Source organism: Theobroma cacao, chromosome 4 (assembly GCF_053813885.1).
Source record: "Theobroma cacao isolate CCN51 chromosome 4, ASM5381388v1, whole genome shotgun sequence".
Classification (NCBI taxonomy): Eukaryota; Viridiplantae; Streptophyta; class Magnoliopsida; order Malvales; family Malvaceae; genus Theobroma; species Theobroma cacao.
This window is the reverse complement of record NC_142642.1, coordinates 32,883,392-33,000,249: the sequence shown is the minus strand read 5'-3', so window position 1 is coordinate 33,000,249 and position 116,858 is coordinate 32,883,392. Positions and strand designations below refer to the sequence as shown.

The window sequence follows — 116,858 nt, the reverse complement described above, 5'->3', positions numbered from 1 at the left end:
CAATTGACTCTTTATCCTCTCTTTAACTTTATGCTCTTCTACAACATTCCAACTTTTCTCAATTATTTTCTCAACCTTTAACTTCTTCAAATTGTTTAGATTTTTTTTGTTACTATTAATTTTCTTAGATGCCTTTCACTTCCTTAAAAGTTGTTATAAATGAAAAAATTAAAGCAAAAAAAAAGTCATTTTTTATTGAATAAGAATACCTGGCTTACTCAAAGAAGTAAGAAGGTTTTGAAAGAAAAAAAATAACAAATGGTGTTATTTAATCTCTGTTTAAAAAAAAACAAATAACGGTACTTAATCCTTAAGCATTTTTCAAAATTTTCACTCAATGCATTATTCTTTGACCTAACTCCTTTACTTGTAGAGTCCATTTGAGTGAAAATTTTGAAACAAATGCGTGAATAAAGACTTCTAGTTAATCCTTTAATGTTTCTAAAAGAATAACACATTTTTCACTCAATGCATTATTCTTTGACCTAACTCCTACAATATATTGTGACTATCACAGAATAGTTGGTCATTTACTTTTAAAATGTCAAGACTTGCGTAGAATATTCCACAAGAAACGCAAGTAAGAGAGTTACTAATTGAGAATAACAAGGTCCAGAATAACCTGCTTCGTGCTCATGTATGATATTTCTATGATTTTGACTCTTCATTACTTTATGTATTGAAATTTGACATTTGGAAAGAAAAGAAATTCATATTTCTACCGCTAGCTTTACTGCTTATACTTTGACTGCAATTATATTATACTTTTAGTTTCAAGCTTCATTGTTCATTCTTTGACCATAATTTATCACTCTTATTTCAGCCGTAAGTTTTACCACTCATACTTTGGCTGCAATAATATCACTCAGTATTTAACTATAGCTCAGTATTTAACTATAGCTCATCACTCTTACTTCAGTCATAGGCTTTACCACTCATATTTTGATTGCAATGGCATTTTTCTATTGATCACAAGCTTTATCGTTTATTATTTGACCACAATTCATCATTCATATTTCATTCGCTAGCTTTATAGCTCATCATTTGGCTGTAATGATGCTATGTTATTGGCCGCAAACTCTATTGTTCATTTCTTGGCCCTAACTTATTACTCACAAATTGGCCACAACTCCTATGTTTACTTATTTAAGGGGTTGAACTAATCTTTTTCACATCAAGTTAAGAGTTAACTTCCTTGATGGAAAGTTGAGGGGTTTCTCTTTGGCCACTCATACTAATATGAAGTGTGAGTGTATAACACTTATATGAATAGCATTACTCTGATGAATCTACAAAGCTAATAAATGAGCAACCAATTAAAAAGTCTCATAGAGAAGAGTCGCTATGTTAATCTAATTATTCTAGAAAAGGGTTGCTATTGGAGGAAGCATTTAATTATCTTCACAACTCCTCTTCACGATTCTTCAATAAAACAATTTTTTTTGCAATCTCTTTTGACATATCTAATTATTCTTGAAAAGAACGATCATTGGAAGAAGTAGTCATATTTGCAACTCCTATTCACGATTCTTCAATACAACAATCTTTGTTGCAATCCTTTGTTGAGAACGACATGGAAGAGATCATACGTAGCATAATAAAATTAAATTTAAAACAAAACACGTGCTAACTACCGTGGATCTCCTTAGTAGGTTTTAATACAAACAAAACTATTAAGAGGTGCAATCTAGAAATTGAATTTGATTACCTTGTGATAACTTTATTTTATAGAGTTATTTGATCATAATTTTGGGTGTGTTTTGTCTAAGTTCTTGAGATTTAGTTTAAGTATTAGTTATTTTTAATCATTTATTTTATTTAAGTTAATTATATTGGGTTCAATTACTTTAAGTTATTTTATGATATTTTACTTTAAGTTAAGTTATTATTTAAGTTAGCAGGTTGCTTTTATAGGTATGCTATGAAAAAAGTGATATTTTGTGAAAAAGAATGCATTCAAGGTGCAAACTTCCACTACACCTAAGCATTTGGTGCACGATCTCCTTCTCAAAAAGAATAGGGTGCTTATCCCCCTTCCTCCAAATATAAAAAAAAAGTATAGACTTTCATTATACATGTTTCAGTATTTCAAGCATATCTTTCATTACAGAAGTCCAATTGATATGATTCTTGAACTATTGAAAAGTTCAGAGGTAGAGCTACAACTTTTATGTTTATCAATTTACCTAATTCAATATCAAAGAAGGAAACAATTGCATCAAAAGTCAAAGTAGTTCAACTTAGAAATTCCAGATAGAGCGTAGAGCGTTACGGTCATGGAAACATCAATGCTAGAATGCCCTGACAAGGCAAGGATGCTTTAGCTAAACAAAAGACTTAGCGCTGTATGTTGGTCCCAAAAAGCATGCTAGAGGGGGTGAATAGCACTTTTGGAATGACACTAAAATTCCTTCCAAGTAAAGAGTTTATTAAAGGAATTTGAAATTGGAAGTTTAAAGCTTGCTAGAGGAATGATTTAAGTGCTAAGAGTAAGAAGAAAATATAATAAGGTAGACAAAACACAATGATTTATAGTGGTTCGGTCTCCTTGACCTGCATCCATTATCTTGATCTCTTGATCAGGAATTTTCAAACTAATTCACTAAAATCAGTACAATTCCTAAGCTTCCATCAAGTTTTTATAATGGCTTTTCACAAGCTCAGCCACAACCTTTAACAATGGTTTTTTACGGAATCAACCAAAACCCAAAATGGCTTTTCACAAGCTCAACCACAACCTTTAACAATGGCTTTTCCCAGAATCAACCAAAACCCAAAATTAACTTTTCTAAGGCTTAGTTAGAACCTACAACAACAACCAAGCTAACCTAAGCTTGATCAACCCCTTAGAGTGCTTCGCACACTCTAAGTAATCAAGAAATGAAGAAAAGATGAATTACAATTGATAACCTAATTGATCTAAGATGTATAAAGTTAAGCTCAAACATTTTGTCAAAGGATAAGAATGAAATACAAGTTTAAAGAGAAAGTTTTTGGTCTTCTAAACTCAAAATCACTTTGGATAACTTTTTTCTTTCATTTTTGACTGTTGGAGAGGAAATACTTGAAAATCACTTTTGACAATTGGAGACAAAAACTAGCCTTTTCTGGCCGTTATTTTATCCTTTGCTCTTAAATTCAAATTTCTGACAATGAGCTTTTAGCTGGTTAACCATACTTCTCAATCGATTAAATCTTATCTGTCTTGCAGTCTGTTTTTCTGTGTTAACCAATTAACAGACACTTTAATTGATTAACAACTTTTTGTTTCAAGCACCTTCAAGTACTGTTTTTGGCCAACCTCCATTCAACATATTAAAGCTTCTCTCCATTCATCCTTAACTAATTAAAATGGGCTCCAACTTATTAGGAAGTCTTCAACTTTGAATCTCTTGGTTTAGTGCCTTGGACAATCATCAATAGTTTGAATTTGAATTTTGGTGCTTCTTGACACTTTAACTTTGACCTTTAACCAGTTAGCTCATTTCCTTTAACTGATTAAAAAGCTATTGGTTTGCATCCAACACCTGTTTAATTAATTAAATCTTGTGTTAACCAGTTAAGACCTTTTTGTCTGTCCTTAGTGTAGTGCCCAAAATTACTTTAATTGATTAAGGATTTGTGTTAATCGGTTAAGACTAATCTGTCTTCATTAAAGCTCTTTATTTTTTTCTTGTTTGACCAATTAACCCTTCTTGCAACTGAACAAGTATCTTGACTTGCTTTCTCCTACACACTTAAACAATGTAATTAGATACCAATGAATGGGAATGTTTTGCTATCATAAAAAACATATAGAGTTAACATTCTTTTTCTCTTATTTTTTATGATGACAAAACAATCTTAGATTAAGAGTGCAATGTCTATGTTCAATATGAATGCTTCAAATTTTTATGTATAATGAGTTGCTCCCTCTTAGTTAATGTTTCTAGTTTTTTTTAAAGATTTGCAATAAAATATTTATAATATCCACAATAGCTAAACTAGATATACAATATCCATAGTAGCTAAGTAAGATATATTGAATATCCATAATAACTACCACATAATATTCAAAAAACTATAACTAGGCATCATGCCCATAAATAAAATATATTAAACTCTATTTAACTTAGTCTCCTTTCTCTCCTTTTTGGTCATCATTAAAAAAGATATTCAATACTCCCCCTTACTAAGTGCATTTAGATTTTCCTTTAATCTTCATATCAGACTTTAATGAATAAGAATCATAGCACTTATACACCTAAGTCATACAAGCTCATAAATATAGTTCAATAACTTCAAGAGTCAAGCTTGTAACTATCTAAGAATAAATGTATGGGAGTTAAATCATTTTAAGAACTTGTCAAGGATCATTCAAATAATGTTCAAGCAAATTTGATCATTTTGTCATAATCAAAAACTATAATAATTTTAAAGCTAACACCGTAGCCACCAAGGAGGCAACATTGCGGATCCCAAAAATATGTGAAAAAAATACACCGTCGCCTCGGCGCCCATGGAAAAAGGATCGTGACACTCACATGTCAAAAAAAAGTTTTTATGTAACCAAACTTCTATTTTGACACGAATTTGAGCTCTATTTAATCCATCTTTCAAATCACATTTTAAAAGACAATTAAGCAAGGTTATTTAAAAAAAAAAAAGCATTGAAACTAGCAAGAAAGTAAGGAAAATAAGGAAGATTGCAGATCAAGACTTGACAAATCTTGGAGTTCTTTGTTCTTTTGCTATCTTTACATTTTCTTCGTGTAGTTTGGATGATTAAATTTCCTTTTTGGATAATGTTTTTAGTTGTTATGTGGAACTAAATTTTTAATTTAGAATTACAATTGAACCCAATGCGTAGTTTGAATTTTTAATATTCTTTTTTGCTTATGATTTATAGTGTTTGAGTTGTTTATTTTAATCAGTTTCTTAATGTATTTGATTGTTTGATCACTAATTAGATTGATTTAAAAATCTAAACAGAATTGGAAAAAGGAGTATAGAGTAATCCATGGATAAAATAGTATATGTTCAATATCAATTACATAAGATGATTGATTTAATTCACATGTAGGATAGAAATACACTTACATGTTATATGTAGCCATAATTAAAGTCTAAGCTTAATGAGTTTTTCTTAATTTCAATTTGTATAAGAATATAATAAGTTAGTTAAGAAAGATATTTTTATACAAACATTGAAAAGACTTATAAATACATTATAACTCTAGGTTAACAACTCAAGCTTATCTAGTAAGTAAAAAGAGAGTAAAAGAGATTCTGATGAAACATTAAGGGGATATTGTGGTTCTATACTTTTCATTGATTGATTTTAATTAAATTGTTACTTTTTCTTTTAGTTTTAGTTTCAATTTCTTTAATTTCCAGTAGCTTTAAATTCAATTGTTGGATAAGATTAAGGTATATTAAGTTTAGTACTTAGCAAAAAGATTTGGGCAATTCTCTATAGGAGCAAACTTTACTTTCTATTATATTACTTATTAACGATAAGTGTACTAGTGTGGTAAATCTGACAACACTTTACCTAGTGATGTGGCAATCATGATGGCACCCTCTTCCTTCTCAAACCCGTGAACACCACAAAAGGAGTAAATAACCTAAGCCACTCAAATGCTTGGCCTCCAACGATTACACACATTATTGCACTTAAACTTTTAGCAAGACAGGAGCTTTTAACGATGCTTTGTACTAGCAAAGTGGACAACAATTGTCCTCTTCTTCCTTACACAAATAAATATTAAAATATTAATAAAATATTTTTATTATTTAAATAATAAAATAGATAGATAAATGGATTGATCAAGCTAGACTCCAACTTGATTTTAGAAAAAAAAAAGGTTTTTTAGGGTCGGCTTGACCTATGAATATCTATAAATATCGTTCATTTCTATTTCTAAACAAAATTATTCTTTTTATGTTTTTCAAATTAAAAATAGATAAGGAAAATGAAAAACAACACATGGTGTTATCTAATCTTCTTCACCAAAAAAAAAAAAAGCAAGAAATAAATAACATCACTTAATCAATACAAAATTTTTTTTACCTAAATCCTTTTATAGTTTATGGAATCCATTTAAATTTTTTTACTTATACATAATTTCACATGTAACTTATTTTATAACCAAAAAAAAAAAAGAGAACTTTTAGTGTTCAATAGCTATTTCCATTAGAAAAAGTTCAATGGTGAAAACAATAAATGCGATAAATTCAAAGTAAAAAAAGAGCTTTTCTCTTTTAAAAATAAAAAGCATATGACTAATAGATGTATCTCTTTTTTCTCAAAATATTAAATTTAAATCTTTACAGTCTTACGAGTGAAAATATATATTTAATAAGTAATTAACTAAGATTAAATACCTCCTTTTAAGATAAATGGCTAGGTGACAGAACATTAGCGGAAATAACATGCAGAGTGGCACATCCGGCGTTAGATAAAGTGGTGGTGAGAGACTTTTTGAGTCCAAATGGACACTGGGACCATGATAAGCTATGCCATTGTCTTCCACAGGAACTGGTAATGCAAGTGCTACAAATCATGCCTCATACGTTAACTTTTACACAGGACGACTCATACTGGGGATTATCTGTTTCGGGTTAGTTTACCATAGCATCAGCATATGATTACTTGAGACAATCATCATCATCGATAGATGTCAAGCCGAGCGGAATATGGCTAGGAGCTTGGAAGTGGCAAGGTCCACAAAGAGTAAGAACGTTCCTTTTCCAGTGTTTACATGGCAAACTTCTAACCAATAGAGAACGGTTGCACAGAAAAGTTACAACAGAGGCATTATGCCCACAATGTAAAATGGATGATGAAACCACGATCCATGTTCTACGAGACTGCACGATGGTGACAGTTTTATGGGTGCGAGTTATTCCTCAACGAGAGCAAGACAAGTTTTTCACTTCACCACTGCGAGAATGGCTGGTATGGAATCTGCAAAAACACCAACCACTAATAAGGGAAAATTCATGGTCTGTGGTGTTTGGACTGGCATGTTGGTACCTGTGGAAATGGCGCAACAATCTGGTATTTAAAGACATCTCCATTCCAACACGTAACCGCTTAAGCTTGGTCAAAAGTATGGCAACTACAACAACAGCAGCAATGGCAGATTTTGATGGGGTGCAGGTTGAGAGAAGAAAGAAGGAAGAAATTTTGATAGGGTGGAGGGCCCCACAAGCGGGCTAGGTAAGCCTAAATACGGATGGAGCATACAGAAAGTCAAGTGATGAGGCTGCTGCAAGAGGAGTAATCAGTGATTCGGCTGGTGAATGGCGAACCGGTTTTGTGGCGAAACTGGGCAAATGTTCAGCGTATAGAGCTGAACTATGGGGAATGCTCTTTGGACTTCGATTGGCTTGGGAGTCGGGGTTTAAAAAAGTGATAATTCAAGTTGACAATAAGATGGTAGTTAAGGCAATTTTGATGGACAAATTAACACCATGCGCGAATATGGACTTGATACGGGAAATAAAAGGCTTTTTGCAGAACGAATGGGAGGTACAACTGGTGCACATTTACCGTGAGGGCAACATGGTGGCGGACTACATGGCCAATTATGGTTTTGATTCAGTAAATTCTTCTGTTCTTTTTTAGTACCCTCCTCCCGAAGCGAGAAAATATTTAATGTATGATATGTCGGGAGTGTGTATTCCACGAATGATCTCAATTTAATAAAAGAACTAACTTTCTCAAAAAAAAAAAACTCCTTTTAAAATTAAAAAGTAATAACCAACTTGTTAAATTCATTCCATAGCTCCTAGTGAATATATATGGGCGTGGATATGTACATGCACTTTTATTTTTGTATGATCTAGAACTACACCGTAAAAAGCATGCACGGACAATAAGAATAAAAAGAAGAACAAGAATAAAAGTAGCAATAATAAGAATATAGAATAAGAACAAACATAACAACAATGAGAATAAGAATAGGTGTAACATAAAAATAAAAGCTAATTAGACCAAATGCCTGTTCCTTTTAGGTTTATTATCTTTAGTTAGTCAACAAATTAAATGCGTGCTACAAAACTATACCTACGCAAGGACATGAAGATAAATAAGTACAAGTACTAAGGCAGTGGTTAAGGAGGCTGTAAGAGATCACTTCTTTTCCATTTTCACGTAAAAATGAAAATCAAAGGGAGTGGAATCGTCCTTTTATGACTTTTAACTTGAAAATTTCATCCCTTACCTTACCACTTTCTAGATATTCTTGCTTGGGACATATACGCATTCCATATCACATTCATATCTACAAATTAAAGCTGTTGTATTTACACTACGCTATGTTGGATGAAGTGAATATGCCATTGGAAGGCTCTTGACTGAAGTTTTTGGCAGCTGAGCTAGTCTTCTTCCAGGTGTACACGTTACAAGTCAAGACTGGACCATGTCTAAGTGCTTTTCCATTTTTGGAAATGGATTTGATAATTCATTGCTATGCGAAGCTTGAAGAAAAGAATCTTTCATGTTGCTACGAGCTTGAATAAAATTGAAAGCTTCAAACGAAGTACCTCTAATATGTGAACTGATTTCTTTGCTTTAATTTTCCCCTTTTTTTGTTGGCTTCATTACTTTGCTTTTCGACTCAAAGGTTTTTGGCCTTTTGTTCCTTGTAATAATACAGGTCATCACTGTTTTGGCTACAAAGAGAAGCCTCTTTTTTTGTCCATGTACTTTTGTTTTACATGTAACGGTAAAATTAATCCTCTCTTATTTCATTAAAAATTAATTATATTTTGTTAGCTGAGTTATAACTATGAAATGTATTAATTGATATTCAAAGAAAAAAATGTGCAATTTGTATTCTGAACTTAATTTCAAATGGTGTATCATGTTAATCCAAACTATTACACCATTAATCTAACATACTTATGTGACACCCGATTAATATAATTTTGTCATGTATAAGTCACATATTTATACAAAAATGTTAAATATTTTATAAATATTCTACATAAATTTTATTTGGATTTCAATGCATATGATTTTTTAATTGGTTGGCTTTAAATCAAATCATTACTATATATGTGAAAAAAAAATATTTTCTTAATTAACGTTAAAAATAATGTTTGTAGTTCCATGTGGTATAATCCATACAAAGTCATAAAATTGGTCAGATGTCACATTATTAAGATGGTCTGATTAACGGTATTAGAATTTAAGTTAACATGCATGGTACATAATGTAAAAGTTTTAATACAAACTTTTCTTCAAGTATCGACTTATACATTCTTTTTTTTTTCGAATAATTCAGGCGAAAAACTTCATTAATCACCAGAAACATTTATACAAAGGGGCATTCTTTTACTAGACATAAACAACTTAAACTCTAGCCCTTACCAATTCTAATATCAAGCATAAGAGGCCTCATTAAAAAACCATCTCATGATAAAACACAGTGAAATAGAACTCATGAAAAGGAAAAAGAGTACCCTTTGATACATATCTATTACATTAATCAAGGATCTTGTAACCCTTCCCTCCCAAGCAAGCTATTACTACAGCTCATGTGAATCTTGCAAAGCAATGTTTACTATGTTGTTCGGCGTATTTGCTACATTTGTCCAAAAGACTTCACCACTCATCAATGTCTTTGCATGTTGAGCCAAGGAATGGACCGCTTTGTTGGCCCGTCCGACACAATGAGTAATTACTTGACAAGAAATCCTTTTAAATATTTGAATATTTAAAATTGGCATAAGTTTTTATGCCACATCATCTACACATGCAGGGCATCACTGTTTTGACTAAAAAGAGAAGCCTCCTTTTTTGTCCATGAACTTTTGTTTTACACGTAACGGTAAAATTAATCCTCTCTTATTTCATTAACAATTAATTATATTTTGTTAGTTGAGTTATAATTATAAAATGTATTAATTGATAATCAAAGAAAAAAATGTGCAATTTGTATTCTGAACTTAATATCAAATGGTGTATCATGTTAATCCAAACTATTACACCATTAATCTAACATACTTACGTGACACTTGATTAATATAATTTTGTTATGTATAAGTCACATATTTATACAAAAATGTTAAATATTTTATGAATATTTTACATAAATTTTATTTGGATTTCAATGCATATGATTTTTTAATTGGTCGGCTTTAAGTCAAATTATTACAATATACATAAAAAAATATATTTTTTCTTAATTAACATTAAAAATAATGTTTATAGTTCCATGTGGTATATATCCATACCAAGTCATAAAATTGGTCAGATGTCACACTATTAAGATGGTCGGATTAACGGTATTCGAATTTAAGTTAACATGTATGGTACATAATGTGAAAGTTTTAATACAAATTTTTCTTCAAGTATCGACTTATACATTTTTTTTTGAATAATTTAGGTGAAAAACTTCATTAATCACCAAAAACATTGATACAAAGAGGCATTCTCTTACTAGACATAAACAACTTAAACTCTAGCCCTTACCAATTCTAATGTCAAGCACAAGAGGCCTCATTAAAAAACCTTCTCATGATAAAACACAGTGAAATAGAACTCATGAAAAGGTAAAAGAGTACCCTTTGATACATATCTATTACATTAATCAAGGACCTTGTAACCCTTCCCTCCCAAGCAAGCTATTACTACAGCTCATGTGAATCTTGCAAAGCAATGTTTACTATGTTGTTCGGCGTATTTGCTACATTTGTCCAAAAGACTTCACCACTCATCAATGTCTTTGCATGTTGAGCCAAGGAATGGGCTGCTTTGTTGGCCCCTCCGACACAATGAGTAATTACTTGACAAGAAATCCTTTCTAACAGCAACAAGCATTTGAATATCAAATTTATAGTTAATTTTAACATAAATTTTATTTTTTTATATAATTAAAAAAAGAAATATTCAAATTTTAATTTTTAAATAAAAAAATCATGTATCAATTAATAAATCAAATTTTATTTATTTAGTATCGTTATCATTAACATTTCGTGATGACGGCAAATGACAGATGTTTTCTATAAAACTCTATTATCGTAGAAATGACTGCAAATTAAAAATACGTTGATCAATGAAACACGTGGGACTGATAATTCAGGAGAATTATTGTTCCCTTTTGTAAAATTGGGCGACACATGCTTTTATCAGAAGAAAAGATCGATAAAGTAAGATGATAAGGTACTGACATTCAAAGACAGGCTCCCGCCACAAAAAAAAGTTCAGATCATTAGAGATTCCATTGTAGACAAGAAAGAAATACGTGGGGAACAAAGTTTAACCATTGAAGGATCTTTATCACTTTCCCTTATCAACCATGTTTTGGCTGCTATCAGAAGAAAAGATTATTGCCAGTCAAAATTCATTAAATTGCAAGAAGGAACCTAGAAAGAGAGAGGAAGAATCAAGAAGGAAGGTTGGGAATTTTCTGGAATTGTATTGATTGAACTACTAAGCTACAGTTACGAAGGCTTATTTATAGTCATGTACATAGTACTAAGAATGCGACTATTAATTACAATATTTACGATAAAACTTGTAACTAACTTGAGGCTAACTACGGCTTATTTACAAAACTGACACTGATAAATAACTCCTCCAGCTGCTTCTTTGCATAAGCTCTGCATATTGAATTCTTCAACACTCCCCTCAAGAGGAACATTATGAATATCTATAATGTTCATCTTGCTAATGAGTGAGAGAAACTGTGCTGGAAGTAATGCTTTTATGTGAAAATATCAGCAAGCTGTTGTTTTGTATGCACATTTCGGGGGGTAATGATACCTTCTTGCACCTTGTCTCTTATAAAATGGCAGTCGAGTTCTATATGTTTAGTGCGCTCATCAAAGGTAAGATTCTTGCACATATATTCAAGGTCGATTGGTTGTCACGCATAAAAGCAACCACTTTAGAATGCTTCACACCAAGATCTTTCAGAAAGTATAAAATCCATATTACCTCACAGCATGTAGCTGCCATTGCTCTATATTCAGCCTCAGTTAAACTTCAAACTACAACAGTCTGTATCTTAGACTTCTAACTAATAAAAGAGTCACCTATAAAAATGCCAAAACCTATTATGGATTGGCTAGCGTCTTTGCAGCTTGCCCAGTCACTATTTGTATAAGCTTTTAACTCAAAAGTCACATTTGGATGATAGTAATAACCCCGACCTAGAACATTCTATTTATAATATGAGTGGCTAATTTCAAAGATAGGGATGCTTGAAACAAAATAGTTCTAGCTACTGTTAACAAATGTTGATGCTTTCTTTCCACAATTCCATTTTGTTGGGATGTACCTGCACATGACAGTTGGTACACAACAGTGAAGCAAAAAACTCATCTAAATTGAACTCAAGACCATTATCTGTTGTTGTGGTCTTCATAGAGGTATTGAAATGATTTGAAATCATGTTACAAAAGGCACGTAAAATGGTAAGAACATTTTATTTGCATCTCATCAATTAAGTCCAAGTAAACCTACTGAAGTCATCAATTATGGTCCAGAATTAGTGATAACCACCAATAGAAGTAAAAGTATATAGTCTCCATATGTCAAAATGCACAAGCTCAAAAGGTGAAAATGTAGATTTATTATGAATGGGAAAAGGAAATCTTTTCTGTTTAGCCAAAGGACATATTTTACAAGGAAAATTCTGAACAAAGGATACATCAAAACGAAGTTGATATTTTATTTTCAATCTATTTACAGGCACATGTCCTAATCTAGAGTGCCAAAGATTAAAATCTTTTGGCACATTAAATGAATTGACAAGAAACAGGTTTTTACAGTAAGATTGTTTATTTGAAACAGAATCAACAAGAGACTTTATTCTAGGAGCAGAATGATCAATCAAATTATCAAGGGTAGAATTGAAAGATAATTGTGCATCCAAACTATCTTATATGAGGTAAAGCCCTGCAATATTCTTAGCAACTCCAATCATTGTCCATAAACGAAGATCTTAAATGATACATTTAGTATCAGTAATAATAAGACAATGTTGTTTTGACTTTTTAATTTGCTCAATGAAATCATATTGAATTTGAAACAAGAAACACAGTATATTTTCCAAAAACAGCGAGGATGTTATTTTAATTGTACCTACATGGTTAACAACAACAGCTTTTTCATCAAGCATATGAACAAACATGTTTTTCATAGGCATAGAAGAAAAAAACACATTCAAAATGCAAGCAATATGATCAGTTGCCCCTGTGTGGCAACTATCCATGTCTGATTTTTCAACAAAACTGTACATAATGATAATGATGCTACATTCTTATTCCTTGGAGCAGAAAAACAAGATGAACGTTCAAGCAGTTTCCTAATGATAATGATGCTATATAATGATGATTAATTCAAGCAGTTTCACAGATTGCTGAACAATATGAACGTTATAATATTCATGCTCCCTCTCGAGGGAGAGTATTATCTATGGTGATAGTGAGTTCAGTTTATTAAAGAGATAGTAGCAGAGAAAAAGATAAAAGTTGGAGATGATAGACACGTGTAGGTAGGCCACCTGTATAAGTTGGAGTACAGAACGTATCATTTAGTATTTATTAAGTAGTATTTTTGTTTCCTTTACTTTTACTGCATAATGAGTTACTTTTACCGGATTGTAATTAGTAGTTAGTTTAACTATCCGATTTCAGTTGGTTAATTTTTTACACTTGCTTTACATTTCTCTGTCTAGTCAAGATGTGTATATAAAGTCCGTTGTATTCAGTTATCTGCAATAAGAATCAGAGTACAAATAAAATAATGCCTATCTCTCTCTCTCTCTCTCTCTCTCTCTCTCTCTCTCTATATATATATATATACTTTGATTACTAATAGAGAAATTGGGTCTTTAAGTTAAAACGGTTTGGAAAAGGTTGTTGGTGTGAGTTGTAAAACCAATAACGACTTTGAGTTAGGTATTAGCACATTAGTTTCTATTTCTCAACTCGTGAAATATTAAATAGATAATAATTAATTTTTATAAAAAAAATTAATTTTTTATTTATAATTGAAAAATATTTGACAAAAAAAATCAACTTGTGAAAAATATGTTGATATCGGAAAACTCAATAGCCATTTATATAATATTTTAGACTAAATACTTTAACAAATTTCTGAATTATATTAAAAAAGTCAATTTAGCTTATACTTTTTTATTGTATTCAAATAAGTTTTTGAATTTTTATTTTGAATCAAATAAGCCCCTCTTACTAATTATTAACTAACTTTCATTAGTCAATAGTATAGTCAACAAATTTTGATGCCATGCTATTTAGCATGTGACATCTTGATGTGTCATGTTGATGACGTCAAAGCCGCGTGACACATGACATGACATAAAAAATTATTGACTTAGAATTAAGTTTTTTCCTTTCTAAATGTCTAAAAATTATTGGTTATGGATCTGAAACAAAAAATGAAAAAAAAAACTAATGGTTTCAAACTAATTACTATCTTCTTAATTAAAGCCATTCTTCCTAACAAAAAAAACCTAATATAACTTTTGCAATTTGATTGAAGCCATTATTGCTTGACTGAAAGTTGGTATAGAGAAATTCGAGAATATCTAAAAACGATTTTGAGAAGAGGAAGAGTAAAGGTAGAACATACAACATTTATAATACTAAAACTAGCAAAGACACACAGTGTTGTTCTACAATAAAAGAAAGTCAAATTCTTCTCTTTTCTTTCCTAGAATTTGTAAGAGAAATCTAATGTTTTTCTCATCCTTCGAATTTGTAAAAGAAAGTCAAATCCTTTTATGCTCTGTGCTAGAAACTGTAAAAGAAATCCAATGCTCTTCTCTTTCTTAAAATTGGTAAGAAAAATCTGATGGTGTTGAATTTATTTACTAACAATAATAGTTTTTCTCCTCACATCTTTCACAATTTTTGAAAATTCGAGACCATTAAAAAAATGAAGTTTAGAAGAATAATAGGAATTTGCAAACAAGGAGAAGATATTCTGACTATAACGTATGTTGGGTTTAGGGAATGTTGAAAAAAGTATAGGTTTTTTATGAAAAAATGGTTTCAATTAAGAAAATTAAGAAAATAGTAATCAATTAAGAAACAATAACAATCAGTTTAAAGCAATTAGTTTTTTTTAAATTTTTGTTTCAAATCCCTAATTAATAATTTTTGAACATTTCAATGGATAAAAAAGAAAAACTCAATTCCTAATCAATAATTTTTTATGTCACGTCATCTACCACGTGGCATTCACGTCATCAAGATAATGTCATCAACATGCCACATGGAAGATGATATGACATTGATTAACTTTCGTTAGTCAACTGTTAGTATGAGAGGCTTATTTAATTCAAAATAAAAAGTTTAATGGCTTATTTGAATATAATAAAAAGATATGGGCTAAATTGACTTTTTTGATGTAGTTTGGAGGCTTGTTTGTGTATTTAGCTTAAAATATTATATAACTCAAATATTAACATAATTGGATTCAAATATCAGGTACCTAAGTGGTGACACCCAAACTTGATACAAGTAATAAAATTATTACCTAAATTCATCCCAAACCCGAATATAAAGTACCTTAATCCCATATAATCAGATTAAGTACTCACGAGTACGCTGTTACAAAATACCCATTGAAGTTAGTGTAACTTTTTACTACCCAAACTTATTTGAAACTCGAATATAAAATACCCTAACCCTATATGATTGGGTTGGATACCTAAAAGTACCCTGTAACATGGTACCTATTGATGTGAGGGGCACTTGTATATTTTCCAAAATGTTTGTTCTATTAGATTGAGAAGAAAATAATTAGTTTTTTTTTTGTTTTAAATCCTTAAGCCAATATATTAGGGAAGAAAGTTTTTTTTTTCATTTTTTTTGTTTTAAATCCTTAAATTAATCATTTTTTAAAATGTGCATGGACAAAAAGATAAACATATAATTCTTAACCAACAACATTTAATGCTATGTCATCAGTCATGACATCATTAAAATGATACATAAACTTGCCACATGATAAAATACCAATTGTACTTGTTGATTAACTTCAGTTAGTCAATAGTGAGAGAAACTTATTTAATCTAATATAAAAGTTTAAGAGTTTAATTGAATGCAATAAAATGATAGAAACTTAATTTTTTTTTTTTACACAATTCAAGACTTATTTGAGTATTTAACCCTTTTTTAAAAAAAAAAAATCTACTGCAAACTAAAACACCAAAAAGTTCATTGGAAGAATACGATCCAAGGTTTATACTATAAATTAGAAGAACTTTGAAAGGAATATAAATGTGACACTTTTTAATGTCAAAAGGGATAAGATGTATTAATTAATTAAAGGACATGTGACACTCATCCAGACCCATCTAAATGCCAAAAACTAATCCCGAGCCATCTAAATGCCAAAAAGGTAAGTTATTCATATAGGACTACTTTTTTAAAATCAAAAGTTGACTTTTTTAAAATCAAAAGTTTTCTTTTATACATCTCTAATATAAGAATAGGTAACAATATGTTAATTTATTACAACATTATTACAACAAATTTAAGATTTCACTAATTTCATTATTTCTTTTTCTAGTAACATATTTTCTTATGTAATGAAAGCTTAAAAAATTTTACCATTTAGACTTTCAATTGTAATTTTTTCAATTTCGGGTCCTTTTGTTTTAACGTAAAATATTTTTTGAAAATGTTTTCAGAACTTATACTTATTTAGAAGATTGAAAATTTATTTCAGATGTAAAACATTTTACGAGTCAACAAAAAAAATATCCATTGACCACGTAAAATATCTTAAGCCTTTAAGAGGTGAAAGACATTTTTGGGAGAACTAGAAAAATACTCTTATACTAAACCTAATAATATAGGTTTGATAAATATTAATATTTAACTTAAAATATTTAAAAAATTACAAATATTAATATTTACCTAAACATTTTTTAACTTAAAATATTAAGATTTAAATGATTCAATAATATTAATATATTTAAAAAATATTTTTTAATGAAATCATTCAATACAATTAAAATTTTTATTTATAAATTGAATAAATCTTATCAATAATTATGCACCTGACCTTTTTGTTCATTGGTTGGTGTATAATCTCTTGTTTAGATAGTAGAGTTCGAATTTCCTTTTTCCTCAATTATAAAAAAAAACCTTACTAATAATTATAATAAAAAATTTCAATAATTGTCAGTTAATGAATACACATTTATAAATATAAGTTTTGAATATTTTACACAATTAATAAATATTGATATTTTTATAATATTACGATAAAACATATTTATAATTATAAGTTTTGGATGTTTTACACAATTGATAAATATTGATAAGTTTTGAATGTTTTACACAATTGATAAATATTGATATTTTTATAGTGTTACAGTAAAAAATGATGAGATGGAACATTTTTTGAAAATTAGAGTTTACTTTCATTATATATATGTGGTTAAATATTTAGTTATTTTATATAATTGATAATTATTGATATATTTATAGTGTTATAGTAAAAAACAATGATGAGATGGATAATTTTTTGAAAATTAGAGTTTACTTTCACCATAGATATGTGGTTAAATATTTTGAAAAATGTTATTATTTATTTTATCCATTTTCATTTTCGTTCTTAATTTAGATCCGAAATTAGTGAGAATCAAATGGCACAATATTTTTGAAATTAACTCCTATTTATCATTTTAATACCCAACAAACTTCAACAGTGATGGTGAAAATTTTTTTCAAATAATGATCCAAATAATATAAAATCTTTTTAATAATTTATCTAAATAATAAAAAACATTAAATTTTCTTGTAAAATTTTACACAAAAATTTTTTTTCTCAAATTACTTTTTAGTTGCCAAACGTATCTTTAGTAATTTTAGAAGTACGTCATCTAAAGCAAATCTTTGTAATTGCATTTATTTAGAGGAATTTCTTTATAAAATTTCACATATATACTAAAGATTTTATACAACAATTTTAAGTATAAATTCCATTTTAAATTATTTCATTATAATTCATATAATATAGTTGATATTTTGTACAACACTTATTTTTAATTTTGTTTCTATAGATTTTTTTTTCATTTTATGATCATAAATCATTTGATGTATATTTTTTTAACTTAGAAAAAAGTTTAAATTTGTAAAATCAAGTGGAATTAATAAAACTATTAACCTTATTAGAACCTTTCAACTTTCAACTTTAGCCATCATCATTTGTTTTGAATCTTACTGTTGAAGAAGTCGTAAAATTGAAAATACGGCACTGGGGCTTGTTTGTTGTCACATAAAAAGAGAGTTGATTATGGCTACAGGTTGCCCAACAAAGATTGCTTCCAATTTGAATAGTGCCTCATCTATCAATATTGTCGGTCGGTCATGAGCTGTTTTACATAGATGGGTGATGCAGAGTGGTTGCTTTTCAAATTCGGGGTTGACAACCGTTTCTTTACCGACTTTATCCTTTCTTTGCTCTCTTTCGTTACAATGAAAACAACGTATCAAGAGAAAACGAGCGAGAGAGTTACAGTGAAAGGATCGGAGAGCAGCGGAGGACAGGACTCCATTGGAAACGACACTGAGGAAAATAGTGGGGGCAAAATCGACAAGCTTGACATCATTGTTAGAGAAAACAGAGCGGGGATTGGTTAACTAAGGCCTAAACACTTGGTGAAAAAGAGTGTAAATTAGATGGAGAAAATAGAGCCCATTGAATCTGGACCAGCTCAGTCTCCGCTCCATTGGAATCACGCCGCTGGTGTTTTCCACCTCGCACTTAGAGAAGTAACTGAGCCCATTGAGTCAGTTCTTCTTCTGTGTGAGCAAACAATAGTTAAAGCCCAAACTCTGGCCCAAAAAGCAGGGGTGAAATATTCGGGTAAAACCACAAACCCTTGGGTCTACCAACATCATGCACCTGGACCATCGGTTTTGAACTGCATTTACATTATATTAAATCACTTCAACGTAATTTTGATCCTGATTAGGATTCACTAAAAGGTCATCTCATTTTTTTTTCGGTAGAAGTTTGGTAACTTTGATCCTGATTTGGATTCAAGGTTAGCTATAAAATCCACTCCATGTCTACCAAAAAGTCATTCGTTTTTTTTGTTCCGCCTTACATTTCTGCTGCTATAGAAGTTTAGAATACCAATGGCAAATATTGTTACGTTAATACCTATTCCATGTTTACAACCCATTCCCGTTTTTCCTCCGGCTCACTTCCACTTTAAAATTCCTCATCCGATTTCTGCTAAAGTTCCAAGATTGCCTCAATCCGCTGGTGTCCCAACATTACCTGAAGGAGTGTTATTTAAAATGCATACATTACCAGTATGTACAAGTTCAATACCAGACGGTGATGGAATTAACGTATATGTTAATGCCTTTGATCTGTTGGAGTCATCCATGGTACCTGAAGATGTTTTCCTAACTGCAGTCGAAATATCTAAAGCACGTGCTAGGAAAAACTTTGGCAAGGCAAATGAGCTTCGTCAGAAATTAAGCGAAGTAGGATATCATTTGATAAATCATGAAAACAAAAAGATACTTGCTCGAAAGTATCGACTTCGACTAAGAGGTATCGATGCACCAGAGAATGATATGCCATATGGGAAAGAAGCCAAAGAAGAGTTGATTAAGCTGGTTTGTGGCAAGCAGTTGACAGTCCTGGTTTATGACATGGATCGTTATGGTCGTTTTGTGGCTGATGTGTACTGTCATGACACTTTTGTACAGGAAGTAATGCTAAAGAAAGGGCTTGCATGGCATTATGCTGCTTATGATGATCGCCCTGAATTTGCAGTTTGGGAAAATGAAGCTCGAGCTAAGAGAATCGGTCTTTGGGCATCACCAAATCCTAAGAAGCCATGGGACTGGAGGAAGGACAGACGAGAAGGGAGATAGCACTTTCCTTGCTGAAGCAAATTATCCAAGAGTTTGTTGTGATCTAATTTCATGCAAGAGGGCATTAGGTTTTTTTTTTTTGAAAAGGATTCCTCCAATGCCATTAATTGCAGTTGAATTTGAGGACGGTAGAATTTGTTGAAAGGAATAGTTTTGTAAATTTTATATAAATGTAAAACAATTTAATATGTTTGATAGATTACAGTCTGATTGTATTATCTGCTTCAATAAATGTTGGAGATATGTAGAAAATAGTTTTAAACAAAATAAGAACAATTGGGTCAAGAATATAAGAGAACTTTTTTTTCTCGACTTTAATTTCATAAAAATTCTCTGCTGGACTGTTTGTGTAGTGTTTTTCACCAAAATCTAAGTTTGCTAGAGTATTATAAAGTTTATTCATTGTCGCCATGCAAACCATATCTATTGCACATGTGTTATGCCCAAAGTTCCACAACTAAAAGGACCGGTACTCACGTTCAAAGGTGGTAAGCAAAAAACGGATTCAAGATTTAAGATTTGAATGATAATATTATCATTTTGTATGAAAGAATTAAAAGGAAAATAACTTAAAATCCTTGTATAGAATATAAGTTATAACATGAAAATGAAAAACTTAATTCTCAAAATTGACATGCATTATAGTAGATGATATGGAATATGGTAATTGGACCAACATCACATTAATTTTAATGTTGGAATAGTAGATGCTATGGAATATGGTAACTGGACCAATATCGCATTAATTTTAATATTGCAGGTATATCACTTCCTCAAAATCCCATCTCATCCTATGTACTACTTACAGCTTTATCTGATATGCTTGTCAAGATAAATAATATCGTCTGAAAATTTATGGTAATAAACTTTCCACATCTTTGTTGTTGCACTCGTCATGTTCTAACTGCCAGACGAGCTATCGCAGTTCTGGTTCTCCATGGAACTTGAGCCAAAAACTGATAAAATATGAATATGAATTGCAGTATCTTCCTCAAATAAACTGAGCAATGACAACTTAACCTATTTAAGCATTGAAAATATACTGTATCTTGACAACAGACTCATTTTTAATTAAAAAACCTTTTGATTGTAACTGAAAATCCCAAATTAACCCTGTTGGATTTAGTTCTATTGTTTGGCACACTTTTAAGCCTCTCTACGAACAAAATACAGCTTGCCCATGACATGAAGAATGGCAACAAAAGCTATGAAACCGATACTCATGACAAGCACAACATTTGGAGAGATCTTGAGGCCTGGAGCATCATCTGTATAAAACTGGAGCATGGTCCCAGCTGCCCCTCCTGAGGCTGCACCACTTGTCGATCTCCTCCTACGCAGGCTTGCAGCAGCTGCCGCACTTCCTCTTGGGGGAGCTGTTCCACCAGCCATTTCTGTAACAAACACCACACCAAAGTTAAAGAATTTCCACTAATACCAAGAGAAAAACATAGAAATAACAATTTTGCTAAATCAAACATAGATTCTGTTCCTTTTCAAAAAAAATAGGTTGGATATAAGAGCAAGGGGATCAAGCTACTCAGTTTACAAGTTCAGCACGCACTCATTTTTATCCAACCCTAAAGAAAAATATAGTTAAAGGGTAAATAAATAAAGAAAAATAATCATATCAAAGACGATTGAAAATTTCTTCATATCTTTATTATCAAGGTAAAAATATGGTTCTACGATCAGGAGTGACGCTTAAATGCCTAAAATATAAGGGATAGTGAGAAAAGTCAGAGTTTAACTCTATCCCAACTCTCCAACAATCAAGTTAGCAAAGAGTAGGAAGATAGAGAGAAAGTAGAAAAGAGTAAACCCCCTTTACGGAGGCAAGCTTACCATACATAGGAATAAAGTCATAAGAAAATTACCCTAATGCCCATAGTATATTTTCACCCACTAGCTCTTTCTAAGCCCGAGCTAGTAGGCTAGGTGAAGAGAAGAAAAGTTAACGGTCCTGATGTGAAAAATTGTTGGTGTTTTCCTAATGTTGTTGCTAGTATAAGATCCTCAAGATAGGTCCACGGGGTATTAGAAATTGATTTTATTTTAAAAACTTATGGCTGGTTGAGGTAGTATGTTGAAAAATTCTTAACGTTTGAGAAGTAATGGTTAGTAAGCTTTCCAAATAAGATAGCAGAGCTTGGGATACCTTGACTTCATTACCAAAAATAAAAATTTATTGAAATATTCTACACTAAGCTTGGAAAAAGATAGCACTCTTACAAACTTTCTTGATCAAAACTAAGTCTCAAATGACAACTTCAATGACCCTTGACAATTATACAAATCTCTTTGCAATAGAGTAAGAAGTGCAAGTACTCTAAAGATAGGGATAATATATGAAATACAAATATTCTCTTGACATGTTTATCACCTACAAAAGGGAATAATAATTACAACTATCTTTTCTTTGAGCTATATACACTAGCACAAAGATAGGTTAGCACCAAATTTTGCCAAACACCAACTCAGAAATATCCGACTTTAAGAATCTTTCAACACACTAACTCAACAAGCCATAGATTGTACAAAAAAACTAACTTCTAACCTCTGATGTTTCTTAACTGAACCTTGCACAAGCAACAACAGTAAGAAGATAACCACATTTGCAAATAACTTCTTCAGCAAGCTGGCCTAGTGCATTAGACCTTTACTTCCTTTGGTCAACCTATGCTAGCCCAAACTTGGGAACTGGGGGCTAGTGTTGTGGGAAAAAATTATATGAAGGGCATTATGAAAATTTTTCTATTACTATATATATGGTAAGTTTATCTCCCTAAAGGAGAACTCTCTTTCCCCTACTCCTAGACTCTCTCTACTTTCACACTATACTATAATCAGAGAAGTTAGGACAGAGTTTCTCTCACCATCCCTTCTTTTGCACATCGATGATTAAGCACCATGATTGATGGTAGAACCACATTATTACCTCAACATTTATCAATAATATGCCAAAAAATGTTCAAGCTAGATATGATAGCCCATTTGGCCTTATTCAAAAAACACTTGGTATATTACCCAGCCAGGCTTGTACTTTGTGATTAGAAATGATTTACAGTAAATTCCTTACGGAGGCAGCAAAATTTTCCATTTTTTAAACAATTAACAGCATACTAATAAAGTAAAATGTGCCCCAGTTTCCATTTCCTTTAAATAAAGCATTAGATTCAGAACCAACCAACAACAGATGTTTCAAATCCCCAACAAAGCAAACATCTTAAAAATCTCAATAACAAATAGCTAACCATCCCACACAGAAACAAAATTAAAATTATTCTCTTTCCAACATAGAAAAAGAGAAAATAATATTTAAAAGGAAAAAAACAAAGTAGTCAATAGAACAGGCAAAACCACATGCAGTGTTAGGTTTGGTTGAAAAAGAACAGAAATTTCTACAAAACAAGAAAACCCAGACAGATAAAATGGCCGTAAAGGCTAAAAAGTTTCAGTAGAAATCAATAAAAGCAAGTGATTTATAGTGGATTAACAATGAACAGCTAAAAAAAGAAACAAACAAAAGGGACTGAAGAACATAAATTGGAAACGTAAATAGGTAAGAGAGTAAAAGGTACCTTCGAAATTGCTGATCTGTCGCTTTGAAGGGTTTGGATCTTGTGTGAGAGACAAAGACAGGAGCCATTTGAATGGGAGTTATGGCTGGTAATAATACATTTGATGGCAATTCTGTAATTTCCGCTATAAACATATTAATAATTAAAAATAAAACATAATCATAATTTTTTTTTTTTTAATTTTGATAATTTTTTAAGATGAAGGGTGACAAGGAAAAAAATTTATTTTAAAATTTTAAAATTAATAAATTTAATATATCACTTATTATATTGTACAATATAATATTAATAAGATATTAATATAATCATATAATCACATATTATGTCATGTTAATATATTAAATTATTATTTATTATAATATATTAAAATATTAAATCACTATCACATAATGTTAAATGAAAATTTTTAATTAATTTAATTAATTATTAATTATAATAATTTATTTATTTAAAATAAAAATATAAAATTTTGATGATATAATTAAAAAAAAGAATGTATTTAATTTTTTAAATAATTTAAAATTTTTTAAATATTATGTCAAAAGAGAAAGGTTTTAAAAAAATTAATATTTACTTTTTGATTTGGTTTACTGGTACAGTATCGAAAGAATTACCCAGTAAGTCAGTAACAGTCCTGAGTGAAAATTGACCAAAAAAAAAAAAATCAGTTGGGTTTTGGTTTTAAAACCCTAGCTCTACACTTCCGTCGCACTGTTCCTTAACATTTCGCTTTATCTACAAGCCACTCTTTGTCTCACTCTCTCAAAATGGAAGGCTCCGTCGAAGAAACGGCAAAAGCAGTTTCCGATTTAGCAATGGATTCCACAGCTCACGGTGAAACTCAGAGCAAAAAGTGTGTATCCTTTCCTCTCTCTCTCGCTGCATACTTGTTTGGCTCATGAGAAAATTAGCAGGAAATCATAGAGAAACGATCGGATAGTTTGATCATCAATCTCATTATTATTTATTTTATGTAAAATATGTTGACAGTGCTCGTAAGAAGGAGCTTAAAAATAAGCAGAGGGAAGAGGAGCGTCGCCGAAAGGAGGAGGAAAAAGCCGCCAAACAGGTGATTAACTGTTTTATTTTTTTAGAAAAATTATTTTTATTGCATATATTAAGCTGAATGTGAACTTCGATACAAAAGCGAACTAAAATTTGAATGCTAGAAATTTAAAATTATCTTCTTTTTTATTAATAATAAATGTATGGTTCTAGTTTTACATGGAATGATTATATATTTTGGATGCGTGTTTATGTTTGCTATTTGCTTAACAAAAAATTAATATGCATTCAAATATAACAAAATTTTAGCAAAAGGATTATAATTTCCCACGAAAAGAGATTTAACAATTTTGTTTGGATTGAATGGGTGTTATATTCTTGTATTTGCTTATTTCCTAGTTTGTTTCCTTAAAAATAGGGAATCAAATTTTTTTATTTTAAAAAACGTATATGACGAAAAGCCAAATTGTATTTTCTCAGAAGTTATATTTTAGATTTTTACTATTTACTTTTTCTTTTTAACAATTTTGAGAAAGTAAAACGTAAATAGTCCAAATGCAAGTAGTAAATGTAACAACTGAATGAAGCCTTAATTATTGTTAACCAATTTGTTCCATATGTGGCTATAAAGCATAGCGAACAGAATGTGAGGACACTGAGGGATGCTTGCGTTACTTATTTCTCGGAATCGAAAGATTCTAGTCAGTTTCTTAAAGGAAATGATTTGTTGAAAAATATTTTACTTGAAAGATATGTGGAAAAGAAAAGGCTACTCAGCCGTTTTCTTTTTTGTTTTGGTGGTAAGAGGAAGTTTATAAGGCTACTCAACCCTGATGCACTCAATGAAGAGTTTTGGATATGTAAACTACTATATTAATGCTTTCAATGCAGAGTTTTAGAAACAAAGCCAAACTTCTATGGTTGTACTGATCGTAATAATTGATAGATGCAGAATTATAATGCATGATAATTGTAGGCTTTGTTGGATAGCTTGTAACTATTTTTAAATACTGAAAATAGATGACCAGATTCTCTTCCTTATTGTGTTTGCTGAACATCTTACCATTTCATGGTCATCTCTTCGGTAAACAAATTATATTTTTCTTCAGGCTGCAGCCAAGGTGGGCTCACAAAGTCAGAAACATGCAGGAGCTGATGATGAAGATATGGATCCAACGGTATAGTTTACTGATTGCTATAGTAATGCTTTGCACATTGCAAAATACATAAAGATTGCAATGAATTTCTTGGACACAATGCTAAAATTAAGCCTTTTCTTGGCAGCAATTCCATGAGAATAGGCTGAAATTTCTTGCAGGCCAGAAGGCAGAGGGAAAAAATCCATATCCTCATAAGTTCTTCCCGTCGATGTCTATCATTGAATATATAGATAAATATGGAAGCTTAGGCAATGGGGAACATATTGAGGATCTCTCAGTATCTTTGGCTGGTATGTAAATCAAGCACTCCTACTCCCATCGTATATCATCCAATGTGTCATGGCTGCTTTCATTTATTTATTTTTGAAATGGCTATATCATGTTTCTTTTATGGTAGGGCGAATTATGAGCAAAAGATCATCCAGTTCAAAGCTGTTTTTCTACGACTTGCATGGTGATGGTGCCAAAGTCCAAGTTATGGCTGATGCCAGGTATATAACCATTTTTTGTCATAGGACTTGTATGTTCTTATTTCTTTTTTGAGGTAATAACAATTTAACTTATCCATGATGTTTGATTTTCTCTGCATTTTACACTATCGCAGCAGGAAAAGCTACATTTTTTTAGGTGCATCATCAAGCTAAATAATTGAGCATTTATTGAATACTTTATGTATATTTATTACAGTATATCGTTTCTCATTTCGAATCTTGTTATGATACATGATTCCCCCTCAAGCGGAGGCTGTTTTAGAAGAAAATACAGGATGGCATAAGCAATTATAGTTGGTTTGCAATACGCTTTTGCCATATGCATTGTGTGAAGAAGATTTACAAAGCCTTATGCTGATGTTTTTAACTTGACCTTCTTATTTGTATTCATGGACCTACTAGAAAAGCTTGCATGTATATATAACTCCAAATAGGCTATGGCTAATGTTTGAAAGATTTTCTTGCTGACCTAAAAGCAGTCTTGTATTAACCACGTTAAATGCTATGGTTGATATTTGGCTGGCTCTCTTGCCAACAATAGGATCAGTGGTTGGGATTTTATTATGATATGATGTTGTATTGACTCTCCTAGATGCCCTAAATAATTTCCTGTGAGTATAATTCATGTGTTATCCTATTTCTAAGCAATCAGATAAATTTTTAATCTGCTGAAAATCTGTATGTATTTATCATGCGTATGCAAATGAATAGATTGGTTCAATATCATTGATTTTAAATACATTAACTTAAATATTTTGGTGGCATTACCTTCATATCCCATGAACTTATTCTAGTTGATTTTGATGAGTGGTTATGTGCCTCTCTTGTCCTGTTTCCTGCTTTCCACTGTCCAACTCCACCCTCATACCTCTCTTTATATTTTTGTTCTTCTGTTACTGCAGCAAATCAGGCTTGGATGAATCTGAATTTGCAAAATTCCATTCCAGTGTGAAGCGTGGTGATATAGTTGGTGTTACTGGGTTTCCAGGTTCGGAAAATTATAAAATACTCTTTATTGCCACATGTTGGTCATGTTTTGTCTTTTCACATCAAACTCTGTTTTATCCTAGGTTTTTATATTTAACTTTATTATTATTTACAAAAACAAAGTAAGCCTTTTCCTACTAAAGAGTGTTGGCTGTATGGAGCATAAATATACTATTGATTAAACTTTTAATAAATCACAAAAAAAAAAATTAAATAAAATGTTTTCAAATAGATATTAAAAGATTTAACTCAATAGAATATATGAAATATTGATGGTAAAAATTGAAAAAACGACCTTAGAAAGTCAAAAAAGGACAAAAATTTGGGTCAGAGGGAATACAATTTTGTTAGTTAACATTTACGATCTTTTTCTGTTGATTTAAGTATTTTTGTTCTTAATGTGTTGAGAATAATGCAACATTAATGATTTGGACTAATAAACCTTCTGATTCTTGTTGAACTTCCGTGTTTCTGACCCCAAATTATTTGTGTGATTTCTCCAAGCTTTTAGTACGACCTCAAATTGTATGCTGGCATGAGAGGCAGAGAGTACAAATTCAAACTGATAGTAAAATTTGTATGACTTGTAATTGTCCATCTTGATGTTATATCACTTCTTTCTATTATTGTAGTCTTCATTCTTTTTGGCAGATGAGTTCTAGGATGTCTCCATGTTTAAATTCTTTTGGAGTGAGCTTCTTAGTTAGCGTTTCCAGCAGCATGTTGTAAAAGATGTTATGGAATTTTCTACCTACCTCTGTTGACAATCTTTTTTTCTTTTTCTTTTTTTTTGGGTTAAGCTGGACAATTTTCTAGAAGCTTTCTTATCCTGGTAGCCTTGTTTTTCGCTTGTCAAATTTTGTTCTTTGCTTCTTATAGGCAAAACTAAGAGAGGGGAGCTGAGCATCTTTCCGAAGTCATTCATAGTTTTATCCCATTGTCTCCATATGATGCCAAGGCAAAAAGCAGGTCCTGATGCCAATGTGAAGGTAAACAAATGTTTGGTGTGACTGTCTGGTTCTTGTTAAGATCTTTTGTTGATAACTATGTTTTCTCATTTCTTTGCAGAAAACTGATGCATGGGTCCCAGGAAGTAACAGGAATCCTGAAACATATATTTTGAAGGATCAGGTACTATTTCATATTTAATGATAGAAGCTTTTCTGGATGTTGAAATTCTATTGGTTTCCTGCCATTCGACTATGTGATTTTTAGTGGCCTTGCTTAACATGCCAGCTAATACGTGTTAATTGAGCTTGCTGTAAACTGCAACAACAATTACATCAAGACAATTGTAACGTTGTTTATTTTAAATGGAGAATGGGATGGTTATGTAGCGGCTGATCTTGTCACACATAACAGTTATTAGATTTTTCCTCTTGCCTTTTTTGTTTTGGCATCCTGTTGGCTAGTAGGCTCAAAATTGTAAGAAGGAAGCTGGGGAAGTCGTTCTGTCTGTCTTACAGCGTCAATGCCTGTTCCTCCTCTGAAATCACGTGGGTTTATATTGGCTATATTCTTTATTTATGCTAGGAAACTCGATATCGCCAACGCTATCTTGATTTGATGTTAAACCTGGAGGTTCGTCAAATATTCAGGACCAGATCTAAGATAATTTCTTATATAAGGAGCTTCCTTGACAATCTTGATTTCTTGGAGGTTAGTCATCTGTTCAATGTATCAAATTATCAGTTTTTTTTTTCCGTTTCTCTTTCTTTAGTGGGGGTTTTGTTAATGTCAAAATTTCATTATTAGGTTGAAACTCCCATGATGAACATGATTGCTGGAGGTGCAGCTGCCCGTCCATTTGTAACCCATCACAACGAATTAAACATGAAGCTCTACATGCGTATTGCACCCGAGTTATATCTTAAGGAGCTAGTAGTTGGTGGACTGGATCGTGTTTATGAAATTGGAAAACAATTTAGAAATGAGGGCATTGATTTAACCCACAATCCTGAATTCACTACCTGTGAGTTCTATATGGCTTTTGCAGACTATAACGATTTGATGGAGCTCACTGAAAAAATGTTGAGTGGTAAGTAACAAACATGGCTTGAGATTGGAAGATTCCTTTCTGTTGATTTTCTTCTCATTTTATCATTTCCAAATTGGTTGGGTTTTTTCTGACTTGATTAATCTGCAACAGGGATGGTCAAGGAACTTACAGGCAGCTATAAAATTAAATATCATGCAAATGGCCTTGATAATGATCCAATTGAGATTGATTTCACTCCACCTTTCAGGTTTATGGATCACTTCACTCATAATGTGAAAAAACATAAAACGACCTTGGAAGTGACTTTTGCTCATAACTTTGTAGCTAATTTTTACAGGAGGCTTGACATGGTAGAGGAGTTAGAGAAGATGGCCAATCTCAACATACCCAAGGACTTTTCCGGTGATGAAGCTAACAAGTATCTGGTGGATGCATGTGCAAAGTTTGAGATCAAATGCCCTCCTCCTCAAACAACAGCACGTTTATTGGATAAAGTATGTCTTTGGTGTTTCCCTTTGTCTCTTTGAATATTTTTCATGTGAATCTGGGTACTTTGTGGGCTTTTCATCTAGTATTAAGCTTTATGCAATCTGGAGGGGTTTGAACCATCTAGTGTCCCTCTTTGAGGGAGTTCCAGGGTCCAAGTGCTTAAATTTTTCTAGCTTAGTGAGCTGGATGGTACCTAATCCGCAAAAGGTTTATTTTCCATTAAATTGAAATGAAAGGTAAATGCAAGAGAACAGAAACTGTCTTTAAACCTACGGGATGACAAGGGAATGTCTATTGATGAGATATTTTCTGGTCTTTATTGTATCATTGGTTGGACTTTTGCATTATATTACTGCTTAAGTCATTCCATGGCAAGCCATAGAGGGGTAAGAATTGTAACTTTAACTCCATGAGTTTTAGGTTTCCATAGTGGACCTGTGGCTGGCTGCTTAGGCAACCATAATCTGAAGTGGTTTTTCCCCGCCTTATAGTAGAATAATTTAATGATAAACTTAGTCCCCCCCCCCCCTTTTTTTTGTTCGTATTGTGATGGTAATTATGTCCTATATCATTCTTGTAATTATGAACCAATTTTTAGCTTGTTTACATCTGTGTGCTTATAGTTGGACCGAGTGGTGATGTTAGGAGATATCTATTGGGATTGTAAACCATCAGAACAGTATAGAATGTGTCTATGCTCACCTTTGGCTGGTGCCTATGCATGAATGGCTCGTGTTTCTAGAAGTTTTATTTGTTTTTTATTTTCCTTGATTGCAGATTGTGGGGCATTTTCTAGAAGATACGTGTGTGAATCCTACTTTCATCATCAATCATCCTGAAATAATGAGTCCTTTGGCGAAGTGGCATAGGTCAAAACCAGGGCTGACAGAACGTTTTGAACTTTTTGTCAACAAACATGAAGTATGTTTATTCAACATCATAAATCTTGTTTGTTTTTCCTTTTCTCTGTTATTTACTTAGGCTTATGCAATTTGTTATTTTCTAACTGCTCAGCTGTGCAATGCATACACTGAGTTGAATGATCCTGTCGTACAACGTCAACGATTTGCTGAACAATTGAAGGTAGCAAACACTGTTACATGTGTGCAGTAGTGGTGATATTAATTAACTATATAGCGACTTTTTCTCATAGAGTGTGTTGTTGGGATATTAGGATCGGCAATCAGGTGATGATGAAGCAATGGCTTTGGATGAAACATTCTGCACTGCACTCGAGTATGGATTGCCACCAACTGGTGGTTGGGGATTGGGTGTTGATCGGCTAGCTATGTTGTTAACAGATTCACAGAATATCAAGGTTCTCTCTCTCTCTCTCTCTCTCTCTCTCTCTCTCTCTCGCTTCTGTGTGTGCGTGTGTGTGGATCCACTCACCCATGCTTACTCCAGGAGATTCGTTAGTTGACTTTTGAGTGGTCACTCATAATCTCTTGCATGCTATTTGAACAGGAGGTTCTTCTCTTCCCAGCCATGAAACCTCAGGATGAACCATCCGTTAAAGGTAATTAATTCCGATTTGGCACCTTTCATTTGTTCCCTCATTAATTGTTGATCCTTTTTGGAGTTCTGAGTACGAATCTAGAATGTTGTTTCAGTTTCATGTTTGGCTTGACAAACAGCATATGGTAGTCTATAAACTAAGGTGATTTATGTAAAATATCTGCAAAGCTAAGTCCCAAGATTATTAATTTTATGTGTAGCGTAACACTTGATGGTTTGATGGTTTTTGCAGCTCCAGCAAGTTAGGGAGTTGAATCTGCTGAAATGACACTTGGGCTTAGTGTACTGTGTTTTTGGCAAAACCCGGTTACGGGAGCCGTCAAGTTTTGGTTGTTAATTTATCCAATTTGTTGTCACTGAGAGAGCTTTGCGGTTGTCATTCAACCCTCTATGTTAGGGTAATATTGCTGGTGTAGATGTTTATCATATATATATATATATATGATATATGATATGGTATAAGTCACCTCATCCTCATTCTTTACGAATGTGATTTATTTTAACTGAATACTCTGTCGAATGGTACCCAAATATTTTAAAGCATTTTGCATTTTCTTACAAACTGCCTGCAAATTCTCTATATGTGGAGATCCAAGTCTCGAATTTGCCCCCAAGTTTTACAAGCACATAATAAATATCCCATAATTCAGCTAATAGTCACATGCAATGCAGTTTGGTGAGTAATTGTCACATGATTTTTAATTTCTTGAAAGGCATTAGCACATGATTTAAGCCTAGACCGTATTAAGGAAGGAAAAATTAAGCTTAGATGATAGCAATTGATGATGTCGTAGTGGGTTCGATTTTTCCTAACCTGCCTTGAGAAAATAATACCAGACTAATAATGTTTCCAAAAAACGAAGGACTTCAATGGGATATGTTCAGCCAGGCCTACATTCACAACGGGAGGAAATGCCTTTTAATCTTTTCCTCAATTCTTCTAAACAATCAATTCCCGATGAGTATGAAGCTCGTTAGCTACAAATCTCGGCTGTAATATTAAATTATTTACCAATTCTAAAATCAAGGACCCAAAAGCCATGTTAACTCACAGAACTATTGTGCTCATGATTGGACTCTCAAAATATATATCCAAGAATTTGTTTAGGGTATAACCTCAGATACCAAAGCAAGTGCTGTTGCCGTGGACATCCGGGCGAGCCTATACATGTAATCAACAAATAGGTGTTACTACACCACTAATTGTTGAGAGTGATATGGAATCAACCCAACAGCAAACGATTTTCATCAAATTTGTTGGCCACACCATCCCGCCAAGGGAGGGACTACATCTTCATGTAGAATATATTTCATGCATATCCCCTCTCTATCGCCTTCACCCAAATTCACCTTTTCACAGTTTTACTCATTTCATATTGAAAGATTACTCAAATTAATATGGAGAAGTAACCGCCATTACCCCAATTACATAGAAAAACTGCAGCTTACCCATTTTGTTAATCTTTGGTCTGCAAATCAGAGGAACAAGAAAAAAGAATAATAAAAAAAAAAACAAACCAGATTTTAAGTTCTTCGACCCACAAAAAAGATATTACAAATTCAGGGTCATTAAACATATATTAGCAATTTTATATATGTTAATAAATAAATATAACACAGTTGCATCTATACACTCAGTTCTAAAATCAGCCATAAATGAGGTGAGCTATACAACCAAAATGAAAATTGCTAACCTCTTTGCCAAAGCTATGCCCTCCCTTCGAAACATACTTGGAATTGAGTACAGAGCCTAAAATCTCAAATGCATATCAGCATGCTTCAAGCTTCTTCCACAAATAGAAAGCTCTTCTGATTATTGGGTCAGCTGAGAATCCTTCTGCATAGGCGCTAATGGCAGTCAAAAGGCTTGTGAATTTCTCACCATTGTCCTGTACAAATTAAAACACAGTTTGAGGTTTCTATATTTCAAAATAAAAATAACATGCAAATAATCCTGGACTATAAGGACATTCATTTTGTTATTAGGAATTCCTTCCATACCAAACATGCAATATCCAGATGACTAGCTTCATCATGCCAGTTGTGGCCAATCTTTCACCAATAGTAAATTTCGTCAAATCACAATGATTTGGGCATGAGAGCATGCAAATCTTTTAAAACTAAGATCAACTCATTCTACAAACCTCTGGTTTCTTAAATGTGAGATCTGTGGTGGCAAATGGTACCATATAGAATGGAAGATCACATCGCAGCATTGCCTACAATAACAACAAGTTTCAAGTATCATGATAGAGTTCATAGATCACAATCTGTTCCAACGCCTGCCAAAACACACAGAAGCTGAAGAACTGAATAAGTGTAAATTGCAACTTTCTAAACAATGACAGCATGTCGAGGATTCAACATTTCTGACCTAAAATGAATCTTTCCAACATGAGTTAAAAAAGTAAAGATTCTAAAAAATTTATAGGGTAAAATATATAGGTGAATGGAGTTCACCAGGATCAGGAAGAGTGACAATGGCTCATTAAGTAACAACATGCACTCACACAGTATGAAACTAATCAACCTAACCTGCATTCTAACAAGGCTCAACCACACACCAAGTGCTTTTGAAATAGACTCAAGCCAAGTCAGATTTCAAATGGGGCTATATGGTTTCAGTTCAAGCTTTGATCTAAAAGCTTTCTAGTGAGAGACAAAATATGAAGCAACTTACTCCTTTCAGCTTTTATCTAAAGCTTATTGCTTCTGTAACACCTAAAATGTGCTCAAGGAAACAGATGCATGCTATGTATGAGGAAATATATTGTGTGTGATCTATTAAGGAAGCTTTTTATGCACAATATGGCCAATAATTTAATTTTTCTTGACAGTGTATGCAGATGATGCCAAGTTTCTACTTGTTATAACTATATCCATCAGATTAACAGCTTCTGAGTAACTTCACTTTTTCTTCAGTCTAAATGTTGGGCTGTAAAAATATTTCCTTTTTGTTCCTCTAAATTGGAGAGAGGAAAGGTCCTCTACCACTTGCTAACTCCCTCATTCTTGGTGAACATATGATTGCATCCTAGGCCTGTCATAAAGACAAAGACATTCACCAACTAATCTCCCTCAATATCATATTCCTTCAAAATAGTACAACCAAGGTAACCCATGAATATCGAAGCCTATGATTGTTTTTTCTCTTTTTCTACATTTTTTGTAAGCCCAAGTTATTAGAACAGTGGAAGCACCTCCTCATCATTCAAAATGCTATGACCGCTTAGTGGCTGTTTCTAGCTCTTAGGAATCCAAGCAGCTAGTGCAGTGGAAGCACCGTCTCATCTACAACTTAAGAAAAGATGCATCCACCAGGAGAAATGCCCCCCAGACATTCCAGAATGCAGCCTTGATGGTCAGGACTTTGTAATTAAAGTTGCCTAGCCAACATCTCCACCACGAAAGATGTGGATAGAACAAGATCTATCTAAGTTTAACAATGATAGACAGGCATTTTCTTCATCAAATAAGGGGGTCAAATCATCTAGTATGACTGAAAAATGAAATGCTCAACATGATAAAGATTTAATTAATGAACATACATTAGTCATTAACATGAATTACGAAAGAAATTTTTTTTCACTTCAAATAGGTATTTTCCACAAGAAGCAAAGGATCAATAGATTACCAGGTTCTTGCTTAAGATAGCTTGATCAGCATTTCCTTTCAAGGCCTGCAAAACATAACAGATAACTTTGGACCCTCAGTTATTTGCTTAGCATGACAGGAAAAAAAGAGAGAAAGAGAAGGGAGGGGGGAGGAGAAGAGAGAGAGAGGAGGGGGAGGGGGAACGTAGGATCCTCATTATTTCATGTTAAAAAGGAAAATGAATGTAACAAAATTTAAAACAACCAAGCAAGCATGCAGAAATTTTCACAGAGCTATAATTATATCACCCTGTTTCCTTCCCCCACAAACCAAAAAGAACATCCACATCCCTTAGAACAAATTAAATCTTTTTATATTAAAGACTAGAACAGAGTCTATTTGTGAACATAGAGTGTATCCTTAAGGTAACAAGGAGATTTTCCTCTGCTGGTAAGATGAACAAATTCACCAGTGCAGTATTGAGTCTCTTGTTTGTAAATTCGGGGTGTTAGTTTAGGCCCTCACTGAAAATCTCAAAAAAAATTTATAGTCCAGTTAACGTCAAGTCATGAAAAAAAAGGGAAACTTAAAGCAAAAATTGTTGGCAATAAACAAAAAATGAGACGAGCTGCCACATGAGTTAAAAAGGATGATCAGTTTACAATAACCATTTTTAGATAATCTTTTCAAATCTTCTCCTTATTATACCATGTGACAACTGCACTTTGAATTAAAGGGATAATTCTTATACCAACCAACTATTCCCACTTAAATCAAACATGACCTTGAAATTAAACAATCATTTCTTGAAACTTCAGCTTTAGGGCATTAATTCCTTCTGATATGGCTAAAACTTAATACATATGAACCATGATTCCTGAGTGTTGGATCTGTATTTAGGTTCAAACCTAGCAATATATATCAACATGCTATAAAAATAATGAATCCTGAATTGATTCAATAAATATAAACCATATGAGGTCTGGTGCAAGTCAACCTATTTATAGGCCAGGTTATGTAATTTCTGGGACTTAGGATGTTCTTGAATATATATCCAAATCAAAACCCAACCAATCAGCTCGTGCCTTATGCAAATGGCCTCAATCTCATTGGGCAGTTCACCTAGATAACTGACCAATGAGATTGTAAATAAAAAAGAACATTTTAGTAACATGCATCTATTCATTTTGTGTTCATCCTACGCTGATTCTACCTTCCTGATGTGGTCCACTTCAACTTGATCAACACACTGCAGTAAATTCTCCAATGTGCCTGCATGTGTAATGAAAGATCACAAACCAATATCCAAAAACACAACAGCCTACAAACGACAAGTAACAAAAGCAGTACCAAAGTAGCGTAGAATAGAGAAGATTACACACGATGCATGAAAATCAGTAACCCTAAGATAAATGTAAATGAGCAACCCAAGGCTAAACCTTTTGTACTTTGCTTATAACATTAATAGTTACCGTAATCCATGATCTCAAATCCCATTACACAAATCACATAGCGATACATCTCTAATATATGACAGATATGACAAGGACATTGACATTTTTGTTTATTAAACATTTCATTGACAAGAGCACTTGACTCCATTTGAGATGACAAGAGTCTTGAACCACATTTATCAAGTTTTCACTTGCTACTCAGGCAACTTCTGTTTCTCCTCTCTTTCAATGGAACCAAGTAAAAGCTGATTAAATTATAATGAGGGGCATTTTTGAATTGGGCTTGTGAGGGGGGTTATTTCTCACAATTTCCTCTTAAATTTATTCTGGCAAGGGGTTATCAGTTGCCACTGATGTCCAGGTCTAGGTCTATAGGTAGCACAAGGGCTTGCTGCAAATCATGATGGTATTTGCATATGCTAAGGGAGGTGCACAAAATACACAAGAGAGAGAGAGAAGGCACAGACCATTTCTCAGATGCTTAAGAGTGCGAATACAAAAGCATTCAATTGTTTTTGGATATGACAAGCCACTTTGTTAAAACCATGTGAAAGGATTTTCAAAGATAAATCTAGAAAAGAAGTCTATATAACAATGAAAATTATTAAGATTGCATAGAGGCATCATATACCCAAGGGAATCTCAATAAAAGACTACTCAAGCATTGCTCAAAACTGCAACCTACAGGATACTTTTCCCAATCTCGAAAAAAGTGCCAACAACTGTTGCTTACATGGAAGGGGTAAAAATTAATTTGTACTATATAATAATTCCAGGAGCACTTGCACACTCATAATTTAACTTACTTCCATTCATCAGAAAAGAGGCCAGAAAAGGAGTTTTAAAACTATGAGAAAGGGGTAGATTGTTCCATCCGATAGAATGATAACAGATGCAGCTTTTCAGCTCTCAACAAAACAACATACCAAATTTACTGATCAACTGCACAGCATGGACATTTCCAATACCATCAACTCCTGCAGTTAAAAGGCATTGATGAATCAATAATTTGAGGCACAGTCTGATCGTAAAAGGAAGTAAATTAGGAAGGAAAACTCCATAGCAAATCAAAGGTAATGAAAAACTATGCATGCTTAACTTAAAGTTGGAAAGAAATCAATCTTCAAGATAACTAAAGGAGTGCAGAAAAAAATCAAGAAAAAAGGAAGACACTCCAACTCATTCCAAACTTAGAATTTAAGGAACCACAACAAACATCACATGCATCTAATCAACATACTTGCATTGTATATCAATCTCTCAGCATCACTACTGCTACACATGTAACACCCATAATTCCAAAGAAAAAAGGTTCAAGCCTCATATATCTAAGATAATAAGAAGGAATCTCAAGGAGTCGAAATTTATTTCAGTAATCAATCACCTCCTTTTGATACAGCATCAGTTTCCACTAGTATAGATAAGCAAGACTTAATTCGATGGTTTCTGTCTTTGTGAAAACCAACTTTTTACATGTTTTTCAAATGGGGACAAAGCAGTGACTAAAACATATGGACTTCATTTCTCCTTATACTTCCTGCCAAGATACTCTAGTACTAACAAGCTATCATGCTTTTACTACAGGCATGGTCATCAAATCAGATCCAGCTGATCATAAATAAAGGTGACTGGCAAAAATAAAAGTGAATCTCTACACACAAAACGTAAGTGACATTTCTATAGAATATCTGTCCAAGTTGAAGACTTCTCCACACCCAAATAAAGAGAAAATTCCTATTAAAAGTTTCAACACCAAAAAACATATTACACCTATTGTTTCTATTGAATGACTAGGAAGAAAGATTCAAATATATAAAAGGTCCTTAATTCAAAGTTTGTTTTTTAAAGCAAAAATATATAAATGAAGTTTCAGTTCGACAACTATCATAAGCATTTCTACAATAATAGGGAAAAATCTTAGTCTACAAAAATGCTTTGTTTGGTTAATTCCTTAGGATCACTGGCAAATACGTCCTTCAAGTATGATTATGGTAATAGGTTTAACCCCAAGACTAGTGGCATGGCCATTCCTAAATTAAGTTCATTTTCTTGGGGTTATGTAGAAAGTTGCCTTGATGGGCTCCATGAGTCATATTCCACAAATGACATTATCTCTACCATTTATTGCAGACTTACAGTACCTGTCAATCACCCTAAAATATACAGTTCTTATAGTATAAAGCGAGATGGAAACTTTTTAGCTGCATTAAATGTGCTAATCTTGTATATAAAACCAAACCTCATTTTGAACAAAAATACTTCCCATACAAAGCTCTGTATTTCTCCACTGTGCTTCCAGCTTCTGATTTCAATTCCTAGTTCTCACTTCTCACCAGCTACTTCCTCATTCTAACATCCTATTCCCTACTCCATACTTCCCACTTCCCATTCCTCATGTCTAATTCCTACTTTCTTCATCGCGTACTCAAAGGTGTGCAACAATCCTCCTCTCTACCCTCTCCACCTCATCTCCCTTATTCACTTTTCATAATTCCTCACCCCAACACCAAAAGAACCATTTACAAGAAACATAGCTCATACGAGAGATGGTGAACGCAAACAGGCAAACATCTTAAATAGGAAATGAGTTGATACTGCATATAACTTTAAACTTATATATTATGAATAAATAAAAAAAATGTATAGCTTCTGAGAATGGGAAGATAAAAAACTTGGTTACAGTATAAAAATATTGCCATGTCAATTTGCTGATGCTTCTCCATTTATAAACTAATTTAATGGAATGATAAAGAATGCAGGAGAGAAAGGTGGTGCACAAATTCTTTCTTTTTTTGTTTATTGAGTCTTTGAAACTAATATAATGAAACCACCTGGAATATTATCACATCTGTCACCCATAAGAGCGACCATATCAACAAACTGGGAAGGTTTCAGATCTCCGTATCTTTTGGAGAAATCCTCGAGTCCAAATGAAACCATCCTGGGAAAGCAAAGTAATACAAATCTAATCTCAGTTACTCAAGAACATGGCAATATATCTACAACAGAAAAGCAAAACAAATCTAGTTATCTTAGGCAGAAGTAAGCACGATAAGAACAGATTAGTAATTAAGTAAAATTCTACAGGTTTCACACTTTTCAATACAATGAGCTACTTAACCATCAGACTATAAATCTACACAATTGACAGAAACAACCACAATGCATGATTTAGAGACATCCAACTCTACAATGAATGACATACGATACAACAGGTAAAACAAAACTAACTTGGCAAATAAGATAATGACACACAGCTACTTTTACTTTAAATCCAATTGCATCATTTACTGGCCTCAAACGAAGTATCTTGAATAGGATATCTACTTTCCTATACTGCTTTTCAGCAATTAATTAATGAACCTAAGCAAGTAGAAATATTCAAACTGTTAATTATTAATTTATTACTACCATATCATCAAAACTCATGACGAAAATGAACAAATAACAAAAAGGTTGTTCGGATATTACATTTAATACCTAAAGTTTTAACTGTCTCAAAAACCCTGTCGGATGATCCCATTGACAAAGTTCAATTCTCACAAGAAATCTGCTTCAGACTTCGAAACTGCATTTATTTATTTGTCAAATAATTGGTTCTTGGTTTTGTATATAAATCTGAGGGCTTTAAATTTACCATATCATTTAATTCCTACCTGGAAAAAAAAATTTATATTTGTAGTACACTAAGAGACCATAATTATTGATTACTAATTTACTTCTAAATCATAATACAAATAGTAATAATGATTATAATGATAATCAAAGGGGCAATATAACTTTTGCTTTAGAGTTTTGCCACTTTAAGATTCAGTGTGTCTTCAAAAGATAACAGAAAACACAATGCATCTTAAACGTGAAGCAGTCTACTTCATTTTTGTAAAACTTTTGACAACATATAGTTGGGCAGGACTGCACAAACCAAAGATCTTTAATCTTCCAAGACAGCATCCTCCACAAAATAAAGGCTAAATGCCTTAAATTAAGATCTAACCTTTACTCCAATGATCAATTAAGGACCTAACCTTTGATTTTATATAATTAAGTACTTCCACTAGTTAATTTGTTTAAGTGATTAAGGAGAATTATTATTGATGCTGGTGATACTTCTAATTTGCCTCAAGTGGAGACTCAATATAATGAGTTGGACATTCCAATAGCTCTCAGCAAAGGGGTTAGATCATGCACCCAACATCCTATTTCTAATTACTTATCTTACAGCCAATTGTCACAAGCATTCCAAGCTTTGACAGAAAAAGTTGAAAGGGATGAGATTCCAAAAAATATTCAAGAAGCTTTTGAAAAACCAGAATGGAGGGCTGCTGCACTTGAAGAAATGAGAGCCCTAAAAAGGAATGAAACTTGGGATGTAGTGGAGTTACCTGAAGGTAAGAGTTCTGTAGGATGTAAATGAGTGTTTACCATTAAGTATAAGTCAGATGGTGAACTAGAGAGACACAAGGCTCGTCCAGTTGCCAAAGGATTCACTCAAATTTTCGGAGTGGATTACACAGAAACGTTTGCTCCAGTTGCAATGTTAAACACTATAAGAGTGCTACTATCACTAGCAAATAATCTTGACTGGGCATGACATCAAATGGATGTCAAAAATGCCTCCAAACGGAGAGCTTGATGAGGAGGTTTACATGGATTTGCCTCCAGGTTTTGAAGGGGCAAGTGGTAACAAAAAAGTATGTAGATTCAAAAATTCACTATATGGATTAAAACAATCGCAAAGAGCTTATTTTGACCATTTTGCAAAGACTATAGAGAGGCATGGTTACCATCAGGGACAAACTGATCATACTCGTTTTTTCAAGCATTCACAAGATGGAAAGAAAACTATCTTGATCGTGTATGTGGATGATATTATTTTAACTAGAGACAATAAAGAAGAAATGGAGGGGCTTAAGAAAACTCTTAGAAGTGAATTTGAAATCAAAGACCTCAGGCAACTAAGATATTTCTTAATGATGGAAGTGGCCAGAAGCATGAAATGTATTACCTCTCAAAGAAAATACACATTAGATCTTTTGAAAGAGACAAGAATGCTTGGTTCAAAGCCAGCTGAAACACCCATAGTTATGAACAAGAAGCTTGGAAGAGCAAGGAGTGGAATTCCAGGAGATAGGGGGAGAGATCAATGTCTAGTGGGAAGATTGATTTCCTTATCTCACACAAGACCAGATATTGCATTTGCTGTAAGTGTAGTGAGCCAGTATATGCATTCTCCGAGTGAAGAACATCTTGAGGCAGTCAATCGAATCTTGCAGTATGTAAAACCTACGCCTGGTAAAGGCTTATTCTTCAAGAAAAATGAGCTGAGAAGTGTGGAGGCATTTACCGATGCAGATTGGGCAGGTTCAGTTGAGGATAGGAGGTCCACATCGGGTTATTGTACAAAGGTTTGGGGGAATCTGGTTACTTGGAGAAGCAAGAAGCAACCAGTTGTAGCTCGCAGCAGTGCAGAAGCAGAATTTAGAGCTCTTGCACAAGGAACCTGTGAGCTGATTTGGTTAAAGAAGCTAACAGAAGAACTGAAAGTGTCTAGTATGGGACCTAAGAAGCTATACTGTGACAATAAAGCCGCAATAAGTATTGCACATAATCTGGTTCATCATGACTGAACAAAGCATGTGGAGATAGATCGACATTTTATCAAAGAGAAAATAGAAGATAGGGTAATTTGCATGACCTATGTGCCTACCAAAAAACAAAAAGCTGATGTTCTAACAAAAGGGCTGCCTGGACCAAGTTTAGAAGTGCTAGTAGACAAGCTGGGAATGATCAGCATCTATTCACCAGCTTGAGAGGGAGTGTTGACAGGTCATGAATTTATTTTATTGATTATATTCCAGATTTGTAGGAGTTAGTTTAGGGATATTATTTCATTTCTCTATTTTCCTTCTTTTGCTGGATTATTTCCAGATTTCTTGTTCCCTAATTTCTGGCACTTTACCAGATTCTAAGATCTAGCTTTAGATAGTTTTTCTTGTATATAATTAGCACCGAGTAATTCCAATACAGATGTTAGAGGATTTTGTTTCATTCTCTGTTTTCAACTTTTGTCTTTCATTTACGTTAGAAAGGAAAAAAATATATATTTTATAACAATGTCAAATGCACATTTCCTTTTTCTTGACCATGTAACTAAGCATCACAGAGTCAACGAAATTAGTAGCACTTGTCCTTAATTAAACCAACTTAACAAGCTGAAATCCTTGATTAAATGTAACTGAAGCTCAAATCTTTAAATGAACATTGGATCATAGGTTTAATCTTACTTAGGGCATTTAGCCTAGGATGAAAAGGAAACCAGTTATGCTGGTGCCAAGATATTGGCTCCTACCGACCCCAAAAGAAAAATTAAAATAAAAAATTGTTGAGCAGAGCCAATGGGCAGCTTCCACTACATTTAGCAGGAAAAGAGTCAAAAGACAAGGTAAAGCCTTGATTCTTTTTGACTAGCCTAATGTAACAATATCCACAAATTAGAACACCACATTCAGTGTTACCATTAATCAGGTTATGCACATATGTAAATCAGTAGGCAGCTTATAGTATCTTCAAATTACAAATTTAGAACCATGTATTGGACCAATATCCATGCTTTAGGTTATTGAAACACATATACATGTACAAGTTCCTACAAAGTAACATACATACATACATACATACATACATACATAAATATATATATACATATGGAAGATGACTTTCAAAAAAAATTTATATATGGAAGATGTGTATTATGTATGCATAGAAATAAACAAGCTGCCTACTGTATTAAAAAAGGACTTTATTACCCACTGCAACAGAAGTTAGGAGTGATAAAGCATCAAAGAATGTATACTAACTCATAGCCACGAGGTGCAATTCGTAGTAGACGTAATGAAGGTGATAGGATTTGAAAGAAATCTTTGTCTGGGGAGACGACTCGAACCTGTCAGGAAAGAAGTAAAATCCAAAATAACAAATCAGACCGGAAATGTACTAAGAAAATCCCTATTCTGACTGTAAGAAAAAAACTAATTTTCTTTGCCCATAGGAATTGACAATAAATCGTAGACGATTAATTTTCTGTGTCCATATGAACAAAGTATCTACAAAAGAAGAAGCCCATTGACTTTAGACCTGAAGATCAAATTTCCCTTTCAAAGAACTTCCTGGAAACAAGACCCCAACCACCCCCGGGCCTCTTCCCTTTCCCAACCTTTTAAGTGGGTGAGGGCCTCATAGAGAGTTGACAATTTAAGTCCACAGAGGACCTTGAACAGCATGTTTGACCTACTAGGAGAAAACTTACTGACTAATACTAGCATCTTTATTTTCTCATAGGTATTTCATATTACACAAATTATTTTATCTATTTTTCTATTTGATGTTCATTAATTAATTATAAATTGCAAGAATTTGTTCAAATGCTTAATTTTTTAAAATCTAAAATCGTGAATGCAATTCTATCTTTTAACAAAATATATTTTGATACCAAAAACCATTGATGTAGATATTGTTTGAGTGAAATACGAGTTGCTTTATATTTCATATGACACTGCCAAACAAAAACTTTAGTTTCACCCCTGAAAGTGACCAGAACATCTCCAATTATTTTACTCCCACATAAGCAGATAACAGAGGAAAACCTACATAAATAGCTATCAAGCAAACAGAGTCACAAAGAGAAACTTCAGACCACTTCCAAACTTTGGAAATGGTAAACTCTCAATATAGCTCCAGCACCAGGTAACTTTAACCTTTCCTAATCAATATTAAAGAAGCCTGTAATATGAAATAAGTAGCCAATTTTGAAACAGTAAGCTTGTTTTTCTTATTATTGTCATTGATATATGGAAATCTCTGAAGATAATTCCAGGTAACCTTTTTCATTTTTTCATGTCATATCACCAATAAATTGGACATCAAAGTGTCATATGAGAAAGGAAAGAAGTCCTATAACTTCTTTACTTCAACCAAGCCCAAAATCCTATAACCACGTCATAGGGCATGCTCAAGGTTTCCCAAATACAGTGTAAGAAAATTACCTTAAACCCTGCATCAACACTCCTTGCAGCCAGTGTCCCAATCACGTCATCAGCTTCTACCCCAGGTACCTGCCTTAGACTAAATTCTTAATTACTTGCCATACACGACATCAATCAACCAAATCATAAGCATCCTGGTGCCTAGCTGTTTACCTCAATCACCTTAATGGACATAGCTTTGATGGATGCCTTCAAATATTGAAGTCCCTGCACTATGGTATCGGGTGTAGGAGGGCGATTGCTCTTGTATGAAGGGTACAGAGTATGACGAAAATTTAAACCTTCAAAACATTAAGACTACATGATTAGACACTGCTCAGACAAAAGCATGTATATTTCCAGCCAAAATGCGGCATACTACCAAACATGTTTCCTTTACTTGCTAATGCTACACTTAATACTTAGAAGTCAAAGATATTTTGACAAGAGTAAAATGCACCATAGGGGAACAAAAGACCAAATTGCAGGCCCTTAAGAAAGGCATATGAAGGATAAAGAAATGGTGAAGCCAACATCCAAATATGACACATTTGACATAACAGTTAATTGTTTTCCTCATAAGTGATAAGTCCATGCGTAAAGCCATCAAGACAAAGAAAAAAGGCGCACACAAATTTTTTCTGAGGTCTAAAAGTCATTGGCCAAGTAGGAAGTAGCTTAGAAAGGCAGATCTACTGATTCAGCTTTGGCTCTCTACAGAAGGTCCAGTATCATCCATGCGAACCAAGATCCAGAAAAGGATTCATACTGTACTAAAGAAAATGTAATAGCACACAAGAAATCAAGATATCTAAACTTATGAACAGAGAAAAAAATAAGCAACATGTTTGTAAAAGTTGAATTTAATATATCTTCACCAAAACCTTTACACTATAGAAAACCTCCAAAATGAAAGGAGAGAAAGGAACCATTACTTTAAGAACAGATGACAAGAGGAAAAATCATATACTGCCAGATCAACGATGTTTTGCTGTTCCAAGGTTGCTCAATTTCTTGGAATAGTAACATAACTTGAATAGGAAATAGCCCCCAGAGGAACACAGCAGGCATCCACTTTATACAAGAGAAGAATTTCAGGATTTTATTAATAACTTAGCAGCTGAAATAGCAGCGTAAACTTCATTGATGACCCCAATCCATCAATTACTACATATTATACGCTTTATTAAGCAGTCATGTGGTTGTTTAAAATGACCACTGCTCTTTTCTCACTTGCACATAAATTATGTTGATTAGCAGAAACATTTCTCAGATAAATGAGTTTCTTCAATTGGTTAAACTAGGATTTAGATCAAGCAATTATTTCTCTGTCTATTCATCTCATCGATAAAATTCATACTTCTTGGAGTATTTCTCCAAGTCATAGTAATAGCAATGTTCAAGTAAAAATCTAAATCCAGATGCGTCGAAATCTCCTAAAGGTAAAAGGCATCATAATATTGCCTGTAAGGTGGTGCTTTCTGAATGACCACAATTAATGAACTAATAGCTCTTTGATGGGAGAAACAGGTACATTAATGGCAGAAAAGAGAGATGGAATCTTGAAGCAAGCAACCATAAAAATAAATAAATCAGCAAAAACATTGGAAACTAGCATTCCTACGGAGTGACCTGCGTATGAAGCAGCAACAAAAATAAGAGAAAAAGCAATCTGCAAGAGTACTTATTCACAAGATATCGTGAGTGAGGAAGTAAATGGAGTCACATTATTTGTAATTATAGGTTTTTTTTAAAAAAAAGATGGGGGTTATTATTCAGTCTTGGTCCACAAAATTGGAGAAGAGGTGAATTGGGAAATACTATATGCTTATATTTTATTTATTTAATTTTTTGTTTTTCGGTTGGTGGAAGGGGTATACTATATTGTGTAGCAAATGCTAAATGGCAGAGTGATGAGGATTCAATAATAAAGGTTGGTTGTGCAGAAAAGTCAGAGACCTTAATGTTTATTCAGGAAAAAGAAAAGACATGTCATAGTGAAAGAACCAGCAATTCCCTGTAACCGCAAGCATCACTAAATTTGCTTATCAACATAAAAAAGGCTGATGGCATATTGGACTCCAAAATTCTTAGACTTCAATAAATATGTACATTCAAGAGCCACTCTCAATCTGAAAGATCCAAAGACTTAAAGATCTGTTCTTCTTGTCTACATGGGCAGATTTGGCCTTTAGTACTGTAACATGATATGCACATATGCAAATGTGTGTGAGAGAGTGTGCTTGTGAATAGACACACATGCTCCACCTCAGCCCAAACCCAAAAGCTTCACCGATATTATACCGTTTTACCAACTGATCATATTCCAAATTTCACAGGTGTGATTTCTTAGAGATCAGTCTACTTCAGCAACTTGACCACATAACAGAACAAAGATTGCATCAATAAAGCATACCTTTTGCCATGACATTTTCTTTTGAAGAAATAGAAGTATGACCAAATGGAATTCCTGAAAAGAAGAGGTCTTTTTATCAAAAAAAACTGCTTGAAACAAGAGCTTCACAAACCAAGAAACTCCATGCCACTGACTATAAAAGGGATCATCATACTAGATGACCATATACTGCACATAAAGAGCAATCAACTGCCTGGAAATAAACTAATTTAGATACAATGCAACCCACAACAGTTTCAAATAGCATTTAAAGGTTTCAATTCTGACCACCTAGGGCATCTTAAAAAGTGCTAAAATTGTTAGTAAACTTCAATGAACAAGACTATCATTTAGATTTCATCAACGCCCTTAAACAATATTTTGTGCACAAACAGAAAACTTGTCCTAGATAATATTTCTACCACTTGTGTAAATCATAAGTACAATTCATTTCAACTTTTAAAGCATTTTCTCAGGAAAATTCCTAAGTATCATTTCCATGAAACTTATCCATCTAGCACACCAAAGCTAAGATTGGAAGAGTTTCAGATCTCCTTCATACAAGGAAATCTCATTTTTAATTTAAACTAAAAGGCATTTTACACAATAGATGCAAAAGCATTCAAAAGTGTTTTAGCATATAAAGGAGCTTTTAGGCACAAACACCAGTGACATTTCAGCCTTCACAAGGTATTCTCTTTGCTCCAATAGTGAAAAGTAGAGAACTAATGGGGGCTTTCAAACATAGTGTGGGCGAATGACTTCCAAGTCCCTTGATATCAAGATGCTAAAAAATGCGAGCAAGTGCACAAGAGAGAAAGAGAACAGTTTGAAAAGGAACTATACTTATGTAACACATTGCACCAAATACTTTGATCAAATTTGAGAACAAGACCAGCAATGACTTAGAACACATATAACACTTAAAATTACCTCCAAAGCATCAATAATTAGTCAAAGTTTCTAAATACATCTCATTTCCAAATAGAACTTAATCCAAAATCTGCGCATATACATGGCACTTCCTATCGTATACTCAAAAATCAGAATTCACATACACAAATATGCATATGAGAACATCCTGCATACCTATGTAGATGTGTGTATGAAAGCATGGTAGATGTATGTAAAAAAAAAAAAAAAAACAACCCCCTATAATTAGCAGCCCATATCATTATCTAAAATGAAGACTACTTTGAATTTTGATTCATAGAACCCAAATTGTTGAGCACTTCAAAATTGAGGAATAAAAAACAGTATATAATCCTATTGCACAACTAAAAGAAAAATGTGTTATTGAGGATTATCCTAACCAAAATCTTTCAAAAGTGAAAAGCACTGGCCCAGAAAATATATTGCTTCTAAACTATGAAAACAACAAATTTAAGAATCCTCAAGGGAGATATTGGTTATATGTGGCAACTTGAAGGGGAAAAAACATCTTTCATGGAGTAATAAAATGGCAATAGAGATAAATATAATAGAGACTCTACAAATTTAAATGGAATTTGATATAAAGTTAACCTTTATTTAATAGTCACTGTCCACTCAATACCTTAAAGAAATAAAATACAGGGAAGGGCATCAACTTTCAAACAGAATTTGAAATACTAAACAAGCATGTGACAGCATAAAAAAGAGAGCAGGTAAGCAGGTAAGGCTATGAGCAGGCATAAGTGCATAGGAGCATGTTTACCACAAAAATTGTGCACTAAACATGACCAACAGGATTGATTCGGGAACACATCTTGGGACAGACTAATTGGAATGAAACAATGTTGTCCAGTAGTCCAAAAAAGTCTACACTTTAGCTTGTTTAGGTTTTAAATGAAGGGGAAAAAAAAGAGGGACCAACTGAAACAGAAACAAAGCATACATAAGTTCGTAGAGCTCAGCATAGATATATTGGAATTTTTTTACTACTCAGTTCAGTTTGGTTCATGTTATTAAGACATGATCCACCTGAATCAACCCCAAGCACAAAATTTTGTCACAATTATTTTCTTTACAATTTATTAAAAAAATGAAATAGAATGTTTTATCACAATTTTGAAATTTTTAAAAGATAATGGTAACTAAACCAATTTTCACCCTTCTAGTAAGGTGTTAAGACTACTTTTAATTCAGTCCGATTTGATTTGTCCAGTTTAGGTTTTACTCCAACACCTTAACATGACCACCAACAGAAATGTATATGAAACGAAAACAGATTAAAATAAAGAAAAATGCTCCCGAGGGCACTGGGAGCAAAACTACTTCAAATCAGACTAGTTTAAAATCCATTAGAAAAAGCATAAAAGATTTGTCTACATAGTATGTAAACAACACACATAAGGACTAAGAGTAAAATATATGGCAAATTCAGAGCAATCATATTTAGCAATTTACAAATTCAAGCAATATAAAGAAAATAATTATTACCGAATTTTAAATCTTACCATCATGGTCAAACACCACCTGCATCAGAAAGGAGGGAAAAAACCAGTAAGAATGAATATTTGGAAAATTATACAGCTATAAACAGTAAAGCTATAATTTAAACAACTGCAAAGACAAGCTACAAGATAAACTAACAGCAAGTAATATCTAAGGACAGCCTAGCAAAAACCATAGAAAAGCAAATTTTCAGCAGTACAGCTTTAAAAAGACTACACAAAACTATGCAAAAAACAACTTTCCAAGAGAGAAAGTTACTGAACAGCTAACCAAAATGCTCCAAAAATTTATGTGTTAGCTTTGAAGCCAATCTGGGACAATGGTGAAGTACATAACGGACAATCATCTCTAAAAATGTTATTGAAAAATGACCAAAAAAACATAAAAACAAAAATAAAAAGCATACATACCGCCACATGCGAAGGAACAAATTCCAGAACATCAATTATCTGCAAGATAACAATAATCAAAAATGCCTTAGACCAGAACAAAAATGTTGAAAATTAAAATCTTTAAAGACTCAAAACAGGAAAAAAAAAAAAAAAAAAGAGAAAAAAGAGGAGTGCAATTCACAAGAGAATTAATCATCAATTGAGACATAGCCATTGAAAAGAAACAACAGAATTATTGGGAAAAAAGAAAACTAGGAGGATATCCACAGTCGCATTACAACTTATTTCATACATAAAGATTTTTAAAAATAAATGTTTTAACTTGAATAGCAGAGGAGCATTTCATTTTGTTTCTGGAACTTGAAAGACAAATAAAATATTTATTCCAAAAAAAAAAAAAAGAGCCTGTAAAGAAAATATATTTGCAGTAGCAACAGAGATTGTTTGGATTTATCATTGCTTAACCAGTGACCATAAGACATTGCTACCACAACATTAGTGCTAAAGTTCAAAATTTGGATTAAATTTAAATGACCTGATAACTAAGACAAATTTATGAATTGAAGGAAGCATAACCCAAATCCAGACATAGAAGACAAGCATGCAGAGCGAATCATGTACACACCAGAAGAAGCCTATAAGATTTTGATTTAGAATTGACAGGAAGTGGAGAAATAGAGGCTTTGAATAACCGTTTTACTGATTCTTCATAAAAACTAGCATTCTAAAATTTAGAAAAGAATGAATTCACCTACCAAATAATCTTTGATGATCTAATACAAAACACCCTCTCTTTTCACGTTGGTACGACTGACTTCGGTCTCAAAATCCAACATCAAATTCACAATAACCTAGCTTCTAGAATCAAGGCTCCATTTGTTTCACAGCTAGAAGTCATTTTCCATATTTTCCAGTTTTTTGTATACACAAAATAATTTTGTCAACGGAAAACAACTTCTAGTAAAAGAAAGAATAGCATGCAAAATGAAGAAAATGTAGTCCTTTTTTGAGATCCAGAAACCATTTTCCTTCCCCAATGGCTCTCTTTCTAAAACAATGATAGAAGGAAAAAATAAATAAATAAATACTTCTAAATATATTGATATCTCCTTCACATCAAAGCCATCCCCTCTCCTTAACTGCCTCTCTCATGCCACTGACCAAAGTCACTTTCTCCCTCTCTCTCTCTCTCCATTTTCATCACCAGTTACCGTAGCCTATTTCTCCCTTTCTCTCCCTCTTCGTCACTGGCAACCACAGCTACTTTGTATGCAAAAAAGAGTACTAGTGAAAACTCAAGCAAGTATTTGTATTTTATGATTTTTTTTATGTTCCTTGTGATTGTTAGACAACTCTCAAAGTTGTTTTTTTGGTCCTTTTTTTTGGAACATCCAGGTCAAGAACTTTGCAGACCTTGACTATAATGGCCACTGTTTGTGGTGTACTGTTTTTATTTCTTACCTTTCCTGCGTAACCCTTTTCTCCAAAAAAAGAATATTGAGTGCAGCAAGTATAATGCAACTTTTTACCCTATTCTCCATGGTTAGGTAGCTATCCTGAAAAAAAAAAGGTATAATGCAACTTTTCCTTCAAACTTTTTGTAAATTCTCATGTGGTGTTTTATACTTCTTTTAATTTATATTCTACTATTCTCTATTTCCTTTTAGGTTGCAATTACTTTAATTTTCATTATAAACTATTCTACAAACATATAAAAGCTCTTTTCTATAAGTCTACATACCACGATTTTCCTTACTTTCCAAACAATAAAAAATATTCCTAACAATGTCATTCATGAAAGAGAAAAAGTTTCCTGTTTTGGAAAACGTTTTTTATGGAATATATTTTCCTTTGGGAAGTTATTTTCTATGAAACAAACAGAACCCATAAAATGCAACATCCAGCTGCTGGAGCCATTGACAAGAATTATGCCACCTCTGGTAGCTGTCACATAATATAGCTACTTAATTCAGAAAATAATGTATACATTAATGATCAGAAAACTCCACTGTGTAATCTATTCTCCATGATAAAATCAATAGTGGCCAGCAATCGGAATACATCAAATGAGTGCTTCGAGCATAAATACAACACAAAGACAAGCAAAGTACTTCCCCTAATGACACATATATTACTTACAAGAGATAAAGCAGTAAATATAGTTAAAACCCAATCTCCATTGCCATCAGCATGTGATAGATATCCGTGGTGCAGTTTCGCTACTCTCAACCATACATGCAAAGAGAGAGAAAATAAAACAGAAAAACGATCAGTGTCAGCAACATATGAGGCACATAAAAGAAATTTATGCTACCCAGCTTTAGGCTATATATAGGCATAATTTTGAAGGAAGCTAGCTATTATGACTTCCACTTTTAGGAAACAAATAATATGCCTACACTTGTTGTTTTTTCATGTTTTCCTTAAGAAATAGTTTACACCCAAAAAGAAAAGCCAGCAGCTTGAAACACCTAAGACTAGCAGCAGAAAAGAAGAACACAAAAGGAACATTACTTTGAATATGATGAAAATAAAATCCTTTAACAGAAAGCAAAAATCATGAGCAACATTAGTTACCTAGAAGTTTATAGTAAGCCCTGTAAATGACAGATGTGCCATCAATAAGCATTACTCTATTATTTGAGTAATTAGCATTCACCACTCTTTCTTGAAGGTTGGATGTGTCAAGAGCTGCCTCTTGGTGCAATAGTTGTTCCTTTTTTGAAGAAATCACTGCATTCCCATGAGAAGTTGCATGACGAGCACCAGGTAAAGTGTTTAAGGTATAAGATAAACTACAATACCCCTGCCAAAAAAAAAAAAAAAGTCCATGAATGACATTAGGTGATAGTTGCATAATCTCCATACAATATTATAAGGAATCTATCAAATATCTTCCAACATAAATAGAGGAGTGTAAAACCTAAAAAGCCACTTGCTGTCCGTCAATCATCTTTCATTAGAAATGGTATTTTGCAGTTTCAAAGGCTACACTTAAAACATTTTAATCTATAGTTGCAACGACATTTGTAGGTCTCCATTGGCCTCAGAGCCAAAATTTGCTCAAAGGGTACAGCCAAAGTGAATATACAATAATAGGCTGCATATATTAATGAAAATAATGTATCAACTATAATTCAAATTATTGTCGATATTTTCCAATCAAGAATAAGAAGCTTGACACCTTCAACAATATGCAGCCAATAGCAAGAGTAAGACCTCTTCTAGGTTTTTTAATCTCTTTGTCCAACAGACACTGTTGAGCAGTACCTTAATGGTTTGACAGGGTGGAGGACGAATCACATAGAATTTCTTAAAACTGGGCAAGTTATTTCCAACCCTCTGAGTCCTTGAGAAGTTTCTTTGAAAGCAATGAAGACTTCTCCATAAGGAATGAGTCTGAAAATTCAAAGACTGAAAACACGCCATAAATTCATAACAGGAATTCCTCTTTGATTAAGACATGAAAAAAGAGCCTTCAAACATGAAATTGACCAGAAAGCCCACCAATGTCAATTCTCCTGCGATGGAAATGACACGATTAAATGGAATAACTCACATGAAAACGATAAAAAGAAGAAGAAGAATATATCAGCCTGCGATGGAATCATAAAATTTAATATCCTTCGCTCTTCCAAAAAAATACAATCCACTCCTAAAAAGTAAAAATATTGCATTGAATCTCTGTCAATGGCATCAGAGAAATTAGAATTTAAACCTTGAAACTCGCCAATTTAGACATATTTCTATTCCCCTGCAATTACCAAACAAAAGAAAAAGCTTTTTTTTTTTGGCTTTTTCTTACAAAAATGTTCACATTCCACTTCAAATTTTCTAACCTAACAACGACAGCACATAAACACAAATTAAGCAACAATATAGTGGGATAATAAAAATTAAAAGAAAAAGCTTGTGGAAACGGTAAATAGAGCTTTAGAAGTGAGAGTATAAAATAAAGAGAGACGATAAACTCATATTGAAAAAGGACAAACGAGTGAAAATTACTCTTCATTTCTCCATACCTGGAGTGGGGATGAGATTGTTGCAGAGCGTCGAGAGAGAGTCTTACTGATTGCCCGCCCAAGCAAAATGGGATTCTTTAGCCCTTTTAGTTTTGAGGCTCCGTACATTTTCTTCTTATACGGTGCGTACAAATACTTTCAAGGTAGAAGGTACGGGGTAGAGTAGAATGACAGGTATACGGGACTTATTTAAATGGGTAAAATATTTTCGTACAAATATTGTTAATAAAAATAATAAAAAAATTAAAATATTTTTTATTAATTTAAAAAATTATTATTATATTTAAAAATAAAAACGCCTATTAGTGCTCTCCAGCTCCAAAAAAAGGATGCTCCCTGGTGCTCTCCAAAGGAGAGGTTTTTGTTTTTTAAATTAATAAAAAATAATAAAATTATATCATTATAATTATAAAAATTAATAAAGAATATATTTATCATATTAGTAAGTCGACGAAAATATTAATAATTGATTAACAATTGAATTTTGTATTTAGTAAATAATATTTTTTTGAAATTAAATATTTATTTTAAAAATTAATAAATTTTCGTATAATTTTAATCAAAATTTAAACAAATAAAATATTTTATTTTAATTAAACCTTAAAATATAAAAATTACATCGTAGGTTAGATATTAAAAAAATAATTAAGTGTATTTCAAAATAAAAATAAAAATTTAATTGATTTCTTTTATAAAATTAAATAATGAAACTCAAAGTAATCAAAAAAGTCTTAAGCAGGTTGGGAATAAAATAAATAAATAAATAAATATAAAAAAAAAACACGTAAGAATATAAGTGGGTCCCTTTCCTCTATAATCATTTGGGCTGGCACATTGACTGACTTTGAGCAATTGAGCTTGGAACAGCTGGCTGGGGACTCCCTCAAGTCAGCTTCTTCGAGGAAGACAGAAACCTTAAGCAGGAACACTCGGGTACGAGAAAGACATCAGACAGAGCACAACTAAACCAAGCAAACTTAATTTACAGGTATGTCCACTTTCCACTGCTTGTATGAACTGTGTTGAGTGGCTGCAAAGAGCTACACTGTCATATCCTGTTGCTTGGAAATTAGATCATGAATTGGAGATCAATATCTTTCTCTTTCTTTTGTTTTTTAATTTGTCTAAGTATCTTTTTCAAGTGTACAGCTCAGGTGTTTCTTGGAATTCATGATCTTTTCTTAATCTTATGTTATCCATTTCAAGTTGGTTCTGTTTGTTGGGTGATAGGAAGGGTTAACTCTGGCAATTAAGAGGCAGGATTGACTCTGTGAAGAAGCAAAATGCAGAAAAGAACAAAGGGGGACAATTTCTTTAGTTTTAGCAGGAGGGACCATAAATGTTGGAAATGAATGTAACATTTAGCATTTTTTTAAGGAAAAAATAATAGTAATATTCTATTTCTATCCACCAGGAAAGAAGGAAACAAAGAACTAGTTCCCTGAGACAACTATGACCATTGTTAACTGATATAAGTTTGAATCTAGTAAAGCAGTCTGCAGGCTCTTTATAGCCTCACTGCCTCAGCAAGGTCACAGGCTGAGTTTGCATTTGCAGTACCTAGACTAGAGGGTGATATTTATCATAAGATGAATAAAAAAGGTAGATGAAGTTTGTTTATTATCCTAGACATTTTCCTTGTAGCTTCAGAGGTTATCTTTTATGGTTAAGACCAATATTTATGATTTTATTAATCTAACAGAAGAATAGATAAATAAGTAAGGAAGACTATAGTCATAGAGAAGTAGCCATTGGTAGCACTATTTAATGTTCAATTTTGAAAGCAATCAATTAAATTAACAATGATTTGTTTGTTATTCAAAAATGGGTAGAGTAATAATGTCTTAGATCATATGTTGCTGTGATATCCAATTGCAACTACCAATTTGTGGCCTTAAGATCAAGAAAAAAAATTATATAAATATTGTTATTTTTCCATAGCTAATAAGCATAGTTTCACTTATAATTTACTTTTTCAAAAAGAGATTGGCAGGATGGAGACAATAGTAGTGCCAGCAGCTGTCGAAGTAGCTGGTTCACTGGTTACACCAGCAGTGGAAGGTGGGAAGGGTATATTTAACTGTTTGAAGCACAAGTATGCTTACATGAAGAATATAAAAAAGAATATTGCCAAGCTTAAGAACGAGGAATCATATCTGTCTGCTGTAGATGAAGATGTTAAAAGAAAGCTGGAGAGGAACGAATCAACAAAAGAAAAGACAAACAGATGTGAAACCTGGCTCAATGAGGTGGCAAAGATTAAACAGGATATTGAAACACTAGAGAGTGACTACGGAAAAACCAGCACATACTTGTGCGGACTATGTCCATTTACTGGTTTGCTAAAGCTAGGCAAGCGTATTGTGAGAAAGACTGCAGAGGTAGTTGAGCTGAAGAATCAGATAACCCAGATAACTATAATGGTTGAGAAGCCACCAGCAGCACCAATTCCCGTCATTCGGAAGCATCCTCCGAAAATAGATGATGTGCCATCTCTTAATTCGCATGTAGAAAGACTGGTAGAGTGGCTAGAGGATGAGAAATTGAAAAGAATCTGCATATGGGGACCTCCAGGAGTGGGGAAGACCACAATAATGGAAAATTTGCATAACAGGGTGGGTGCCTCTTGTAAATTTGATATTATCTTTTGGGTGAATGTAACAGCAGAAGGCAGAATAAGAAACATACAAGATGTAATCTGGGAGCGTTTAGACATGAAAATGGATGGAAATTATTGTGCTGATCAAAGAGCAAACATGATATCTGACAAGCTGAAGGACAAGAGATATGTATTGTTTCTTGATCTTGATAACATTTTGTCAGAGATTAATCTTAGAGAAGTTGGGATTCATGATGAACACAAGCATGGAAAGGTGGTGTTTGCATGCAGATACAAAAACGACAATATCTGTGGTGACACTGATGAAGAGTTGAATGTGCGGAGATTATCCAAGGAGGATGCTCGAAACTTTTTCTGGAAAGTAGTCGGTTCTCATCTTAAAGGCAATCCAGATATCAAGCCAGTTGCAGAACTCATTATAAATGAATGTGGGGGCATGCCGCACTTGATCAAGTTAATAGGCAATAGATTGGCAAACATGGATGACCCTGCAATATGGCGGGATATGTTGTTAAAATTAAGGTCACCAACTATGGAACCACTAGAACAACTAGAAGAAGTTTACAAGGCTTTTAAAATTGTCTATGAAAGACTAACTGAAGAGATGAAGCCCTGTTTGCTGTATTGGGGAGTTTTTCCTGCTGGTTATGAAATTTTTCGAGACCATATAATTGATTGCTGGAGAGCAGAGAAGTTTTTTTTAAACCTAAGGAAGCTTCCAAAGACACGTGACAGGGGGCATGCTATATTAGATGAATTTGTGAGGAAGTCCTTACTGGAAAAGGGAAGAAAGTTGGGGCATTTCAAGATGTATGAGTATTTTCAACGGGTGGCATTAAGGATTGCAAATCTCAAAGAGAATTTCAATTTTTTTGTCACAGAGGATGAAAACATTATAGAGGAAGAGTGGGAACGTGCAAGGAGAGTTTCACTGATTCGGGTTCGCCTATCCACTCTACCACAAAGACCTCAATGTCGTGGGATCTTAACATTGTTACTTCGGGAGAGTAGCTTGACTGAATTTCCGAGGGAATTCTTTGGCTATATGTGTGGTCTTCAAGTTCTGAACTTGCACGAAACAAGAATCAATGCACTTCCATCATCTATCTCCAGCTTAATAAATCTGAAGGGGCTCTTTTTAAACAACTGTGATCAGTTAGTACAGCTTCCTTCTCAGATAGGAGATCTCCAGAGCCTTGAAATCCTTGATATACGTCATACTGGTCTCTATAGTTTGCCCATTGAGATTGGACAATTGGCTAATCTAAGATGTTTGAGAGTTTCATTCACAGAAGATGTTGGCAACCACAACCATGTTGAAGAACTGAGGCCAATGGTTCCTTCTAATGTGATCACAAGGCTTTCTAAGTTAGAAGAACTGAGCATTGGTGTGAGCCATAATAGCAGCAGATATCAAAATGCAGCTGAAATTGCTCGTGAAATGTCTGAGTTGGAAGAATTAACAACTCTTTGTTTCTTCTTCCCTGAGATGGTGTCTTTTGAAGCTTTCATCCAGAATAGCAAATCATGGAAAGGAAATGAGACACCTTCAGCAGGTAATAGCTTCAGATCATTCAGCATTGTTGTTGGCTGCCAGAGAAACAGTTCTGCATCTGAATTTAGTGTCTTTGAATGCTCAGCTGAAAAGCACCTGAAGTTTTCTGCAGGAAATGAAACTCCTGATGCTATTTTTCAGGTACTTAGGCAAGCCAAAGCTTTTGAACTGATTGGCCATCAAACTGCTTCCAGTTTATCAGTTTTCCCTGCTGATAAATTACAAGGTTTGGAAGCATGTATCATTGAGGAATGTAATGAGATGGAGAGCATCATAGACAGAGACAGAACAGGCACCGCATTCGAAGACAATGACAGCACAAATGTTGAATTTGAACGCTTGAAAAGCCTACACATAAACAATCTCCCGAAATTGACACGGATCTGGCAAGGCTCAATAGAATCTAAAAATCTCTGTAGGCTCACAACTCTCACATTAAAAGGATGCCACCGCCTACAAATGCTTTTTTCACAAGGAATGATCATACGACTCTCTCAGTTACAAAAGCTGCAGGTGGAGGACTGTGGCATCATGAAAGAGATTATTGAAGATGGAATTACAGTTGAATCCCACGCCTTTCCCAAGCTGAAGAATTTGCAGCTTCGTGACTTACCAGAATTATGCTCTATTTGTCATGTCTCCTTGCGATGGCCCTCTTTGGAGACAATATTGATCAAGACATGCATGAAGATAAGAAATTTACCTCATACCATGCAAAGCGCATCCAAACTGAGAATAATTCAGTGCACTGAAGATTGGTGGAACCAGCAGGATTGGCCAAATAACATTAATGAAGATGATTTCAGAGAGTTTCTCAATTTCATATGAGGAACCATAATAGAACTTACACATCCACAGCAAGAGCAACTGAGTTGAAGAATTTGTGAGAATCAAGAAGGGATATAAGTCCAATTCGACCAAATCAATTTATGTTAGGTAACTTAAAACGGGCAATTGGTACATATCAGGGTTTTCTAGCTCATTCGTTGCATCATGTTACAGCTGAGACAAAGTGGGAATTGCCTGTAAAAATGTGTTTTCTATTTTCTTTGAATTTGCGAACACCCTCTTCAGACTTTTTCGTAGAGACTCACCTGGCCTTCAGCTAGGGAAGTAATTCTATCCTATTTCATAATCATACTCTTCCCATTGTCAGATTTGAACTCGGCAGCTGAGTTTTAACCATGGGCGTTCGAATGGGCTTAGAGTATGGCTGCACTTCTATTTTACTGTGGACGTCATGCATCTTAGCTGGTTACAATGTTGGGATTTGTCTAGTTGAAGACTCCATGAATGAAGAAATAATTGCGTGCCTAGTTATATGTTGAATATTCTTAAGTTATATGTTGATTTTGTTTGTTTGCTTGTTTATTGGTTTCTTATGCAAGATGTACTGGATATATATATATATATATCAGTGAAGACTTTTGATTGTAATTAATACTTGTAAACGAAAATAAATTTTCCAAAATTCTCCCATGATAGTTTAAATAATTAAAATGTGTCCATTCAAGGAGTAATGTCAATTTAATAATTTCTTTGTTTACAGTTCAATAGAAGACGTTTCGATAATCTAAATTCATTCATGGAATTTAAAAGTTCCACCATATCAATGTATAGAATAATTGTTCAAAATGAAAATATATGCAAATTTCTAAGAGAAAAGAACAATCAAGGATCCTTCGAAACAAAAATGCTTAATTGTTTCAACCATTGCCTTCCTGTCAATCCACTGATGCAACAAATTAAGCCACGTTAGCATGCTGCCTTGTCGTCTACTTACCCGACCAGAGAAGCTATTGCAGGCAATTCTTTCTCTGCAATGCTAGTTTCAGTTTTATAGAGATCAATCCATGTTCCAGAAAGCGCCATTCCTGACTGTTTTCTTTACCATTCCAACAGCATCAGTTAGGGATGGACAGCCATTTTCACCTTTCTCTGTGTCTACTGTGTGCTGAGCTGATTCACCACTGCAATCTCTTTACAGGTAAGAATTCAAAAATTTGCTCCCTTAGAAGTGACCTAAAACAGGAGAACAATCAATAATTTTGATTGGTGAATTCCGTAGGGAAAAACTAAACAAAGAAAACAAAGTCGACAGTAACAATATGCTAAACAGCATAAAACCACAATCCAAATGAGAAGAAGAAGCACTAACAGTAGCTTACTCTTATTTTTTACAAGATGACAGTAGCATTCGCCTAGTTGACATTTTTAGGTTCCGAACAAATTTCAGAGCAGTTAACTCCTATGATTAGATGAACTGCCAAGTGATACCAGCTCCTACATAAGCACAATCGATTTACAAGTTAAGAAAAAAGGGCTCTGCTTTTATAGATGAAAATTAACAAAGCACAAGCTTCATAATCTAGAAGCAGACAAACAAAGGAAAAAACAGACAGCACCTGTTCAGCCTCAGTTTATAGTTTGTTGGGTAATAACTCTTGCTTCTTACACATCACAATTAACACCAACTTCCAAAGTCTTCAGTTAAAAATGAAGACATTATGGATACTATCTCCTCTTATATATCATCCTCACTAACTGGAGCAAATCGGTCCTCAAAATCCATGCGCAGAGCAGGTTCCTTCCAATCTAATGCATCCCACCAATCCTTCTCACCTTTAATCTCCTTCAGAGTGTGTTTCAACTTGGAATCTAAATTGATCTTCCTCAAATTAGGGCAATTGTATACACTGATATGTTCGCACAAGGGCCAAGCACCTTCCCCAATATTATCTAATGCTGGAAGGTAGTGAAGACTTAATCTTTTGCAATTGGAGTAGGAAATCTGACCCGAATCAGTGGTCTTATCATTGAATATAATTTTCTCAATCGCTGTACAATCATCAACTATCAACTCCTCTAAGTTAGAAATGAATTGGAGCATGGAGCTTTTGAAGACATATTTCAACTTTGGACATGCATGCACATACAGAGATTGTAGCATAGCAAAGCTTCCTTCAGGAACAACACCCTCCCAGATGTATTCCAAATTCCACAAATAGTGGATACTTAAGCGCTCCAGGTATGGAAAAACAACCTCGGTAAATTTGTCACCATCCAGAATAGCTTTAATTGCTGGACATTCACTTACTATACAGTATTTCAATTTATTGATGTTGCCAATCCCAAATTTTGATATGCTACTTATGTCAAGGTGATGATCCAAATAGAAAGCAGAACAACAGGCTAGTACTTTAACAATTGCATCAGGTATCTTCTCACCATTAACAAATCTCAAGCATTGGCTCATTAGACCATAGTCATGCTCCACATAATGTGGGACCCGTGACACAATGCGTTTGATGTCACGGCCAACCACAATTTTATACTCAGTTAAGCATTGGTCAATCCAGGCTATGCTTCTTTGGAGGAACAGTTCAAGAAGCTCTACTTCTGGGAAATAAAATGAGAGAGAAGTTAACTCCATCAATTTACTCACCTCACAAGTGATAGATTTGACACACTTATCCCACCTCTCATCTCCTGGGCACACACTAATGCCCAGTGAGTTTAAAGCATGGAGCCTAGATATTATCCCACCAGAAATCAATCCATGTGGCAATTTAACATACTCACTGCGGTTGACAGATCCATAGAAGCATACATCCAAGTACCTCAAAGAGGCTAGTTCACCAATCTCATCAGGTAATATGCTGATCTCTGTGCCTCTAAGATCAAGTACCTGAAGAAGTTTGAGGGATCCAATATCAGAGGGAAGCGTAACTAGGCGTTCACAATGACAAAGAATGAGAGTTTCAAGGTTTATAAGTTTAGAAATTGTTGTTGGCAGACACTTTATTCTGGTCTTTGATAAGTTTAACACTTTCAAGCAGGGCATGCAGTCAAAGAAGGACATGGGTATAACTCTCAGCCTGAAATTACTTTGAAGAAACAGTGTCAAGAGTCCAGGGCAACTTGGCCTCTCAGGCAAAGTAGACAACTTATTGTCCATCAAAAAGATCATCTTAGATTTTTTCCATTCCTCCACCGAAGGTGGCTTGGTCAGACCTGAACCAGCTCTCAATATGAATTGATGATCATTAGGAATAAACAATCTATTGCTCTGGGGGCTTTCTTGCGGTCCGGGCAATGAATGATTTCCTAATTTTAATGCTTTTGAGTAAGCTCTCAACAGAAACTGACTACCTTCTTCCTGTGACAAGATTGCCAGTGCTAAATCCCTCATCATATCATGCATTTTGATGGAATGATTGCTAGTACTTTCTAGCAAAAAGGCACGTTCAAGAATAGTTACTATATCATGGCCCCTCTTATATGCATCAGCCATACTTCCAGCAATCAAACCTTCTTGGATACAATATTTTACAAATTCAGAAATATTAACCTCTTCATCTTCAGCAAATAATGCGCAATGAAGAAAGCAAGTCTGTATATCATGAAGCTTCAATCGGTCAAAACTGAATTTTAAAAGTTGGATCATGTCATTACAATCTGTCATATCTCTATAAGGCCCTGAAAATTGCTTGAACGCTTGCTCCCATGCAAAGACATCTTCCTCCCCTGACAGAGCTCTTCCAGTGACAATAACCAGCAGAGGCAGACCTCCACACCTCTCAACAATACCTTGAGCAAAGGACTGGATACCTCGTGCATTGACAATGCCACCTACTTGTTCACAAAACAATTCCCAGGCTTCTTCCTTAGAGACAGTTTCCATTTTGATCACATTAATCGGGTGCCTGTCACCACAAACCTCTAATTTTCTGGTTGCCAGTATCAATGCAGAACCATTTCTTGAGCTAGGATTAGGTATGCCAACTGCCTCTAAATCCATCCTCTCCCAGACATCATCCAAAAGAAGCAAAAACTTCTTGTCTTTCAAATATTGGAACAAATATGTGCTAATTTCAGAGACAGACTTTGAAAGGGATGACGATAACTCCCCTAAACCTTCATTCTGTGTTGATAATTGCCTTAAAACCTCATATTGCATCTTTCTTATACTCCAAAATTTTGATACTGTCACCCAAATGATCAAATCAAACATGCCTTTTGTCTTGGGATAATTGATCAAGGCTTTCAGCACGGTAGTCTTGCCAACTCCTCCAATGCCATAAACACCGATTCTTCTGACTGTATAATCATTCAAAAGTTCCAAGATCTTCAACACAGTGCACTCAACAGTTGTCTTGGCAACTACTTCTGGTTCAAAGATCCCCTGAGTGTCTTCAGTTTGACAAGGATCCCTTGTCTCATCAATAGGTAGAATTTCATCTTTTCTTAAAGATGTTCCTCTAACTGGTTCTACTGTGGGTATATGACTTTGGAGAGAGGTGGACACTCCCATTCCAATATTAGGTTCAACTGAAGACCCCTGCCTTGCTTCCTCTGAACCATCCTCTGATTCTGTTTCATAACTGGAAAAAACTACTTCAATTTCATCATGCATGGTCCCCAGAATTTTAGGTGACAAAAGTGGTTTCATTTCTCCTTCAAAAGAAATAAGCTCAATCTCATCTTCATGTGCTGGTAAGATTTCATTTCGTGAAGAAGATGCCATATCATGCTTTGTCATGGGGTCTATACTAGACGAAGTGATCTGATCTGTTGGCAACAAAGACTTTATAACTGCTGCAGATGCTTTTTTGCTAACCACCTCAAAATTACCAGATATGGGAGATCGCATGCCAACTATTGATCCGAATGTTGTAATTGGCTCTACATTTTTTATCTTGAACGACTGAGATTCCACTGATTCAATGAGCTGGCTTTCCTCAGGTTTAAGGGCTGATGATGCCATTAAGGTTTCATTCTCAACATATCTATCAGGCAGCGTCTCTTCCCTCTTTTCAGCATCCTTTCCCATAGCATGAGATGTTCCAGTTTCTAAATATGCCTGACCTTTAAATCCAATTTTCCTCCTCAAGTAATCATTTGCAGTTCTTTCAGCAGGACCAAAACTCTTGCCCCCATTCATTGAACAACTCATTGATTTAGTTGCCCCTTGCAATGGAAAACTCTCCAAAAGATGGGTAATTTCATCAAGAATATTCATCAAATCAGCATGTGGCTGCTTCATGTAAAGCCTCAAAGAGTCTGGAGTCTCCTCATGAAATTTTATTAATTCATTTGCACGAATTTCAAACTCTCTTACCTTGATCAGCCATTCTCGACACTCCTTTGTTCGTGTTGTCCCAACCATTAATTCTTTGATCATTTCTTCCTTCATAGAATCTCTTAAATCAAACAAATATTCAGTCTTTGGTATAAGCGACAGATAAATCCTTTCACAGCGTTTCACATGCATGATTTTCTTACACCAGGAAACCACATGTGAAAGAGGGCTATCCTGCCAAAAATCCATAGCACCTGCACAAAATACTAACAAATTAGAAGCTTATTAAGTCATCAATTCCAGTATCAAACAAAACCTGATATAAATTTATATATCGACTTCAAAGTTGAAACCCTGAATTTTCATTGCAATTAATAATTTTTAAATTACTATTTCTAATTAAATAAAGATTTGTTTTAGTTGAGAGATGAATCATGATGACTGATTTACTAGTTTGATTTCTATTAATATATTCGACACAAGTGAGATTCACAATTCCGTGAACAAAGATGACGTGAGATTATGGTGTTTAAGAATAATCCACAACCACTTCAAAAGGAAATTTTTTGTTTTGTTCATTTGAAGAGTTTAAGAGAGAAGAAGGGATTTGAATCCTAAACCTTCACTCTCTTAGAAAAGGATAACAACTTTTAGGCCAAGTATAAGTTGTTTGAAGAGATCTACATAGTTTAGAGGATAGAGATTGTACATACGTTCAAGTTAAAATTCATCATAATTCTTCACCAACTCTAGTTTTCATAGTTGCTAACAATGATGAAAAAAAACACTTACCTATTAGAAATTAAGACACATATTGAATCAACTATTTGGCAAATATTTAGAGAAAAATTCTCATCGTATCACGGCAATGCACAAAAACTGCTGCTTGTTATTACTCATACAAAGGTTCAGGGTTGAATTATAACACATTTAAAGGTTTAATTTGCATCTACCATTGGAGGACTTGTTTGGTTTTTCTATTACTTTAAATTGTGATCAATGATACAAACTATAAAGTACTAATTTGAAGTTTAAACATAAAAGGTTCATCGTTCAGCAAAACCTCAAACAAAGTTCCATAATTTACAATATTCCATTGATAATTTTTTACCTCCAAGTTATCTTCCTTTAATTACTGCACGAGAAAAGCTTCAAATAAATCTGATTTCCATCGAAGAAAGACTTGACCGAAGAAGAAACCTTCGAAAAACAATCTGAAAATAATAAATCAAAATCACAGTCAAACTAGAAGCAATGAATAAGTAAAAAACAAAATTAATTTAATTTAATTTCACCAATTTAAAAATGAAAAAAAAAAGGGGAAATTGTAGATCTAAAAAGGATGAACAAACCATAACAAAGCTTCAGCCTCAAGCCCGAAGCACCTAACGCAAATCTGCAAAAGAGTCAACCAGAGCCACCTAACAAGGCTAACTCAAAATTCCAAAGTCGTGGTATTGTTAGTGGGCCTTCACCATCTGTCCGACTTAAATGATTGAATTGAATTGCACTGTTTATTTAATAAAAATCCACGTAAGCATGGCCTTTAATATATAATGATGGTTGACGGTTTCCTCCCTAAAAGAAGAGACTAATTACACCAAATTGAAGTTTAGATACTATGAACGGCAAGTGCAATTTGGTAAACGTACTTTTTCATTTTATTTTCGCCTTATGCCCTGACAGTGTAGAGGTGAAGCCGGGTTGGACTTCAAAATCAAAAAGTCATCTGGATCCAAAAGGTTGCTTCATTGAGGGAATTCGACTCTAAATTTTAGAAGGGTTAATGGCGGATACAATCGCGTCTCCCCTCCTTCAATCGCTTCTTGATAGGTTGGATTCCTTTTGCCTTTCATTTGGCGATGGTGATGAGATGCTGACCAGGTTGCGAAGCGTTGTAGCATCAGTCAAAGAAGTGGCTGCAGTGGCGGAGCAGCGATTCGAGATGGCGGCGGAAACGAAGCGGTGGTTGACTGAAGTCAAACGTTTGGCTTGCGAATTGGATTATCTGCTGGATGACTATGAGCAGCAAGTGCGCAAGGTGAGGAATCAAAAACTAATAAGTAGCTGTTTTTGTTTCCTAACTAGAATTGAGAACCGGCGCCCGATAGAACATGTCCTCCAGAAGTTGACCACACTCGCCAGTCAAGGCGATTGGCCTTTGGAAACTAATTGGCGACCAGACCTTTATTTTCGATTATATTCTGGAACTAGTTTTGTAGGTTCAGAACCTGAAGTTGTGGGCAGGGATCTGGACAGGGACAAGGTAATTAGTTTATTATTTCGCAAGACACAGGCATGTAAGGTGGTTTCTATAGTTGGCGTGGGGGGACTGGGAAAAACAGCACTTGCTCGTCTTATTTACAATGATGAGAAATTGACACGTACTTTTAGGTACAGGTATTGGGTTTCTCTAGGCAATGATCTTAATGTTAACATTGAAAGAATTGGGGTAGCAATTTGCTCACGGAAAATTTTGAGCATGAATGCTTTGGAAGATGGTGTTACACGAGAACTGGTGGGGAAGACATTTTTGGTTGTGCTTGATAATTTGTGCCATGAGGAGATGGATCTAGCAATCACGTTAAGAAGATGGTTCAGTGTTGGTTCTCCTGGATCTGCTGTTATAGTCACTACTCGCTCAACTGCTGCTGCAGATTCTGTAGGTGACATGCCAGTGTATTACTTGCAACCTTTGCGTGATGCAGATTGTTTGGATATGTTTTGGAAGGTGGCATTGTTACCCAGGGAAGAAATGGAGGAAAACCAGAACACTAAATTGTCAGAGATTGGCAAGGCTGTTGTTGCGAACTGTAGAGGATTGCCTCTTGCTGTGAAGATACTTGGTGCTTTATTGCCCTACAATGGAGAAATGGACGATTGGTTATCTGTTGCTTCTCTTGCTTTACTGGAGCTGCAAAAGTATAGTTATACTTCCAATATTTTACCAGTTCTGTGCCTCAGTTATGATCTTTTACCATCCAAACTGAAGCAATGCTTTGCATATTGTTCAATATTCCCTAGAGAATTTTGGATCAGTAAGGAGAACTTGATGCAATTGTGGATTGCTGAGGGCTTTTTGCAAACAAGTGGCTCAAGTGAAAGCCTTGATGACATAGCTGAGGACTGCTTTATGAAACTGTTGCAATGCTCATTTTTTGAAGACATAATAAGAGATGATTCTGGGAACATATTATGCAGAATGCATGATTTGGTGTACGATTTTGCATTGACTGTCAGTTCGACTACATGCTCAGTTATGAGAATTGCAAGTTTCGAACACTTTTCTGCAGAACTTCGACACTGCTCTCTGATATGTGAATCTGAGCCTTCACCAGCTCTAAGATATTTGAGTAAATTAGGAGATTTGCAGACTTTGCTTTTATTATCAGGTAATTTTGACAGTATCTCTGATGCAATTTTCTCTAGATTTAGCCACTTGCGGGTGTTGGACTTTTGCCAAACTGGCATTTGTGAGTTGCCTGTTTCTATTGGTGCTTTAAAACACATGAGGTACCTTGACCTATCTCGCACATATATTAGAAAGATACCAGAATCCATTGGTAATCTGAAGTATTTGCAGATATTGAAACTCACTGATTGTTACAACCTTGAAGAGTTGCCCAAAACTTTACCCCAGTTGACAAATCTCATAAATCTCGGAATTTGGTCATGCTGCTCTTTAACTTATTTTCCATCAGGGATTGGAAAATTGAGGCTTCTTAAGAAGCTGCCAACATTTGTTCTGGGAAAGAGATCTGATTGCGCTAAATTAAATGATTTAAGTGGGCTGGACCTCACAGAGAGACTAGAGATAAAGAATCTTGAGAATGTGACAAAGGAGGCAGATGCACAAGATGCAAAGCTGTATGAGAAAGTAAGCCTTCACTCGTTGGGATTATCATGGGGTGACAATGATTGTATGAACGCTCAAATGTCTGCCAAAATACTAGAAAACCTCAGCCCACCCCAGAACCTAAGAGATTTGTGTTTAAAAGGGTACAGAGGTTCCAGTTTTCCATCATGGATGAACCAGAGTCTTCTGAATCTGCTAAAGATTTCATTAATCAATTGCAGTTGTCAAGAACTTCCACCACTAGGACAGCTGCCTTCCCTTAAGGTTCTCTATTTGAAAGGCATGTCTGAAGTGCGTACAATAGGCCATGAATTTTATGGGAATGGTGCTGTCAGAGGATTCCCATGCCTGGAACAGCTTGAGATCTATGATATGCATAACTTGGAGGGATGGAAGAGCATACAAATGGAGAAAACAGAAATCTTCACTGTGGTTGGAGGATCATCAGGTCCCTTATCACAAGAAGCTTTCCCTTGCCTTGACAAACTCGTGGTCAAAGGATGTCGTAGGTTGACTGCCTTGCCAGTCATTCCAAATCTAAGAAGCTTAGCTCTTTGTGACAGCAATGGAATGCTACTGTGCTCAGTTGTTCATCTACCATCGCTTTCCTCTTTGGTCATTGAAAAATTAAAGGAGCTTGAGTCTTTAACTGATTATTCTAAAAGCTTTTGCTCTATCGAGAAACTGACATTGTATGATTGTGATCATTTGGATTATCTATTTGAGCGCAACCAAGTATTCTCTGCTCTAAAATATTTGAGTATTCTGTACTGTGATGGACTGATGTCATTGCCTTTGGGCCTGAGGTTGCTGACTTCCCTTCAGAGGTTTGATGTTATTGAGTGTGGACATTTGAATGACATTTCAATTTTGCAGACCCTTAGTTCTCTCCAGGAATTAATTATTGAGGGTTGCCCGATGTTGCTTTCATTACCATCTGGCATACATAATCTTACCAATCTCCAAAGGTTGGTAATCAAAGGATGTCCTGCTTTACAAAAAGACACATGGATATGAAGCGGGGCAAGGACTGGTTCAAGGTGGCACATATCCCATATTTAGGGATAGAACAAAGAAAGTTTGTCAGTGAAGAAGATTAGAAACTGAAGAAGCAAGCTATCAACTATAGTTTTTGCAATTCACCTGCAGGTCTGTCAACTTTAACTTAAGCTCTTGTTACACTGGCATACACCTTAACTGAGGTGCATCTTTAGTTGAAGCCTTATTTGCATCCCGAATTTTGTATTTGTGTAGAGGAGAGTAGACGTAAACATTGTTTGGGAAAGTAAGTTTGAGTAAATGGAGTTAAGCATACATTGTTATCAACATATTGCTCACTAAAAGGGCTATTGTATTATATACTGGCGGTAGAGATTAAGAATTTCACTAGTAGGTTTATATACTTGCGACATATCCATTTAACTATAAATAAGCAAAGCAATATTGAATTATTAAGTTAACATAATTATTTTAGTGGAAAAGTGGCAAGCATATATACCTGGAGCTTTTTAGACTTCATCACCAGTGTATTGAATAGTGATGTTTCCTAAAATATATATTAAAGAGGAAAAGAAATATTGCATATTAAATAAGAATACTCTATCTCAACAATCAAAAAGGAAGGAAAAAAAAAAAAAACCAGGAGAACACTCAATTCTTAAATCCTCCCAATTTGTGGAATTTAGGGTGTGAATTTTGTACCTAAAAAACTACGGCTCCATTTGGCAACTAGAAAGTAACTTTTTGGATGAAGATATTTTTTGTGAAGACATTTTCTTAGAAAACATAATTTTTTTTTGTTTTTCGGCTAATATTATAAAAAAAATTTTATGTTGTTTGGTAGGGAATGGAAATTTTCTGAATTTCACTAAAGATTATAAGTCTATATAATATAAAAATTATCATTATATTTTATATTATTCAAACAACAATAATTGTTTATTATTATCCTTTATTTATAATAGTCTTAAAAATAATACTCCATAATTCATTTATTTATTTAAATATATTATCCTTTATTTATAATTTTTTAAAAATTACAATTGAAATATTCAAAATATTATAATTCAATGCTATCAAACATAATACATAATTATATTTAAATATATATAGTATTGCAAAATATAGGAGATGTAATATAGAATAATAATATATTAGACATTCTACGGTATAGTACAATCGAATATAATGTATATATGTTCTCCAAATAAAAATATAACAGATTGCATGATTCGTCATCTACTTCTTTATAGTCCAGCTTTAAATTCTACAAGCGACTTTCCAATCAAATTAAGGCTATCAATGTTTGCAAATTGATCTCCCAAACAATCAAAATAGCTGTTGTACATCAGTCACTTTTACCCAGAATGATTGACTGAAAGATCTATTGCTTGAATCTCACCCATTTTAGGCAATCAATAATACTTTTCAATCGCGAGCTCGTCATAATCGGAATCAGATGCAGATACTCCGAAGCGTCCATGTCGACCAATGGCTCGCTGCTTTTGGGTGGTGGTACAAGAGATGTTAGCCAAGACGGTGAGTAAGGTATATCAGCTTCAATACACTCCTGTAACAACAATACAAGCTGAAGCCTCTTCAAGACAGCAGACATTCCGGGTCTTTCATTTCCGCGTTCGTTGGTGCAGTTATACGCTAAATAAGCGTATGCTTTCAGACACTCCGGTGCAATCTCACCCTTAAGGCGAGGATCAATTATTTGGCCAAGTTTACCATCTTCCACGCCTCGTCTGCCCCATGTAATTAGTTCTATCTCTTCCTCATTTCGATGGACATCGAGAAGTGTTCTCCCGCATAACACCTCAAACAAAACAACTCCAAAACTATAAACATCGGATTTAACCGAGAGATGGCCAGAAAACGCATATTCAGGGTCCAAATACCCCAAAGTGCCCCCAACGGTAGTGCTGACATGACTATCTGATTCTAACAAGCTTGATGGCACCAGTTTCGAGATCTGAAAATTCGAAATATTTGCAACCCAGTTCTGGTCTAGAAGAATGTTCCTGCTTTTGATGTCCCTGTGGATGATTAAGGGGTTACCTGTATGCAGTCTCTCTAGTCCACGAGCAACTCCAATGCAGATTTCAAGCCTTCTTTTCCATGATAATGGGCGTTCGTAATAAATTTTGCCGTGGAGATGATCATGGAGGGTTCCCTGAGCCATATGCTTAAGCACAATTATCCTATCTGATCCATCAAGGCAGTAACCAATCAGAGAGACGATATTTGGGTGATGGAGATTTGATAGCAAGTCCATCTCTGTTAAAAATATCTGGTGATCTAAATGGGGCTTAAACCGTTTGATGCGAACCGGATATTTATAGCTGTCATTAATGTAACCTTCGTATACAGTATCCCAGGAATCTTCGCCAACTTTGAGCGCAGGGTCGAAGTTGTTGGTGGCCTTCAGGAGCTCTTCAAGTTGGAAGCGTGGATAAAGTTTCTTCCATGCTGGTAAATTTTCTTCTGTTTTCCCTCTCCTCCATAGAGAACACAAGTTAGCAAAAGGGGGCTTGCCTGAGGAACGCTGGGGAAGTCTTGATGTGGCCATGTCCTCGAGCAAATAAAATATAGGGGAAAGACCCGGCAAGGAAGAACAATAGCAGCTAGCCTGTGAGGAAAGAGAAGACGCGTGATCAGCGGAAAAACATGGAAACTTGTGTCTGTCTCTCTCTTTTCTGTCTATTAATTTATTTAAAAGGTCCCCAGTCGTTGTTCTTTAAAGCGAACCGGCGCCAGTTCTTATGTGCGTGTAATGCTCCCTGCAGCTCAGCTTTAGGTGATGTTTGGTTGCACGACTGAAATAGCTCACTTAATATCTCTGATTCATTGCATACATGTTTAACGGAATAGTTATTCGCGTCTCATGTTTGGTTGATAGAATATAATACAAATAGTATAGAGAAAAAACGACAATTATTACATAGTTTAATTCGTAAAATTGATAAAGAAGAAATATTATTAAAATATTTGATTGACAAATTTATTTTCAATGAAAAATACTAACAATCGATTTTTACAAATTTAATACATTTTCTTCTAAAAAAGTTATTTATTATACCTAAACTCCAAAACAAACGTTCAAGTCCGACCCAACTTGGACAGAGCCCGTATGCCCGGCCGAGTAGTCTAGCCCTAACATTTGGATGTCCCTAGTCTCTGCATACAAATGATGAATTTATAGAACTTCTTGTAAAATTAAAATCTATATATGTGGATAATTTCCTTAATAAAATTTAGAAAGTGAAAAGAATAAAAAATATGTAAAAAATTATTTACCTTATAAAATTCTTAAAATCAAATTTACAGAACTAAGATCCTTAATTAATGAAATCGACTTAACTATATGTTATAATCTAATTATATCAATTAGTTCTAGAAATTTTCTTGATCTTAATGTAATTGAACACTTGAACCCAATTTTTTTAGTTTCCTTTTTTTCATTTATTATATAAAAAAGTAAAATGTAAATAAATTAAATTACAAAATCCCCACAATATAAGCTTAAAAGTATTAAAATATTGCAACAAATATAAACAAAAGATATATTAAATTGTTACTACAAACTTATTGTGTATATATTGCAATTCAAGATTCGATTCATTTGATTATTTGAATTTTCATTTTTATAATTGAAATTGACAAATTAAATCAAATAAATAACAGTACTTCTAAAACTAATCAAATAATTAAATAAGTCAATAATTAAATTCTTACAATTAATACAATTTTAACAAAATAATACTCACCCTATTTATGTCTCATAAATGAATCCTAATAAAAACTAAGTGAAGTTTTTTATTCTTTTATTTTGAGTTAATTGTACTATAAGTCTTTCAAATTTAAAAAATCTAATAAAATGACAATAAAAAGTAAATAATCGAATACTTAATTTTATCTAATTTTTTTTATAATTAGATGAATGAAAATTTGAACATTACTCTTTAGACAGGAAATCATGTACTAATAAATGAACAAAATATTCAAGTGTTAATTTTATCCAATTTGATTATATAAAATTTAAGTATTTTTGTAAACAAAATTAAGATAAATATAAAAAATAAATTTAATAATCATCCCAAGTTCGATGATAAGTCTCAATTTTTATTAGATTACTTTTTTTTTTAAGACGATTTTAGATTAGATTACTTTTTTAAGAGAGGAGATAAAAAGATTGTTTGAAATTAATGTTACCATGATATTATCCTACATTTTATATTAATTTTTTTCCTTTAATAAATTATTCAGATTCGGACGACTAGCAGATATTATCTGTCGAGTTTAGTAAGGTTCCGATATTAATTATAAAATTTAAATTGGTTTTTGTCGGATTCAAGTAGTAGAAAATTGGGTATGGTTACGGGTACCCGCCCTGCTGCAATTTCTAGTCGGGCTTAAGCCCTAAACCCTTAAAACGTACCATCATTATTCGCAGTTTCCATGGTTGTCTTCTCTTCCCAGAAAAAGAAGCAATAATCGAAATTCAACATCATTAGGTTTGCGTCTTCCGCTTTTCTTTAAACTTGTTTGGTTTCCGAGAAACTTTTTTATCTTCTCTGAGATTTCCATTTTTCCAAGTTTTAGGCTCACTTCAACTGGGCTTTTGTCTTTGCTTCAATTATGAGTAATGTTTAGCAAAATCCTCGTTCGGGCACATTTCCGAATTATCTTTTAAAAAATTAGTAATTCTTATTGAATACATAGATTTTAATTTCATTGCAATCTGAAATATATAGAACCTCAACTGTGCCTACGATTCGAATTATTGTGGATTTATTTGTTTTGTATTTTAGTTATTTGAGTTTTAGTTAGATTAAAGTTGTAAATTTTGTGGAAAAATTTTAGCAAAAACGAAGGATCTAATACATTTGTGTTATCTTCAGTGTTCTTCAGAAAAATGGGTTAAACAAATAATTAGTTGATTATTTTTATATGTATTTGAAAATGCAGATGGCGTTGCGAGGTGTTTGGCAACTTCAAAAGCTGATTGTAAGCTATTGTGATTGGGGAGGGAGTAGTAGGGGCATCAGGTATGATTGTTTACTTTTCTCCTTTCTACTTGGTCACTTTTATCTATGAAATTGAAAGAAATGGGATGTGATTGAACCTCTAAGGGAAATTAACCTGGTTCTCTTGTAGCCAGCTACCCCTTCCTGTTTGAGGATCTTGGTCAATCTTGAAGTAAATCACTGAAAGCAACATAGGGTAGATATTAATAGAAATGGGCATCTTCTCCCCCTAAATTGTTTGCTAAATTTTGGGATGGGTTTAAGGCGGGCATGTTTTATTTTTCCATATCTTGACTTGAGCATGTCTAAGACAATGTTGGGAGTTTAGAAGCTCTTTATATTTTTATTTCTTTTAAATTGTTGTGTGGTCCTGAGGGGAGGGGGGTTTAATGAGATGAATGAGATTAATATTTATGGAAATTTACATCATTCTTTCAATCTATGTTGAAGTTTCTTTTTTGCAGTGTTCATCTTATTACATGTGGGCTGAGTGGTAGAATATATAAATTTTATTTAGCAGGCTAGATTCATATGCTTTGTATCATTCAATGTTGTCTCATTGTATTCTTCACCTTGTTATGACCATAGGTTATTAGGAATTTGAATGTGTGAGAGTACCTTAGAGTAGTTCCCGAAATTTCATTTAAATATTTTGCTTTCTCCAAATTTCTTAGTTGAATCTTTCTCAATCGTACAAAACTTTTGCCCAATATTTATTAACAATGGTTTGCCGTGCTTGTTCAAGATCCTCACTTAAGCCACCTTTCTTCTTTTAGTGTTTACATGTTGTTGATTGGATTTATATTTTTCTCACGTTTCAGAGACCCAAAGTGAATTTCAGCTGTCATCTGAAGTTCCTTTTGTCCTTTTGCTTTCTCATGTTGTGTGTGTGTGTGTGTGTGTGTGTCTTGGGGGGTGGTCTCTTGAAGTCATTTTGAATCATCAAAAGTGCTAGTTTCTGTCTGTTTTTCATGTTTTGCTTTCTTCTCCAAGTTTCTATCGCTTGAATTTTTTGGCTTTCATCCTCTTTCTGAAACATTTGCCAGGAAATTATAAACAATTCTTATTGCAGCTGTATGATTTGCTTGCCAAAGAAACTTTTCTTGTTAATCTTTCTAAGCTGCTGACTTTGTGTTTTGATTTATATTTCAGAAATCCAAAGAAATCTTAATGATTATTTTGATTATTTTTCATTATTTTTTGCTCTTTTTAGAAACGATTGTTAGTGTCTCTCTAAATCTCTATGCACTCCCACCACAGAAAAATAAAATCCTTTTCCCCCATTTTATCTCTTCACTTTTAAGTGACACCCGTCAGGTTGAACCCATTGAGTACTGGGACGGTTGCTAATTAATCCAATTCACCCAGATTGTAGGGGACAAATTTTTACATTTTCCATTTGAGGTCCATTATTGTTCATAATCCTTAAAAGACCCAAGATTACATAAAATTATCTGATATCACAAAATTTTGCCTCCATATCTTTGTGCAAGTTTTGTTTCACAATTTTCTTCCTTTATATAAGCTACTTTTGATTGTTGATTTGTCAGTTATGAACATTGCTAGTTATATGGAAATGAAAAACAAATTAGATAAGCTCAGTGATGCAGGATCTTCATGTTGTAACTTGTAGAGTTTAACAAAATTAGCATATTTGTTGACTTGCTAGTATCATAAAAGAACAAGGCAATAGGATGGTTTGTCTAACTTTTGGTTCTTGGATTCATATGCTATGTCTAAAGTTCAAGCTTTATAATTAATAATTATGAGAAGCATGCACAGATATGAGTTCTCCTTTAAATGGCTACTGAATTCTTCAAATTCAATCTCACTTTCATGTTTTGGCATTATTATGTCAGGGCGTTTATGGAGTCACAGTTACCAACGTTTAAAGAGAAAAACCCTCAGCTGGAGGTGGTTACTGAACTCATTCGTGGACAGCATCCACATCTGAAGGGCTTTTACAGTAAGTTTTCTTACTTTCTTGGATGAGTACTTTCGACATACTTGCATCTAATGAATGCATTGTTATCAGAATGCAAGTCTCTGAACATGCTTGTTTTCTCCAAAAGCACTTCCGCTATCTAAAGCATATTTCTTGCCAATTTCTCAGAGAACAAAAATGAGCGAGTGATATGTGTAAAGAATATGACTCCAGAAGACATCCTTCTGCATGCAAGTAGGCTGAGGAACGCTTTGGGAAGAAAGGTGGTGAAATTGAAGACAAGGCATGTAACCAAACACCCTAGTGTGCAAGGTACATGGACAACTGATGTGAAATTTTGAGACACAATAGTACTAGTTCAAACTTTTTCAGCATGATTGTTTGTCGTTCTATTTAGTCATGATGGCAACTTGCTGAAACATTCCCTCTTTGGAGGTAAATGAAACTGCTCAGCTTTGCACCACCCTAATGAAATGAAGACTGTCTCTGCATGTGTGATGGGTTTGAAAGCGTAGTAATAGATTTTTTGAGCCTAAATGTTTACTAATTATTGCAGTCCTGCTAATATTTATGTTAAAGTCCATACGTACTTGATAAAAAGTACCTTTGCTTGAAGAATGTATTCCAGAAAGCAGTTATTGTCATTTCTTTATGTCACATAACCAATGACTCATAAAATGATTTCCACATGTAACCTTTGTTTAACAAAATTAAATCCAGAATAGGCAGCAAGGCTTTAAAAGATAAAGGTAAAACCACCCTTCCAGAATAGTTCATTATCATCAGATTTGTCAGATCTAATTCTCCATCCAATGGTACATTTGCTTACCAAATCTAAGGGATGAAGACAGGAGAAGATGGAGAGTAACCCACTTTCTTTTGTAGATTTCTTGGAGACCATGTATTTTTAATTTTAACAACCATTTCTTTGCCTGCCTCTTTTAAAGAGCCTATTCACTTTATATAAAATCAGAGAGATCCTAAGAACTGTATTTCCAAGGTTCCAATTTTCCAGAGTGAATCCAGTTTTACCAACAGCACCCAAACCCTACAGGCATGTCAAAGCCCAAGGATGAACTACACTGCTACGACCACTTGAGCGAGAAAATATAGCTATAAATCTTAAATATCATCCGAATAGTGCAAACTGCAGTTCTACAACATTAACCATCATGCATTCAAGCACCGTCTCATAGACTGCATCAGCAAACAACACAAGTATATAAACCTTCATGTTTTCACTCATCTAAATCAAGAGTGCAAGAGCCGGGGGCTCAAGAAACCTTTTGATTAGTATGCCTGGAACTAAGCTACTGAGAAAACAAATGATGCAACACATGCTTGAAGGGATGTTGTATTATCTCTGGTTTTTGTAAAAAGTAAAACTCATCCCCTCTTAGCTTCCATAATTGGTACTGGATCTTCAGTGACATAGTCTATCAAAGAGTTGTTCCAAGAGTGATCTTTTGTAACTAATTGTCCTTTTTACTACTTGATAAAATTTTTATCTGTTTCTTGTTTATAAGTTGCACTTCATTCAATTCACCATTGTAAGATACCCCACGTACAGTTGTCAGAGACTGAATTGCAGCTGCATTCTAACCATACGGAGGGCGATAAGCAGAAGGTTTCCATGGAGGATGATTGGCAGAGGCAGTTTCTTTGGAGGTTGAACCTTGTCCTGGAAAGTGATTGACAATGTTCCCTGGATCACGCATCTACAAAATGATTCTCATTTCATAATCAAAGCTCATGGTTTGGTTTCTTCAACCTTGATGGAACCAAAGGACGTAATAAGTTGAGCAATTCCTCCAAGCTTATTTGGTGACTTTGGCTTCCAATCAGCTTGTGTGAACAATAAACGAAGGATCAAGTAAAGATTAAGTAAAGAATAAGTATGTATGACACCATCTATATAGGGATAGATATTAAAAGGGAGAGAGAAAAGAAGAGAGAATAAAATGGGAGGCTTCTACTTTCTTTGTTTTCCTTAAGTCGTTAACAAGCCAAGGCTAACTAGTCTCTTTGTTGTTTAAAAGTGAGCAACTCGATTTCTAAGTCTGTCACAGATCAACACAGCATCCAGCTCTATATAGGATTAAAAGTAATACTTATGAAGGTGACCGCTATAATAAGTCTAACCTTACAGACCTTACTGCAGAATTTGCCATGAAGGTTATAAATGCCTGCATATTAGTACAGTATCACACCAGTTATTAGGCATCTTTGGGGTTTGACCTTTTCGCTCCTGCATGGACTAATGCCCCAGCTTTGCATCTTATTTTCTGGTTATTTATCGAATGGTTTCTAGTGTCATAACCTGTTATATTTTATTTACTAATGGCTTTCCTAGCTCCCTATAGTTGTCCACTTATAAAATAGGGCTTGCGCTCCAATTTTACTGGGAAAATGTATACTATTATTAAAATCAATCTTACATGTGTTCTTATAATATATACTATTATTCTATGATCAAAATTCTGGTTAACACTTTTCATTTTCTGCCTCTGCAGCATCCACTAAGATAGAAGCTAAGAAGAATTTTAAAAGAAACAAAGTTTCGAGGGTGTTGCCATCTCCTCAGCTATTATTATCCTAATTAATTTTTCCAATGCTTTGCGATAGCCCTAGTTTGTTCCAAGCTGGTTTTTTGGCCTAATCAACATGAAAAAATGGCAACTAACAATTCTCCTCCTAGTTTAGATAGAAATATTCCAGCTCCAATTTCCCACTAAACCCCAAGATTCCTTCAAAAAGTTCAAAAAAAAAAAAAACTGGGGGTGATGGGAGCTACTATTTCTTTTGCATTTTCCTATCTTGCTTACATTAAAATTCATTACCTTAACTAGAATCTCTAGATTGGAATTTCAACTCAATTTGCTATCTGTCAATGATTTCTTCCACCAATATTACTAACACAATTGCCAGTCAAGCAAGATTTACGAGTCAGACTTTGAATGATAATTGGAAAAGTAACTTGCGTCGTGTCTATTTATTCTTTTTTTTGTAAACCTAAATTTTTGGATTATACATAATAAAATTCTATAAAATTAATGACGTAACTTGATGAAATTTAGTATTATGAGTCAAGTGATATTAACTCGATTGATAAATTTAAATAAAAATTAAATAAATTGATAATAACAAATATATGTGAATAAAAAAATTAATTTAATTACTGTCTTTTCACTTTTTTTTAATAAAAGGCATGATTTTTTTTTTCACGTGCATTTTAAAGAAACTAATTTTTACAAATCTAGTGTACATAAAATGCGTGCATATAACCATTTTTCCTATCTTGATACACTTCCAGCCTCCAACTCTATTTTCGGACTATCACTGTCACTCGCTTTGTCTCATCCTCTCCATCCAACAAGTGGCAGACATGTATCTTCCCCAAACCCTAGTTTATTGAACACATGACTGAATCAAAGGAGAAGATTTCTGCTTCAGCCTCTCTCCATGGTTAGGAACTTGTGATAGTAAATCTCACCACAACTTCTCCCCCAATATAGATAAATTGGTAAAGAGAAATTGCAGGGATCCCAATATACGTATGTCCAATAATACCGGGCTATAACTTCGTATACTCGATAAGAATTAGACAAATTAAGGATATGGACTATGATCAATGTCTTTCCCTCCAACTTTTCTTCTTGTGAACCATGATGCTTCTTACGACATTCAGTGGTTTAGCATGGTGCATAGTAAGTAATGATGATAATGCATTCCTTCTCTCTAGGAACCTGCAAGAAACGTGAAATGAATACAGTTAATTTGACTTTTGTTATCAGTTAATTTTCTTGTTCAATAGAATATATATGATTCCAGATTTTCCTTCTCCTAAATTTTTTCAATCAACAAATTAGTATATAATTTTCAAAAAAGCATATTTATTACTTTCGAGAATCAGTATGTCATTCTAAATCTCTTGCTTAAATGGTAAGAGGCTTTCCATAATATAAATATTTAATATAACAAAGGAAACTTATTCAGCTCCAAAAGAGAATTACCTCTCAAAAAACTATTAACGATTTATCTCAAAATCTTATGTAGCTGCCTTAAAAGATAAATTGCAGCTTACTACCCATAGAACAAAAACTTGAACATTGATCAGTTCAGACTAATACTCATGTCAACCTAACCAAACAATTATACTTACAAAACTACATTCCTACGAATTCCTATTTCAAATCACACGAGCCATTTCTTTGCAATCATTTTGCTCACATCATGTGCAATATCACAACTCCCTGCAAGTTCTCCAAGAATCATGAACAAATTAGTGTAAAATTGAACTGGATACATTCGAAAGATAATAGTATCACCCTGGCAATGGCATGTTTCTGGCAGAACAAACAAGAAAAAGAGAAGATATTATTCCAAAAAAGACCTGTCTCACAGCAGCACTTAACAGAAACCGAGAGAAGGAAAATCTTCAGTGTATAAATGATCTCTATAGCAAAACTAAACCTTCCGAAAATTGAGTTTCCTAATGATATGTAGTGCCCAAATCAATTCCTAATACTGTATACTTTGATTACACACATTCCATTCCTAAAAGGTTTGTACAGAATTCTATTTTATTTGGAGCAAAATGAACAAAGAGTCAAGTGACTAGTCTTAACCCAAATTTGGGGTTTCCTCCGAGAGATCAACTCGACTCCATTTTCCATATAATGTAATCAACAAGGGGATGCCAGCTTGACAAGACAGCCCGCAAATTAAGCCCGTCCATAATCCCTGTACAAAAACAAATCACAGAAGGGAATAAATAGGTGTGTGCACATATGTATGCATTATGGATATGGTTTATTACTTTTCCTCACCTTAGTATGTAGGTTAAACTTAAACCTAAGCAGGACTGAAATTGAAAGACCAATCACGTAGAAACACCCCAAGTTGGTACAGGCAGCTAGGAGTTGCCAACCACATCCTCTGGCCACCCCTGAGACATCAAATCTGTAAATGTATTACTCTTATAATACTGATGAATATATATATATATATATAGATATTGCTACTGAAATAGAAATTTGCAGAACATTAATCTGAACCTGATAAGACGCATTGTATGACGTCTATTGCTATGGAGGCTGCCAGTAGGGGTGACATTGAGGCAAATTTCTTTATCATTGAAGAGCTGTCTGTAAAGAAATTAGCCAAAATATCATGACCAAAGACTATAGTTAGGACAGCTACCAGAGCAAGAAGGAATGATAGTTTCAAAGCGACAGCCATGGCATGCTTAGCTAGGTTAGGATTTCCAGCTGCCAATTCATTAGACACCCTTACGCTGTCAAAAAAGGTTTTCCCTTGCCTCAATATCTATAACAACATCAACATTCTTGGAAATTTTAATAAATTTATACAAAATAGGAGTGCAAATTACTAACCTTGCTGCAGCACTAAGGCCATATGCAATCATGTAGGCAATAGCTTCTATATTCAGGCTATAAATATCAAGAAAAAATATCCATCACCATCGAGCTTGGTAAAAATGCTTAGGAGAATTTATGAGGAAAATAGAAGGAAAGGAATATGCTAAACAGTCTGAAAAGGTTGCTATCCATGTAAGTTTGCTCAGAGACAAATGTATATATATACACCCTTGAAAGCCATTGTTTCTGGTACTATAGTTTTGGACTCAACTTTTAGTTCAGACTGTTTAACCAAAATGGAAAGAGAGAAGCCTACCATATTGCAATCAATGAAGACTTGATTTTTGGATTCGGCATCAATCCTGCTAAAATTATAAGAACATCAAACGCCCAATACTCCAGGCTAGCAAGACGAAGAAAAGTAAAAATAGGTGGCTTGGTGATATTCAAGTTATACACGGATAGTACTGAGCACATTAAAGAGATATTTAAAGATTAGCGTCGAAAAATCACCACACCATTTGCTGCAGAGGGTATGGCTAGTCTCAAGATTTTGAGAATGTTACCAAATGATTCTAACGACAACCCTTTCCATGTGTTCTCAAACCTCTTAGAGAAGATGACAAACATTGCTAGCGAAAGACATGATAGCCATATTGAAATTGAAGCTGCCGCTGGCGATCCTATGAAACCCATACTTGTCCGATTGACCAAAAAGTACACAAGCGCAAAATGAAGGCCAAATGGCACCCCCGTGAACAAGACCAAATGCAACGTAATGCCTTGTGCCTGACAGTACCTCATGATGTTTTGCTCAAAACCGAAGGCAAATCGCCCAGGAATGAGGTACTTTATGTAAAGGGCGGCGGCAGTTGCAACTTCAGGATCTTGACGAAGGCGGACGAGTATGGGCTTTGTGAAGAGCCGTAGAACGGGTATGAGAATAGAGAAAAGGAAAGAAATTTGGCAGGATGCTTGTAGATAAATTCCGAGCTGTCTGTAAATTCTGGCACCAAACGCTTGACCACAGAGCGTCTCCAATGCTCCGCTTAACTCCGTCTGCAAAAGAAACAGACAAGAGAAATCATAAGTTCCAATGGAAAGTGGATAAAAGGAATGATTAATAATCTGTTCCACACGAATCTCATATATATATATGAAGATCGAGACACCAAATATTTATTTCATTTTCATTTCTTTTATCTCAATTATATTCTCTCTGAACAGCTGAATTTATTTGGAATTTCTATATATATATATATATATGGAGGGATCAGAGAGAGACTTAAAACAATAAAGAATATAGAGATGAGGGGTCACCATTAAACCAAAACCGGTCACCGTGGCCCATGAATTGGCAAGAGATGAACCCGCAAGCTCAAGTTCGCCAAGGTGGCCAGCGAACATTATGGACACCATAGTCATTGAGTAGCAGAAAACATAAGCCACGATCAAAGGCAATGCGGTCGATATTTGTTCTTTGGCCTCTCTCACATCCAAAATCTTTCCCCACCACCTCCCTTGATAATTTCCTTCTCTCCGCACGTCACTTACAACCTCAAGATTTGGATTCGTGGCCATCACAAAACCAGAAATCCAAATTGATGGATGGAAAAATAACTAAGAAAAGAAAAAAGAGACAGGCAGGAACAAGAAACAGTGAAGAAAGGAAGGGAAACAAGGTGGTGTCAGACTAGTTCACACAGTTAAAACAGTTAAGAGAGATCCTGAGAGGTAGTACATGGTGGTGCAGTCAGCTGGTTTGGGGGAGTGTCTGTATATATTTAAGGAGTAGGGGTTGGGACTGGTAGAGTTATAGGTTTTTCGCATTCTAATTTTGGATAAAAATAATTTGTTAGAGCAAACAGCCAGTGAAATCAGATACATATACTATGTTAATACATAGTATGACTATTATAAGATAAACAACACGTCTTGCATGTTACTTCTTATCATGGTAAATCAGGAAGGAGGAGGAGTATATGTGCCCCGTTGTTGAGAATTTCGTTTGTGGAAGAAACAGTATAATTGGAATTTTAAGTTAATTAATTTGAACATGTGATGGAAATTTGAGAAATATTGACACTGTAAGTCACGGAATAAGATTTTATGGTGTTATAAGTGAAAAAAGAAAAAAAAAACTATGAAGTGTTAACCGAAAAAATATCAAATTACGAAGCTTCTCACTATGTTTACCCTTTCTATTTTAGTTTTTATACTTGAATGAAAAGATAAAGATATGTTTTGGGTAGGAAGAAAAAGGAAAAAGAGAAAAGAAAGCAGTGAGCTGCTCATACTTCAAGCTCAATTAGGTCCGGCCAGATGGTTTGGCTAAAGTCCAAAACCCCAGAGATTGAATAAAACCTTTATAAATTAATACTTTTGGGATCATAAAAATTTATGAATTAATCAAGATATTATTTAATCGATAAATTATAATAATTTATTAATTTATACATTAATTAATAAAAATTAATTTATTAAGGTATTTTTATTTTTTAAAAACATTGAACTTATAATACATATGTTATGTATTGTGATATATGAATATTACATCATTATTGAATTTCGAATTATCATTATGAATAAATTATTGAGAAGATCATGAAAAATGACAAAGAAGATAAAATTGAATATAATAGTTTTGTACTGCAATCTGTCTTGCGAAAACATACACTCAAAGCAACAACCGCATTGCATAATTTTCTCTTGTAATATAAGAATATTACACTAGAACTTATTAATATACTAAGAAAAGTTAAAGATGGGATTCAAGAAGATATCAATTTAAAAAAAAAAAAACAAGTAGCATTGGAGTTTTATTAGACAAATGCCTCCTAATTGAATTATATATATATATATATATATATATATATTAAGTAGGACCAATGTATTTTTTTTAAATATATTATCTTATAAATTTAACAAATTATTAATTTGTCACTTTGGTCCTAAGTCGGGACCAATCAAAAATATTAAAAATATTTTTTTAATTTATCGAGTATTAATTTATAAAGATTTTACTATAATTAAAAAAGTAAAGAAAAAAATTAAAATTAAAAGAAATATAATTACTATTTTATATATTAAAATATTTTTTATGTATGCGTGTGTATATATATATATATATGTCCTTTAAATATAAATATATTTACTTTTTATTTTGTATTAACATTACAAAAATTATAACTCATAAAATTATTAATTACAGTGTATATACCTTTGTTTATATAAACTTATAACATATAAATCTAAAGAGAAGTTATGACATTAGAAAAGTTAATTGAGTAATTGGATACCTATGAAGAAGATTTTAATAATTTTTTTATTTAATCGGGTATTTAAACGGGTTAGGATAATTATAGGGTAGTAGGAATGTATTAGGGTTAGGGTTAGAGTTAGGGTAGTAATTTTTAAATTATTCGGGTAGTTAATAGGGTTAGGATAATTAATTTTTAATAGGGTTAGGGTTCGGGTATCTTGAAATTAGAGGGTACCCGACCCATTGATATCCCTAGATTTGCTTTCTTTCTTAATGTAATTGGTTTGGCTCAAGTCCAAAACATTAAGATATTATTTAATTGATAAATTAATAATTTATTAATTTATATATTAATTAATAAAAATTAATTTATTAAGATATTCTTTATTTTTTTTCCAAAACATTGAATTTATAATACATGTATTGTATATTGTAATATACGAATATTACATAATTACCAAAATTATGAATTATCATTATGAATAAATTATTGAGAATGTCATGAGAAATGACAAAGAAGATGAAATTGAATATAATACCTTTATATTAGTGTCTATCTCACACAAAATACACTCAAAACAACAATCACATTACATAACTTTCTCTTGTAATATGATAATATTACACTAGAGCTTATTAATGCACTAAAAAATATTAGAGATGAGGTCTAAAAAGATATCAATTTCAAGAAAAAATAAGTAGCATTGGAGTAATATTTGACAAATGCCTCCTAATTGAATCATATATAAACTAGGATAGTGTCTATAACTACGTTACGAAAAATATCATAAAAAATATAGATTATGTTAGAGTGAACTTCAATTTGATACCTTCAAAAATGTTTGTACGGAAAGCTATATTGTATTATTGAACTACATAAATGTATAGTTCTTGCTGGTTTATCGAAAATCTTCACTTACATATATAGTTATAAAACAATACTTATTCAAAGAAGATAATAATCTTATTAAAGATTGTTAGATATATAATAAAATATAAAGAAATGAGAAAGTATATAGCTTATACCATTAGCAACTTAAGATAAATAGTTTTACAATAAAAGGCAATAATATAATGTAAAAATCTTATCAATATAAAATAATTACTAATTTCTAATAGTATTTGCCTTTTATATATAAATAAATGACTAAAGCTTATCAAATTCAGTTGATTTATTTATTTAATGATGACTGTGTGCTATACTTATTGAGAACTGAATAGACTTTCTTTACTTTTTTTATTTTGTTCAATGAATTAGATGAATATTTACTTGAATTTAAACATTCATATATAAAAGAGTTGTCTAAATACTATGAATTCAAGTTCATGTAAAATAAGAGGATATAGACAAAAAATAATATTAAATTATAATTGATAAATATTAAATAAATCTATTCTTTAAGCATTAAAAGTTATAAATTATTATTTTCAAGTATTTTTTACTAAAAAAAATAAAAGGAAGAAACCCTTCAAATGTCAAAAATTACGTAATTTTGACATAAAGTGTATAAAAAAATTAATTTAATTGAGAATGACATGTGTCAACCAATTGACCCAATCAATTATCCTATTTTTATATATATTATAGATATATATATATATATATATATATATATATATATAATTTTGATATATAAAGAGATTATTAATTTATATATCAAGTAAGACTAATGTGGTTTTTTTTAATGTATTATCTTATAAATTTAACGAATTATTAATTTACCACGTTGGTCCCAAGTAGGGACCAATCAAAAATATTATTTAATCGAGGTTATTAATTTATTGAGTATTAATTTATAAAGGTTTTACTGTAATTAAAAAAAGTAAAGACAAAAAATTAAAATAATCCAAAAAAGAGTAAAAATTATTATTATAAAGAAAAATCTTAAAAAGAATCAACAAAATGTGCAAGAATTGAAAAGAATGAAAAAAATAAATACAACATTTTGAAGAATTAATTTGTATTTTAAAAGTTAAAAAAACACAATTGAGACTTTATAATATGAAAATTTGTTAGTAAAATTTAAACATTGAGAAAAAAATTTAAAATGTCAATACTTTAAAATAATTATCTTTGATTTTTTATTACTGTTATTATTTATATTTTTTAATTTAAAATTATTTTTTTACTATTATTAATATTTTATAAATTTTTTCAATTTAAAATAATTATTTTTTGCAAATATTTGAAAAAAAAAGCTGACCCAACGCGAAGCAGGCGCACCATTCTAATTATGATGCCAAAAGAATGTGGAACAAAGAAGGATTTTTAACCCTTTAAGATTTTTTAAGGCACTAATTTGATTAATTAAGGGCCAAAAAAATTAATATTTGATCAATCTCCTAATAAGTGTTTGATTTTTCTTAATTATCGAGCTACAAATATTGTATTGAAGTAAGGCAAAAAAAATTTGAAATTCATAAAAACCTTGCAACGACTCTAATTTCACTTATTTTAAACTTGCAAATTAAACACCCAAATTTGACTTATTTTTCAACTCGGTCCTCATTATTATGCTTAGATATGATTTGGGTGTCTAATTTTGATCTTATTTCTTACGATTGGACTTAATTTGTTTTAAACCAAACCAACTAGATTTTAAAATAGATTTATATAACATTAAAATCAATCTAGAATTTCCTTTTTCTTTCCATAGTTGAGTTAATTGAAAAATTAGTTCTAGAAGGTAAGTTTGAAATCAAAATGTGAGTTTTATCATTTAAATCTTATCAAGATAGTTCACTTTGGGCTTAGCTCAAGTAATAAAGATGGAGAAAAATTAACAGTTGTGGTTCCCTCTATTGCACCCAAAACTCTTATCCAGCTCAGGGGTATTTCCAACTATTGTATTAAAGGAACCCCTTTACTTGATGGTCAGGATCAAAATATTGGTCATGGAATAGCCAATTTTCTCCATTAAATATTAAAGTTCTTCCTGGAAGCGTCCATAGGCTAGCCTTGATTTCAAAGCATATGCAAATTCAAAAAAAATAAATACCAAATTCCAAAAAATCTGTAACACCACCCTCTTCTAAGACTTGTTTAAAAAGGTGGCTACATGGTTAATGAAGTTGTGTATGATTGGTCATGTGCCAGCAGTAGTACATGATTGGTCATGTCATGGTTGGAGACGATAATATGCGTCAATGGCGTTCAGGAGCAATCGTTGTCGTTGTCATTGTCATTGTATCACGGATTACACATAAGTAAAAATTAAAATAAATTTTAAATATATAACTATAAATTTTCTTTTATTTAATAATATTTTTTAAAATTAAAAATATAAATTCATATAAAGTACTATAAGAGTAGATTCAAAATTCACTAATATGAGTGAAATATATAAGAATTAAAATAGACTCAGATCGATATAAAAATCTGTCTTTTTTATAAATAAAGAGTCATTATAATATTTTATTATGTAATTAAATGAAATAAAATATTATGAATTTTACGTCAATAAAATATAAATAAATTTTAAATATATAAAAATAAACCTTCTTTCATATATTAAGTATAATTTAGATACACGACGACCGCTCCCACCTCCTGCCACTAACGGACTGAGAAATAACTGCTGCTAGTGTTAACTCAACAGAAATTTTCAACAGTAAACCGTCATCTTATTTAACATTTTGCACCTGTATAAGCCATGGAATTACCCCTCCCGTAATTTGCAAAAACTCTGTCCAATACCTGGAATGTGTTGGCACCAACAAGTACAACAATGGGAGTTTGTCTCGGGAAGACACGATGATACTGAGTCCATGGAGATTCGCAACCGTTCGATGGCCTCGTGAAGATGTTCTTCCATGGTTCCCCTGGAAGGCGAGGTCACAACGCACAAATCTGTGATTAATGCAATGACAAAATAAAATATTTCAATTTTTTATTTGTTTTATCTAAAAATCAACAAAATTGAAAATATAACGACAAAATTAACATTTACATTAACAAAATCTTTCATAAAATATTATGATTCTCTTTTTTAATTTTATTTAAAAATTAAATAAATTGAAAGTACAATAACAACTTTCAATAAGATTGAAGTACATCTGCGAAATTCAATTTATTTATAAGGACAATTCCACCTTAATCATCAATAAGAATGACTTAACTGAACAGTTCATGTGATACACAGCCATATACAATTTTGTATTGTTCCAATCATGATGATACCGAAGACATTTTTTTTTCTTCCTTATCCCATTTGTCCCTCAAATCATACACAATAATTCCTCCACTCCCCACTTTGAGCATGCCTTGCCAACCATTTTCCAAGCCATGAATGTGAACCTCCCTTCAACAACACCAAAACAAACGCAACCCCCCAAATCATGGCAATTGGCAATCACAATGTTTCTTGTATATCTCCTTTTTAATGAGTTGACAAATTTAAATGAAAAAAACCCATTATTTTTAATTACAGGTCCACCCAACTTGCAATGAGTGAATTCCCCTCCACGTCCCCTCCCGTAACCATAATTTCCTACCATCTATTTTTTTTATTCTCCTTCACTCAATCTTGTATTATATGTGACATTTGAACATTCGATTTATTAATTAATACATAAATTTTTATTTAAAAAATAAAATTTGAATCTCATTCTCCAATTAAAAAAAAAACACTTGTATAATATGTGAGTTTTAGGAGTAGGTTGATATAGTCTAAAAGACTAAGTCATCAAAAAATGGGTTCTTTGTGATTAATGCACTAAAGATTCTTTTTGCCTCTCCAACCTCTTAAAGGCATGTATGGGGAAAAATATTATCTTTCTTACTGAATAACACCAAGACAAACTATTGGGTAAATAAAAAAGAAAAGCATGGCTTTGAATTTATTAAGAGACTTAATTTATGATTAATTATATGGTTTGATTAGTCCTTTTCATATACATCACAAAAAATCACGTAAGTTATAAACTCAAAATTATGGTTTATGAGTTAAGTTTGAATTTTAACACCATTAATGTTCTAATCTATATTTTAATTTCATATACATCATAAAATATGAATCATAACATTTATTTCATTGAAAATGAAGAAATTAAAAATCAGATCAATAATTTTTTTATTTAAAAGAAAATTTAGCATATCAATCGTATCAAATAGTAAAGTTGTTATACTCAAACAAATCATTAAGAAATATTCTCCTTATTATATCTTGCAAATAGAAGTACCCAACAGAGAACTTACAATTAAAGGAATGCCAAAAGAAGAAAAAGGGAAAACAAGTGCATGTCTTCTAGTGTTTTTCTTTTTCTTTTTGTCAAATTAATTAATAAAAAAATATTTTACTTTAAGTCTCGATTTAAGATGTAAATATACAGTTTTTCTTACGTGTTTTATTATTTTGAAAAAAACTTACATTATGAGTAACACCTAATTATTAGAGATTATCGATAATCAGATTCTGTTAAGACAAACAAGTTAACTAACAGACTTAACTGACGATAATTACATAAATAGGCAAGCTAGTTCAACCGTTTAGGTAGGAAAGATATTTTAGTTGGGGCAAAATAGAGAATAAAAATCCAAGTGAAGGTCATTTCCGTTCAATTAAACATACGTTGGTCCCTTTCGTAAATTCCGCCACCACTACCTTTTTTAAAACCCAACTCCCCACTTCCCCACTCTTTCTCTCTTTCTCTCTCCTTTGTTCTTCAACTTAAAAAGAGAACAACTGTAGATACAAAACAAGGCACACAAAAAAAAAAAAAAAAACCAGTAGAGAAAGAGATAGGGAAAGCGAAAATGGTGGATGATTTCATGGTATGTGTAGACAGAATCATAGCATCAGCTTGTTTTGAGTCATCGTCAGTGAATGAAGGACAACCAAGCTCAACAACAACGACTGGGAATACTAATGTTGTTGTTTCTGTTCAAGAATCAAGTGGTGGTGGTGATGATGATGATGATGAAAAAGAAGGGTGTTTTTCAAAGAAGCTGAAAGAGATGGTGGAGTGTAGGATATGTCAAGAGGAAGATGATTTGCTTTCCTTGGAAGCTCCTTGTGCCTGTAACGGCACCCTCAAGGTCTTTCCTTTTCTGGGTTTCTTCTTCTTCTTGCTTTTTCTTTTGTTAAAGGTTACTTTTTTTGTTTAAGTATGAATTTTTGGGTTCTTTTATTTTTAAATGAAGATGGAGGTTCCTTGTTTCTTTCTTGTTTTCTTTGTTAAAGATTGTCTTTCTAAGTTTTTATTTCTGATGTTTCTTTTACTTTAAATGAAAATCTGCAGAAGATAGGACAAGGAGGTTCCGTTTGAGCTTTTAAATCACTTGGTTTTTTTAAAAAAAATTTTATGCTCGGATGATTGTGATTGTATGTTCTTTTGGTCTTACCATGTGCTTTTTTTTTAGGTTGGGGTGGTTGTAAAAATTAAAAATTAATTGATCCTTTGGGCTTGTTTTTGTTTGTCCTTTGACTTTCTCTCTCAAGTCTTGGTGATGGCTCCGTGTTATCGGCTTATTGCTGTATATAAAATACAAAGCTTATTGTAAAATGTTAAAAAAATCTTTGGTTAGCTAGGCTTTTTGTTTTGTTTGTTTTGGGTTAGCTGGGCTTTAGTTATGTAGAGCTGGTTATCTGGTGTTTCTAGTAAAGTGGGTTCAAGCTTTTGCGTCTGTGAAGGCTTTCTTTTATTGGTTTTGGAAAGTGAGCATTGCTTGGTGTGTGCCTTTTTTAACTCCTTAATTCTGTCTCTTTTTGACTTACTCTCTCTCCTCGTACGTTATTTCCTGTGCCTCAATATCAAAGTACCAATCCTAAAGTTTCAAGTGCTTTCTTGCTCTCTATGGAAGAAATTTTTAAAACAAAAAAAAGAAAGAAAGAAAAGTGAACAGCATCAATAGGGAGTTGAGCTGGGACAATGCCTAATCTGGATTAAGAATGATTATATTTTTTAAGTGTCCAACCTTATTTAAGTTACTACTATAAAAAATAATTAATATTGTACATTTGTTTCCTTATCTTTCTTTTTTCTTTACCAGGCATGGTTGTAGTAGATGTCAGAATGGTTTTCTATTTGTACCTGATTAGCTTGTAGATCACTGAAGTTATATTAGTTTAATAGCTTATAATTTTAGTTTAGCTTTGGGAGGATTTTCAAATCCCATGTAGCATATATTTAATTTCTGTTGCTGTTTAGTCCTTCTTTATTGCTCTGTAAAAGAAATATTAAGAAGGATATTACTAGTGCTACTGCATTTTTCAATGTTTCTACTGTCTTACGAAGTTTATTTCAAGGAACCTTACAGCTGCAGATGTCCAGTTCCTTAAGGCAACTTACAATGACCTGATAAATCAGTCTTATGAACCAAACAGTTTGCAAATATCTGAAATTGTTAGTTTTCATTTATTAACATTATAATTTGAGCTGGTAAATTTTGTGCCAGGCTTTTATCTATAGGCTGTAGAGGTCAACAAGTGTAAATGCACAATATGTGAGTGAATAATTTCCTCCAACATCAGCAAGTGTTTGTACATATATAGATTTTAAGTTGTTATGAAATTTTGTATAGTCTTTGTGGTTAAGGTGGTCTGCTTTTCCTGGCATACATGTGTGGAAATAGTCATCAATGTAATGGTTGAAATTGACATGTCTGTCGAGCTTTAAAATCTGCTTTCTTGATATGTTAATTATCTGGTTATCAGATTTAGATACTTTGTAGATTGAAATATGTGAGGCATCTTCTAAACTTATCTTTGAATTTTTTGCTTTAGTTTGCTCACAGGAGATGCATTCAGAGATGGTGCAACAAGAAAGGTGACATAACTTGCGAAATATGCAAACAGGTTGGAGGTTTCAGCTCATTTTTTTTAAAAAAAAATCTTGCATATACCAAAAGAGAAAAAAGATGACGTTAATGTATAATTTGTGCAATATTGCTCTTTTTCTATTAGGTCTTTTCACCAAACTATTCTATTCCACCGACCAGAAGCAGTCCTGATGTTTTGGCAATTGACATAAGGTAACCTTTTTTCTTTTATTCTTTTTTTTTGGGGGGGGTGGGGGTGGGGGGGTTGGGGAGCTTTTTAGTATGTGTTCTTTTCATTATTTGTTTCTTTCTACTGCTATGTCTGCCCTGTAGCTTGATTCAAACTGTATTTGATAGAAATGTGAGACTTATAGTCCTATTAACATTAGTGTGCCTAGCCTAAATCAGAAACTAGTTTGGGCATTGCATCATTATTGCCCTTATAAATATTGGAAAATAAACTATTGTTTGCAGAAATCCATCTATGAGCCATGTTAGGTTTCAGTCCAATTTCGGCCAGCTTGGCTCCAATTTCGATAGTTTTGACTCAGCCAAATTATTAACTCCTTAATGGCAATGGACATGTGTAACATATAAGAATAACAAATTACATCTTTGTAAGGGTTAACATCAACTGATGTTTGATTCTTTCTTTTTTTTAAAAAAAAAAAAGACATAAAGTTGCCACATAGTTTTCTAAAAAAAAAAAGGTAGATGTATAAGAGTTATTTGAAGAAAGAGATATTTATAATTGAAAAAAAAATCAAAATAAGTGGAATAGAGTAAATGATTGGTCATTCCATTCCTTCTGAAATAAAATGTCTTAGGACCAGCCACATGTGCCATTCCTGTATGACTTTTGGTTGTTTGCAAGTTCATGGACCATAAAATGAAGGAGCCAGAAAAAAGCTTGTCACTTCATTGATGTTAGTAGGAAGGATGTAGTATGACATCCTTGTTTGTGGTCTAGGGCATTAGCCAGTCATAAATTACGGGGATGCTGGTTTAAGAGGGGATATTTAGTTATTTTTCTTTTCATTTAATCTTTCTAAGTGCACTTCAGATTGTATATATGCATCCAAAGAACATTCTTCAAGCTCATAATTATCCTACATTTGATCAGGCAAGCATGGAGCCCACATATGGATCTTCGTGATTCACACCTTCTAGTGTTAACCGCTTCACAAAGCCAATTACTCCAGTCAGAGTATGAAGATTATGTTGCTGCAAATAGTGGTAGCCTTGCCTGTCTGCGCTCTGTTGCTCTCATTGTAAGCAGATTAAACTTATTATTTTACCAAAATTCTTTGCTCAAGAATGATAATTTGTCTCAAATTTGGAAATTTATTTGTGTTTGCATGCAGTTGCTTATAATTTTGCTCATACGCCAAGCCCTTATGTTGACAAGAAATTCTGGCATGGTGCAGGAGTCATCAGCATTCATTAATGTGAGTACAACATGACACCAATTGGAAAATTGCACCATAGTAGCACCTCAGTGAGCATTTGCATTTTTATGTTTGCACATGGTGCCATGGAAATGTTGTACATGCATGTCCAGGGATGTAGATGGAAATATGTTCAAGTATACTTGCATCAATTTGTGTGTATAAATTCAAAATTTTCTTTTAAAGAGATGCTGCTAAGAGCACTAACATAGTTGTAACTTGTAAGTAGAGCTAAAAATTTATTTTCTAACAGGGAAGTTCAAGCAGATGAATGTTGTGGGATGCTTGAGATACTTTCATTTTTTTTAGCCTTTCAAGCCAAGACTGAATTAGAATATTGGTTTTCAGTTTCAGGTTATGCTTCTTCAATTTGCTGGTTTTCTTCTGCCATGCTATGTGATGGCTCGCACATGGTACTTACAAAGTCGAAGGAGGAGACAGGTTAGTTGTAGTTTTAGATAGATATTCTTTTTCTTTGGTGTATCCACCAATATTCAACTTATTTCTACCTTTTTTCAGATTGTTATGATCCAATAGTAAATCAGCTTGGTTTAAAATTTCATGCCATGTGACTGCTGTTGATAGAATAATCAGTTTTAATATTAAACATGATTCATTTAAACAAGAAATGTTGCCTCCTTCACTAGTTTTTCCTATCACTGAGATTTCAAAGACAAACTTCTACAAGTTCTTACTCCAACCTTTTGAGAATGTAAGATAGAAAGTGCTTCTTAAATAGCTTCTATGTTACTGATCAAGTGAACTTCAAAATGGCTTACGTCTATGGGGTAATGGTATGCACAAATGTGGAAGAAATAAGAGTTATGTGCTTGCATTTTTATCCATTTATGGTGTTATTTTTCATGCCACATATTATGATTGAATCCCGTTTTGAGCACTAAATGAGTCTTCCATACCTGCATGACAACTTTGGTTGTAAAAGAAGTGCACGAGTAACAGAAGTGGAACTGCATTTCATGTTCTTGGACTACATGGATTATTACATCATGTTTTGAGGGTAATGGATCTGTAGCTTCCTTGTGTCTAAGATGATGTTATAGCTGTGTATATCTATGCCCTAACTATATGGATCTAACTTCGTAAAGCTGTTTGTACCAAGTTGAGCATGACTGGGGGAATTAAACTCTTTGTTTATCAATATCATGTTTAGATTAAAACTATTAGCAGTTGGGTGAGACAGTACAAAATGTAATTTCAATTTGAGTTCTGTTTGTGTGAAAATGCCTAGTCTATCTGTCAATTGCTGTCTTATTAAATATCTTTCTTTTGCCACTGTAATTGATTTTTATTGCTTTTTTTGTTTTTTCAAGGGTTAAACCGGCTAAAGTCAATTTATCTGCATTTTCACAACGGACTGTTCTTTCCTTCCATGCTGAAGACAGACAAGTTGTTTTTGTAAATGGCAATTTCTCAAAGTTGTATCTCCATCAAATAGGTGCTCTAAAAGTCTAATGGCTGAAATCCTTTGTATCTCAATTACAGAACTCGGAAGCAAATGTAAATGTGATCACGAGTTCATTAGGTTTTTTTACTTTATTCTGGTAATCGTCAAAAGCCATGGCTTGAGACGGTAAACAGTGCTGCTGATTTGGCATCTGCAGACTCATGTAGTTTCAAGTTGACTTACATACTGCCTTGTGACTCTATCGGTACTCATGCAATTCTGCTTAATAGTTGTTTAAGGCAAAAACCATGGTTGTTTCAACTCTCTTGAGCAGGGAAGAATGGCAAAGCAAGGGGATTTCTCTTTTCTGTTAACAATCCTTAACGGGAAGTTCTTTAAAGAATTATATGAAAAATGTAGCTAGAGGGACTTTCTCTTTGTAGTTTTGGTATGTTCTACCTCTGCTTGAACCCATTTAGCTTGGTGGGTTGCTTGGAATTGGACCTGTTTACCTTCATAACCCGTCATTTAAGCTTGAACACTAAACAAAACGGGTAGAGCAACAGCCCATTCAGCAATTTCGTCACACGTTTTTTCTGGGCTTTGATATTTTATGAAATTAATCTTTGGTAGAGATGAAGAATTTCAATCTCGGTGTTGCAAAATTTCCCATGACATTTATCTCTGTACAACCAACCTACTTAAGTTGAGCATGATGAATTTGAATGTGAGACCTCTTTTTCACAGCTAATGAACCCACCATATGCTTGCGCATTACAGAAAGAACATACATAAATAAGTATCGTATTACACTTGAAAGGAGGTCCTCCAAAATTTATTCATTTGTAGTGTCCATAGGAAACTAATTACTTTGTAATTAAAATGTTGGAACCTTCGTACACAACACGATGTGAGTATATGTATATGTATATGGACACGCGCGTTAATAAATAAATATGTAACGTAGTAGCAACGGTGCCAGTTTAGTTATGAATTCGATAAGCATCAAACAATTTGTGGTAGATAATAAATAAGTAATTAAACAAAATGACCAACTTGAATGAGTATAATTAATATATATAGATTCATCAAGCACAAGAAACCAAAAGGCAGGCCCATGGAACTTTCCATTTAAAAAATAAAATAAAAGCTACATTATGCCTTAATCCTTTTGATTAAGCCACCTTGAATGGAGGCATTTTTAAAAAATCATCGAAAGATCCTCCCGACAAAACAAGAGCATACCAACGTAATCTTTCTGCCAATCTTGTCATGAGAGCAAGAGAGAGAATACTACTTTTTTCTAATTAGTATTTGTTTAATTACTCCATTATATGCTTAAAACGTATTAGGGGATAGGTATGTTTTCTTCCTTGCAATCTTCCACAATTTAATATTGGACACATAATTATTTGATTAAAGGTTATCTTATGACACCATTATTTTAACCATATAGAAAACAACAAACGAGGCAGGTTCGTTTCCTATCAAAAAAGCTTGTGCCTTGACAATGATCTTCCACCTTCAAGAACCCTTTTTGAACTCTCGAAAGGAAGGTGTTGACCCTATCTAACTCTGAAAATTTATGTAACCAACCGCATTAGATCATTCATTTATTGGTTTCTTTTTCATTTTCTAATGGAAAAGTTGATTAGCAGCCTGCACAATCCGTGATCACTTTCATTAGAAAAAAGAAATAAACATAGATTTAGTTTCTAGGCTAAATTATTTAGGTAGCACAATAGCACTATGATTACTGTTTAAACTCATTAATTATCTAATTATAACATAATTCTTGAGTGGCAAAGTGAATTGAGATTCAACTATTTACTATCTTGATTCGTTTTTTAAAAAAAAAAAAATTTCTTATAAACTTACTTTTACAGACAATAACGATGGAATAATTTTTAATATGTATCACACATATGATGCATGCATGAAAGAAATTAAGAAATAAATAAACATAAGTTAACAAAAACAAAGAGATATACATTTCTATTGACAAAGAAACATACGTTAAGAGTAGAATGTCCTAGCTAGATTTTAATTTTGACTAGTTCTCCTTGCCCTTGTTAACTAAAAACAAGAGAATATATTGAATTTGTAATTAATTTGAAGAATATTTACTTAATTTCCTGTTAAAAAAAGCATGCATGAAGGTTTGAAACAGTCTTCAATTGAATTTGTTTAGCCATATATATATGTCCCTTTCAATCACTGGAGCAATTGACAGAAGCCTTAAAACACAGTGATCTTGCCGCATTATGCTCCTACGTTATTGACCATGATATTTTCGTGCTGTATGATTCATCAGTATTGATGAATTTCAGGATTAATTTTGAAGGAATTATATGAGGAAAATCCAATATAAACTAATGAATGAGGCTTACTAATAGTAATGACCATTGCATGTTTCCAAGGGGAAACCAAACTTTTGAAAATCTTTACGTGTTCAAATATTGAAAAGATAATTAAAGATTATAATTAACTCAATAAGTTTCTCATATAAATTAAAAAAATTAATTTTATATTCAATACTACAGAATATATTAAGTAAGTGTATGAATAAAACCATAAATTTTATCGTTGTTATTGTTTAAGACGTAAGCAAACAGCATTAAGATTCAAATTTAAAATTTTATTCAGTCCGTGCTTCTTCTACTGTCTAAACAAACTTTCAATAATTTCGCCAACGGTGATCATTTGAAACATGAAAAATAATGCTTGAATGTCTACAAAAGGTGAAAGCATGAAACTTTAGTTTAATTTGTCATGGGGGAAGCATGAAAATTTTGAAAGCAACAAAATCAAATCTGAATCTTAATATATGAATAAGAATATTCTTTGGCTCTAATCCTCAAATTCAGTCCTGATTTTCACAGGTGACCCATCATCAATAATCAAAATGTTGCCCCACTTTCACCGAAAATTGATGATTTTCCATGTAAATTGGTTGTCATTGGGCACTTTGTCATAGGCTTGCTTCTATAGGCAGAAAGAGGAGATGTTCACTGCTAAGCAATGTTTAAGCAACATTTTGGTTTGTCATAAGTTTCATTGTCAATCGAAACAATGGATCTTAATCTGAAGCAATTTTCAAGATTTGCTGTCATTTTCATGGGACAAAGAAATCCACGTTTTGTGCCACAATCACCGTTTATTTCGTTCTCCTATGGCTCTAAGCCATGCGAAATATGCCTTCTTAGGTCAAACAGGACCCCTACATAAATGCTGTCTTCTATCAATATATATATATATATATATATATATGTATATCTATTACCACACAAAAATAAAATAAAAACATAACCCATTGGTTAATTCGTTTTCAGCCGATACATATGGAAACTCAATACCAGTTTATAGTTTATTTGAACTAAACAATGTTAATATATAATATAATTAACCAGATGAGGTATATATTAGTTTAATTTTGTCATTAGTCTCGACAGTATATAGTCTTGGATCCAAACCTTTTCCATCACCTTTTATTGGTAATATCTTGAATGCATTTATTTTTATGCTAGAAGACTAAACAATTTATTTTATCTCTTAATTTTATTTTTTTAAAAATATTAAATCTAAATATTTTGGTAGAAGAAAACAAGTATTTAGAACCATTTGTTTTTGAATATTTTAGCATTCAACTGTCGGCATGAATAGTTTATAGTATATTGGTGTACAAAGAAAAGTATTTAGCTTTTTGTAAGTTGTCCAATATGAGAAGTCCAATGGATTTGCATGGAAAAGTTCAGACATAGACATAGTGACCCTTTTTTTATGGTACCATTAATCAACAAAGAAACAAAACATCTTGTAATTTGAATGTCACCATGTTAATATATTTTTTTTTATCCTTCTACTTAGGGTAAAGAAAAACTTAACCCAACATCGAGGAAGGAGCAAGGACCTAACATATTGCATGGGCCATAGGTTGTTGAACAAGAAACCATAGGTGGTTATAAAGCTTAAAATAGTTTGAAATTAAATAATTAATCGTCTCTAAAAACGTCATTGCTTGTTTCATGGTTCTATATATATTATAATTATCATTATCGTATGATACACAATATGTACCGTACCATAAATCAAGATACTAGTAAAAAATAATACATATTTATAATTGTATTGCATTTGATCAAATATCGAAAATGTTTTGTATAATACGTAATATGTATCTTACGATACGTCTCGTATCGTATGATACAATCGACATACTTTTTTATAAGTTTAATTTTAATTAATTATTAAAAATTTTATTTTTTATTAATTTTTTGAGTTGAAACATGAAAAATATATATTTTATAAATTTCAATCTTTAGATTTTAAATAAAAAACTAAAAAATTGAGTTTCTTTTTAATTTTAACATGATAAATGTTCTTTATTTTTTAATTAATAAATTAATGTAAAATTATATATTTTATTTAAAAATTGATATTATTAAGAAATATGTTAAAGGTTTAAATTAAAAAAAATAACCATCTTTTTTCAATTTGTATCCTATAATCTTCAATTCTATTAAAAAATACAAGATTTTTTAATTTTTTTCTTTATTTTTTCATATATAGAATTTATTTATAATTAATTTTAAAATTTTTGACCGTACCTTACAATACGAAATGATACTCGATACTAAAAAATAAAATTTCGATACATGATACATATATCGATTTAACAACTATAACATATAAACATATCTGATTAAAACTATACTTATTAGAATTATTTTAATAGCTTATACTTCTTAAGAGATTATGTATCTTAATATATAAATTTTTTTAATGACTTATACTTTCTAAGAGATTATGCATCATAATATATAAATTTAAAGGTTAAAATTCGAAAATTCAAACCAAATACCGTTTTTTTTTTCTTTTAAATGAAAGTGTACCATTTTCCCATGGTCACTTATAATCGAAGTTGTGGAAGCTAGAATGACCCACAACATAGCTAGGCCCCTAAATTGAACCTTGAAGAATGAAGGTTTTAAGGTTGCCAAGTTGTTGGAATTCCTTGACGAGTGGGAGAGTTATTCAAGCTGACCCTTTTAGAACCAGGCCATACTTGATAAAAGAAGAAATAATTGATTTTGGACTGCAAAAATATTGAATCCAGTCTATTTTTTGTCTACGTTCCACCAACTCTCCTACCTGTCCTTTTGAAAAATTACAAAACTGTTACTGCTCATAAACAATAGATGTCTTTTCTCTTTCCCCTTTTGATTAATAAATAATAAAACTATAATCATATGTGACTATTTTCTCCCACATTTCCACTACTTCAATTTAAATTTTAATTGTATCAATAATCACTCACACTTGGATTTATATTGTTCACAAAATAATAAAAAGAAATATATTATTATTTGACTCGGGGAATGAATGTATGTATTTCTTATTCAAAAAATTAAATTTAAATCTTCATTATTTTTTAAATTAGAAAAATAAGAAATATGTTATTTATTTCATTCTTATCCTAAATTCGTTATTTGGTTTTTAATTATTGAGAAATTTATTTTATTTAATATAAGTTTATTTCTTCTCTACTCAAATAACTGAGTTTAGAAACTTCTTCCTCAAATTTTTTTAAAAAAATATTGACAAATTTGGTAATAAGGACTATAAAAATGTATCACTAGAGTATTTGATCCTTAAGAGTAATTAGTTAAACCGTACACTTAACTCAAAAAGGTTATTCAAAGAAAAAATTAATATCTTTTGTTATTCAAAGAAACTTTGCTTCTAAAACTTTCTTTGTCTCAAATAATGCCATAAGAATAATCAACGATTAAGAATAGAATGTTACTAACTAAGGCAAAAATTTATCTAACTTGAATGATCCAATTACATCTCTCAAAATTCAAGCTAACTTAACTTATCCAAAAAATAATTTACCTAAAATGACCACACTTGACCTAATTCCTAAACTTAATTGGCATCTCTAACAAAGTAACACTCCTAAATTTTTTTTTTATATATAATTAAGGGAGAGGGGATTTGAACCCTACTCTTTAAGCAGGAAGATCATGCATCAACTAATGAACCAAATGCTCAGGTGCAAATATCACTCCTAAACTTAATTCAATATAATTTGAAAATTACCCAACCATTTATCACCTCTAACACTATGTATTAAAAAGGAGGAAAAACAAGGGAAACATGAATATATATATATATATATATATATATATATTTCTTCATTATTTTTGTACTCCGAAGGAAGAAAATTGATTTCCTCTTAACCTTTTCTTTCCTTCCTCATAATTTTCTTAAATTCCTATCTCTCTCTCTCTCTTACCAGTTATAATCTAAATTTTAGAGTACGTAGATCCCAAAACAAATCCTATTATTTGATAGGGATATCCGAATCTTATAAATATTTGATTAAATTTTTGAAATGTTACTAGAATCTTACCTGAATATTTTTGACATTATTCGTTAAATATTTGTATCTATTAAATATTTAATTAAAATAAATTTAAAATCAATATTTATGTATATTATTAATACAAATTAAATTAATATATTAAGGTTGGTTCATAAAAAATTTTAAATTATATTTAGAATAATAATTGAATTTTAGTAAATATTACATAAATTATTAGAAATTTATAAATAAAAAATAATATATAAAAAAATTAAAATTTAATATTAAAAGTCATTATTTATAATTAAGTTCAAGTAACCATGGGACTAATACAGGAAATCATGAAATGTGGTAGTTTTATTACTTAAATTCAATTATAAAATACCTTAATCTTATTTAACTATATCAGATAATACAAATTACCTAATTATAAGATATCTATTAACATCCTTATATGTAATTGACAAAGAATACAACCTTTTTAAGTCTTAACTTGTTCGATAAAAGGCTTGTCAAGCCTGACCTAAATGGAACTAAATCGAGTTCAAACCTGTTTACTTAAATTTTATTAAACTTGAGTTTACCTAATCTATTTAAAAAAAAAAAAAAAAGCTTAACCTGAGCTTTGAAATGAACTCCTATACGTGTCTCTGGGTTATAACTGAGTTTAAATCGAAACGCTGGTAAAGAAACTTGTTTAGTCCAATTAAATATCTAAAAGTAATGATGCTTACATCTTATTTTCTAACCTATTTGCATAACATAATAAAAATTATAAACAAAATACATTCTAAATTATATGTATACATTGAGACGAAAGGGAAACAATTTATTTTATAATCTTTGATTTTGATGTATGTTTCCGTAATTCATAATTAAGTTAGACTAAATCAAACTATGTTGGAAGATTAGAAGCTACGTCTAAGCTAAGACCATTGGCATTTTGGTTAAATTTCATGCGACAAATTATTGGACCAAAATCACATGCTGGTCTACATAATCTCAATTATGGACCTACCTACCTACCTACGGCATAAACCTCCCATATCCATGAACAAAGAAGAATTTACCTAAAGTGTAAAAAAATTTCTTCTAAGATAATAATATTCTTTTCGTCTTTTAAATAATGTCTTATTTTAATTTTGTACAAAATTTTAAAAAAATTAATTGACAAACTGATTTTTTTTAAAAAAAAAACTTAAATGAGATATTAATTTGGGAAAACTAAAAGTATATAAATAAGGTAATATTATTTATGAGTTGAAAAGAATTAAAAAATTATAAAAATTTCTTATAGAAAAACAGAGAAAAAAATAAAAAAGAAAAACTTATTAGAAAGGCCAAGTAGGCAAGTTCCGAGGAGAGTAGTACTCGATCTGTGAGCACAGCAAAAAGACGATAGGGATGAGGACTGAGGGATCAAACTTCAAAAGAGTTAACAGACAAATATCAAAACCGTGTGGGACCCCACCTGCCTTTAGACTAAATCCTCGTGGACTTTTTTGCGCACGGTCTCACTGCTTTCTGGGCCCCTCCTATCACTTAAACCATTTTCCCCCACTCCTCACGCGGTGGTCGTGATAATCACCGCCCCTCTATCGGACAGCCACGTGGCAGGAGAGCGACGATGAAGCGCGAGATGTGAGCAGAGGAGAGAGAGAGTTTGCGGATTTGGGAGAATCATCAGAGGAAGGTGATTGCAGACAAGGGCGGGACCCACTTTCAGAAACCGCCCACCTGAATGCGGAAACTGCTCTGAAAGCGATTTCCCGCCATGTTAGAAAACACAACAGAAAACTATCATTTATAAATTAAAATACACAAGGACATTCAGTGATGAAAATTGAAATTTTAATTAAAAAATTTAAAACTCAAAAAATGAAAAAAATATAAATAATAATTATATACAATTTAAATTTATCAATAGATTAATTTTTCATAATTTGCTTTGATAATATATACATAATTTAAATTTATCTAAAAATATATAGAATTTTTCAATAATACAAGGCAAAAGCTTGATTTTTCATGCATCAAATTGAAGTCATGAACCTTTCTCTTCTATCTCTTCACGTATCAAACTCATATGCAATTGGGCGATGCCAAATCAGCAAGCAGTGATGATTGGATGCCCCATTTATTTGATCCCCTCTTTCCTTTTGCTCTTTTCCTATGTTGTCTTTCTCCTTTTTTTTTTTTTTTTCTCTCTATTTTTTCAATTTGTAGAGGTCATATCAACACGTGCTATGTTCAATTGAAGGGCGACCATACCACTAAAAAGTTTGAAGACACAAGATCCTCCTACTCATCTCCATTTTCAAGTATAATACTTCCTCCAATGCTTTGATTTTAATGGTTTTTTTATGTTAAAATTTTAATAATTTTATATTATTGATGTCATTGTTCAAAAATTTTTAATGTCAAATAGTAAAAAATTATTACAAATAATATAAGTGTTAAAAATGTATTATAAGTGCTAAAAAAGAAGAAGAAAGTAGACATGATTTTAAGACATCCTAGAAATATATGGTAGATATTTATTTAGAAACAAAAAGAGTAATTAATTTATATATTTGATATAAAAAGACTTACCATTCTAATATAAAAGCTTATTAGGATCTTTCAGTTTTTGTTATGTATGTAGTCAAGTTGAAAAATAAAATGAAATTTGTATTTAAACATTTTTCTTGCTTAATTATGTCCCGTTTAAAAAATAAGGTTCAAATATTCCCTTCTTATCAACTACAATAATGATAATAAAATCGTACAAGTTTTTCGATAATCGAACTAATTAAATAAATAAATATATCATAAAAGATCATTTCAAGTTTTTAATCTTTATTATGAAGTGGTATTTGATTATAGAAAAACAATAAAAAAATGGATTAGTAATGCTTAATTAGGCACGTCAATTTTAGTCAAATTCAATACTAATTCTTTAAGGGAGGGTCTCCGTACACCCAAGACCCTATATATATATACACACACACCATATCATTCAACTAATTTTAACCTATTTTTATCTCATTCATGACATTTCTAGTCCACCATGCAAAAGAATTAACTGAATTAATTAATTTCGGAAACTATTGGGGGTCAAAATTCACTTACTACTAAATTTTGTGAGACTACCATAATTAACTTTGAAAGCAATTATTTCTAATTTAAGCATAGAGCAAAAAGGTTGACATAAATAAAGTAAAGCTTGTGTTAAAATTTTGATGTTGTACTTTGGATGTTTGATTCTTAAATGTTGAAAGTAAGTACCACACCCGTGCTTTCTCCAAAGGCTATAATCATCCAAATATTTTTGACATTATTCATATCCCAGTGGGGCATTATAATTATGATTCACATAAAACATTCTCATCTTTTTATTTTTTTTCTGCCTATATATATAACAAACTTCCAACTTAAAAAAAAAATGATAGGCCAATTTTTTTTCTCATGTCTATCTTTCGATAATTATACATAAAAAAAAAAACCGAAAGTATAAGCACTGAAAAAATATTAATTTTTCAGCATAATTAATCCAGCTTTAAATGAAACATTAAGACTCTAATTAAGCTTAGTAAATTTTTTGTCTCGCTTGTACTATACATTGGGGAATATTTTGCATTTTATTTAACGCTGATTTGTTTTTGAAATTCGAATGTAATGATTTTAAGTCACAAGTGTGAGAATTTAGATATTAGGATATCTTTTGATGGATTTCTTACTTGATTATTTTATTTTAAAATATATATATTAATCTATATTTTTTATAAAGATTAAGTTTAAATTCTCATTCTATAAAAAAATTTTGAAAAAAATTTAATACCTAAAGTCAAATTTAGATGAATAACTTACATTGTCTTGAAATAAAATAATATAAAAAGATTGAATAATTTTTTTCTTCTATTTATAATAGTATAAAAATTTAAAATTTATTTAACTTAATTTTTAACTTGAGCTAAACTCAAATTAGCAAAATATGTTGATTTAGTTATAACTTTCACAATTTATAAATACTTATTATTTTGGAATTATTCAATCTTTACCCAATTTACCTCTTATTTAAATTTACTCAAAATTTTTTATAAAACAATTTTATTTAAATTTAAATACTATAATCAAATTCTGTTAAATTTAAATTTAAATTATTAATTTGGGTTTAAAAAATTTGTAAATACAAAATAATATTATACAAATATTTATAATTATAATTAGTTCTATCAACTATAAATGTTGTCTTTAATTCAAAAAATTTCAACCTAAAATATATAACTTGAAATATTAAACAAAATAAAAACATAAAAAATAAATAAAAATGAAAAGGATGGAGTAACTCAGATTTTATGATTATAATAAAAGGTTTGTTATGCCCAAATTAAGCAAGTTAGAATGAAGACTTATTTTTATAATCATTACTAATTCCATATCTCCCTTTTTCATTATTTAAAAAAAAAAAAACTAAATCAACCTATTTTGCTAATTTGAGTTCAACTCAAACAAAAAATTAAGTCAAATAAATTTCAATTTTTTGTACTATTATAAATAAAAGAAAAAAAATTATTTAATCTTTTTACATTATTTTATTTTAATATAATGTAAGTTATTTATTTAAATTTAATTTTAGGTATGAAGTTTTTTTAAATTTTTTTTTATAAAAGGAGAATGTAAACTTAATTTTAAAAAAAGTAAATTAATGTACATATTCTAAAATCAAATAATCAAGTAAGTAAATATTTATATATATTGTTTAACACTATAAATCTTTTATACTTAACTATTTGGCTTATTAATCATCTACTTAAAGATTTGTATTTTTTAAATATTTTTTTTAATTTAGTCTTTTAACATATTAATTTTACTCAATTTAGTTCATATATTATATATTTTTGTTTAATTTAATCTTTATAACGTGACACAAAAATTTTTTTGAAAATTTTTTGATCTGCCACGTAGCACTGACATGTTGACTTGTCAACATTACCACATAATCATGTTAGTGCTATGTGGTTTTGTCATATTATCATATCGGTGTCACGTGACATGTCACATCATTTTGTGAGTGTCATATCATCAAAATATGTCACATCAATGCTGATGTCAGCATTGATGTCATTTTTTTAATGATAAATTAAAAAGGTTCGATTATTTGATTAAATTGAAGTACATTAATTTTGAAATTTAAACTTCCAAAAAAATTAATTTTTATTTTCTAATATATAGAAAAATTCAATATTTTTAGGTTACGCAAAGAGAAGTGAATATATTTCCATTTGATCAAAATACCCACCAAAGTAAATTTGAAACTTACTTTTATACGTTAAATTTGAAAATAATGATATAATAATAATGGCTCCTCAAATTAAAAAATTGAAATTAAAAGAAACAATATGTTCCATGTATCTAAAAACTTGCAAAATTGAAAAAAAAAAGCGATTAATTATTCATTTGATTTTGTGAGATGTAAATTCTTAATTCAATTAATTAGGCATCAAAAGATAAATTCTTGCATTCTGATACCTACTTTACTGATTTTAAATTGATTATTTAATGTAAACAATAAAAAGTTTCCCACTAATTTCTTTCTTTTTAGAAAAAAAAAAGAGTTAAAAAATTAGCTTGTTAAGAGCAGTTTAATTGTCAATTTGATATCTTTAATCTTCAATTATTAAAGATTATTTTGGTAATTAAACAAATAGAAATTGATGAAGCCAAGCCAGCTAAGTTTGAAAAGAGAGTGAGAGAGAAATAAAGGAGAGTGTTGAGCGTTTTCACAAGTCACTTTCAACCATGGTTAGAAAAACGGACAATAAATCTAAGCTTAAATCAACCACTCCATCTCTCTTTGGCTCTTTGCATGGTTGGATATTAGCTGTCAAATAAGAAAACAAGAACAGACTATTCACACATTTTCCCCTTTTTCAAAATTTTCTTTGTTGGATTTTCCTTACACAAATCTCTTTATTTTATTGCTTTCAAAAACCTTATAAAGACTCTTTCACAAACCCCATTTCTTCTCCCTCTTCTTCCCAAACCTCTTCTTTTACATGCACACACTCTTTCTTGGCTTCTCTGAGCCTTCAGCAGTGTTGGGTTTAAGCCAACTTTTGCAGTTTTTGGATTAAATTTTTTTTATTCTTCATTGAGCTTTTCAGCTTTTATACGCAAGACCTGACAAGTTTTGGCGATAAAGTTTCAGTTTTAGCCTTAAAAAAAGTTTGCTGTTTTTGATGTTTTGTTGAAGAAAGATAGAACTGAACTGACTTTTGGACTTTGGGGTGTTAATGATTTTTGTTGAAAATAATGAAAGTTGAAGCATAAAGCCTTCAACTTTGGCTTTTCCCTTATAAAGTTTTTGTTGAATTTGGGTGTTTTCTTGCGTTGGGTCTTGAAGATTTTTGACGTGTAGTGTAAGGCTTGAGATTTTGCTTTGAGCTGTTTTGGCAATGCAGACTTTATGTTCTTGGTGAGTTGCTGAACTCCTATATGTGTTTCCTTTTGGTTTCTTAAGTTGTTCTTCTGGTTTAAAGAAGCTTTGTTTAATTGTTTGTTAATGTTAATTCTATATATATATACCCATTAACCTTTTTTTTTGTTTTTTTTTTTTTATGAATGATACTCTGTTTTCCATGAAATTTAGAGTTCTTGCTTTTATTTTCTTGATCTTTCTCTTTTATATTCTTTTTCATTGAATGTTACCTTGGAATATTTGTTTAGTCATAGTTGTGTTGGAATTAAACTGAAGGAATGAGAAAATTACAAATGCAAATTAGATGTATTTATGGTTCATTCATGCATGTTCATCTATATTAAGGTACTTTCTTCATCTTCTGGGCCCACCAAAGATAATTCATTAGTTAATCACACACAGCAATCTTCACTGTGGTTTTTCCATATTCATCTATATGACGGTACTTATCTGAAGCTTGGAGCTTTTTCCACCATCAATTGATTATTGCGCTTGGCGTGATTAATGAAATGATGGTACTGGTTTGTAAGTTTGTGTCTATGACGTATTGCTGGTGTATAGACTTATTCTTATTCCATACATTATTTAATTTTTTTTTTTGGGCTGTTGTTTTCAATTGTTTATGTAAGTAGGTTACAGTGTTTTTCATTGATTCTTGCAACTGTTGTCTGTTTCTAAGCCTACAGTTATTTAATTATGGTGATATTGTTTTTAATTGTGTTGTTGTAATTATATTAATAAATGATGTTTATAAAATTATATGTCTACTGGTATATAAATGGAGTATTACCCGCTGACCATGGAAGTGCATGTTTTTTGGGTTATCATATTGACAATGCAATGGAGTCTCGTGCAGCTTATATAAAATTTGATTTTTTTAAGGTGTGTACTGATGATGAGATTAAGCTCATTTGTATGCTCAAATTGGATGTCTTCTGCCGTTGATGCTTCTACCAAAATAAGTTTCATTGATGGTCAACTGCAGTATCAAATTTCTTCTTTGCTCCCACCTCACAGGTGGCCTTTTCCCGCTTATATGTGTCTTGGTGCTTTTATCAATGTCCAAAGGCAAAGGGGACGATCACCCTTCTTAAGAAGGCCTAAAACTTTCCAATATTCTTTGGTCATTGGGCATTTTGTTCTGCCTTTTAATTTCTTCTGGTAAATAAGAACTAGCTGGAGCATGTGAGTAACCTTAGATTAGACTTTCTTTCTTTCTTTTCCTTTTAATTTGTTTCACCACCCTCAATGGGTATTGATTGTTGTTTTAGTTTTGCTCTTGCATTTTCTTTTGTTAAATGACCGAGCTTAAAGTTTATGGAAAATATGGAAGAAAGTTTCAACTTATGATTTAATTATGCTTATTTCAGTGTGTGATTCTTTTTTTGTTTTTTTCTCTTTTTAACTAGTGAAGAAGGGATAGAGATCGGAAAGATTATGGAAAACAAAAGGGGCCCTTGCTCTGTTGACCATAGCAGTTTCACTTCTTTGGCATCCAAACGGCAAAAGGCTGATCTATCGATCTCCACAAAGGTTTTTAGCCTTCTTTACTCCCCTTCAAATATCCCCTTAGTGAATATATCGTCTTCCACATTCATTTTATTGCTATACTAAAGGAACATCTTGTACCAAGAGTGATGGGGCACTCAACTCGGTTCAGTTTGACTATAGCTTAATCCCCATTAGATGAGGTTATCTACATGTGACTTTCTATGCTATTCCCTTTTATTTCTAGATCAACCCACCTGTTTGGTTCTTACCAATTATCTCTTCTCAAAATATCTAGTAGTTTATCCTATTTGTTATGCTCTATTTTTTTGGACATTTCAGTGCAATATACAGATTGAAGTAGATTTGTTTATGTGTAAACTTTGATTTTGAAGCTATATCAACCAGTACAACAGTTGAAGGATTATGTGAGAACAGCCAACAGCTATGTTTTCAGATAGCAGTGAAAATGAAACCTTAGAAGCTTGATTTTAATTCGATTTTGACAAGTGAAAATGTGAAGTCTCATGTTTGACATTCATTTGAGTTTCCTGTCTCTAACATCCGAGAATAGTATTTTAGCATGCCACTAATGAGGCTACCATATACCTTTTAGTTCAAGTGGAGCGTACTAAGGCTTGAATCTAGGCTTTCTGCCCAAATCCTCACCAACCCAAACACTAGTTTATATAATTTCACTGTCCATGAAATGAACAAAATTTCTGGTTTTAACTTGTGCTGAAAACCTATGCAAACTTTTATTTGACAGTCAACTTTTCTTTCAAACAAGATGCCTAGTTATATCCTCTTGGCATAGCTTGTATTCTTTTTTAACATATTTTAGGAAGGCATTTTCTCCTGAAGATGGGTCCAAATGCATTTTCAGTCATTGCTTATTTATCAATCATTGGTTATCTCTTCATTTCTTCACTATGTACAAAACTAAGTGCAACGTACCATCTGATGTGTTTGTTGCTAATATTAATCTTAATTTACTCTTTTTGGCAATAGGATAGGAAAGAGAAGCTTGGTGAACGCATTGTCGCTCTGCAGCAGCTTGTTTCACCATATGGAAAGGTACATTCAACAATTAGTTGTTTACATTGGAGTGGCAATACTTTATTTAGTTGTAGTACTGGATATCAATGTTTAGACTTGAATGTCAAGTCTAATATGTTTAGTCTGCTAAAAACTTCAATGGTTATGCTAATCTGGTTGTTATTTTAGCATTATTTGGCTTTTAATGATGTTGCCTATCTTGCTATAACTGTAAAGCTCTGTTTTCATTGCAGACCGATACTGCTTCTGTCCTCCTAGAGGCAATGGAGTACATACGATTTCTTCATGAACAAGTCAAGGTTGTTTTTCTTGCTTATTTTACCTAAATTATCCTTGCATGCCTGTTAGTTGGTACTAATTGCAAATTTTAAATGCATGCTTCCAAAGATCAGCAATCACATACTTAAATTAAATATACTGTGTAGAAGTGTTTAGATTGTTGGATTGGGAATATGGTGTGTTGATTTATTTTCAAATTTCGTTATGCAACCTGGGAGCTTCAACAGTTCCAGTCTCTGTCTGGCACTGATCATTGAACAATTTCTGCTTATAATTTTAAAACATTCAAGCTGCGAACAACTTAAATATGTCTAGGAGGAGCTCTTGGTCGTTCAGTTGGTTTTATGTCTCTTTTTGGACTCAGCAATTTTCGAAGTGCGAATAAAAGGGAATAGCAAATAAAAGCAAGAAAAGAGGAGTGAAAATTGATAGAAATGTACTCTTTCTCCTTTTAAAGATCATTACATCATCATTAATGGCTAAGACCTAGCGTGCAGTGGTATGCTTGTGGTATTTGAGTCAGATAGGTGTATGAAGTCTGTAAATGTGCCGTCGGCAATTTACTTTTATGTAGAAATGCAAATTTAACTTCAAATTTCTTGGCGTTTGTGTTTTTGGGGTGGTTTCAGGTGTTAAGTGCTCCATATCTCCAAACGGCACCAACAAACAATATGCAGGTGAGCATTTCTATGTGTTGTTGGAACACCTTTTATGTTGACACACTATAGAGACATTAATTAGGGAATCATCATTCGAATAAGTTACGATTTTGCTTTAAAGGTATTTGATTCTTCCTCCAGGATGTAGAGCATTATAGCCTGAGAAGCCGAGGTTTATGCCTTGTTCCAATCTCTTGTACTGCTGGAGTTGCTCGCAGCAATGGTGCGGATATTTGGGCACCCATCAAGACTACATCTCCTAAGTTTGAAAAGGCTATCTCACAATTCAATTGACATTTTATTTCACAGCAACTGGAAGGCTTTTAAATCCACTAGAATTGGATTAGAAGGTAACCAACTTATTGTTGAATGCACAAAATTTTCCCAGGCAGATGCAACTTTGTAACAGAAATTTATAGCGTGATGCACTAAGGTAGGATGTTGGTAGGCAAAATTACTAGTCTTTGATTGGGAGAATTGTGTATCTAAATGCAGCCTTGCACCTTTGTAGTTTTAAGCTGGTGCTGGGAACAAGCTGCATTCAAGCTAGTCAATTACAAAATCTTCTTGCTCTCTCCTGATCAAGTCATGTAAAATGTATATTGATGAACCTGAGTTGAATAACTGCTTTAAATTGTATCTATGAATATAGGAAGGAATTCCATGGTTAATATAGCCCTCTCTTTTTAAGGGATCATTATGAGTTCTTGTCAACTGCATGACTTATTTTATGCATTGCTTGAAGAATGTGTTGGGGTTGCAAATTTCGTTGGGAACTTAATCTCTCAATGTTTATCTTGGGCTTTGATTTGCCATGAAGAAGTAGCAATAATTGCAAAAGCTCACCAATCATGACCAGATGGAGAGGAGAATTAGGTATTTCTGAGCTCCTTTTTGATCATCTCCAAATGCTCATGGTACCAGCTAGTTAATGTGTAAGGCTATGGTCAGTGGGGGTTGTCATATGAAGTAAGCCTTGCCTCTCAAAATAGGGTTAGAATGTGAAAGCCATATTGGGAAAACGGATTTAAGTCTTGGACAGTCTCTTTGAAACATATTCACATTATGAGAGAAGTGAAAACGATCTGAACCAAAACGACTGGCAGCGTCTTTAAAATTCAACGATGGCATTAATGAACGGTTGGGCCTGCTGCCCTTAGGTCAAAGTTTTCCGCTCTGCTGTTGAAAGTTACTTTGCAGGTACAGTTTACCGGTATTAGAACGCATGTCTTCATCAATGGCATTCTTTACCAGTTGTCAGTCACACCGTTTGATGATATGAATCATGGACCACCACCATCAGACATTCATGCATAACTGCTCACGCAAGGGACCCTTTCAGGTTGACAATTTTGGTCAGTGAGCTGACCACTGGCACCACGAAAGATCCTACCTATGTATCATATGGCCATGGTTGCATAACCTGTCCTAAGTCTCACCAGTCACCACCTAAAATGCCCGAAAGTCTAAAAGATTTAAGTTTATATAACCAACAACACCCAGTAAATGCATCCTGGTGGGGCGTTCTCGTTTTTTGCCTGTCCATATTTCCCCGCTTTGGAACCAAAATAATAAAAATAAAAAACCAATTGTCAGGAGACCCCACGAGTTTGTATCCGTAAATCTTGGTGCCTTATGGTTTCCCAATTTTCAGTAGCGAGTTCCATGCTTATTGTTAAGCTCTTGATTAATGCAACGCCTCAATTTTTAGTATTTTTTATTATTATATGTACAAAATATGATATAGAATATGATTATTTTAATAATTACCCTTTAGTCACTTAGATTCATCACTACTACAGACACATTAGTATCACACATGCATGCAAACAAATGCACTAGGAAGGGGTAAATTCTATCCCTAGTTCCTAATTTTTTATTCTGATCTTACTTAAATCTTTATCATTGAATTGTTTCCTTTGATTTCTTTAACATTTTAAAGTAATTTCATGTTGATTTTTTCGTTACATTGTTCTGTTAACAATTAAGAGAAATACTAATAAAGTTGAATCAAAATAATAACCAGAAAAAGTAATCCTTCCCTTAAACAGTGAAGCTGAGCATCAATAAAATTGTAAAACTTAGTAATATGAAATTGAAGCTGAGCATCAATGAAAAGGTGGCTAGGGGGGCATCCATGACAGGACAGCAACAGTAAAGCACAGCTAATCCCATATAATTTAAATCCCATTGAGGGGCACAATGAATAAGCCCTTACTTTAAAAGGGGCCAGCATTAATTCATGTCACTTCACTTCATAGTAGTATCTAATTAACTGTATACTCCATCATTTGTTGTTCGTTCTCTTTCTAAAGAAAGGAAATTAATAAGTCATAATTAAGCACATGATGTAAAAATGACAAAGTCTTACCAAGATTAATTCACTCAATACACTTGCCGAATTAAATTTAACTTTCTCTTGCAAGAACTGGAGTGTGAATGAATAAATCAGTCTATGAGCTTGCCGAATTAGGTTTGACTTTCTCTCGCAGGAACTGCAGCACGTGTTCTCGTTTCCAATTGTCGATTCTGCAAAAGAATGACAGAATGAATAATTAGGAGTCTCATTATTTTCACCAAAATGTAAGCACGAATAATGCAAACTAAAAAGAGATGAGAGAGCTGTTATTTTCCAAGTTCTAAAAAGGCTGGATTTTAAAAGTCTTTTAAAAGTCATAATAGAATGGTCATCCTCAATCTCAACTGCATTTCTGCATGCTATGCAGATCTGGGGGCTAACAAGATGAGATTTATTGCATAAACAAAGGTCATATCTCTTTATATGGTTTCTTTCTAAATAGTTTGGGAATCAGGAAAAGAGGGAGAAAATAGAAGGGGCAGGTTAAGGATGAACATGCTTGAATGTTGAGTTGAAAATACCAAACTTAAAATTGTGAGCATTATCATCGGTTTGGCGAAAGCATATCTGTCCAAGTAAATTCCTCTTTATTTAAATATCACATCTCAAGAGTTCAACATGAGCTATCTGCATTAACAGAAGCACCTAACCTTATAGTTTCCTTATGTTGGCCCTCATCATCCAACATGATCAACTTGGGTGGAGAATTGAAAAGATATTGAAGTTTAACAGTTGGGAACTTGTCCTTCTCTTCTTCAATGAAACCAACAATTTCGGGATAGAACACCAGTTTCCTCATGCACACTTCCAGTATTGCACCTGAATAGGTAATCTGCAATTTGCATGAATTTGGGTGTGAATTTAGAAAATTAAAAAAAAAAAAACACCACAGCATGCAATACCAAAAGTAATAAACAATTTATATTCCCACTGAAAAATGAAAAAGGCAATTGAGAACAATCAAGCATATCACTATCTCTTTTATATATCAGTATCGCTATCCCTTTCCCCCTTTCCCTGTCTTTTTTTGGGATAAATACTGTTCCCTTTCCCGAAAGAGAGGAGAAGAGGAAAAAATACAGAAGGCCAAATAAATGCAAGATTATGTGCAAGTCAGATATATGGGGCTTCTTGCACTTAAAGATAACTATAGTTGGGGAATTAGTAGTTCCATGACACACATTGATGGACCTAGAATACAATAGCGGTTAAAAGGCATGTTGGAAAAAAAGATGAGACATGTTACAGGTTCACACATGCAAAGTCCACTAAGAAACTTTACCTCGTAATATTTACTATGGTATAAAACAGTGTCATGCTATCAGTAGTATTCGCAGCTGTATATTATATACTAAAGAATATGCTTGCTAGAGATTTAATAAGAATATAAAAGTCCATTAACTCTTTTGCTAAACAGCTACATCCTCCCTTTCCTGAATTGAAGTGCAAAAAGAGTACACAACTCTTAATCTAATCTGAAAGGAAACTGAATGCAATCTCCCGCTATGCTCAATAGAGAAAACATTGTGACAAAAAACATTTTTTTTCAAAGAAAATAAAAAAAAATAAGGGAGGATGAACATTAAGAAAGATTTGAAAAACAGACATGGGTGGCTGAAAATTTAAAGCCCTCCCTGGCATCAAAAATAAAAAATCACCTACAAAGCATGTTACATACCTTACTAATGGAATCATCCGAGTCTTCTGTACAACACTTCAAGCAGTCAGATATCAACTCTGCAATCAAAACATATATATTAGCCGTGCATTTGCAAGTAGAGTAGTCTTTTGTCTTGAGTTCAATATGCAACTTTTTTCCTTTTTTGATAAAACTTCAATATGTCATGTAAACATGCCAGACAGGTACGTTCTTTCAAATCTGTAGTCTCACTAATTTTTTGTTAATTAACTGCATTGCACACAATGATATGTTGCCAAATCACACCAAGTTTTCCCAACCGTAAGCACTAGTACGCTATGGTTCTGTAGAATCCTCCCCATTTACCATATCAATGACAGGGGCATCATAAAGCAGTAAAATCATAAGGCAGTGTCATGAGTCGCGATATGCAGAAATTGAGTTTGACATAATATTCCTTTTTTTTTTTTCACTCAAGGTAGATTAATTGAATTGTTCTACCGTGGACTTACTCCTAAGAAAGCCACAGCAGCGAAAATATCATATTTGGCGAAAATATCATATTTGCTCCTCTATCTCTCCCTGTGCAGTATGCCTTCATTTAGTACAACATTGAACTATATTGGAGAAAGTATCTATAACTTGCATACACAGCAATCGAACTTGAGCTCAGTTTTAATGAAATAAGGACCCTAATTAAAAATTTTGAGGTTTGAGGAGAAAACCCTTTAGATCAAACCTAAAGTATTCATTTATCCATAGTTAAAATAACACAAAAAAAAAACCTCAAAGTGAAGTAAAATTCACAATTGAAATTTGACCTTATTACATAGAATAGAACTGCACTACAATCAACCAGCAAAAGAATCAAAATTGATTCATCAGTGCTCCAATTTAAGATCAGACAAAGCCCTCTAATTCCATAATAATCAAAACCCAGAAAGATAAGGAAACCCCAACAGAAAACACCAAAATCCATACAAGGAATCCACCAAACACACAAAACCTTAAAATTTCCAAATATTAATCAAACAAAGCGCTAGAACAGCATACCATTGTAAAACCCAAGTTAAAACGTTTGACAAAAAGTATATTTTTTTAAAAAAGGGAGGTTAATTCAATACCTTTGTCCTTGACATACTCAGAGAAAGTGTTGCAATCAGAACAAAGGGCTAAACCCGTGAAACCCAGATCCTCACATTGCTTTGAGCTTAGCTGTTCTCTTGATGATGATGCAATCACGGCCGCTGATGAAATTATAACAATTATTAATAAAAAATAGTATAAAACGTTCCTCAACATCTCTCTCTCTCTCTCAAAACTTCTTTCTCTTTCCAAGTCTTCCTCTTCAGGGTTGCAAGTCTCTTCCTTAAAACAAACAAGGAGAACAAAGTTCTATGGAACTGGAAGATGGATTTTGGAAACAAAACGATGTCGTTCAACTTTAAAGGCAATTTTTTAACGATGTAAATTTAACTGTGTGTCAGATGGAATAAAATAGTATTTTTTTGTCAGTGTCTCTTGAAATTGATTTTGCTAAGTTTATTAGATGGCCTAATATTTTAAAAACATTTTAATTATTGAAAAAATTTAAATAAATTTTTATTTTCCTATTACACTTTATAAATTTTTATATTTTATTTTGGACCAAATAGATTTTTATAACTAAAGGTACAATTGCTAATCATAAAGCTTTAATTGTCAATTTTTTATGTCACATGATATTAATATAGAAAGTGAAATTATTACAAGACCATATAAGTATTTCACATCATCATCTATTA

At 32.7% G+C, this 116,858-nt stretch overlaps 10 protein-coding genes and 3 pseudogenes across 22 annotated transcripts; 7 read left to right on the top strand and 6 right to left on the bottom strand.

The window, feature by feature from the left end:
• Nucleotides 1-19,122: 19,122 nt before the first annotated feature.
• LOC18602369 (staphylococcal-like nuclease CAN1 pseudogene) lies at nucleotides 19,123-19,875 on the top strand (annotated as a pseudogene).
• A 1,001-nt stretch (nucleotides 19,876-20,876) lies between these two features.
• LOC18602368 (protein transport protein Sec61 subunit beta-like) lies at nucleotides 20,877-23,558 on the bottom strand. The gene is made up of 2 exons (XM_007033713.3): nucleotides 23,457-23,558; nucleotides 20,877-21,269 (listed from the first exon to the last, which is right to left on the bottom strand). The coding sequence occupies exon 2, from the start codon at nucleotides 21,265-21,267 to the stop codon at nucleotides 21,022-21,024; it is 246 nt and encodes an 81-aa protein (XP_007033775.2). The 5' UTR covers nucleotides 21,268-21,269; nucleotides 23,457-23,558; the 3' UTR covers nucleotides 20,877-21,021.
• A 590-nt stretch (nucleotides 23,559-24,148) lies between these two features.
• On the top strand, nucleotides 24,149-31,613 carry ATKRS-1 (lysyl-tRNA synthetase 1). Of its 3 annotated transcripts, none has more exons than XM_007033708.3 (18): nucleotides 24,149-24,309; nucleotides 24,447-24,525; nucleotides 25,571-25,639; nucleotides 25,746-25,911; nucleotides 26,019-26,112; nucleotides 27,015-27,100; nucleotides 27,979-28,088; nucleotides 28,168-28,230; nucleotides 28,633-28,758; nucleotides 28,855-29,137; nucleotides 29,249-29,345; nucleotides 29,436-29,592; nucleotides 30,365-30,508; nucleotides 30,602-30,670; nucleotides 30,762-30,905; nucleotides 31,055-31,106; nucleotides 31,201-31,247; nucleotides 31,338-31,613. In XM_007033708.3, exons 1-17 carry the CDS (start codon nucleotides 24,224-24,226, stop codon nucleotides 31,215-31,217), a joined length of 1,842 nt encoding a protein of 613 aa, XP_007033770.1. In that variant the 5' UTR covers nucleotides 24,149-24,223; the 3' UTR covers nucleotides 31,218-31,247; nucleotides 31,338-31,613. The 3 variants fall into 3 exon arrangements, with proteins under 3 accessions (XP_007033770.1, XP_017975766.1, XP_007033772.1); XM_018120277.2 differs by having other exon boundaries at nucleotides 31,188-31,247; XM_007033710.3 differs by lacking the exon at nucleotides 31,201-31,247.
• Nucleotides 31,614-32,040: 427 nt separating this feature from the next.
• Nucleotides 32,041-53,559, bottom strand: LOC18602365 (5'-3' exonuclease family protein). Of its 5 annotated transcripts, none has more exons than XR_016025727.1 (17): nucleotides 53,420-53,559; nucleotides 52,668-52,918; nucleotides 51,975-52,203; nucleotides 51,537-51,616; nucleotides 49,416-49,454; nucleotides 49,008-49,026; nucleotides 46,591-46,644; nucleotides 44,349-44,476; nucleotides 44,196-44,264; nucleotides 43,011-43,096; nucleotides 38,985-39,094; nucleotides 37,080-37,130; nucleotides 35,913-35,971; nucleotides 34,740-34,784; nucleotides 33,250-33,324; nucleotides 32,800-32,994; nucleotides 32,041-32,267 (listed from the first exon to the last, which is right to left on the bottom strand). XR_016025727.1 is itself a non-coding variant. In XM_007033705.3 (16 exons), the coding sequence occupies exons 2-16, from the start codon at nucleotides 52,824-52,826 to the stop codon at nucleotides 32,875-32,877; spliced, it is 1,323 nt and encodes a 440-aa protein (XP_007033767.2). In that variant the 5' UTR covers nucleotides 52,827-52,918; nucleotides 53,420-53,559; the 3' UTR covers nucleotides 32,665-32,874. The 5 variants fall into 5 exon arrangements, 3 of the variants coding, with proteins under 3 accessions (XP_007033767.2, XP_017975423.1, XP_017975422.1); XR_016025726.1 differs by lacking the exon at nucleotides 32,041-32,267 and adding an exon at nucleotides 32,342-32,574; XM_007033705.3 differs by lacking the exon at nucleotides 32,041-32,267 and having other exon boundaries at nucleotides 32,665-32,994.
• Nucleotides 53,560-54,254: 695 nt separating this feature from the next.
• On the top strand, nucleotides 54,255-58,951 carry LOC18602364 (disease resistance protein RPS2-like). Its single transcript, XM_007033704.3, has 2 exons — nucleotides 54,255-54,407; nucleotides 55,403-58,951. The coding sequence occupies exon 2, from the start codon at nucleotides 55,414-55,416 to the stop codon at nucleotides 58,420-58,422; it is 3,009 nt and encodes a 1,002-aa protein (XP_007033766.2). The 5' UTR covers nucleotides 54,255-54,407; nucleotides 55,403-55,413; the 3' UTR covers nucleotides 58,423-58,951.
• A 206-nt stretch (nucleotides 58,952-59,157) lies between these two features.
• Nucleotides 59,158-65,174, bottom strand: LOC18602363 (disease resistance protein RPS2-like). 3 transcript variants are annotated; one of them, XM_088805182.1, is made up of 5 exons: nucleotides 65,029-65,174; nucleotides 64,788-64,890; nucleotides 60,000-63,930; nucleotides 59,753-59,877; nucleotides 59,158-59,616 (listed from the first exon to the last, which is right to left on the bottom strand). In XM_088805182.1, exon 3 carries the CDS (start codon nucleotides 63,923-63,925, stop codon nucleotides 60,119-60,121), a length of 3,807 nt encoding a protein of 1,268 aa, XP_088661308.1. In that variant the 5' UTR covers nucleotides 63,926-63,930; nucleotides 64,788-64,890; nucleotides 65,029-65,174; the 3' UTR covers nucleotides 59,158-59,616; nucleotides 59,753-59,877; nucleotides 60,000-60,118. The 3 variants fall into 3 exon arrangements, with proteins under 3 accessions (XP_088661308.1, XP_017975240.1, XP_088661309.1); XM_018119751.2 differs by having other exon boundaries at nucleotides 59,763-59,877; XM_088805183.1 differs by lacking the exon at nucleotides 59,753-59,877.
• A 196-nt stretch (nucleotides 65,175-65,370) lies between these two features.
• LOC18602361 (putative disease resistance protein RGA4) lies at nucleotides 65,371-71,481 on the top strand (annotated as a pseudogene). Its single transcript, XR_016025721.1, has 2 exons — nucleotides 65,371-68,681; nucleotides 69,943-71,481. The product of XR_016025721.1 is annotated as a putative disease resistance protein RGA4 (transcript).
• On the bottom strand, nucleotides 69,916-71,106 carry LOC18602362 (receptor-like protein kinase ANXUR2). The gene has a single exon (XM_007033697.3). The coding sequence runs from the start codon at nucleotides 71,104-71,106 to the stop codon at nucleotides 69,916-69,918; it is 1,191 nt and encodes a 396-aa protein (XP_007033759.3).
• A 1,415-nt stretch (nucleotides 71,482-72,896) lies between the features above and the next one.
• LOC18602360 (mitochondrial ribosomal protein L51/S25/CI-B8 family protein) lies at nucleotides 72,897-76,000 on the top strand. Of its 2 annotated transcripts, none has more exons than XM_007033694.3 (4): nucleotides 72,897-73,051; nucleotides 73,506-73,585; nucleotides 75,424-75,530; nucleotides 75,678-76,000. In XM_007033694.3, the coding sequence occupies exons 2-4, from the start codon at nucleotides 73,506-73,508 to the stop codon at nucleotides 75,848-75,850; spliced, it is 360 nt and encodes a 119-aa protein (XP_007033756.1). In that variant the 5' UTR covers nucleotides 72,897-73,051; the 3' UTR covers nucleotides 75,851-76,000. The 2 variants fall into 2 exon arrangements, with proteins under 2 accessions (XP_007033756.1, XP_017974324.1); XM_018118835.2 differs by lacking the exon at nucleotides 72,897-73,051 and adding an exon at nucleotides 73,078-73,179.
• Nucleotides 76,001-80,132: 4,132 nt separating this feature from the next.
• On the bottom strand, nucleotides 80,133-82,471 carry LOC18602358 (protein DETOXIFICATION 18-like; annotated as a pseudogene).
• A 7,278-nt stretch (nucleotides 82,472-89,749) lies between these two features.
• LOC18602355 (uncharacterized) lies at nucleotides 89,750-95,085 on the top strand. Its single transcript, XM_007033689.3, has 7 exons — nucleotides 89,750-90,189; nucleotides 91,877-91,948; nucleotides 92,057-92,124; nucleotides 93,035-93,182; nucleotides 93,276-93,359; nucleotides 93,708-93,800; nucleotides 94,691-95,085. Exons 1-7 carry the CDS (start codon nucleotides 89,908-89,910, stop codon nucleotides 94,694-94,696), a joined length of 753 nt encoding a protein of 250 aa, XP_007033751.1. The 5' UTR covers nucleotides 89,750-89,907; the 3' UTR covers nucleotides 94,697-95,085.
• Nucleotides 95,086-107,138: 12,053 nt separating this feature from the next.
• On the top strand, nucleotides 107,139-111,773 carry LOC18602354 (basic helix-loop-helix (bHLH) DNA-binding superfamily protein). 3 transcript variants are annotated; one of them, XM_007033687.3, is made up of 6 exons: nucleotides 107,139-107,588; nucleotides 109,001-109,124; nucleotides 110,091-110,156; nucleotides 110,372-110,437; nucleotides 111,047-111,094; nucleotides 111,218-111,773. In XM_007033687.3, the coding sequence occupies exons 1-6, from the start codon at nucleotides 107,569-107,571 to the stop codon at nucleotides 111,368-111,370; spliced, it is 477 nt and encodes a 158-aa protein (XP_007033749.1). In that variant the 5' UTR covers nucleotides 107,139-107,568; the 3' UTR covers nucleotides 111,371-111,773. The 3 variants fall into 3 exon arrangements, with proteins under 3 accessions (XP_007033749.1, XP_017975767.1, XP_007033750.1); XM_018120278.2 differs by having other exon boundaries at nucleotides 107,244-107,588; nucleotides 109,006-109,124; XM_007033688.3 differs by lacking the exon at nucleotides 107,139-107,588 and adding an exon at nucleotides 108,760-108,776.
• Nucleotides 111,774-113,219: 1,446 nt separating this feature from the next.
• On the bottom strand, nucleotides 113,220-116,447 carry LOC18602353 (selenoprotein family protein). Its single transcript, XM_007033685.3, has 4 exons — nucleotides 116,199-116,447; nucleotides 115,114-115,172; nucleotides 114,086-114,267; nucleotides 113,220-113,605 (listed from the first exon to the last, which is right to left on the bottom strand). Exons 1-4 carry the CDS (start codon nucleotides 116,374-116,376, stop codon nucleotides 113,530-113,532), a joined length of 495 nt encoding a protein of 164 aa, XP_007033747.1. The 5' UTR covers nucleotides 116,377-116,447; the 3' UTR covers nucleotides 113,220-113,529.
• Nucleotides 116,448-116,858: the final 411 nt, after the last annotated feature.

Coding starts and splice junctions, on each gene's coding strand:
- LOC18602368 (XM_007033713.3), bottom strand. CDS start 21,267: ATGGCTGGTGGAACAGCTCCCCCAAGAGGAAGTGCGGCAGCTGCTGCA.
- ATKRS-1 (XM_018120277.2), top strand. CDS start 24,224: ATGGAAGGCTCCGTCGAAGAAACGGCAAAAGCAGTTTCCGATTTAGCA. Junction 28,089..28,167: donor GTCCTGATGCCAATGTGAAG/GTAAACAAATGT, acceptor ATTTCTTTGCAG/AAAACTGATGCATGGGTCCC. Junction 28,231..28,632: donor CATATATTTTGAAGGATCAG/GTACTATTTCAT, acceptor TATTTATGCTAG/GAAACTCGATATCGCCAACG.
- LOC18602365 (XM_007033705.3), bottom strand. CDS start 52,826: ATGGCGTGTTTTCAGTCTTTGAATTTTCAGACTCATTCCTTATGGAGA. Junction 51,617..51,974: donor GGCTTACTATAAACTTCTAG/GTAACTAATGTT, acceptor GGTTGAGAGTAG/CGAAACTGCACCACGGATAT. Junction 34,785..35,912: donor AAGTGGACCACATCAGGAAG/GTAGAATCAGCG, acceptor TATGTTTTGCAG/GCCTTGAAAGGAAATGCTGA.
- LOC18602364 (XM_007033704.3), top strand. CDS start 55,414: ATGGAGACAATAGTAGTGCCAGCAGCTGTCGAAGTAGCTGGTTCACTG.
- LOC18602363 (XM_088805182.1), bottom strand. CDS start 63,925: ATGGATTTTTGGCAGGATAGCCCTCTTTCACATGTGGTTTCCTGGTGT.
- LOC18602362 (XM_007033697.3), bottom strand. CDS start 71,106: ATGGCCACATCAAGACTTCCCCAGCGTTCCTCAGGCAAGCCCCCTTTT.
- LOC18602360 (XM_007033694.3), top strand. CDS start 73,506: ATGGCGTTGCGAGGTGTTTGGCAACTTCAAAAGCTGATTGTAAGCTAT. Junction 73,586..75,423: donor GGGAGTAGTAGGGGCATCAG/GTATGATTGTTT, acceptor TTATTATGTCAG/GGCGTTTATGGAGTCACAGT. Junction 75,531..75,677: donor ACATCTGAAGGGCTTTTACA/GTAAGTTTTCTT, acceptor CCAATTTCTCAG/AGAACAAAAATGAGCGAGTG.
- LOC18602355 (XM_007033689.3), top strand. CDS start 89,908: ATGGTGGATGATTTCATGGTATGTGTAGACAGAATCATAGCATCAGCT. Junction 92,125..93,034: donor GTTTTGGCAATTGACATAAG/GTAACCTTTTTT, acceptor ACATTTGATCAG/GCAAGCATGGAGCCCACATA. Junction 93,360..93,707: donor AGTCATCAGCATTCATTAAT/GTGAGTACAACA, acceptor ATTGGTTTTCAG/TTTCAGGTTATGCTTCTTCA.
- LOC18602354 (XM_007033687.3), top strand. CDS start 107,569: ATGCAGACTTTATGTTCTTG. Junction 110,438..111,046: donor TTCTTCATGAACAAGTCAAG/GTTGTTTTTCTT, acceptor GGGTGGTTTCAG/GTGTTAAGTGCTCCATATCT. Junction 111,095..111,217: donor CACCAACAAACAATATGCAG/GTGAGCATTTCT, acceptor TTCTTCCTCCAG/GATGTAGAGCATTATAGCCT.
- LOC18602353 (XM_007033685.3), bottom strand. CDS start 116,376: ATGTTGAGGAACGTTTTATACTATTTTTTATTAATAATTGTTATAATT. Junction 114,268..115,113: donor CGGATGATTCCATTAGTAAG/GTATGTAACATG, acceptor TGCAAATTGCAG/ATTACCTATTCAGGTGCAAT. Junction 113,606..114,085: donor CAACATAAGGAAACTATAAG/GTTAGGTGCTTC, acceptor ATTCTTTTGCAG/AATCGACAATTGGAAACGAG.